Consider the following 144,179-nt stretch of genomic DNA (forward strand, 5'->3'; position numbering starts at 1 on the left):
GATGACACCTAGATCCTTTTCCTGTTCAGTGAGTCCTAATGTGGAACCTTGCATCACGTAGCTATATTTCGGGTTCCTCTTTCCCACATGCATCACTTCGCACTTGCTCACATTAAACGTCATCTGCCATTTGGATGCTCAGTCTCCCAGTCTCATAAGGTCTGCATATAAAGTATGCAAGCTTGTGCATTCTTTGCAACTCTGCTTATACTTTGCCCAGACCACAACACTAGTAATGCCCACAGTAAATGTGTTTATTCCAACACACATACTTTTAAGCCTGCCCTACTTCTATAAAGCACACAAATGTGGACCATCAGAAGGTTATTTCCACTTCAAAAATGTATATCTTTCACACAAAAAGTGTATCTATCACCACACATCTTCATTGGTCCAATTTACTGTCTTCAGATATTTTATTAATCGTTATCTTAAACTTAAATGTCAATATAAAAAAAAATTTAGTAGCACAAAAATGGAAGGCTGTATATTGCAAACATTTTTTAAAATCATAAAGAACTTATCTTAGCATTCAGGGACCAACTATCAACATAAATCATATTTCGATAGTTCTGCTTCAGGGAAGATGGCCACCTTTCAAATAAGTATCACACATTCCACACAATGGCAACCAATAATGCCACTTCATAAAATTGCTTTGTTTACTCTTTCCAAAAATACTAGGACTAGGGGGCACGCAATGAAGCTAACTAAGCAGTAAATTTAAAACAAACTGGAGAAAATATTTCTTCATTCAGTGTGTAATTAAACTCTGGAATTTGTTGCCAGAGAATGTGGTAAAACCAGTCAGTTTAGCAGAGTAAAAAGAAAAGGTTTGGATAATTTCCTAAAAGAAAAGTCCATAAGCCATTATTAAGACGTACATGGGAAAATCCACTGCTTATTTCTAGGATAAGCAGCATAAAATGTATTGTACATTTTTGGGATCTTGTCAGGTACTTGTGAAACAGGGTACTGGGCTTCATGGACCTTCGGTCTCTCCCAGTATGGCAATGATTATGTTCTTATGTACCTGCTTCATCTCCAGGTCCACTTTCTTCTTCCACGATGCTGAAGGTCTTAGACACTTCAAGAAGCATTTCATTTCAGCATGTCATGGATTCTTCTCAGTCCCGCCACCTTCTCTCTCAGTTCTGCCACCTGCAGGCATCTTTCACACTGCAGTGGTTCCTCACCATCAGTGAGGATATCAGTTTGGACAGAGGCAGGAATAGTCAGTGGTAACTGTTGTGCCCCCACATCTGTGTGTGCATGTTTAATTTCAGTTTGTTTTGTATTGACAACCTATAGCTAATGTAAGATACTTCCTGATTGGTCATGTAACCTTTATGCTTATAGGTTTACTGAACTTGGATAGCCAAACAACTAGGAAAAGCTTCATGCAATTATTTTACCACTCGTATATACCAGTACGTAACGTAGTTTAAAGAATAACACAATTCCTTTGGGTTTTCTTCTTCATTCTCTTTTCTGATTTACAGTCCTTTAGGTAAAGCTGGTTCCTCCCAAGGCATGTGGGGTACAAAGAGTCTTTATCTTGATTATCCTTCTGATGCTCCAGCTGGATTTAGTAGTACTTCCAACTCTTACTGCCTTTTGCTTCTCAGCAGAGAGTGGTAGAAGACAGGTTTCCTGTTCCTGTGTTTCTTTGAACAGTCCATCAGTTTTATGGGCTCGAGACTGGTTCCCACTCCTGGCTCCTTAGGGTCAGAGACTGAGCTAGTCAATGTAAAGTAATACCCTTTAGTCCCCTTACATAGGTGGTAGGGGAATGGCCAGGGGCTCTGCCAAACCTGGTCCCCTTGCATTTAGGTGCTCTGGTCAGGGATCAGGAACTAAAGACAATGACTCTCCCTCTGGGCTGGGTATTTATAGACCTGTTTTCCCAATTCCCTCCAAGGGGTGGATCATCCTACCCTGTTAGTCAGGAAGGAAGATACAGTCCCTGTTCCTGAAACTGCTAGGGCGAGAAAAAGATCAGAACTGGTTTATTCAGGTACAGCACTGAAGGTTCTGGTCCCGCTGCATAGGCAGAACATTAGCTGTCTCTCTCTCTCTCTATATATATATATATACAGTGGTGGAAATAAGTATTTGATCCCTTGCTGATTTTGTAAGTTTGCCCACTGACAAAGACATGAGCAGCCCATAATTGAAGGGTAGGTTATTGGTAACAGTGAGAGATAGCACATCACAAATTAAATCCGGAAAATCACATTGTGGAAAGTATATGAATTTATTTGCATTCTGCAGAGGGAAATAAGTATTTAATCCCTCTGGCAAACAAGACCTAATACTTGGTGGCAAAACCCTTGTTGGCAAGCACAGCGGTCAGACGTCTTCTGTAGTTGATGATGAGGTTTGCACACATGTCAGGAGGAATTTTGGTCCACTCCTCTTTGCAGATCATCTCTAAATCATTAAGAGTTCTGGGCTGTCGCTTGGCAACTCGCAGCTTCAGCTCCCTCCATAAGTTTTCAATGGGATTAAGGTCTGGTGACTGGCTAGGCCACTCCATGACCCTAATGTGCTTCTTCCTGAGCCACTCCTTTGTTGCCTTGGCTGTATGTTTTGGGTCATTGTCGTGCTGGAAGACCCAGCCACGACCCATTTTTAAGGCCCTGGCGGAGGGAAAGAGGTTGTCACTCAGAATTGTACGGTACATGGCCCCATCCATTCTCCCATTGATGCGGTGAAGTAGTCCTGTGCCCTTAGCAGAGAAACACCCCCAAAACATAACATTTCCACCTCCATGCTTGACAGTGGGGACGGTGTTCTTTGGGTCATAGGCAGCATTTCTCTTCCTCCAAACACGGCGAGTTGAGTTCATGCCAAAGAGCTCAATTTTTGTCTCATCTGACCACAGCACCTTCTCCCAATCACTCTCGGCATCATCCAGGTGTTCACTGGCAAACTTCAGACGGGCCGTCACATGTGCCTTCCGGAGCAGGGGGACCTTGCGGGCACTGCAGGATTGCAATCCGTTATGTCGTAATGTGTTACCAATGGTTTTCGTGGTGACAGTGGTCCCAGCTGCCTTGAGATCATTGACAAGTTCCCCCCTTGTAGTTGTAGGCTGATTTCTAACCTTCCTCATGATCAAGGATACCCCACGAGGTGAGATTTTGCGTGGAGCCCCAGATCTTTGTCGATTGACAGTCATTTTGTACTTCTTCCATTTTCTTACTATGGCACCAACAGTTGTCTCCTTCTCGCCCAGCGTCTTACTGATGGTTTTGTAGCCCATTCCAGCCTTGTGCAGGTGTATGATCTTGTCCCTGACATCCTTAGACAGCTCCTTGCTCTTGGCCATTTTGTAGAGGTTAGAGTCTGACTGATTCACTGAGTCTGTGGACAGGTGTCTTTCATACAGGTGACCATTGCCGACAGCTGTCTGTCATGCAGGTAACGAGTTGATTTGGAGCATCTACCTGGTCTGTAGGGGCCAGATCTCTTACTGGTTGGTGGGGGATCAAATACTTATTTCCCTCTGCAGAATGCAAATAAATTCATATACTTTCCACAATGTGATTTTCCGGATTTAATTTGTGATGTGCTATCTCTCACTGTTACCAATAACCTACCCTTCAATTATGGGCTGCTCATGTCTCTGTCAGTGGGCAAACTTACAAAATCAGCAAGGGATCAAATACTTATTTCCACCACTGTATATAGCCATATTATTTATCATAACTCACCTGTTACACTTTGTTTTGACTATGTATATGTGCCATCTTCATATGTCGCCTCTGGTTGTTTAATTGATGCCACATTCTCTCTAGCTATTCACGAAGTACTAATGTTGTGGCGTACTGTGATTACATTTTAATGCCTCCCGTGAGTATTACATCACTGTTGTTATTGTTACATTTGCCATTTTAATTTAATTTGATGAATTTCTGACTAGCCTGTCTTGGGGTTACTCTCTTCTAAAAGGTAACTAATAAATGTTATGAAATCTATTACTTGTTATAAAACATGTGACAGGCTGTCAGGTTGCTCTAGGCAGAAAGAACAGCCATCAAGATCTGCCACTAACTGCAGCTAGATTACTCAGAGGACAAAAATTGAAAGGGATAAGATGGATGATAAACATAGATCAGGAAACAAAGTCTGGAAAGAATCTAGGAACAAGTCTTGAAAATATGAGTTGAGTCATAGTACGCGTTTACACGAAATGGGACCTTGCTGGACTATGCAGCATATTTTTTAACTGGATTCTGAACAAAGGGAATCTGTGTAGTCTTTTAAGACAGGAGCGGAATGTTCCTGCCATTGTATATAATAGATGGGAAGGCATAAGAATACTGATGACAGGTGCCTGGGGAGGTCACAGAAAAGCTAGTTTTATTATTGAACTGGTAGCAAAATACATGCATTTTACGAATCATGGCAGCAGCAGCACAGTCAGGACGATGTTGAACACAGGCTAATCATAGATATTAGAGAAGTGACATATACAAGAAATGGATTACGGGTGATACAAAATTCATAAACCAAAAAGTAAGTGTGAAGTCAGAGTCAGAATGAGAGATAGATGTGAAAGTAAACAGCTGTTTTAAGGACTCCCTTTTTCTGTCTTAATGGGTGGGTATTCAGTTGTAAGGTACTTACATAGATGATATAATACAAGACCACTGAGGGGGTCTTTTACTAAAGATTAGCTCGAGTTATCTGCAGCAAGGCCCATAGGAATAAAATGGGCCCTGCTGCAGATAACTCGAGCTAATCCTTGGTAAAAGACTCCCTTAGTGAGTTAGTTGAATATCATGTCTATCAAATATTAGCTGTGACTGATGCCTTTGGAAGGAATTTATATGTGAACTGCTGTAGCCTAGTAGCAGTACAATGCGTCTGCAAAAACCAGCATTAGACTAGAACTTGTAGGAGGTTTGCAATATCGTAAATGTTGTTCTTTGTACACTGTGCAATGTACAGCTATGTGGGAAAAACTGCTGCCATCAGTGCACTGAAAACCTATTTTCTCGTCTACATAAATGTGGACTTTTTTGGAGTACCTCATTGTTTGTCTTTCCTCTCTTGACTCTTTCTCTCTCACTTTCTCCTACTCCTTTGTCTCTTCTCATCTTCTGCTCTACACCTCAAACAACATTGCCTGCTCTAAGAGCATCATTTCCTCCTCTATCAATATCCCACAATGCATCCTGAGCACTGAGCCTTTCACAAGGGCATGTGATTTAAAAAGTTAATACCTCAGTGTGCAGCAGTGGTCAAAAGCAAATGCAATTTGTTATGAATTACCTGGAACGTATTAGAAAGCAAAACTAAAACAATCACGAAGGCTCTGTATGGAGCCATACTGCGACTACACCTTCAGTTTTGAAGGGCCAACCCGTGGGTATCAGACACCCTAAGCAAACCTTTAGCTCTGCCCCCCCCCCCCCACCCCATCATAGTCTAGCATCTCTCTCTCTACCCCCAGGTGGCCAGCATCTCCAGTTTCCATCTCCAACTCTTCTCCCACTCCCCTTCCAGGTAGCCAGTATCTCATCTTTCCCTCTTTACTACTCCCCCCCCCCCCCCCCCCCCCAGGTGGCCACCATGTTCCCTTCCACTCAGATAAGAGGCTATACTTACACATGTAAGTTAGAATCTTTACAACTTACATGTGCAAGTAGCCGTGCTTCCTCCACTGATTTTTTCCCATGTTTACACACACTGACACAATCATGTGCATTCTTGCATATAATTTAGAAAAGGCTCTACATTGGCACATCCTATTATAAAATACTGCTGGAATTACACATTTCCAGACAATGAACATTTCAATTCCGATTTCTGTGTTCTATCCAAAATGGAGCTTTTTATGTTTTTGTACAAATGCACTACTTTAGCTGGTATTTTTATGAAGTGGTGCAACCCCCCGTTCAAATCCTAATCTGCAATTAATTCAGTGGCATTCACTTTGGCTATTTGGAAATATTTTGTTATTTTGTTCTATTCAATGATTAAGTATAACGCTGACGCTTATGGAAGGCATGCCTTTCTTTTTTTTTTTAGTTGATTGATATTCTTGTTTGGCTTGCACACTGTTCTGCTAAGTGATAGAGCAGTATTGTTTTTGAAATGACAGAGAAAAAAATAATAAATTGGAAACATATTATAGCCTTCCAGTCCATGACTATACTCAGTAGATTTGCAAATAAGCAGAAACTTTCAGTTCCCCTTAGGGCTTTGTTTAGCTAGTGCTCCTGAACTTATGACCAAGGTTGCTTGTGGTTCAAAGGAGAGTTTTTACAAAGTAGCATTATATAAAGACCTAGAACCAGTGTTAATTCTGAGATCAGTGCTGGCATTGAAAATAGTGCTGTAATTTTAAATTGAATAATGCTTCTTTGCCACCGAATTCTATGTGTAAAGAGGTGTGATAGCCGTGTTAGCCCACTTTGAAAGGTAATACAAAAAAATAAAACAAAATATAGAAAAGAAAATAAGAATACCTTTTTTTTTATTAGACTAACAATACATTTTTCGATACAAAGGAAATGCCTCTTCTTCAGATCAGAAATGAGCAAATGTTGACAAATATCAGAATACATAAGTGAAACACAAAAGCATTTCAATGACAGTCTCACAGGAAAAAGGTGGGATGGGTTAGGGGAGAAACAGCGAGAGCTGTGGGGGGTGGGGGGGTGAGAGATGGATGGCTGATAAGAGGGTGACAAAGCAGTATAATTTTATAGTTTATAGTGGGACAGAAAGCCCAGATCTTTGTTAAGTCCTGTCTGGTGGGTGTCAAAATATTTCATCATTTTGACATCAAAGGTCTGACATTTCTGGATTGTCTTAAAATTTATTTGTACCCCGTGCTTTCCCACTCATGGCAGGCTCAATGTGGCTTACATGGGGCAATGGACTTGCCCAGAGTCACGAGGAGCTGCCTGTGCCTGAAGTGGGAATTGAACTCAGTTCCTTAGGTCCACCACCCTAACCACTAGCCCACTCCTCCACTATAAAATCATTGATAAAGTGCTCTGGTTTTGTAAAGTGCTGTCCCAGAGAGGTGACATCCTGGTTAGCATAGTGATGTGTAATATTATGTCTGTGTAAATTGATTCTCATCTTTAGTTTCTGGCTTGTTTCTCTAATATAGCACCCTTCTTCACACTTTTTGCATTGAATGGTATATAACACAAGCTTTTGTGTTTCACTTATATATTCTGATACTGGTCAACATTCGCTCATTTCTGATCTGAAGAAGAAGGGTTACCTTCAAAAACTTATCAAAAAATGTATTAGGTTAGTCCAATAAAAAAGGTATCTTATTTTCTTTTCTATGCTTTTGTTTTATTTTGTATTTATTACAAATTTCTATGTGGAAATAGAGGGATCCTTTTACTAAGTCGTGGTAAAAAGTGGCCTGCGGTAGTGTAGGCTCGTGTATTGGGTGCGTGCGGAGCCAGTTTTTACCACATCTACAAAAAATGGCTTTTTTTTAATGGGCTGGGAAAAGGGTCTGCGGTAAAGATGAAACCAGCGTGTGCCCAAAACCGGCCTGAGCCCTTAACACCACCCATCGATCTAGCGGGAAAGGCTCATGCGCTACACGCGTGGTGACCGGTTGGCATGCACCAAGTGCCATTTACCACCGGAACCGTCAGCGTAGGAGGAAATAAATAATTCATCCATGTGTTATGGGTGCACACCCAATCTGAAATTACCGCCAGGAGAGTGCGCTGGCCTGGTGCTAGTCTCATTTTGGCACATGCTGCACATGCATTCAGCCTACCGCGGCTTAGTAAATGGGCCCCAAAGGCACTTAAGATTCAATTGAATTGCACAGGGAGAGCAAATCTACCAACACAGTTTATGCAAAAGAAAGTGCCTGTCTGGACTATTTTGCATTCTATAACAGGGCACCACGTGTGTAAGCGTCCTTATTGAATACTAGTGCAACCCGGCACCAGTAGCCAGACTTTGGCGGGAGGGGGCTCCAGAGCCCGAAGTGAGGGGGCACATTTTAGCCCCCCCCCCCCGGCGCCGCCAACCCTCCCCCCCATTGCCGACCCCCCCCCCCCCCGGCACCGCCGCCACCATCACCACCAACTTTGAGCTCCCCCTGCCGACGACCCCCCTCCCGCGACCAACCCTCCCCCGCCGTCTCCTACTTTTGCTGGTAGAGGATCCCAACCCCCGCCAGCCAAGGTCCTCTTCTTCCTTCGTTCCGTTTCTGTGTCTGACGTCCTGCATGTACAACGTGCAGGACGTCAGACTCAGAAAAGGAACAAAGGAAGAAGAGGACCTCGGCTGGCGGGGGTTGGGGTCCCCCGCCAGGAAAGATAGGCGACGGAGGGTTGGCGACGGGAGGGGGGTCAAGAGGGTCATCAGCAAGGGGGTCCAGGGCCAAATCTACGGGGGCCCAGGCCCCCATGGCCCCACGTAGCTACGCCACTGACCAGTGCACCTCAGTATAGCTGCTAACATTTACAAGAGGTCCATGGCGCATGTAAATGTTTGTGCTCAGATGTGACATTTATGCACACAATTTACAGTATTCTGTAAGTAATTGGCATAAACGCTGGCCGTGCCTATGCCCCTCTAACAATTACATGCTATGCCAATCTAGGGGTCCTTTTACCAAGCTGCGGTAAAAAGGGTCCTGTGCAAGCGGCAGGGGCCATTTTTGACACACACTGAGGCTCTTTTTACCGCAGTGGGTAAAAAGGCTGACAAAAGACATGGTCATGCGGTAAGATTTCACTTCCTGCATGGCCATGCGGGGGAGCACTTAACGCCACCCATCGAGGTGGCGGTAAGGGCTCCCGCACTAACCCAGCAGTAACTGGGTAGCACGCGGTGCTGCCCAATTACTGCTGGGAACTGCCATGCTAAAAAATAAGGCCCTATTTTCCCTAGCATGGAAAATGATGGGCACCGGGGCTGGAACTACTGCTGTTACCCATGTTGGGCCAGTGGTAGCTCCAGATTGGCATGCGGTAAGCCCGCATTGGGCTTACCGCCATTTTCTAAAGGAACTCCTTAGTTCATAAACAGAGAAAAGTGCTTAGGTGTGCTACCGCCATTTATGTGCATAAGTGTACATTCACCTGTATGGATGACAGTATTCTATGGACTTTTGTTACTAAGATGCACTAATGGATTTAGTGCATGCTAAATGCTAGGAAGCCCATTTTATTGCTATTTTTATTTATTTTTTTATGTGTATGTACTGCATTTCTATCCCACATTTTCCAACCAAGTGGTAGGTTCAATGTGGCTTACAGGTTACTTAAGGGAAAACAGGTTGGGTATAGGGCCATGTGGAGCGACGAAGCCAAGTTCCGATCGAACCAAGATCATGATTGTGGAGTGTTGACAGGGTTAGTCAGCTAAGGCCAAGATGCGCTAAAAGGGGGTTTCCCACATCAGATTTCATTTTATAACATTGTGTCTATTTCAGTACAAGACAATTTTCGGGTGGGCCACAACATTTGCTCTTCCCTCCCCGCCCCCTTCAAAGTAAAAAACTGATCTGATGGGGATCTCCAAGCCCTGTCAGCTGAAGATACCTGCAGCCTGCCAATCAGCTTCTTAGCATTTAGCATGCACTAATTGTTAGTGTGTGCTAAATCAATTAGTGTACCTTAGTAAAAGTAGCCCGTAGAATGAAGGGATAAATTTGGACTTGGATTTTAGATTTAATCAGAGTTCAAGGCAAGTTACAAACCCAAATACAGCCGTTAAGTCCCTGCTTTACTGAAAACACAAGTCAAATTTGGTCATCAATATTTTTTCAGCTCTGAAAAGGGGTTGTTGACCCCCCCTCCTCTCCCCACCCCTCTCAAAGTTTAAGGGCTCTCATGATCTTTATTAGGATAATTTCATAAGCTTTGTATCTGGTTAGGGATCATTGAGACAAAGCTCTTTTCCAACCATTCTCTTTCCTGCGTGGCTGAGGCCAGCCCTATTATATTACTACTACTACTACTTATTATTATTTCCATAGTGCTACTAGACGTATGCAGCACTGTCCACTGAACCTGTAAGAGACAGTCCCTGCTCAACAGAGCTTACAATCTAATCAGGACAAACAGGACAAATAAGGGATAAGGGAATTACAGGTGGGAATGTGGGTACTGAACAAGTGAATAGGAGTTAGCAGTTAAAAGAAACCTCAAAAAGGTGGGCTTTTAGCCTAGATTTGAAGACAGCCAGAGACGGAGCCTGACATACTGATAGAGGAAGTCTATTCCAAGCTATGGCGCAGCAAGATAAAAGGAACAGAGTCTGGAGTTGGCAGTGGAGAAGGATGCAGATAAAAGAGATTTACCTGAAGCGATGCCGCCAGTAAATAAGATATATTATATTTCAAGTCCCAAAGGAGAGAATGGGAAAAAAACAAGATGGATTACACGCTAATTTAGATCTTGAGAACATTTCAGCAATATTAGAGCGTTCAGTGGCTGAAAAAGCAGACAGGTCAACTTTGATTGTTTCTTTAATCTTTGAACAGGATTTGAACAATATAATGAGACTTTATTTTAAAAATTTGCAAACCTGTTTTGGTGGGGTGAAAGTACAAATCTTCCCTGATGTTACAAAATCAACCCAACAGAGAAGAAAATCTTTTTTTGCACTGAAAGTAAGAACGTTGGAGATAGGCGGGATGTTTTTCCTTGCCTATCCGTGCAAATGTTTAGTTAGGCTGGGTCAGGTTAAATACACCTTTTATTCACCAGATAGTCTAAAATCATTTCTAGATTCTAAACAACTGTAATAGTTAAAGTAAAAGGGAGTATTTACGCCACCTTGTTTCCTTTTGTTTATGGATATAATAATTCTTCTCTAACTCTGATCGCCCCATGATTTTAAATGGGGTCTAAGGAAGCATAAAGATTGTGTTTGATAGGATTTGAAAAGTATGTCATTACTTTTTCTTGCTCTATTGTTTATATGAAGAGTTATTAATTTCCTGTTAATTTAATTATTGCTGTATTTCAAAACAAGTGCATTCTTGTTAAAAGTGAAAATTAATAAACAAATTGAAACATTAAAAAAAGAGAGATTTACCTGATGAATGGAGTTCCCAGAGGAGTGTAGGGAGAGATAAGAGTGGAGAGGTACTACAGAGTGCAGGGGCCTGGGCCCCTGCAAATTTTGTCCGGGCCCCTGGTTTGGCTGGCGGGGGTCCCTAACCCCTGCCAGTCGAAGCCTTCTTCAGCGCCGGTCTCCGGCACAGTCGCGTTCGCTGCCTGCCCCCGCTCTTCTTTCTTCTTGCTCCTCCTGTGCACGCTCAGCATCAGCATGCACAGGAGGAGGAAGAAGAAAGAAGGGCAGGGGGCAGGCAGCTAACGCGGCTGCGCCGGAGACCAGCACTGAAGAAGGCTTCAGCTGGAGGGGGTTGGGGACCCCCGCCAGCAAAGGTATTTGTTTGTGAGGGGAAGAGGCGAGGCGAGGTGGGGAGGCGAGGCATGGCGGTGGGGGGGGGGCGGCGGGGTGGCACTCAAAATGTGCCCCCAACCTCGGGCTCTGGCCCCCTCCCACCATGAGGTCTGGCTATGCCCCTGACAGAGTGGCAGAGTAAAAGCAGTATTCTGCACTGGCCAGCCAAGTTCAACGTCCAAATCGGACCACCTAAATAGCAGTCCTATCTTTGGCCGCTATAAACTTAACTGGCCAGTGCTGAATATTGAAATAGCTGGTTATGTTCGAGCCAGGCAATAAAAAACTGGATATTCAATGCCCGTCACCAGCTACATCAGACTTTGCTCTTTTTAGATGGCACAGGCATTGTGCTGCCTGTCATTAATTACAACCTTACCTTCCCCCTGATTCCCAAAGGTGATTAACTTAGCACCATGGTGCTATACAGCTCTCTGAGCTCCATTGTTTTTGCCCTTAGGTAACCATAACTATACTATAGAGCTACCAAGGGACTCTAGTTTCTGAACTTAGTTTTTCCTAGCTTTTTGACACCCTGCCCCCAATTGGTAATTGCAATGCTGATTTGCAAGGGAAGAAGCCACTGTTAAATTCCACAATGTGGTGTGATACAAGCTCAAAAGCCAGGAAGGACCAATGATCTTTTTTTATTATGTTCTGTTCCTGTACCCTCTTTTTTATTTATCAACTCTAACTTTGCACAAAATGTGTTATTGTGGTCATGGTACTTTTTATAATGAAACCTCCTGATAAACCACATCTATTACAGGAAGTCCTGACACTATAGAATATGCATGCTGGCCTAGCTCTGGCAGCTTATATTGGTAATGTTAGGTTTTATTTTTATCATGCATAAAGTTACTATTTTGATGATATTCCGTAGTTTTGAAATTGTTTTTTTTTTTCATTTCTTAAGTGTTATGCTTGAATTTTGTAGAAAACTGCATAATATACATTGGATTGCACAGCAAACTGACCTCACTGAGTTTAGAAAATGGATACAGTAACAGATGGTGTACACATTTGGTCCTAGGAATGAGCAGTTGTTAATGCACGTTCGGTTCATTAGTGAGCCTTAAACATTTTAGTGTGCGCTAAGTTGGCTTAACATGCACTAACAAAGAAATTAATGCACACTAAGGGACCCTTTTATGAAGATGCACTAAGAAATGGGCTCTGTGCGTTTTAATGCAGGGCTTTCCCATGCTCTAAGCCCATTTCTAATGTGTCCCTAAAATAGGACTTTCTTCATTTTTCTTTTTGCAGATCCCACACTAATTTTTCCATTAGTGCACAAGATCTGCAAAAATATTAACGCAGGAGTACTTACGGTCTCCTACTTATGAAGCACTAAATGCTCCCGCATTAACCCTGTGTTATCCAGTTAGCATGCACTAATCAATAATGCTTCAATGCGCATTCCTCACCCATGACATGGCCCCTCCCCAAAAAGTACAAAAAGTGCAATTAGCATGCCCTGACAGGCAAATTACTGCAAAATACTTTAACGCATTTTGCATAAGCCTTTTTTCCCCCAAGTTAAACATGCATTAGCACATAACATGGTTTAGTGAAAGGGCCCCTAAGTCAATGAGGGGCCCTTTTACTAAAGGGTTGCTGCGCAGCAACCTGGAACTACCGCTGGCCCAATGTGGCCACCGGCGGTAGTTCTGCCTCCAGCATGCGCCATTTCCGGCGCTGCCAGATTTTTTAAAAACATATACCACAGGGAGTTACCCAGCGGTAATTGGGCAGCGCCGCACACTATCCAGTTACTGCTGGGGTAGTGTAGGAGCCCTTACCGCAACCTCAGTGGGTGATGGTAAGTGCTCCCCCCCCCCCCCCCCCCCCCCCCCCGCCGGCATTGCCATGCTTGTAAGTGCAAGCTTACTGCATTGCTGTGTGTTTTTTCAGGCTTTTAACCCAAAGGGCACTGACATGTGGCAAGAACGGCCATCGCCGCTGCCACAGGGCCCTTTTTACTGCAGCTTGGTAAAAGGACCCCTTAATGTGCATTAAAATTTGCTATTATTAGCCAAATAAAACACTTTAAAATTGGGAACTGTCTATGCACATCCTTATTTGGGAGAATAGTTCAATTCAGTTTAATTCAAATCAATTCTTGTATACCACTAATATCCCCTTTCCAGGGTTCACTGCGGTTTACATTCTGGGTGAGACAAAAGCAAATAGTGTTAGTGTGAAGTTTGAGAAACATTAGACACCACTGGATTAATGCACGAGACTAAAAAACATTAAGGAAAGGATAATGGATGATACTAGGAGGCAGAAGTCATGATGAGTTGTTATGAAGCAGTCTTTGGGACGAGAATGATTTTTAGCCTCTTCCTGAAGTTGAGGTAGCTGTTTTCTGTTCTGATGGTAATAGGTAGAGAGCTCCATATTTTGATTCCAAAAACTGGAAATAGAGAGCTGAAAATCTTCTGATTTCTAATTGTCTTTTGGAATGGTGAAGCTAGCATCAGTTGCTGTTCAGTCTGTTAGACTCACTGGACCAGACATATAGTGAAGTGGTCTTAGTCAACAGTTCAGAGGTAAAGCCCTGTAGGATTTGAAAAACTAAACAAGCAGCTGTGAACCTGAGTCTTTCTGCTATAGGAAGCCAGTGCAGTGCACATTTAGGGGTCCTTTTACTAAGTGATTGTAAGCACTAATACTTGCTTACCGCGCAGGAAAATTCACTACTACAGGGCACACTCAGGCATCCTGCTATAGTTTTAGCATCTCTGCACGCTTCCCATGCATGTCTGGGGGCAGAGAGTAGGCATGCCACGTGCAAATCGGCAGGGCCGCCGAGAGACTAGGCCGGGCCCGGGGCAAGGCCGTCCCCCCTCCGCCACTGCTGCCCCCCCGTCGCTGCAGTCTGCAGTCTCACCTGCCTGCCTCCACGGCTCCGGGCCCCCTTCATTCAAAGCGGCAGTCGCAGATCACGTCTCTTCTGGCCTTCCCTCCCTGTGTCCCACCCTCGTCTGATGTAACTTCCGGTTTCCGCAAATTTTGCCCCCCCCCCCCTCTCGGCAGCCCTGCAAATTGGTTAGTGCAGCTACATTGGCAAGCAACAACCAATTAGTGCATGGTTAGCACCGGAGCCCTTACCGCCTAATAAATAAGAGTCAGTAAGGCCTGCCGTGCTAATGGGCATGCACTAATTGGGAAATTAGTGCATGGCCTTAATTGAAGAAATAAAAAATCAGCCATTTTACAGCTGCGCTAAAAGTGGCCTCAGCTTACGGGAAAATCCACACACTAGTTATAGTGCAAGCCACCTTATAGCGTGGCTTAGTAAAAGGGCCCCTTAAATGCTGACAAGATTGTATTTTTCCACTGTAAAAGTTACTTTTCCTTTTTTCTTTGTTTATTTACTTATTTAAATGTTACAAACAACAAACACAGAAAATTGAAGGAAATATAGAAAACAGAAAACAATTAATCACATTATTCAATGTAGTCCACATAATGGAGAACTCCCTAGAATGAATAAATACGAGAATGAATAAAAATATTCTCTTAAGAAAACAGGTACATCACTGGCAAATAATAAACTCTAAATGTATCAACCTATTGGCACATCAGAAAGGAAAAACTAGTTGGCTGTAGATGAAAGAAAATTCTCTAAATGACAAGGATCTAAGAAAATATAGGAATTATTAAAAGTGACTTTTCAATACAACATTCTTAGACTGCACGTACCAGAGATTTTGTTAATTTTCTACCTGGAGTCAAGCTGTTGCATGCGGAGTAGCTATGAGTTGTTCCATTTACAGCTGCCTGTTGGCTCCAACTCTCTGACCTACAAAGCAGCAAATCTTATTGCCTTATTTAATGTAAAAAGAAACACTTATTATATGAAAAAGAAGTAAGGTAAGAAATTAGGAGCAAAGCAGCTGTCTTTAAAAGGTAAACAGCACAAACTTAGTCTAGAATAACTTGTTTGATGGAAACATTTTATATTTTCCATGATATACAAACGTCTCTCCCCTCTCACCCCACCCACCCACCCACCAGCACTAGCATTGTTTTATATTTTCCATGATATACAAGCATCTCTTCCCTCTCACCCCCCCCCCCCCCCCCCCACACACACCCCACACACCCCACCCCACATACCTACCAGCACTAGCATGGCAAAGAAAATCACTTTCTGGCCAAAAAAGTAGACCTTATGATGGAGTGAGCCAAGGCCTGCCTTGTAGAAGCAATGCAACTTTTACTCCCCATGGTGATTTTTGTGTGTTGTTGTTTGGGAGTGTGTTGTAGTTTTTGAATTTGTTTTTCATTGACTCAGTAAGTTCTGTGTGAAGGGGCACTGCCAAAATAGGTCAAGGGTTGTCTCTTGAGCTCCGTGAACTCTCAGGCACTGCTGGTACGTGATGAGGCTTTAGACAATCATGATACCTTTATGTCCAGGATACACTCTTTGGTCATCCATATGGAAGGCAATTGTATAACAGGCATCTCCATCTGGGCAATTCAAGAGTGCACTACAGGAGCCAATTCTAAAAAAGGAAATTAGGCACCTAGGTTCCATTATAGTACACTAGTATAACCTGGTATAGACATGCTTAACATTAGGGGCTTGCATTAGGGATGCGTGTAATTGACAGTATTCTGTAAGCTATGTGCATAAAGATTCCTGCTTATGCCCTCCCCCCCCCCCCCCCCCCCCCCCCCCACTACCACCACCACGATCCTCTCCTCTGTATGCCCCTCTTGCAAATAAGAGCTATGTAAGTTACGTTGGTATTTATAGAATAGCATTCTTGGTATCTGTAAGGCTGGTATAATGTACTATTTGGAAGAATGTAGATCCTCTATTTTTTACATCAAAGTTCAAAATATTATGGAACGCATTGCCCATTGAACTTCGTTTAATGCAAAAACTTTTATTTTTCAGGCTTTTGGTTCCTGTGATGTATGATATTATTTTGCTGTTCAATAACATTTGAATTTAATTTGCAATATGCTTTAAGAGTAATATAGCAAATTACTGTATAGTCTTGAGGAAAGAAACTATTTTTGGTGCTGTTTATTGTATTTTTTAAGTGGTTTGCTCCCCGCTTAGACTTTTTTAGACTTTAAGCTGAGTGGGAGTCCACTAACGACACTGCTGCCGGTGGAGGATGTTGCTTCAATACAGTGTTTTCTATCACTAGGGACCGGCAGCGGTCCTGGAGTCTAGCAGAACTTGCCTGTCTTTCACTATTGAAAATGTGAAAGTGAAACAGCACCCCCTACTGAGAGGACTGTAAGTGGAGGACTCCTGCTCAGCTTAGAGGGAACAGTGACTCCAGCGTCCCTTGTTAATCTCTTAGGTGGAGATACCTTTAAATATTTACAAATACATGATGGTCCACAATTTAAAAGAGATCTATATACATTTTCTTGTATTGTAAGTGGGATACCGGGGATTGGGGAGCACCCCACTAAGCCTTTTCTAGTAACTTTCTTTCAGTAGAATAGCAAAGCATCTATTGAGGTGACAATCCCACCAGTCAGTATAATAGTATAATTTGTAAATAATACCAGGGTACCTCCAGAGGTGACAATTTATTAGTTTAGCAATATCATCACCCTCCAGAATTTATCTAGAAGGTAAAAGGCATTATTATATATCCAAGACATATTTTTGGACAAATATCCTTAGAATAGAATAATAGATTAATTGGTAATAACTCAAAAGCAAGTAGTAATTTTAGAGAAGTGAAGAAAGAAGAGAAACAAATGCACCTGGATGTCTCATTTCCTAGTTCTACATTCTATGTAAAATGGGTCTTCACATGTCTTTATGAAATAAGCCAAACAGATGCCTACTTACTCTCCAAACCTAGGTAAAGTGTTATAAAATTACCTTTTATGGAATTTATTTTTTAAGTTTTCCCAATTAAAAATGCTATTTTATGCACATAAAAGGACTTTCATATAATTACCTATGTGCCTATTGAGCTTATTTTTGAAGCATATAAACATCTCAAAATGTTCAAATGGATGCCTATGTGCTTGAAACATCCAAATCCCGATTTTGCAAAGACAGGAAAGGGACGTACAGCACTGCAGTACATCCAAATAGTGAGGGGGCATGTTGTAGGCCTGTTTTGAGTGGGACTAAGAAGGGCCGAAAATCAGGATGCCCAACAATGATTACTACTACTACTACTTATTTCTATAGCGCTACTAGACGTACGCAGCGCTGTACACTTGAACATGAAGAGACAGTCCCTGCTCGACAGAGCTTGCAATCTAATTAGGACAGACAAACAGAACAAACAAGAGATAAGGGAATATTAAAGTGAGGATGATGTTACGGGTTCTGAACAAGTGAATAAGGGTTAGGAGTTAAAAGCAGCATCAAAAAAGTGGACTTTTAGCTTAGATTTGAAGACGGCCAGAGATGGAGCTTGACGGACCAGCTCAGCAAGTCTATTCCAGGTATATGGTGCAGCAAGATAAAAAGAACGGAGTCTGGAGTTAGCAATGGAGAGAAGGGTGTAGATAAGAGAGATTTACCCAGTGAACGGAGTTCCCGGGGAGGAATGTAGGGAGAGATGAGAGTGGAGAGGTACTGAGGAGCTGCAGAGTGAATGCACTTATAGGTCAATAAGAGGAACAAACTGTATGCAGAAACGGATAGGAAACCAGTGAAGTGACTTGAGGAGAGGGCTAATATGAGCATAACGACACTGGCGGAATATTAGTCGTGCAGCAGAATTTTGAACAGATTGAAGAGGAGAGAGATGGCTAAGTGGGAGACCTGTGAGAAGCAAGTTGCAATAGTCTAAGCGAGAGGTGATAAGAGTGTGGATGAGGGTTCTGGTAGTGTGCTCAGAAAGGAAAGGGTGAATTTTGGTGATATTATAGAGAAAGAAACGACAGGTTTTAGCAGTCTGCTGAATATGTGCAGAGAAGTGTACTTCCCGGGGCTATGTTCCACGGTGTAACGAAATGGCTGCAGAGCCAGATACCACCTCATCATCCCAGCATTGTTGTTTTTCATCTGGTTGAGCCACTTCAATTCCCACAACAGAACCAGCCTGCCCAGTCACAACTGAATTGCAATGATACTGAAGAGGAAGAAATGTCCAAGTCTAAAAAGAAGGAACTGAAAAATCTTGGTGACCCTGGATGATGTACTGAGCCTAATCAACAAGTTAAAAAGCGATAAATCACCTGGACCAAATAGTATATACCTCAGGGTACTGAAAGAAGTCAAACATGAAATTACTGATCTGCTGTTCGTGATCTGTAACCTGTTGTTAAAATCATCCATAGTACCTGAAGATTGGAGGGTGGCCAGTGTAATGCCAATTTTAAAAAAAGGGTTCCAGGGGTGATCTGGAAAAATACAGACCGGTAAGCCTGACTTCAGTGCTGGGCAAAATAGTGGAAACTATTATAAAGAATAAAATTACAGAACACAAAGACAAACATGGACATTAGACTGTGCTGAGGTGTCTTGGCCCCCAACTCCGTGGATGCCTTCCAGTGGGAGGAGAGCTTGGACCATCCACTTCAGGGGGGTGAGGTTGGCGATGTCATTGCCTAGAGAGCTGGTGCCAGCTTTGTGCCTCAAATCCCACTTCAGCTGGCACCATTTGTACTTACAGTCCTCCACTTCCCTATTGCAATGGTACACTGCATTTATGTGCTTACAAATAGACCCCCCCCCCTCTCCCCTTTGTGCTGGCCAAGAGCCTTTGGCCCTAGGGGCAAACAGGTTGGTATGCCTCCTGTTAATCTCTTCCACTAACAGCTGGATCTCCCCATCTGTAAAGCTCCTTATGTGGCTGGGGGCTTGCTTCTTAGGAGCCATTCTCATAATAGCAGTTGGAGATTTGAAATGAGATGGACGTTTATATATGTTGCCGTAAACATATTGGACTTTTGGGAGATGGATGGGGGTTTTTTCGATATGACCTACACCTGAAAACATCTTAGGGAGATTGTTAGTAGCATGGACATTTGGATTCAATTATGACCAACATGTGTAAACGTTTTGGGAAGATTGATGTTGAACCTCTGTGATGTATACTATTTTTTGCAATCTCCCCCTTAGTATAAAAGTCCCAAGGTGGGAGGTGGTGTTTCATCTCTTTAGAGTTTTCCAAAACTGACTCTTTTGCTCTCCATTCTGTTTCCCCAACATCAGTCAGCTGCACCTAGGAAACCATGAGCCAGATGGACTCCCCTTTTGCCATAGTCTGCAAGTTAACACAGACCTCTCATCTAACCCTTCCCCTTCTGCTAGGAAGCAGACCTGAGAAATTCTCTGCCCTATGTATCTGCTAACCAAGACTCCTTGCTTTTTACAGGACAGGATAGAGCCTAGTCACTGGTCAGAAGAAACACAACGGACAGCAGTGGACTGTGATACAAACTGTTTCCAGCCTTTTTACACCATGTATTGATTCAAAACTGGCATGATGGGACTGTGCCGCTGTGAATGTATTGGAGACACCCAATTGTGGCCACTGTGAGTGTATTGGAGCCACCCAGTTGTGGCTGCCTGCAGAGGGGAGAGGGGAGGAAGAGGCCCTGAAAATGAATCTGTGCATCATGTTCTCCACTGGACGGAAGGTCACGGGGTTCCCATCTGGTGTCTTTTCCCCAGCTTTGCACCTCATGTCTATCTCCAGCTGCTTCACGGGGTACCCATCTGGGGGCTTTTCTCCAGCTTTAAGCCTCGTGTTTCTCTTCAGTTGGCTTCATCTCTATTTGTGTGGTGAACCTCATTCAACTTTCCTCATGTGCCCACCCATTCCCATTGATTACCATTTACAGAACAGTGAACTCATTCCTACAATCCTCGATATTCCTGTTCTCCCACTCCAACACCCCATATTCAGTAGGGCTAGAAGTGGGGTCCCTCACCTTCTACAGGCCCAATAGCATATTACAGGGGAGGGAGGAGCAGGGCTCATCTAATAACTGTTTCTGATCCTCATCCCCTGCAGGTGACTCTGGCCTGGTGCCTAAATATTCCCCTGGCCTGTGGCCTGCTGATCCCAGATCAGTCATAGCAGGCATGGATGTCCTCACAAACATCCACATTTTGGACGTCCTCCTCGCCGTCACAGGGAAGGACGTCCTCCTTAGGAAGGAAATCGTGTGCAAATGAGCTAACAGCGAGCAGCTTATTTACATGCAATTTCCTTCATGCATGCCTGTTCCTTTCCGGATCGGTAAGGGATGGGCTTTTTCCATTCAGTTAGTGGGACCAGTGCACTACAAATGCTGGCGTCCTCGCTTTCCATTATCGCCAAAAACCGGGGACAACCATCTCTAAGGTCGACCCAAATTTCATGATTTGGGCGTCCCCGACTGTATTATCAAAATGAAAGATGGACAACCTTAGAGATGGGCGCCCCCGTTTGATTATCCCCCTCCACGTTACTAAGTTACAGATGGCCTACAGCCATGAACTAGGAGAATGGAGTGGGAAGGGAGACTGCCAGCCTGTAGCTCCTATCCTGCTAAGCATTAGTGCGCGCTAACCATGTAGATGCCCATAATATTTCTATGGGCATCTAGACGGTTAGCACACATTAATTTTTAGCATGCTCAACTCTAGCACACTTTAGTAAACAGGGCCCTAAAATTGTTATCTAATTTTTTTTCATTATTATTTTTCCCTCCTCTCTTCATTTGGAACTTTCATAGCCCAGATATCTTGCTCAAGAGACTATCAATCCATTCTGCAGTGAAGGCTATGGGCACCTCCTGTGAGGTACACCTTGCACTGGCAGCAGTGTTTCTTATATGCATGAGTTATATTTGTATACACTGCCTCCATTGCATGCAACTCTATGTCACCAATATTCACTGTGGATATCCTGAAAACTCCATTGGCTGGAGGCCACCCAGGACAGGTTTGGGAATCTGTGGAATACAGTATCTGAACTTAGTTGCCCTATGCTATGGTCTACAGTGCTGCAACCTAAACCACAAAAGTAGCTTCAGACAAGATTTTTCTAATCTTACCTTTTAGGGATATACAGAGCTTTGCAGTACTGACATACACCAGCCAGGGAATATATCTGCCCAGATAACTTAAACCAGCTATGCCAAAAGTTGCTTTAATTCCCTAACACTTCACTTGACTGTAATGTTACTTCCCACAGATAACAACATACTGTATCTACATGTTCCTTTTTGCTACACTCTAGCCTTCTGCATGAATTTCACTTGGACCTGAATTCATTCGGAGGCACAAAAATGAAAAATTGAATGCTTCCAATATTTAGACTATAAAACATACAATACCCTAAAAGGAATGATTTGCATGAGCTGCGTTTATTGGAGGCTACTTGAAGAGGACCTTGTAGATGCCCAGTGTTGCTGTTTTCTTCATTATGTTAATCTAGTTTCATGGTGAAATATAGCTGCATAGACAGTTGAGTCCCCCTCTGCTATGCCATAAATTTTGTTTTACCCTGAGCCAGAAGCAGGGCTGGAGCATATGAGTTGGAATGATAACTAGGCATGTTTTATTAGTCTCTAGTAAAAAAAAAAAAAAAGCGACAATAACTTTTTCTTGTATTTTTAGAGATGCCAAGTTTCCCACTTCCAGGCTGGAGATTTTGAGACAGTCCTGGTTTTGAACTTGCATTCCAAAGCAGTGTGGGTTTTGTAGTTCCTGATCCTGCCCATTGAAAATAGTGCTGTGAGTCCCATAATGCTCCATGATGAGGTGGTCAGAAATCCAGGACTGTCCCAAAATCTCCAGCCTGGAGCTGGATAATTTGGTATTTCTGTATTTTTCTCTCGCTTTCAGCATCAAGTGGATGCCTTTGGATTACAAATCTTAGCCTTCCTGCAGTGCTCTGTGATAGGCTGTGCCTGAGCACATGTCCCTGTTTCCTATGCCTTATGGGTCTTTTCCTATTGGACGGTCCTTGTCCCTATGTGTACTGGGCTAGGAGCCCACCCCTTCTCTCTCCAGTGGGGTTGAAAGAGGGTCTGCAGCATGCTTTTATAAGTACTGTAAGATGACTTGCTGTACCTTGTTGCATACTCCTCCTTCAAGGTACTATAAAATAATCAAGTTTTTACCAGTTTAAAAGTATTTACAGTATCTACTTTCTGAACTTGGTGCTGAGATCTCCCAGCTCCCCTTGCAGACACTCTTGTCCAGCACATCTAACTGTAAGTCATTTTCTTTGTTTGAATTGTTATTAAAAAAGATTTTGGTTCAAGGGTTCTGAGTCTTGACACACTGTCCTCATTTGGGTTCCAGGGCTCCGTCCTCTCCTGGTTCTCCTCGTATCTTTCCCAACGCACCTTCAGAGTATCTTCTAATGGCTCCTCTTCCACCCCCATCCCGCTCTCTGTTGGGGTTCCCCAAGGATCTGTCCTTGGACCGCTTCTCTTCTCGATATACACCTCTTCCCTTGGCTCGTTGATCTCATGTCATGGTTTCCAGTACCATCTCTATGCCGATGACACCCAGCTTTACCTCTCCACTCCCGACATCACAGTTGAAACCCAGGCCAAAGTTTCAGCCTGCCTTTCCGACATCGCTGCCTGGATGTCCAACCGGCATCTGAAACTGAACATGGCAAAGACTGAGCTCCTTATCTTTCCACCCAAACCCTCTTCTCCTCTTCCCCCACTTTCCGTCTCTGTTGACAACACCCTCATCCTCCCCGTCTCTTCAGCACGCAATCTCGGAGTCATCTTCGATTCCTCCCTCTCCTTCTCTGCCCATATCCAACAGACAGCTAAGACCTGTCGCTTCTTCCTCTATAATATTAGCAAAATTCGCCCCTTCCTCTCTGAACAGACCACCCGCACCCTCGTCCACTCACTCGTTACCTCTCGTCTTGACTATTGCAACCTTCTCCTCGCTGGCCTCCCGCTTAGCCACCTATCCCCCCTTCAATCTGTCCAAAATTCCGCCGCACGTCTTATCTACCGCGTGAACCGATACTCTCATATCACCCCCCTCCTTAAGTCGCTTCACTGGCTCCCAATCCACTACCGTATACAGTTCAAGCTTCTTCTATTGACCTTCAAGTGCACTCAATCTGCTGCCCCCCATTACCTCTCTACCCTCCTCTCCCCGTATGTTCCCACCCGTAACCTCCGCTCTCAGGACAAATCACTCCTATCTGTACCCTTCTCCACCACCGCTAACTCCAGACTCCGCCCCTTCTGCCTCGCAGCACCTTATGCCTGGAACAGACTTCCTGAGCCCATACGCCATGCGCCCTCCCTGCCCATCTTCAAGTCCTTACTCAAGGCCCATCTCTTCTCCCTTGCTTTTGGCGCCTAACCACCTTCCCCATTCCTGTTACCTACACTGACTGCGTAGTCTATTACCGTTAGATTGTAAGCTCTCTTGAGCAGGGACTGTCCCTCCCCGTGTTTAAACTTGTACAGCGCTGCGTAACCCTGGCAGCGCTATAGAAATGCTAAGTAGTAGTAGTAGTAGTAGTCTTTCCAGTGGTGTTCTATACTCTGGTTAACAGCATGCTAATCCCTGAGTAGAGAGAGCAGAACACATTCCACAATTTAATTACACATTGAGTGAAGAAATATTTACTACTTAGTAGCTTCATTGCATGCTCCCTAGGCCTAGTATTTTTGGAAAAATTAAACAAGCGATTCATGTCCAGCTGTTCCACTCCACTCAGTATTTTATAGACCTCTATCACACATCCCCTTAGTCGTCTCTTGTCCAAGCTGAAGAGCCCTAGCTGCTTTATATATATATCTCAATCCATTGAAAAAATAAATAAAATATGAGGCAATTTAATATTGAGACATATAGAGCACATAGATAAAACATCTTATTTACACATATATAATAATATTCGGGTCATTCTGTAATACTCTAACCGTATCCTTTTCTGGAAGAATTTTACACATGGTTGAACACCTTGGATGCTAATCCCAGATTCCAAATGACCATACCTTTCCTAGACATTAACATTAGCATAAAGGGTAGACATTTTGTGACTGATATTTATCGCAAACAAACTGATGTTAATAAATTTTTAAATTACATTAGTTGCCAACGTATATCACTAAAAACATATTTACCTTATAGTCAGTTTTTACGCCTTAGACGTCTCTGTTCTGATTCTCGAACTTATGAAATTAGATCGATGGATATGGCAACACGCTTTTAAGAAAAGGGTTATCCTATGAAATGTATAGAGAAGGGATTTCGGAAAGCATTGAGTTTTACAAGAGAGACATTGCTACAACCAGCTAAGAAAAACAATGTTGATAAGATTGTATGCACTTTACCTTTTACCCATATGTCGAGACCAATTGTGAATGTTCTTAGGAAACATTGACATTTTTTATGAAATTTAGCCCCTTTCAACAAAAAAGAGTTAATTGTTGCATATAAACGGGAAAAGAACCTTAAAGACATGCTTGTTCCATCAGCATTACATAATTATTTTATATATATATATATATATATATATATTATTTTTTTTACATATTTTGTATTTTTAGTTTCATTTTCTCTGAGCTCTGTTTTTTTGCATTTTTGCCTTGATCTTTTTTAATTAGCTTGCTATAACAGATGGCTACATGTCTTTTGAATATTTAATAAACATTTTTTATATTTAATGAGTGCCTTTTCATATTCAATGAGCATCCATCTTCTTATACAATTAGCGTCTATTTTTAAATCACATTAGCTCTGTGACAGTGGTGCTATTTCTATCCTTGACAGGTAGTTTTACATAGCTGTTTTAAACATAGTTCTTTTCATTTGGAGGGCTGCTCACTTTTGGTTCTATTTTCAGTATTCTGGCAGTGTACGTTTTTATTCATTTTTTATTCATTGGTTGCCCCGCTATTGTTATTGTTTTTATTTACTCAAAGCATTATATATCATCGTATATGCTGTTGTTATACTATATGCCATTAAAATGTCATGTGTATGGTGTACGTCCTCCTTTGGATTAACTCAAGTAGGGCACCTGCATTTGGTGACGTCACCCTACATGCATTAATTTTCATTAATGTTCTTTCAAAAGTAAAGGGAAACCACTCATAAGAATACACAAGGCTGGCCATACAACACACAAGGGTAAAGGGAAGCCGCTTATAGGAATACACAAGGCTGTGTCACAGAAACAAATAACAGACACTAGAGACAAAGGAAAAAGTAAGCAAACAGGGGAAAGCTGCCTTTACATACACAGTTCAGATAAGAAGCAATGCTCACAAGAATCAAGAGACAAACACAACAAAGAGTTAAAGCAAGTTAACAAGAAGGGCTGCTTCTAAAACACATCAGAAAGAAGCAGGGCTTACACTGCAGTCAGAGGTTTAAAGCAAGCAAAGGGAAAACAAACAATGTTCTTACCAGTACTCATCCAGGAAGGGAATGGAAAGGCAGGCAGAGACAGAGCACACCCAGCTGCACGGGAGCAAGGTAATCAAGGAAAGCAGCTGGGCTGGCAACAACCGGCTCTCTGCACAGTGAAAGGTAACAAGGGAAACCACATAAGGAAACAGAACAAGCTTAAACTGGAGAGCCTAGATAACAAGGAAGGAATCTATTTAGGTTGAAACCAGAACCACACACAGAAAAAGAACAGGGCTTTGCTTGGAAGCAGAGTTAACAGGCTAGTAGTCCATACAGGTTTAAAGCAGAACAACACACACAGAGAAACAAAAGAGGGCTTTATTTGAGAGGAAACCTAACAGGAAAGTAATCCATACAGATTCAAACCAAAACCACTCACACAGGGCTCAGGGCTGTGCCACAGAGACATAGCATAACAAGAAGACCAGTTTCTTCAGAATCAAACAAGGAAAAGGAAAATAGACCTGTTGCAAAGGCAACGCAGGAAAGCTCCCTGGGTCCTTATAAAGGAGTAGACTGATGATGTCACAAGTAGGAAATGAAGCAGAAGCAGGGAGACCAAAGCGAGGCTTGACTTCAGGGACACCAAAGCGAACAACAACAGGAAAAAAGGCAGACTGGGGAGGTCACAGAGATAGATACAGAGAAACAGTAGGTCTGGACATAAGGGCACGGCCACAACCGTGACAGTCCCAGGTTCAGAAGATTATCTCCTGAAAAAGAAGAAGAAGAAAAATGGCCGTCCCCTGATGTTAAAGAGAAAATAAGAATTTGGAAATCAGATAAGCTTACTTCAGTAGTGCACCTATAAACAGCACATTTCAAGACTGAACAGAGTACACTTTTAAAAAAGATGATTTATTTGAGCAAAAGACACTGAGTTCAAACAAAGTACATACCTACTTGAGAAAATGGTTTATTTTAGGTGCTTACCTGCATTAGTTAATTAATAAAAAATATATTGACCTGAAAAAAAAAGGAAAGAATTGACTCTTTAAGATCTGTACTATCTGCACTGAGAGATAAAGCTCTTAGAGATTAATAAACTGTAATACTTATCTGATTGTTGTATGAAACCCTGTTTGAAGAAATCTCAAACAGAAGATTTAAAGTTGTTTAAAGGAAATTGTTTTGAATGAAAAGTTATATGAAAATTTTTAAAATACAGTTAATGTAAAAATTCAGCTGAATTTTAACCTGTTATAAGGAGAGTTAATTTCCATTCTGCAATCATAAGAATGGTTTATTAAACTGTTTATTCCAAAGTGCATCTTCATATGGAATGCAAATTTAAGCAACATTTAATATATTTACCTAACAACAGATGTTATTTAATAGATAATTCATAATCAAGAAGGCAGATTATAACATCTTTTCTCTGTGAAAGAAGATTTATTTTACTTATTTTTTTCCTCTTAAGTCTTTTTGGGAACTTGAGACGAGGTTAGTGTGTTAATGAAGCTTTTCCCTTGTCTTTAAAGGAACACTCTGTCTGAGGTAACATTAACAGGCCACCGATGATGCATTCAAGTTCTACTCAGGTACATGTAGGACACAGTGAGTTCCTGGGACTGGGGGGGGGGGGGGGGGGGCTTACATTTATTAAACTGAAGCCCATTAAAGAATCCCAAGTTTTTACTGAGACCCACAAGATTTCACTGATCTGCCTTCTCACTGGGTAATTGGCATGCAGTTTATGAGAAATATATTTTATCACCACAAAATGCAAATAAAAGCAGAACAATACAACCTAACTTCACAGGAGGCAGCAGTAAAAGGTAGATAATCAAACTGTGACAATCAGTTTTATACAAAGTGAGGTTCAATGAACACTCCCTCACTAGAACCCAGTCAAATCTCCTATCCCCTCACCCAAGGAAAACTACCCCCACCCCCAAAATGGAAACCACCCCAGGTATCCCTAGCTTGGCATGCAGTTGAAATCAGATTATAGAATATCACTATGAAAAGACTCAGAACTTGTGAACCAAAATCTTCTTCAATGCTGTAATCAAACAAGGAAAAAGAACTTACAGTTCAGATGTGCTGAACAAGAGTTTTTGCCTTGCAAACTGGGAGTATGTTCTCCACCAGCTCTCTCTCTCTCAAGCAGAAGAGGCTGAGAGATTTTCAGTCACACATTGAATAGAGTCACAGCAGCTTGAAGGGGCCATACAGCAAAATATAGCATAGGCTCTTTCAGTTCACAGAGGAGACATGCTGCAAACTAACTCTTACAAACCTGATGGAGAGAGAAAAAGGGGGGCAATTAGCCCATCATTCACAGAGAGGCAAGTCATAGAAAGCGTTTGAAAATCCTTTTAATGGAGAACGTTTCCAACTTAGACAAAAAACATATTGTCGATTTGATTTTGTGGTATATGCTTTACAATGCCCATATAGAAAGTTATATATAGGGAAAACCATTAGAAGTTTGATCACACGGTTAAGTGAACACTGCTCTTGCATCTCGCATCAACATATGACTGCACCTATGGTAGCACATTGTGTGTATTTTAAATATACTTTTTGATGAATCTAAATGTTGGGTGATTGAGCAAACCTTGCCACATAAAAGAGGAGATGACAGAGTGAAAACTCTGTTGCAGAGTGAATAATGCTGGATCCACAGACTTAGCTCTTTAGAGCTGGCAGGTTTAAATTCTATGGTTGAGTGGGACATTTTTCCCTGATTGTTTTTTTTTTCTCTGATTTGCTTCTTCCTAACATGTCTGTGCCGTTCTGTGCATTTAACAAGGATGGTTATTTAATATTTAGTATATGAGTAGGAGATTTTGGACATTACGTCATGTTATTGGTGATTGGTGGGCGGATATATTGAACTGCCAGTGACGTGCTGATATCAGCAGGGAAACAAGATGGCAGAAAGTTAAAGGTTTGTGAGGAGAGTAGCCGAATTTAGATACTGTTTTAATTAAGTCTCTTTTTTTTTTAAATTTTATTTATTGAATTTTTCATTTTAATCACTTGAAATTAGAAAAGATGATTTTAAGTCAAAATATGTACATATAAAATGGTAATTATAGATTTCTTAAACAAAGGAATGATCTATTGCTAATCTTTAGTCCAACAATTGGAGGCATTACACAATACATAAGGAAATCAAAACTTAGGATAGATTAATAACATCTAACACTAAGAAAGAAAAGGACGGCCGAGAAGAGCTACCGGGTTCTTATACTATTACGGAGTTGAAGTTGTTACAATCCTTGGATGTATCATAGGTAGTTCAGCCAGTTTAGCTTCCAAGAAAGAATGTAATTGTTTTGATTCAAAGAAAACATATTTAACAGAGTTGAATTTTAAGACACATTTGCAGGGAAAGTTCAACCAAAATAAAGCCCCCAATTGCATAGCTTTCGGGCGCAGTTTGAGAAACTCTTGTCTTTTCTTCTGTGTTGTTCTCGAGATATCTGGGTAAACTCTTATTTTATAGTCCAAGAAAAGTTGATCTTTGTGAAGAAAATATTGTTTAAGTACCCAGTCTCTATCAGGTTTGATTAAGTCTCTTTTAAAGGTCTTAAAAAACATTATAAGTTGTTTTTTTTGAATTTATAGCACTGTATCCCTGATGAAGCCTAAGGGTGAAATGGGTCCCATCGGGAAAAGATAAGTGCACTGCATGCTACACAGAATTCCATATGCTGTTTTCTATAAATGAGTTTAAATAATCACAGGCAAAGTTGATAGTGTTTATTCAAAGGGTTTTTATGGCCGATGATTGATTGGGGTCTAGTGAGTATAGCTCTAATTGTGCATTCTACAGAATGGTCCATAGATTGCTGTATTACCACAGACTTCTGAGGTCTTTTTCCTTTATTTATTTCTTTATACAATTATCTATGTAAGTGATTTGTTTGTAAGATATACTGTGGAGGAGTGGCCTAGTGGTTAGGGTGGTGGACTTTGGTCCTGAGGAACTGAGTTCAATTCCCAGCACAGGCAGCTCCTTGAGACTCTGGGCAAGTCACGTAACCCTCCATTGCCTGCCGCATAGAGCCTGCCATGAGTGGGAAAGCATGGGGTACAAATGTAACAAAAATAAATTAATATCCACTTTGGTTTGAGGTTTTGTACTTATAAACTTGCAAACCTGGAATTCTGGAACTACAAAATAAATTGAATAACATCCTGTTCTCTCTTCAGGAGCAGAACTGGAACATTGATTCCAACTGAAGTAGCCTAATAAGGTTGTTAGACTGCCGCTACTTTTAGGCAAGAATGACAGGACAATTTCAGAAATGCCTCAGGAAGAAGCTTAGCAAACTTCAGAGCATAACCATCCCAGATAGCTTCCAGTACCCTGTGGTTATCTGTGTCCATATCTGGTAAAATGACATTAGTCAACCTTGTACTAAAGACACCAGAGGGAAGGCCCGCAAACCTTCATTATGAACTCTTGGTAGTACCTGACATTCCTGTGGAGAATCTCAGCCTTCTCTTTGGCTACCTCAGAAGGACTAACCACTGAAAGGAATCTACTGCATTTCTCAGTTTTTGTGCTAAATTTCTGTCCATTTGTTTTTTTCTCCTCCCTCCTGTCTTGTTCCATTCCCTCACTACATCTGTCTGACATGTCAGTCTTTCTCTTTTAGCTCTTTCCTCCCATTTTTTTCTTTTCTGCCTCTCTGTCCACTCAGTTTTCACCCTCTTTGTCTCCCTTTTCCTGCTTTTTACTTTTCACCTACCTATAAACTTTCCATCTCCTTTTCTCATCCTGTAGCTCTCTCATTTCTAATCTCACTCCTTCCTCAGCCCACTATTCCTTTCTATCTTTCATCTACTCCCTATTGTCACATTCCTATCCTCTGCAATCTATCCTCTCACTTATCTCCTTGCCAACACCCCTCCCCCCCCTTAGCCTGTCCCATATGGTTTCTTCATTCCCAGCATCTCCTTCCCTCTCTCTTCACCTTTGTAACCCAGTATCTACACCCTCTCTCCCAACCTCACCCTCATGCCCTGACATTTCCCTGTCCCTTCTATTCTACCCCAGCATCTTCCTGCCACCCTCAATTTTTCTTCCCTTCTGCCCCCCTCATGGTCCAGCATCTCTCCTTGTTTCCTCCTCAACAAACATGCTCCTGCGTGTCTCCCTCTCTCTTTCCTTCTCTCCTTCCATCCTCTCCCCCTCCCCCGGTCCATTGTCTCCCCCTCTCTCTTCCCTCCCTCCCTGCCTCTTTGGTCTAACATCTCTCCCATTATCTTCCTTCCCTCCCTGGGTCCAATATCTCTCCCTCTTTCTTCCCTAGTTGTCTTCTGTTGTCTGGCATATCTCTCTCCCTGCATCCTCCCCCACTTCCAGGTCCAACATCTCTCCCTCTGCCCCATGTCCAGTCTCAGCCCCCTGCATTAATTCTTCCCTCTTATTGTTCATCATCTCTCTCTGTCCCTCCATTTCCCTCCCCCTATGGTCCATCATTCCTTTCTCCCTCCAGTCCCCCCAGCCCCTCAGTCTAGCATCTCTCCCTCTCTTGCAACCCCCCCCCCTCCCCAGTCTACCTTAACACATGTGTTCATTATAAGGCTCACCAGCAGTGGCAGTGATTCATTCACACTACAGCCCAGTGAACCCCAGAGTCTTTCCTCTGACACATTCTGCCCATGCAGAAATAGGGCATTGTGTCAGAGGTGGCTGGGATGCCTCAGAGGGAAGGCTTCAGGGTTTGCTGAGTAGCAGCATGAGTGGATCACTGCCATTGCCAGTGAGCACTATAATAAAAACATGTGTAAGGTAGACCAGAGGGGATGGGGGTTTCAAGAGTGGGGGAGATGCTAGACTGTGGGGGATGAGGGGGAGAGAGGGAGGGAGATGTTGGACTAGGGGGGTTCAGTTTGTCACAACCAGTGCTGGCCATGACAAAGGTGCATCGCTGCTGGGTGGGCCTGAGGCCAAAGCGGGTGAGATCCTGCCCACCCAGGCCCACCCTTGGCTATGCTACTGCTTCTGATTAACAAGGTCTCATTGGAGTATTGTGAAGCCTTCTTAGGAATATAAGAGCAATTCATCCTTATGCATACAGCTGTGACCTGTAACTACATTAACAATTTAAAAAGGCAAAATATGGGGATTTTAGAGAGAATTCATCAAAATCAGGTCAAATGTCAATAACTTACATTCACCTTCCTCTGTTACACCCTTGAACAGGGCCACCTAGAGGGGGCAAGGGGGACAAGATTCCTCGGGTCTGGCCTCCAAAGGGGGCATGGCACCAGGATCTGTCTGTCTTTTGCTCCTGTGTGTTGAGACCTGGGTGATTGTGTTAATGCGATAACCCAGGTCCCAGAACACAGTTGCAGGAGAGCGACAGCCAAGGGAGAAGCAGACGCACGAAGGTAAGGCAGACGGGAGTGGTGGCTGCCTGAGTTGGGGGAAGCAGGGGGCGACAGCCCGAGTGGAGGAGATGTGGCTGCAGCGGTCCTGCCTCAGGCCCTTCTCTGTCTCTTGGCAGCCCTGCCCTTGAAGATTTTGAATCTGACAGAGTTCCAAGAGAGGAAATCCAGTTCACATTTCCTAAGTTGCTCCTGGAAACCACCAAATTTATGGTGCAAGGAAAATAGCTGAGTACATTATTTTACAATCAACTTGTCTTAGGTTCATGTATCATTTTGAGGACACTGCATGCCTCAGAAATCACTTGTGGGAAACCACTGCCTGTCAGGCACAGTACTGAACATATTTTCTTCAAAAAAACTCTGTGCTGCAGTAGGACAGTTCCCTGATGACTACAACCTCTGTGTGTTTAAATCAAGACAGAAGAGTATTCTGGCTCAACCCAGAGAGAGAAAGAATGAAAATAAGTGCTGAGATCTTGCAGGCTTCCTGGCATGAATATCAATGTTTGTCAATGTGAAGTGGAAAAAGGAACCTGGAACCGCACCATTTCTTCATTTTCTCTTGAAGAAACCTTTCCACTCTTTTAAACCACTTAAGATCTGTTTGCCGTACCATGATAGAAAATGTTGACTTTAAAAGCTATCATCATCAGCGTTTGTCTAAAGCATATTAAATTCGTTATTTGTGTATTGCTATGATCCTAAGGAGCCTACCTTCTATTATACTGTAACTTAAATGACAACCCCAAGAGAGATGCAAGAGGCAGGTTCTGGTAATGTTTTTAACTGTCCAAGGTTATTAACAAAGATTTGCTAGCTAAGGAAATCCACACTCCTCCCAATAACAATACAGCAATCTGCTTTATTCCCCACTCCCACCTGCTCCTCATAAAACGAAAGGTGAATGCAATTGAGTCATTTAACAGATTCTGTGCTTGCCGCTGTCAGAATGTCTGCATATTCTAAATCTAGTGCCTTTTACAGGCAAAACTCTCCCTGTCTTCAAAATACATTATAGTGACTTTCCAATTCCTAGGAAGAAATTACTTATCAGATCTGTGCAAGTCCCAGATCATGTGTTGATTTGCTGTACAGCCAATGTGACGGAAACTGGAATCCGAGATTTTCAAGAGGTGCAGCTCCAACACGGGGCCAGCATTGGGGTGTGGGGGAGGGCAAATAGGGCAGCAGAACGGTTGCCTGGGCCCCACAGATCCAGGGGGCACCCGCGGTCTGCTACCTCTTCCCATTCTTTTCACCCCATCCAAGGTCTCCCTCCCTTCCTTGTCTTTCTTATATCACGTTTTTGTTGAAGGGGGGATGGGTAGGCAGTGTGGCAGCAATTCTTATACATTGCCTGTGTCTATTGTGAGGAATATGAGGGTGAGAGGGAGAATGAAGGCACATGGAGGAACGAGGAGGCTCGAGAGGGAGGGAGACTGGGTAGAGAAAGGAAGGAGTCTTTTCCCCTGGGGGATTGAAGAAAAGGAAGAGACTACAACTCCCAGCAGCCCCTGAGTAGGTCCCACGGTAGAAACAGGGACTTCAATCCCCAACAGCCCCCAGAGGAGGTCAAGAGAAGGGAGTTGGAAAAACCCAGAGAGCCAGGATGAGGGAAGGAGTTCTGAACCTGCCCAATCAAGCAAATGGAGAGCAGCTGAGCAGTGGGTGTGGGGAGGAACCTATGGACTGGCAAGGGGAAGAAAAGGGGGGGAACTAGAGCAAGAGGAGCTGATGGAGATTGCTGCTCTGACTAAACTGGAAGGAAAGGAGGTGAAACAGGAGAGGGCTGCTCGGGAGGAGAGCCTGGTAGAAGAAGGGAAAAGGTGGCTATCCCACAGGGGGAGCTGAGAGAACAGGTTTACCACAGAAGGGTCATGCGGGTGGTGGTCATGGTATAATGCTGGCCTGATTGGGGAGGGACCCTTGCCACTCTCCCTAGGTTGATTTCTTTTGAAAGGGAGAGAGGAGGAGTGGTGGTTTTGGGCATAACTGCTATACATGAACTGCTGGGAGTTTGAACCCTTTATGAACTGCTGTGTTTGGGGAATTGTTTTGCATAATTGCTTACATGAACTGCTGGGGAGTTTGAACCCTTTTTGATCTATGTGTTTGGAGAATTACTTTGCATAACTGCTATACACGAACTGCTGGGAGTTTGAACCCTTTCTGAACTGCTGTGTTTGGGGACTTGTTTTGCCTAACTGCTGACATGAACTGCTGGTGAGGGTTTGAACCCTTTCTGAAGCTACCGTGTTTGGAGAATTACTTTGCATACCTGCTATGCATGAACTGCTGGGAGTTTGAACCCTTTTTGAGCTGCTTTGTTTGAAGAATTGCTTTGCATAACTGTTTTATATGCACTGCTGAGATTTTGGAACCTTTTGGGGTTTTTTTTGTTTTATTTTGCATACTGTGCTGTTGAACTGCTATGCTTCTTGAGAAATGCTGTGGTGGGAACTACCTTTGGAGGAGCAGTTGACACAAAGGGATTACAATAAAGTATAATGATCTGACCTTGTGGATTGCCGTGTGCTCTTTAGCAGTGGATTACAGCACACAGCTCAGCTAAAGGGCTGAGGGACTCAAGAGTCTCCCGGTGCAGGAGACTTTTCTAAGAGTCTTCCAGTGGTGGAGACCTTACACTATCCCAGCGCTGTTTCTCTGCTGCATTCCTCCCAGGCTGAAACAGGAAGTTGCAGCAGAACTTCTGAGGCATTGCAACTTCCTGTTTCAGCCTGGGAGGAACGCGACAGAGAAACAGCACCAGGGCAAAGAACTGCTGCCGTGCTACCTCACTGCTGATCCTCCCTCTCCATCAACAAAATGCAATATAAGGAAGACAGGGAAGGGAGGGAGACCTCAAATAGGGGTAGCAAGAACAGGAGGAGGTGGCAGACCATGGGGTCCCCTGGAGTAGTTTTAAAAGAAGACTGGGGAAGGGGTTTTAGAAATAGAGGGACATGCCAAACTGGGAGTGGGGGAAGGATATGGAAGAAGAAATGAAGGGCTCGGGAACAGAGGGGAGGAAAAGAGAGAAACAGCAAACAATGGAGTGGAGGGAAGAAGAGAGAGGGAAAGATGTTGGACCTAGGAGTGGTGGGGAGGGAGGGAAAATGCTAGATGGGAGGGCAGTTCGGAAGAGGGAGAAACGTTGAACACAGATAGCAAGGGAGGGTGAGGCAGGTACTGAACAAGGGGAGAGTGGGAAGGAAATATACTGGCTCATGTGGGGTGGGGTAGGGAACAACAGACAAGAGAGAAAGTGAGGAGGCAACAGACGGGAAGAGAGATGGGACAGAAAGATAATGAGGATGTGGAGAAAAAGGGACAGGGAGAGGAGGAACTAGGCTACAAGAGTGGAGGGAGGAAGAGGAAAGGGAAATGGCAGAGCCATGTGGGAGAGGCCAAGAAGGGGTAGCAAGATAATTCCCTTGCCCGTAATGTATTGTCTGTCTGTTTTATCTAGATTGTAAGCTCTTTGAGCAGGGACTGTCTATGTCAGGTGTTCAGCGCTGGTAGCACTATATAAATGCTATTAGTAGTAGTAGTAGTAGAAATGTAGTAATGGAGGGTAGATGAAAGGGAATAGCAGGTTAGGGAAGGAGTGAGATGGGAAATAGGACAGCTAAGGAATGAGAAATGAATATGGAAAGTTAATAGGTAGCTAAAAAGTCTAAAGAAGGAGAAGGGTGAGAAAGAAGGTGAAATTTGAGTGGATAGAATGGCAGAAAAGAAAAAGACCTAGAAAGGAAGGATCAGTATGTCAGAGACAGGTGTAGTGAAGGAATAGAACAAGACTGGAGAGAAAAGAAAAAACAAATGGACCAAAGCCGCTAGAAAGAGAATTTGCAAAAGACAATCGGAGAAACTGGGACCAACATGGCGGAAAAATAAAATGTCCAGACAACAAAGATAGAAAAAAGTGTTCTATTTTGAATATATTAACTGGAGTAGGTTAACCTTGGGTTAAGATGTCTTCATATTGTGTTCAGTGGCATAGCCAGACAGTTGATGGGAGGGGAGGGGGGCAGCGCTAAACTCAAAAGTGCGTGGGCACCAATTTTCTCCCTGCTCCCGCCCCCCGCCTGAAAGCAAAATATAAATATCTGAGCTGGCAGGGATCACCAGGCCCCTCCATGCGAAGACTTCTTCCTTTGCCACTCCAAACTCTGCAGCCAGCAGCAGTGTCCCCAAGCTGCTGTCGCATGCATTGGGGGGGGGGGGCAGCAGTGGCAGCAGCAGCTCGAGGACACAGCCAACAGCTGCAGAGCTTGGAGAGAGCTCGGGCTGCCAGAACAGAGGAGGTGGCCCTTAGCTGGCACAGCTTGGGGATCTCTGCCAGCTACAGCAAGGGTGATGGTCAGTTTTGGGTTTGGAGGGACCTCCATGGCTATGCCACCTATTATGTTTAATACAAAAAGAAACACATTTCTGATTTTATTTCTTCAGTGTTGCAGTACTTGCCAAGTTTAATTTCTTGGGGTTCCTAGTTCAATTTTGGGGTTCATATTTCTGAGTGGAGTGGAGTAGAGGAGTGGCCTAGTGGTTAGAGCACCAGTTTTGCAATCCAGAGGTGGCCAGTTCAAATCCCACTGCTGCTCCTTGTGATCTTGGGCAAGTCACTTAACTCTCCATTGCCTCAGGTACAAACCTAGATTGTGAGCCCTCCTGGTACAAAGAAATACCCAGTGTACCTGAATGTAACTCACCTTGAGCTACTACTGAAAAAGGTGTGAGCAAAATCTAAATAAATGAATTCTGATCCCTTGTTCTGTAGTTGGTGAAGGCATGTCTGTGTTTTATGTGTGAAGAAATCATGTAAAGTTATTTTATATGTGCAGTAATGGTGGGTGGGGAGATTGGGGGAGGGACCCCTCCTTAATTTCTGCCCTGGTCCCCAGCATGTCTAAAACCGGCCTGGTCCAACCTGAGGAATCAAAAAGAATCTCCCATATCATAGGATTTAATAGTACATGCTTTGGAAAAGGTATTTTAATTCAACTGAACATATATTTAGCTGGTATTAAAATAAATAGGTACAGAGATCCATGGATGTACATATTTACATAATTAATTTTGGAACAAGATTAGCCATCTATAAAATGTAACTTTTTATTATCTAACAGTAATCCAAGGAAACTGACAACCCTCAGGCTTCCTCCATTCCTTTGTACTCGTACTACCCCTCTCCTCAAGTCGCTTCACTGGCTCCCTATCCTTTTTCGCATCCTGTTCAAACTTCTTCTACTAACCTATAAATGTACTCACTGCTGCTCCCCAGTATCTCTCTACACTCGTCCTTCCCTACACCCCTTCCCGTGCATTCCGCTCCATGGATAAATCCTTCTTATCTGTTCCCTTCTCCACTACTGCCAACTCCAGACTTCGCGCCTTCTGTCTCGCTGCACCCTACGCCTGGAATAAACTTCCTGAGCCCCTACGTCTTGCCCCATCCTTGGCCACCTTTAAATCTAGACTGAAAGCCCACCTCTTTAACATTGCTTTTGACTCGTAACCACTTGTAACCATTCGCCTCCACCTACCCTCCTCTCCTCCTTCCTGTACACATTAATTGATTTGATTTGCTTACTTTATTTATTTTTTGTCTATTAGATTGTAAGCTCTTTGAGCAGGGACTGTCTTTCTTCTATGTTTGTGCAGTTCTGCGTATGCCTTGTAGCGCTATAGAAATGCTAAATAGTAGTAGTAGTAGTAGGTCCCCAACCTTCACTCACACACATACATGCACTGAATCTCTAGGAAGTCCTGTGCTGAAAAATATTTCCTATACAATCTAAAATATGACCATTAGACCAAGTCCCAGGACCAACTCGGTGTCCTAAAATCTATAGTTGTACTAATTGGTGTCATTTCCCTCCAATATATTGTCCAATTTTCTGTTGAAATGATTTCCGTTATAGATATGACATGTTGTCATCATTCTTTACATAAAAAAAGATCTTTGTCACAGGATAATAAAATGTATTTCCCTCTTGGTTTTAAAGGATACACGCTTTGTTGCTCTTGGGTTGAAACCATTGCCTGTCAGGGATGTGCTTTTGTTCTGAAACAAAAGGAAACTGCCTTGTTTTCTATTATTTAAAGTAGAAGAAAACAAATCTCAAAGAAGTTTATTTATTTATTTATTTATTTTGTTGCATTTATATCCCACATTTTCCCACCTATTTGCAGGCTCAATGTGGCTTACAATATAATACAACTACAATCACATTGGTGGAATAGAGAATCAGGGTATATATAACAGATAAGGTGCTTAGGAATATTATGGCAATCATATTAACGGAGAAGAATTTCAGAATTATTGCTATTAAGGTTCATATGAAAATTGCGTTGATTAAGAAGTGGGTAAGTGGATAACAACATAATATAATGATATCAGGACAGGGTATGTTTATCAGTAATTAGGGTGTAAATAAAATAGGCAAAATAAAAGAGTTCCAATATAAAATTGTGTCTGGTGTAGTTTAGGAGTCAGATCACTATGAGGGATCTATTTTGTACGCTTTTTTGAACTAGTAAGTCTTCAGTAGTTTCCGGAAGGCCATCAAGTCGCGTGTTTTTCTTATAGTGGTTGGTAATTCATTCCATTGTTGTGTACAGATGTATGAAAAGCTAGATGTATGTATTGATTTGTATTTAAGTCCTCTGCAATTGGGATAATGGAGGTTTAAGAAAGTACGTGATGAACTTTCTCTCTGGTAGATCTACTGTATAAGGTCTGACATGTAAGATGTTTATTTTATTGTGTTTCTTTTTTTTTAGCACACATTGAGGCCCTTTTACGGTAGGTCTTAGTGCACACTAAATGCTAAGGGATCCTTTTACTAAGCTGCATAGGCACCTATGCGTGCCCAACGTGCATTGGAGTTACCACCCGGCTACTGTGTGGCCCATGCAGTAATTTCATTTTTGACATGTATCCGCTACGTGCACCACAAAATATATTTTATTTTCTGGCACGTGGTGAAAATTGGGCGGTAACTCCGACGATGCATGTAGGTGATTACCGCAAGGTTAATGCGAGAGACCTTACTGCTAAGTCAATAGCTGGCGGTGAGGTCTCAGACCCAAAATGGACGTACGCCAATTTTTATTTTGCCGCACATCCATTTTTGGCACAATTTTTTTAAAAAGGTCTTTTTTACAGGTGCGCTGAAAAATGGATATGCGCACGTCCATAGCATGCGTTTACTCTACCGCAGCCCATTTTTCATCGCACCTTACTAAAAGGACCCCTAAGAAACCCATTTTATACCTTTGCTCCCAAATATTCAATATCGTTTAACCAGCCAGGAATGGCACCTGGTCACTTAAATGGTACTTATCCAGCTAAATGCTAATATTCAGCGTGAGATAGCTGGCTATCTTGGCTGAATATTAGTTCTACCCCCAAATTCTATATAGAGCGCCTAGAGATCCGTGCCAAAATCTAGGCATATTCTATAACAACGTGCATAACTTAATTGCCTTAATAAGCTAATCAACATTGAAAACAGCACCCAAAAAGCAATAATGAGCACTAATTGGCAATAATTAGATTTTACGCGCACAACTCGCTAAGCGTATTCTGTCATGAGCTGTACCTAAATTCTAATGCATGCAGTTCAAAAGGGGCGTGGCTATGGGCAAGGAAATGGACTTTTTGTGGGCATTCCAAAATTTACACATACAGTTACAGATTATGGCCCAGTGCGTGTAAATCTATGCTCAGGGATGTAGGCCATGTTTTCATTCTTTTAGGCAGTAGGATTTCTGCCTACGTATATTCTTTATATCGTGCCTAAATATAGGTGGAATATCTTTGGCTGGTTTCAACTTAACTGACCAGCACTGAATATCGGCTTGGCCAATTAAGTTCACACCTGTCAAAAATAAACCGGATATTCAATGCCAGTCACTTTAAATGGCCTGGAATTGAATATCCGGGCTCGGCACTGATCGTGGGAGTTAGCCGGGCTAACTCCTGCAGTCTGAATATCGGGTTTGTGGGCTTCTTAGGTTGTAGCACACTCTAAGCTTTAGTAAAAGGGCCACATTATTTGCAAATGAAACAACACAGAGAATCTACACAAATCAATCTGTGGAACTCAATCCCCAAGTCTACAAAAAGAATCAACAATTATCTCCAATTCAGAAAGGAACTGAAAACATATATTTTCAAGAAAGTTTATGACTAATCTCAAACGCCACTAAGAACTCACCTACGCCTAATGTCCTGACCCACTCTAATCCCTTAGCTAATTTGTAACCCCAATCCCATCAACTGTAAGCCACATTGAACCGAAATTTGTTTTTGGATAACTGTGGGATATAAGATTGTATAAATAAATAAAACCTCAGAAAGCACAATGAAAACAACAAAACTCCTTCTCCGAAATGAAAGGAAACAAATGATATGCATAGATATTGACTATAATAAGTACATAAGTACATAAGTAGTGCCATACTGGGAAAGACCAAAGGTCCATCTAGCCCAGCATCCTGTCACCGACAGTGGCCAATCCAGGTCAAGGGCACCTGGCACGCTCCCCAAACGTAAAAACATTCCAGACAAGTTATACCTAAAAATGCGGAATTTTTCCAAGTCCATTTAATAGCGGTCTATGGACTTGTCCTTTAGGAATCTATCTAACCCCTTTTTAAACTCCGTCAAGCTAACCGCCCGTACCACGTTCTCCGGCAACGAATTCCAGAGTCTAATTACACGTTGGGTGAAGAAAAATTTTCTCCGATTCGTTTTAAATTTACCACACTGTAGCTTCAACTCATGCCCTCTAGTCCTAGTATTTTTGGATAGCGTGAACAGTCGCTTCACATCCACCCGATCCATTCCACTCATTATTTTATACACTTCTATCATATCTCCCCTCAGCCGTCTCTTCTCCAAGCTGAAAAGCCCTAGCCTTCTCAGCCTCTCTTCATATCTCTATAGAATAGAATGAATTGCAAATCTGTACTTTGGCATGGGGGGGTGGTAATTATGAAGGTGAGTTATGGCCATAGCACTCGTTATTTGCATGGTTTTGTGTGTGTGTGTGTGTGAGAGAGAGAGAGAGAGAGAGAATTTTTCAATGTTTAGGATTTTTTTTTCTAGATACTCTGATCAACATCAGTTTTAATAACTGCAATTAGAAGAGAAACTTCACTGCGGCCCAATGGCTAGGTAAAATAAAATTTTTAATTATATACCATCTCACTGGCTCAACCCTTTAATCTATTTCACACGTTTCTTCTTACTGGTGTTTTGACATTTCACGACGACAGCTAGCATTTCTGTTGGAACTTGCAACCTGGGAGTGACTGCAGTAATTTAACATCAAATTTTGTGAGCATGATTGATTGAGAATGAAAAATTAGGATTTCTTGCAAGCCCATTTTAATCATGCAACAAATCAGAAACGTGAAATCTGTTTCAAGGCTTGCCTTGCGCTATATGCTTCAGTGTTTGTGGCACTGAGTTTTAATCTTGCTCGTCTCAGTAAAAACACAATTTCTCATCTATATACCAATTTCAGCAGCATATTGCAAAACCATTGATTACAGCCTGCACTAACGTTGTACTGAATGCACATGTCTGTAAGCTCACTGTAGTGGACAAGGGTTTCCTGTGGCTTCCCTATACTATATTTTAACACATGGTTAATACTTTCTGTCTAGCTGTCATCATTTACTGCTGTTTCCTCCCTAATGACTCAGAACCACTAGACTCCTCTATACATTTCCCCACAGCTTGTGAAGGAAAATGTGGATTATAATTTTCTAGAAAGAGAATTTTCTTCCTTTACTGGTTTGGTTTTTTTTTTTTTAGCTAGTTTGGCAACATATAATAGCAGTGCTATTTAGCAAAAGAACAAAGCAAATTAAGGGGTCCTTTTACTAAGGTGAGCTGAAAAATGGCTTGCGGTCGTGTAGGCGCGGGTTTTGGGTGCACACCAATCCATTTTTCAGTGCGCCTGTGAAAAGGGCCTTTTTTTTTTTTTTTGCTGAAAATGGATGTGTAGCAAAATCAAAATAGCCGCATGTCCATTTTGGGTCTGAGACCTTACCGCCATCCATTGATCTAGCGGTAAAGAATCCGGGCGGTAATGTCCTACGTGCATCAAATGCCATTTGGCGTGCGTCCGTTATGCGCATCCAAAAATAAAAAATGTTTTACAGATGCGCATATCAGACACACGCCAAAAGTGAAATTACCATAAGAGCCACACGGTAGTCAGGCGGTAACTCCATTTTGGCGTGCATAGGGCACGCATAGACGTTTACGCGGCTTAGTAAAAGGGCCCCTCAGTTTTTCTGCATTGATTTCTTTGTCGTGTTTTGCCAGGCAAGTGCATACCAACTTTAAGGGTTCCCTTACCTATTCTGTGTCTTCACTTATTGGAGCTTTTTGTTTTCACTGTGGCTTTTCAGTCATAGAAAGTGTTTCCCATTTTCTTGGCAATCCATGCCAATCTCTTCCTCCGTGAATAATACCATTGGCTGATGAAGATGTTTGTTTACTGATTATTTGTGTAGTCATATACCCCCAGATTCAATATAGTGCAACTTTAGTTGCGCAAGCAAATCCAGTTGTATTCTGCATTTGTGCGTTCAACTTAACAAGCCAATCAGTGCTGATAAATGAACTTAACAAGCAATTATTGACACTAATTGGCATTAAGTAGAATTTACAAGCACAACTGTCTAAGTATATTCTATAAAGAGATGCGTGTAAATTCTAAGACTCAGTCTGAAAAGGGGCATGGGATGGGCATGTTGTGGATGTTCCTAGAATTTATGCTCACTGTTGTAGAATATGCTCATTCTGTGTGTAATTTAGGTGTTGGCATTTACACCAGGTTTTCATTGGCGTAAATGGCTGTGACTAAATATAGTTGCAGAAAATGGGTGTTGGGCGTATTCTATAAATTACGCCTAGATTTAGGTGAATTCAATAAACCATACCTACATTTCGGCATAGTTTATGGAATATACCTAGGTGCATTTTTTTTGTGCTGATTTTTAGGCGTGATATGTGGAGGGGCATTTTCGAAAGGGACATCCACTTTTCGGTTTGGATGTCCTCGCAAAACGTCTCGATCCACGTATTTTCGAAACAAGATGGATGTCAATCTTTCATTTCGATAATAGTCAGGGACGTCCAAATCCTGAAATTTGGTCGTCCTTAGAGATGGTCATCCCTAGGCTTGGTCGTTTCTGATTTTCAGTGATTTTCGAAACCAAGGATGTCCATCTCAGAAATGACCAAATGCAAGCCATTTGGTCATGGGAGGAGCCAGCATTTGTAGTGCAGTGGTCCCCCTGACATGCCAGGACACCAACCAGGCACCCTAGGGGGCACTGCAGTGGACTTCATAAATTGCTCCCAGGTACATAGCTCCCTTACCTTGTGTGCTGAGCCCCCCAACCCCCCAAAACCCACTCCCCACAACTGTACACCACTACCATAGCCCTTATGGGTGAAGGGGGGCACCTAGATGTGGGTGTGGTGGGTTTTGGAGGGCTCGCTGTTTCCTCCACAAGCGTAACAGGTAGAGGGGTATGGGCCTGGGTCCGCCTACCTGAAGTGCACTGCACCCACTGAAACTGCTCCATGGACCTGCATACTGCTATGATGGACCTGGGTATGACATCTGAGGCTGGCAATCAATATTTTGAAACATATTTTTTGAGGGGGGGGGTTAGTGACCACTGGGGGAGTAAGGGGAGGTCACCCCTGATTCTCTCTGGTGGTCATCTGGTCATTTCAGGCACCTTTTTGTGCCTTGGTCAAAACACGACCAGGTAAAGTTGTCCAAGTGCTCATCAGGGATGTCCTTGTTTCTTTTGATTATGGGTCAAGGACGTCCAAGTGTTAGGCATGCCCAAGTCCCGCCTTCGCTACGCCTCCGACATGCCCCTTTGAACTTTGGCCATCCCTGTGATGGAAAGCAGTTGGGGACGTCAAAAATTGGCTGATTATACTGATTTGGATGACCCTGGGAGAAAGACATCCATCTTCCGATTTATGTCGAAAGATGGGCATCCTTCTCTTTCGAAAATGAGCCCTATAGAATCTAGCCTATAATGCCAAAATATTTTTTTCTGTTGTGAAAACAGTTTGTCATATTTTCTAAGGATGGCTTACACAAATAACCATTTTTGTTGAATTATATATAGGGTAGATGCCAAATTTAAGTATAACTAGGGCTTGATTTTAGGATTTAACTGATACTGATAAGACATCCACTCTCTTCTCCCAATGACAAAAAAAGGTGTTTAATGGGTAAACAGAAGCAAAAGGTCACTGGCCTTAGTATTCTCTTATTTGCAGTCTTTATTTGTAAATTCAAAGCTCCTAGGAGTTCAACATTCCTCATGGTAGCTTTGAATTTGCAAATAAAGACTGCTTTTCTTACAAGGTCTGCCTTAGTTAAGCTTTGGCCTTTGCCGGAAGATGTGGTAACAGCAATTAGCGTATCTTGGTTTAAAAAAGGTTTGGACAAATTCCTGGAGGAAAAGTCCACAGTCTGCTATTGAGGCAGACATGGGAAGCAACTGCTTGCCCTGGGATTTATAGTATGGAGTGTTGCCACAATTTTGGTTTCTGCCAGGTACTTGTGACCTGGCTTGGCCACTGTTTGGAAAACAGGATACTGGGTTAGATGGACCATTGATCTGACCCAGAATGGCTACTCTTATGTTCTTATCTTCCTTGATGGATTTGGTGGACCACCTGCCTTGTTGTTTTTTGAAAATAAAATAACCAGACAGCAAAGGTAGAAAAAAAGTGCTTTATTTTGAATTTAAGTGAAATAGAGCAAAACTCTGCTTATATGCGCACCGTTATTGCATGGGTCCGGATTATGCACAACAGCAACATGCCTCCTGATGATGCCAGGTTTGTACTTGGGACTTGTCTGTATATGGTACAATGCAGTACTATAGTCCTTGATGTCTAGTATTTGGTTTTTTTTTAATCAACAGCCTCCTGCCTACCTCCGTATTTGTCTTACAAAAGTCGCCAAAAAAGCATGTAAACAGCGAGGTCTTTTGGTGGCCTCTCGCCTGCCTCTGGAGTTATGTGAGTGCTTCTTTAGTGACTATTGTAAGACAACTGTGGAGACAAATTCACTTATACACACTGATAGTATGCGGTTCCAAGGTCTTTGCCTCACATCTACCGCGTACTATCTGTTCTCCACTATATGTTAGCTTTGGGAAATGTGTATCACAGATACATTTCCTCTGAACAAAATACAAAGACATTTCTATATTTATTGCTCCTCGTTTTAGAATATGCCTAAAAAGAAGCATGCATAAATTCCAATTATTGCTATTTAGTGATAATTGGTTATCAGCCAATTATCATCACTGATTGTCTCGTTACTCAAGTAGCACACATAAATTGGGCACATGCCCAATTTAAAACGCACTATTTGCCGTGCCTTATATTGACTCTAGGGGATAATATGGACAGCGCTGCATAAGTCTAGTAGCGTTATAGAAATGATTAGTAGTAAAAGTATCCATTTAATGTAGGATGAAAAATGCTGTCCGAAATGTACGCAGATTGGCTATCTAGATAGCACAATACTGACTGCAAACTCCGCATCAACCACTATCTGGATACTGTCACTGAATATCCATATATCTTTAACCCATGGTGGCCGGTGTTTAAAAATATGCAGATTTCTGTGAGCATAATATTACCCCTACAGAATGCCTAATTTGTTGGAAACTATAACATTAAATTTACAAAGTTCCTACTGAACCATAGTTGGCTGTGCTATGTACACACCAATGGACACATCTGGAGGCTGATGAGTGTTTCTAGCACTTGCCTGCTCTCCAAAGACTGTGGGTTATAATTAAGGTTTTTGATCCTAGATGTTCATTTACTTCAAATCTCTTTATTGCTTTTCCTTAAGCCATACAGACTTAATCTAAAGACTGTGGGTTATAATTAGGGTTTTTGATCCTAGGTGCTCATTTAGTTCATATCTGTTTATTGCTTTTCCATAAGCCATACAGACTTAACAGCATAAACATCTGTTGGCAGTAGACATATTTTAAGACGGCATTAGCTATTGAGTCACACTCCTGATGGATGTCAAACTTTAGGTATTTATTTTTCAGGCAATTTGGTGCCTTGTGAGAAAAATAGGGGGTTATTAATATTTTTGTATCATGGATTGAAATTCTAGGCATATTTTTTAGTAGGGCTCAGTTTTAAAATGTGCATTTTATTTATTTTTTAAAGTTGGTGTTTGGTCTTATATAAGGGGTCCCAACCATTTTGGGCATGCAAACCCCTTATTAACTTCCAAAGAGGTTGAAAGCCCCTAGTTCATTCCTACCACCCTCTCTCCCCCAAACTTATCTCCTCTAGTCTCTCTCTCCACCCCCCAGCCCTTCTCAGCCAGTCCCAATCTCTCTCCCTCTCCCTCCCTCTCTCCATCTTCCCAGTCCCTTTTCATGTGTTGCTGTCATACAGAGGTCCACAATCCCTATTGTCATGTAGAACATTGGTATCCTTATAGGTCATTATACACATTAGAGAAACAAAATAAAGATCTGCCAAAGATGACGAGACCATGGCTTTTGAGACCATGTACTTGTCTTCTTACGATATGACTCTTTAAGTGTCATTTTGAGATAGTTTGAAATATTACGTTAGGCAGCGGATGTAAAAATCTTGCATAGTCACATCTTAAGTTCAGCAGGCACAAAGATCCAGAAGCCCTACCCATCACTGTTTCTTTTCCCCTCCTCAGCTTGATCACTCTCTCTCCCCATCCTCTCACCACACTCTGTCACCACACTCTATGCTCCTCTCCTCCTAAGTCCCACCATTTGTGCCTTACCTGTTCTGGTTCACTAATTCCACTGCCATCTCCTCCTTCTTCTAGACCACACAACTGATCCAGAAGAAGATAATGCAACTGAAGTCTAGAGTAGGGTTGAATTGCAGTGGTTGGTGCATTTGTTCCTCTCTTATGTGGATATTCTAAACCATAAATAACCCTAAAATAAATTTTTGCACTTCATTGTAACCTGGCATTGGCTTGCCTACATGTAAACAACTGCAGTTACATCAGCCATAGACCCAGTGTTACTGTGATTGCATAAATGCAGCAAGGATGCATGTAACTTACAGAACTGTGTATGCGATGCCCTAATATGATCAACCCAGGTGAATATCCCTCATGTTTATGCACTGTGGGATACTTTTACTAAGTTGTGGTACAAGAGGGCCTGTGCTAGCGTCAGCACATGTTTTTGATGCATGCTGAGGCCTCCTTTTACCGCAGCAGGTAAAAAGGCTGTCTTTTTCTGAGGACAAGAAATGATCGTGCAGTAAGTGAACCACTTGCCATGCAGCCATTTTGGGGGATCACTTACCACCACCCATTGAGGTGGTGGTAATGGCTCCCATGCTAATCTAGTGGTAACCAAGCAGGCTGTGGTGCTGCCCAATTACCGCCAGGTAAGCACCGGAACTACAAAATTGAAAATATTTTGTAGTGCCAGAAATGGCACATGCTGGAGGTGGGAACTACTGCTGGGCTCCTGCGGTAGTTCTGAATTGGCACATGGTAAAAGGGACCCTGAGCTACTTTCATTCATTCTTACAGAATAGCATTTAGTTGCTCTGCTGACACTTACGCATGCACACTTCAGCATGAGAGTACACTCAAATGGCATGTAAATGTAGGCACCCTGTTATAGAATTGCCTTTCACGTGCCAAAATGAACTTGTGGTAACTGTAGAATCCTCCATGTTTAACTGTTGAGAGTATGCCCACCATCTTGCTATACAGTAACAGAGACAATATTCTTCACTGCATAGTAACTGGTCCATATTTTCTCTCATGTTAAAATGCTTATTACTTGTCCCATTTCGATTTGGTGGTTAACATGGGAATTAGTTCATGCTGCCATGATGCTAGCAATCTCTAATTCCTGTATTAACTACCTACTGCACTTCAAAAAATAGGATTCTTGGTGGGTACTTTAAAAGACAATTGATTACATCAGAATTTAAAGTATGTAGGATTATTATAGAAATACAAGCTAATGAACACATTCCAACCAAATTATTCAGTCTGTTTTTTCCTACTTCATTTCTAAGGACTTTTAAATTATATTTTCCACTTGGCTTTTGTGGGTTTAAATGTGTAGATACATGAAATAAATACTATTTTAATGGAGTTACTACAACAAAAACAAAAAAAGAAGAGGAAACTCCTACGAATCAAGGCAGAGAGCAAAAAACAAAGTAGGGGAGGACAAACACCTCCAACTAAAGGGCAAAAAATTACAAAGCAAAATAGATGAGAAGTAAATATACTAAAAATGACAATGGTTGGACAAACTCATAGGACAAAACTATTAAAACATAAATATTAAGGGCCTTATTCTATAAAGTTTATGCTCCTAAATTTAGGAGCATAATTTATGCTCCTAAATTATGAGCATACTCTCAGATACAAAATATATTATGCATGTAATTTAGGAGCATAAATTTTAGGAGTGCAAATTTAGGAGCATAACCTTTATAGAATAAGGCTCTAAATGTAAGTAAGTAATTGAAACAATATCAGAAACATAAAAAAGGATGTATAAAATAATCATGTTAAAAAAAAAAACCAAAACATACCAATCCATATTCAATTTGATAAAGAAAGGCTTATATGATGTAATATACATGCACCAGTAGCAAACGATCCACAATTCTTTCAACTTGTTTTAGAAAATTTGCTACAATATGCGGGTCTACCTTTAATAATCTGTGGAGATATGATGGTTGGACATTTGGGGAACAGTTAAAAAGCTGCTTCCCTCTATTCCTTCCCTCTCCATGTCAATTGTTATCTTTGGATATGGGTTAGTGCAGTTACAATTGCCCTATCCATCTGAAAAACTTTTTTAATATTTTGATATCTGTTGCATTACAGCAAATCCTTTGTAGCTGGAAGGGTTATGGTAATCTTAACACCACCTTTTTGTGGAATGCTGTTTTATTATGTTATAGATATGACAGATTAGCAGCAATTAAGCTACACCGTTTACACTGTAAAAAAAACTTGGCAACCTCTTACTGGCTTTCTTAAGATATCACCTTAGTAATATCTTGACTAACCAACGTTCTACTCTAGGTACACTCTCAATAATTAGTTGTACTATGTAAATATTACAAATTCTATAACAACTGTTATGACATCTATAATCACTTTTTTTTTTATTAAATGCAGTATTGTTAAAATCTGTTCCTCAGAAGGCAAGGGCAAAATTCTTGGAGATTTGGGGTCCTTACATCCAGTCCTTATCTCCACGCGCGTGCAGTTCAGTGTTAAGTGGTTTATAAAATTTTTGTTTGTTTGTTTTGTTTGTCTTGTTTGCACGGGAACGTTCAATTCTGGAGGCAAATGTGCCTTAATGTGGAGACTGTTTAGTTGCAACGTTTAGGTCGGGGGGTAGACAATTTACAGGGGGGGGGAGGAGATTTAGGGGGGGAAGGGGGAATAATTTACAAAAACAAAAACTCATTGAGTTGTTGATTTGTATTGGAGGGTGTGAACTAATTTTTCAGCTCATGTATGTGTTTCTTGCAAATGGTGTAATTGTTTGCACTATGTCAGTTGGATCTTAATAAAAGCGTTGAAATATAAATGCAGTATTATTATCTCACGTTTTGTTCAACACATTGCTTCTCCTATCGTTAAAAACTTTTAACACATACAGTGGTGGAAATAAGTATTTGATCCCTTGCTGATTTTGTAAGTTTGCCCACTGACAAAGACATGAGCAGCCCATAATTGAAGGGTAGGTTATTGGTAACAGTGAGAGATAGCACATCACAAATTAAATCCGGAAAATCACATTGTGGAAAGTATATGAATTTATTTGCATTCTGCAGAGGGAAATAAGTATTTAATCCCTCTGGCAAACAAGACCTAATACTTGGTGGCAAAACCCTTGTTGGCAAGCACAGCGGTCAGACGTCTTCTGTAGTTGATGATGAGGTTTGCACACATGTCAGGAGGAATTTTGGTCCACTCCTCTTTGCAGATCATCTCTAAATCATTAAGAGTTCTGGGCTGTCGCTTGGCAACTCGCAGCTTCAGCTCCCTCCATAAGTTTTCAATGGGATTAAGGTCTGGTGACTGGCTAGGCCACTCCATGACCCTAATGTGCTTCTTCCTGAGCCACTCCTTTGTTGCCTTGGCTGTATGTTTTGGGTCATTGTCGTGCTGGAAGACCCAGCCACGACCCATTTTTAAGGCCCTGGCGGAGGGAAGGAGGTTGTCACTCAGAATTGTACGGTACATGGCCCCATCCATTCTCCCATTGATGCGGTGAAGTAGTCCTGTGCCCTTAGCAGAGAAACACCCCCAAAACATAACATTTCCACCTCCATGCTTGACAGTGGGGACGGTGTTCTTTGGGTCATAGGCAGCATTTCTCTTCCTCCAAACACGGCGAGTTGAGTTCATGCCAAAGAGCTCAATTTTTGTCTCATCTGACCACAGCACCTTCTCCCAATCACTCTCGGCATCATCCAGGTGTTCACTGGCAAACTTCAGACGGGCCGTCACATGTGCCTTCCGGAGCAGGGGGACCTTGCGGGCACTGCAGGATTGCAATCCGTTATGTCGTAATGTGTTACCAATGGTTTTCGTGGTGACAGTGGTCCCAGCTGCCTTGAGATCATTGACAAGTTCCCCCCTTGTAGTTGTAGGCTGATTTCTAACCTTCCTCATGATCAAGGATACCCCACGAGGTGAGATTTTGCGTGGAGCCCCAGATCTTTGTCGATTGACAGTCATTTTGTACTTCTTCCATTTTCTTACTATGGCACCAACAGTTGTCTCCTTCTCGCCCAGCGTCTTACTGATGGTTTTGTAGCCCATTCCAGCCTTGTGCAGGTGTATGATCTTGTCCCTGACATCCTTAGACAGCTCCTTGCTCTTGGCCATTTTGTAGAGATTAGAGTCTGACTGATTCACTGAGTCTGTGGACAGGTGTCTTTCATACAGGTGACCATTGCCGACAGCTGTCTGTCATGCAGGTAACGAGTTGATTTGGAGCATCTACCTGGTCTGTAGGGGCCAGATCTCTTACTGGTTGGTGGGGGATCAAATACTTATTTCCCTCTGCAGAATGCAAATAAATTCATATACTTTCCACAATGTGATTTTCCGGATTTAATTTGTGATGTGCTATCTCTCACTGTTACCAATAACCTACCCTTCAATTATGGGCTGCTCATGTCTTTGTCAGTGGGCAAACTTACAAAATCAGCAAGGGATCAAATACTTATTTCCACCACTGTACCAACATCGCTGCACATTCTTACAATCACTCATTCCTACAAACATGACCAGTACCATTTACTAAGTATTCATACATTACAAGTGCAAATTTCAGTCCATATTCCTCATAGTCACTGCAACATGGTAGAGTCTATAATTACTCTGTTGCAAAGAAATAGTTGTTTATAATAGCTTGAGTTATCTGCAACAGGGTCCATAGGAATAAAATGGGCCCTGCTGCAGTTAACTCGAGCTAAGCTTTAGTAAACAACCCCCCTTACTTTTTGATACACATCCAAGGGAAAAGTTGTGCTCAGTCTAGTAGTGCTATAGAAATGTTTAATAGTAGTAGTTGTCAAATCTGTTTCTAAATAAGTGCAACCTAGCTATTTCTTGTTAACAATAGGCTTAAATTATACAAGCTTGCAACAAGGGAGTGGAAGCGAGGAAATGATTGGGATAAATTTGTAAACTTCTGATTAGTAACTGGAAGCTCTTATTTTTAGAGAGACTTCATTTATTCTATTTATTTAGTTTTCACATTTATATTCCACCTATGCGTAGGCAGATTACAGTAAACCCATTCATAAAAACAATTACATGCCATAAACATATAACAAATACACATCCCTCTACCAATGAAAAAGTATTACATTATTCTCATATTCACTAGCTGCCACAGACAGTAGGAAAGGCAAGAAGAAATAAATACATTTTCAAGCATTTCTTAAACAGTGATAAATTTGCACATAAATGCAGGTACTCAGGCAACTGATTCTATATCAATGGACCAGCCTCTGAAAAAGCAGCTGCCTTTATAGCTGCATAATGCATGTTATTCAACATCGGAACTATCAGATGTTTCACCCTTTTTGATCTGAAAGAGCATGCTGGCTGACATATCTGTAATATCTGCAATAAATACCAAGGAGCAGTCGCATATATTGTCTGCTATATAAGTGTCAAAACTTTAAACTCTGGTTTCCACTGGCAACTAGTGCAGCTGTTTCAAGATCGGTGTAGCATGTACAAACTTAGATGCACCTGTAATCATCCTAGCCACTGAATTTTGAATAATCTGCAAAGCCTGGCATGTGACATTGAAATTCCCAAATACAACACATTACAGTAATCTACCTTTGTCAATACTAAACTCTGGTGATATCATATGAAGGGATTATGTGTATATATAATCATAAAATAAAACAAAACCTAATTAACATGTAAACCTCTGAATACATAAAAGTGATATTAAATATGGTGCTCAGTTTCCAATAGTCGTCTCAGCTGGAATAGCTCAAAGAGCTTAAATAGATGATAACACTTCACTCAATCATTGCACCATCTATTAATCATATCTATCGTATATATGCAACAATTTTATATATAAATGACACTTATCTGATTGAGGAGCTCCTAGGTACTTCAGCTGCTTTGTAGATATCACTGACGAGACCATCAAAAACCAATTGTGTGCTTAAACATTAAGGGGTCCTTTTAGTAAGCTACGTTAGGGGCTACGCATGCCCAATGCTTGCCAGTTCCGAGTTACTGCCCAGCTACTGCATGTGCCGGGTGTTAATTTCATTTTTGGCGTGCGTCCACTACACACACCAAAAAATAATTTTTATTTTCTGACACGTGGCACTACCGGGCAGTAAAAGGCATTTGACACGCGTTGACCCTTATCGCCCAGTTAATTCATGAGACCTTACCGCTAAGTCAATGGCTGGTGGTAAGGACTCAGACCCAAAATGGACGCACATCAATTTTCATTTTGCCACACGTCCATTTTCGGTCAAAATAAAAAAAAGGCATTTTTACAGGTGCACTAAAAATGGATTTGGGCGTGTTTTTCAGCGCACCTTAGTAAAAGGACCCTTAAATGAATCCTCAGTGGAGTGACAGAAAAAAGTGTTCAAAATCATAATGTTAAAAACCAAGAGGTTGCAGCCAAAAAAGTTTTTTCAAAGTGATCCGTTGCTTGAAGAATCCTCTACATAGAACAGTTCCTAGTCATGCTGAATTCAAATGTCATCTATCACTTATACTACTCAAATATTCCAAACTTTATTGCTTGAAGAGTCTTCAAGATCCAACTTTATTCAAATGGCACTCCAATATGCTATATCCAGTGTCACTTGCTGCAGACTCTTGCTATCCCAATTCTTACATCAAGTGATAACTAGAAATAAATCCCAATATTGTAACCGAAAATACAAATTCTCCAAAGATTTCTGGCCAGTGCTGAATATTGCTTTCACTCTGCAGCTCCTCAGTACCTCTCCACCCTTATCTCTCTCTTCCTGGGACCTCCATTCATTGAGTAAATCTCTTTTATCTGTACCCTTCTTCTCCACTGCCAACTCCAGAGATTGTTCTTTTTATCTTGCTGCACCATAGCCTGGAATAGACTTCCTGAGCCAGTACATCAAGCTCCATCTCTGGCCGTCTTCAAATATAGGCTAAAAGCCCACATTTTTGAGGCTGCATTTAACTCCTAACCCCTATTCACCTGTTCAGTACCCATGTTCCTTTTACCATTCCCACCTGTAATTCCCTTAACCTGTATTTGTCCTGTTTGTCCTGATTTGATTGTAAACTCTGTCAAGCATGGACTGCCTCTTACACGTTTAGTGTAAAGAGCTGTGTACATCTAGTAGCACTATAGAAATGATGTGGTAGTAGCATTAGTAGTAGATATAACCATGTATCTTTTTGGTGCTAATCGGCAATATTCAGCTGAGATAAGTCAGTTATCTCGCGCTAAATATTAGCAGTTAGGCCCCAAAATGCTACTTAACTAGTTGGCGGCCATTTATGTCCAGTTCATAGCGCTGAATATCAGCCAGACAATCTTTAAGGGTACTTAGGATAAGTTCTTTGATGTGTCTTGTACTTTGGATCGTTTCTCAAAAATTAGCCCTTACATTATACCTTGATAAGGCACAGAAAAATATATATATATATCTCCAAAGTAAAAAATATCATAATTTTCAAACCCTTCTTTGCTGCTTGCTCAGAATGCACCGAGGCTTGGTTCCTCAGTGATTGGCATGGACTTCCAAGGGTGTTTGCTGGGATGCACTTTCTTGATCCCGCAAACTTACTCAGGTATACCAGACTATTACTTCAGTTCTATGGCTTCAGGCAGAAGGTTCCTCTAGACCTCCTGCTTGCTGTGCATCCAAAAAAAATCTGTCCAGACCTGGGACTATCTCTCCTTGTTGCTGCATCTTGAACCTTAAACCCCTTGGGTTCCAGATGGCAGATCCCAAAGAAAGTCTCCTCTTAGCCTGATTTTGCAGGGCTTTTCAAAATTCCTTCCAAACCACAAACAGGGAACTTCCATTATCATTGATGGACAGCTTAGCCTATCCTCCATTATGCTACCTTATTACACTCACAAGTTAGGATTAATTCTGCCAGAAATGTCCTCATATTAAAGACAGAGGAACACTTTAGGACCCTGTTATGTATGTCTCCACAATCAGCTGCTGCTTCTTGTGAAACTGAGGTCTCCAAAGGGAAGAGGGACTGACAGTCAATCCAGTGGCTTCATTTTCCCCCAAGTCCAGGAATAAAAACAGCTTTTTACAATTAATTGAATTAAAATAACTCTTTTTCCAGAGTTTCTCAGGATCATCTTAGTCTTGAAAGCAAGCCCCCACCCCCTCTTCCACTCAGATGTTAAAACTGAACTGACCGAGAACACAAGGGAACCTCACCTATTATAAGTACATCAGTGCAGGGAGTTATAGTAAGGTTTCGCCTTCAATTCCTAAGGAACTGTAAGAATCAAACTGTGGCTGAAAATGTGTCTGCTTCCAAAAATCAAGAGAAATATATTTGTTGCTGTTATGAAGGATAGCAGCATGGCTGACCCCTTCACCATACCGGAAGCTTCAAAAGATTCCTTATATTTCAGTTTGTTTATGTTTTCTGAACTTGGAAAAGTGACAAAGCTGTTGGGGAGAAGTTTATTTCATTTCAAGTTTTCTGATATGAAGGAATACAGCAGGTCAGAAAAACCACAGCCCTTTTTAATGTGGTGAAGAACTTTGTTCTTGTTTAGATTTTGACTCCCTGAGCTTAAGGGATAAATTACTTCTTATTTTATTTTGTTTAAAGAAGTCAGAGACTTACTTAAGAAGCCAAATACTGAAATTACTTTTCTGATTTTAACATAGCACAGGGATGGGCAAATAATTTTTCCTAGGTCACATTAATTGTCCTTCCTACCAAGAGGTAAGGAGGGGGTCCCCAGGCTTCTATCCACCCCATGACAGCAATCACTTTCAGCCTGAAGTGACATGCTATCATTACAAAGGTTGTGAACCATTTTGCAGCTATGGGCTGGATGGAAACCTCCTATGAGCCAGATGTTTTTCTACAGGCCATAGTTTGCCCAACTCTAATATAGAAAAAGTGTGTCATGCTAAATGGCAACTGTTGTGGGCTGCTTTAACTTCAGTCACAGTGCTGTAAAGGACAAGGTGCAAAGCCTTGGGTTTGTCCCTGATGGCAGGTTGTTTTTAGATGGACACATTTCTTTCGTAGAACATATCTTTTTATTGCTTATACCAGTGGTATAAAATTTGCCCCTTTTTACACAGCCAAAGTTTGCACGTGATTAAAGTTATAACCAGTTAGATTATTGCAAAATGGACTATTTAGTCTGTTAGTAGGGAATGGTTTTCATGAACATATATCCTCAGTCTTGGCTAGTCTTCACTGGTTACCAGAGAAGACCAGCATCAAGTTTATTATCCTGATTATTATATTCAGTGTTGAGCAAGTTACTTCATAAAAACAATATATTGAAGGTCCTGCAAGGAAAAGGTAATATACTACTGTTACAAGTTACTTGTTTGATAAAAGTATTAAGTTAAGTTACTGTGAAAAATAATATTTTATTTTTAGGTCCTTTATAATTGTTGGATATAAACAGTTGTCTTCAAATATACAATTAGAGAGATATTTAAATCAAATAAGGAAATAAAACCCAGGAAAATAGCTAGCATATGAGCAGTGCAGAAATCAAATATTATCTATATTTCTGTTTAGGTTCATTTCAAAATTTCATACACCACCAAGTTTATACAGATCATGGCCTTCTTCTGGTGTCTCTGCCATCAAAGAAAGAAAAACTTGTTCACTTAGAATAGTCAATCATAGGGTTCCAGTTTTTGAAGTTATAGGTTCCTATTACAACAAATGAGCAATTGCAATTCAAAATGTTCATCTGTCATTGTGCATCTTCTTGGAGTCATAATTTGTCTACCCATGCTGAAAAGCCTTTCAAGAGGAGCACTTGAAGGCAAACCCATGTTATACTTCAAAAACAGTGCCTTTCGAGGAAACTGTGATACACTGATTACTTCACAAGAATTGTCATTTAGAAATAGCTCCAGTCCAGCAGCAACATCACTTCTGTCGCTGCCATCAACAGTCTGAAAACAGAAGAGGTCATCTTCATCACTGCAATCACTGTTCGACGAAGCTAGTGAAATTTGCTCTAATAATAGCTTCACTGTTTTCATTGCTTTGAAAATAAGTTCTTTGTATTTCATTCTACAACAGGCAGGGGCAGCCCGACCATTAGGCCACCTGAGGCGGGGGCCTCAGGCAGCACTCTACAGGAACACCATCTCGGGGAGCAGCTTCACGGCGTTTTACCTTGTCACGGTGATGTTCCAAACCTGGCAGTGGCAGCCATTCCCATACGGTGCCCTGCTGCTGCCCGCACCCGCCTCTGTTTCATCACTCTACAGGAACACCATCTCGGGGAGCAGCTTCACGGCGTTTTACCTTGTCACGGTGATGTTCCAAACCTGGCAGTGGCAGCCATTCCCATACGGTGCCCTGCTGCTGCCCGCACCCGCCTCTGTTTCATCAGAGGCTCAGGCGGTGGCAGGGCAGCATATGGGAATCGTTGCCGCTGCTGAGTTTGGAATGTCACCATGATGAGGTAAAATGCTGGGGGTGGGGGGGGGGGCAGCATCTCGGCCAGGGGGTTGGTATCTTGGCTTGGGGTGGGCGACATGTTAGCTCCACCGAAGGAGTCATCTTGCCTTGGGCTGGCCCTGACAACAGAGGTGCAAAGCAGAAAAATGCTCCCTTCCAAGTCACTTCCAAATGAGAGCACCTCACTGCAGGAGTTTTCAACAAAAGACTAGTTCCTGAGTGCAAATCCCTACCAGGCACATACGGCACCAACAAATTTCTCAACATTTGAGGGGTCCCTGTATAAAACACTTATGGATTATAGCTAAAACCTTAAACTGCACACTATAATATATCAGTAACCACTAGGGTAACAGATACTGTTCATATTTACTCACCCCCCTCCCCCCAAAAGGTGAATTGCTGTATTTTGAAGTGTCTGCAATCTACACAAGTCCACCTGAGTCAAATCCGCTAATACTATGTTGGCATAATCCAATTGAGTCATGAACAAAGCATGCAAAAAATCAAGACTGACTTGCTGTCCACCAGACCTCTAACCGCCCTTAATTTGTGTCATGTAACCACAATGAACCATTGCATCAACCTGATCAGTGAAAGAAAGCTTTTCTTCAATCATGATCCCTAAATACTTACAATTTTTCCTGTTTCTACGTTGCAGGACATGGCAGAAAGAAGGACCTGTGGCTCATCCAGAAAAATGATTCTATGCTGTCTGAATCCAGTCACTCCCAAAGCTATGCACAATTCATTCAGCAGTGTATCCGAGTTCAAGTTTTTTGTCAACAATAGAAAAACTTTTCTCAACAGCATAGAAAAAAGAATTTCACCACATTGCATTAAGAATGATCAGCTGCATATTACATTTTTCTTGCACAATATCAGTTGCCTAAGAACTTCAACTTGTTTTGTTCCATAATGCTGCACTCTTTGCCATTGCACTTCAAAAATTCTTCTTGTAGATTGTATCATTATATGCAATGTCCAAGACATTAACAACCACCAAGTGTAGAGTGTGGGAGAGGCGCTTGATGTTGTATACTTGGATTTCAGCAACGCCTTTGACACGGTTCCACACAGGCGACTGATAAATAAATTGAGTGCCCTCGGTGTGGGACCTAGCGTAACTGATTGGGTTAAAAATTGGTTGAATGGTAGGAGACAGAGGGTGCTGGTAAATGGAGCTTGCTCTGAAGAAAAGGATGTCGTCAGTGGAGTACTGCAGGGATCGGTCCTGGGGCTGGCTCTTTTTAACATCTTTGTGAGCGATATTGTGGAAGGGCTGTCTGGTAAGGTTTGTCTATTTGCGGATGATACTAAATTCTGCAACAGGGTGGACACCCTGGAGGGTGTGAATGACATGAGGAAGGACCTAGCAAAGCTAGAGGAATGGACCGATATTTGGCAACTAAGGTTTAATCCCAAAAAATGCAGGGTCATTCACTTGGGTCGCAAAAATCCGAGGGAACGGTACAGTATAGGGGGTGAAGTGCTTCAGTGTGCAAAGGAAGAGCGGAACTTGGGGTGATTGTGTCTGATGACCTTAAAGTTTTCAAACAGGTAGAAAAAGTGACGGCCAAAGCCAGAAGGATGCTTGGGCGCATAAAGAGAGGCATGACCAGCAGGAAAAAGGAGGTGATAGTGCTGTTGTATAAGTCTCTGGTGAGGCCTCATTTGGAGTACTACGTGCAGTTCTGGAGACCGCACCTACGGAAAGATATAAACAGGATGGAGTCGATTCAGGGGGCGGGTACGAAATTAGTAAGCGGTCTTGAATGCAAAAATTATAGGGACAGGCTTATGAACCTCAACATGTATACGCTGGAAGACAGGAGAGAGAGAGCAGATATGAAAGAAACATTTAAATATCCAAGGGCATTTATGTACAGGAAGAGAACCTTTTTCAAATGAAGGAGAGCTCTGGAATGAGGGGTCATATGACAAATTTAAGAGGGAATAGGCTTAGGAGTAACCTAAGGAAGTATTATTTCACAGAAAGGGTGGTGGAGGTGTGGAATGGCCTCCCGGTGGACGTGGTGGAGTCTAGGACTGTTCCAGAATTTAAAAAGGCATGGGATAAGCATGTGGGATTGTTTAGGAACAGGAAGTATTAGGGGTTACAGAGGATGGACAAACTGGATGGGTCATGTTGCCTTTATCTGCCGTCATGTTTCTATGTTTCTAGAAGAAGGATTATACCTTCTACTTTCACTCTTACAAGGTATACGCCAGACTTGATTATTTTCTGGTGTCTAGATCCCTGTTTTCCAGGGTAGCAGATGTAAAAATTATGGTCCCACTGCTGTGTAATCAATCTCCGGTAATGTCACTTTTATCTATAGTGTCTGATTCCAAAGATAGGTTGTGGAAATTTCCTATATCAGTCTACAAAGACTTAGGGTTTCATACCTACCTGAAAGAGCATTGATCAACTTACCACCAAACTAACGCAACATCTAATGTTGACTCTGCCACATATTGGGAGGTCCCCAAGGCGGTGATGAGGGGGCACATTATTGCTTTTTACAAAGAGAATTCAAAGGGCCCAGGAGGCTGAGTTGCTTCGCCTCTCTGGTAAGTTTCGTTCTTTGCACCATGCTCATCTGTCCCGCCTGGATGATGCAACCAAACAGCAGCTCACTGAAGTCAGGAAACAAATTGATGTTTTAGTAAATGAGAGGGCATCCAATGACATGTATTACCATCATTATAAGTTATACTGATGGGGAGGGGGGGAAGGCTGGCAAACTGCTTGCCAATCTGGTGCAACCCACTGCAAAGCAACAGGTGATTACAGCTATTAAGGATAGTCAGGAGCAATGTTACAGCTCTGAGGATAAGATTAAAGAACAGTTTGTTCAGTTCTATAGGACCCTCTATGAACATAGATTCCTGGATGAGGAGACCAGGGGCTTAAGATTCCGTGGCTCTCACTGGATCAGCTGCAGACTTATTGAAGAGGAAATTAGAATGGGTATAAAATAGATGAAACTGGCTAAAGCTCCAGGACCCAACGGGTTTGGCCCGGAATATTATAAATTAATGGAGAATCTGGTGGCTAAACCCTTATGCGCATTGAACAATGATGTGGAGGAGTTGAGGAGTGAGATCAGGTCAAATGTGGCTCATGTAGTGTTGTTACCTAAGCCAGGGAAGGATCCTATGCAGGTGGGCTTGTATAGACCGATATCCCTTTTGAACCAGGGCCTCTCTCGTAGTGTGACGCTTGAATAGTCACCTGTCCACCATTAGCCATGCAGACCAAGTGGGATTTGTTCCCAGACATTACGCCTTCATGAACTTAACAAAGGTTCTGGTGGCTATCCATGAGCATAAGGAGTGCGGAGGTACCTCTGCTATAGTTGGCCTTGACATGGAAAAAGGTTTTGATAGTATCTCCTGAGAGAACCTGTCCTGGGTGCTTGGCAGGTATGGATTTGAGAGTCATTTTTCAGCTTGGGTGAGGACCTTGTATTTGAACCCTAGGGCCCAGCTGTTGCTTAATGGAGCACTTACAGAGGGCTTTGATCTATAGTGTGGAACCCGCCAGGGGTGCCCGTTGTCTTCCTTACTATTTTTGACATGTTATTCAACCTTTGGCAATTAAGATCCGGCAGTGCGAAGCACTCCGGGGCATGATGGTTGGTGGTGTTGAATGTAAACATAGCATGTTTGTGGATTTATTGATTACATTTATATCCCGCCTTTGTCCAAGGCAGGTAACAATAGTCATGTACATAGTCTTAGCCAGTAATCACATACATAGTCTTAAACCCCCGCCAGCAAAGGTACCTGGTGGCAGCGGCGACGGGAGAGGGTCGGCGGCGGGAGGGCGGGTCAAAAGTGGTGGGGGTTGGTGGCTGGGGGAGGCGGGCAAAACTGTGCCCCCCCCCACCTCGGGCTCTGGACCCCACTCCCACTGAGGTCTGGCTACACCTCTGGTGTGAATGGTGATATTATTACTCATGTATGTGCATAAGTGGCCACTTAAACATGTATATGTGACCCTTATAGAATACTGACTTGCAGAAAAGTACACTCCATGATTAATGGCATGTACTTTGCCTGTGGGCATGCATACGAGTAGAGTTTGGGTAGAGTACACATATAGATTATTGAATTCACTTACATACATTTATGCAAACATCTAGGTACTGGCATCCATACCAGCTATACGGCTGCTGTAAGGGGTCCTTTTACTAAGCTGCGGTAAAAGGGGGCCTGTGTTAGCGTCAACGTATGTTTTTGATGCACGCTGAGGCCCCCTTTTACCACAGCAGGTAAAAGGCTGTCTTTTTTCCTGAAATGAAATGGCCGTGCATTAAATGAACCACTTACTGTGCGGCCATTTCAGGGGGAGCACTTACCGCCACCCATTGAGGTGGTGCTAAGGGCTCCCACGGTAATCCAATGGTAATCGGGCAGCGCATGCTTTTCTAACAAGTAGGTTGGATTATTGCAATTCACTTTTTCAAGGTTTATCTTTGAATAGTTTAAGGCAATTACAATTGGCTCAGAACACCGCAGCATGATTAATTTCTGGTAAGAAAAAGACTGATCACACCAATTCTGGCTGTCTTACATTGGTTGCCAGTGACTGCGAGAATCACTTTTAAGATACTAGGCTTGGTATTTAAAGCCTTTAAGATGGGAGTTCCAAAGTATTTATCAGATGTCATCAACAGTTACACACCTGCAAGACAGCTGCAGTCATCTCAGCAAACATTGTTGGTGCCCCTCCATTATCCTTGGTCAGACTGTCTTTGACAAGGAACCGTACTTTCTGTTGCTCTGGTCCATATTTGTGGAATTGCTTTCCAGAAGAAAGCAGAAGCTTTAATGGTTATTTAATGTTTCGTAAAGCTTTGAAGAGTAGGGGGCCCTTTTACCAAATGGCAGTAAAAGGTGGCCTGCAGTGGTGTCAGTCCATGGGATTGCCTTGCGCTGAGGCCACATTTTACCGCCACCAGTAAAAAGGCCTTTTCTTTAAAGGGCCAGTAAATGGCCATGCAGTAATTAAAAAATTGCCATGCAGCCATTTACTGCTGGAGACCTTACTGACTCTTATTTAGGTAACCCAGGGGTCCTTTTACTAAGCCACAGCAAAAAATGGCCTACAGTAGTGTGGGGGCTTGTTTTTGGTGCACGCCGGGCCAGTTTTTACTGCGTCTGGGGAAAAAGATTTTTTTCAATGAGCCAGGAAAAAGGCATTCGGTAAAATTGAAACCAGCGCGTGCCTATTTACAGCCTGAGCCCTTAATGCCACCTATTGAGCTAGTGGTAAGGGATCCCATGCTACATGCGCACTCACCAGTCAGCATGTGCCAACTGCCAATTAATGCGCAGTACGAAATAAAAAAATAATTTGTCCTGGTGGTATGGGCACGTGTAAAAAATCTGAAATTGCCACCAGGGGGCATGCTAGCCTGGCAGTAGTCCCATGTTGGCACACGCTGCATGCATGTAGAGCCTACCACATCTTTGTAAAAGGGTCCCCCAGTGTATTTTCTAGCACCAGAAATGGCACAAGAGAGTCCCAGAACTACCACCAGGCTCCTGAGTAAGCCTGGCAGTAGGGCCGAATCACCACGCGCCAGCTGGCGCAACCTCTACCGCCCTTTCCTGAAAGGGCCCCTTGGCTTTTTGAGAATTCTTATGGACATTTGTAAATATGCTGCTTCTTTACAATGTTAGAATATTTTTTGTAATCTGAATGTATGTTTCTTGTTTTATGTATTTATTTTGTTTGATATTTTATTGCTTGATATTTATTAATTTTGATTTTTTATGTATTTTGTCTATTGTTTGTGTATTTTTTATTAATTCTGTAAACCGCTTTGATGCATTTTTGTGTAATGTGGTTTATCAAGTCAATAAATCAAATCTATAACATGATATGCAGACAGCACATGAGTTAGCATATGCTATCATGCCAACACTGTAACAGTTACCATGTTTATTTGTTAAAAGCATGAGCTAATTCATGCGCTAATTGCTTAGCACACTTTAGAAAACCTACTCCTAAATTTTTCTGTTCTCAGTAGTTATCAAAATGTCTGAATTTGATTCATGATTTTAATGCAGTTGTGCATCATTCCCACGACTTTGGTTTTTTTTTTTGGGGGGGGGGGCATAAATATTTAATAAAAAGTGGTTGCCTTTAATGTGTCTCTGTCCCTGCTTGCTTGTTTTTATCTGCCATCAGTACACTTGTAAATCAGGCTGAAAGTTCAGCTGTTATATTTCTAGTTACTCTTATGGCAAGGCATTGTTTTTTATTGGAAATCATACAAGCTTGTGACACGTATCCACGGATAGAGAGATGTAATGAGAAATCCAGCAGCACTGGGGTTTTCTTGCTTTTCTGTACTTGCATATCAAAAACTGACCTTAGCCCTCATTCGTAGAGCAAATGAGCTCATTAGCAATACATGCTGACAGATGGGATCTAATCTACTGTCTGTCAAGTGAGTCTTTTCTTTTCATTCATCCAGCACTGAGAAATAAGTAAAGCGAACACACCAGGTGCTTCATTCAGTAAATTTAGAAAAAAAAAGAAAAAAAGATCAATTTGGAAATTGACTAGCACATTTGCATTACTATATCACTTTTACATTTTTGTTCTTCATGAATGGTGTATAAGACATGTGTGCCTGTTACAAGCTCTGTTCTTTGAAAGAAGTCTTTTTAACTGAGAATTTTAGGAAATTCTAAAAATAACAGCTCACACATAAAATTGTAGAGATTTATTTATATTATTAGGCGTTCAGAACATTTCAAACAAGCATAAACTTGACAAAAGTGCATAAGAAAAAAAAAAGAAATAATAAATTAACAACAAAAACTATTATAATCACACAATAAAGGGGATCATAGTAAAATAAATAATGAAAGAAACCTCTTAGGGAGATCATAACCTGAACTTCCATATATAACTACTACTACTAACCATTTCTATAGCGCTACTAGACATACACAGTGCTGTACACATTATAAGCAGGTACTTTCTTTGACCCTAGAGGGCTCACAATCTAAGGGGCCCTTTTACTAAGGCACATAGGCACCTACGTGCGCCCAAAGCGTGTCAATTTTGGGTTACCACCCGGCTACTGCATGGCTTTTATAGTAATTTCATTTTTGGCGCATCTCCGCTACGCACGTTCCAAAAATATTTTTTATTTTCTGGCATGCATTAGCTACGCGCGTCATGTCATTTGCCACGCGTAGGTCATTACCGCCTGGTTACCACATGAGATTTTACCACTAGGTCAATGGCTGGCAGTAAGGTCTCAGACCCAAAATGGACACACAGCAATTTTCATTTTGCCACATGTCCATTTTCAGCAAACCTTTTTAAAAAAAGGCATTTTTTGCAGGTGCATTGAAAATGGTTCTGTGCACGCCCAAAACACACATCTACACTACTGCAGGCCATTTTGCAGTGCACCTTAGTAAAAGGACTCCTAAGTTTTGGTATCTGGGGCAATGGAAGGTTAAGTGACTTGCCCAAGGTCACAAGGAGCTGCAGTGGGAATCAAACCCAGGTTACCAGGATCGAGGCCTGCTGCACTAACCATTAGGCTACTCCTACTCCTCTATGTCATAACCCCTATGACCAGAGGTAGTCCTAGGAAGTTACAGAATGCTCTAGAAATTGCAAGGGTTCAATTAACACACATTTGGCAGAATAACAATTCCAAACAGTAGTCCAGGCTATTGCTTTGTCACACCTGGATTACTGTAGGATAGCAACTGTGCAGATTGCAGGTAATGCAGAACATGGCAGCTAAATTAATCTTGGGAGGCACAGCCCCAGAGCACCATACCCCTCTGTTACTCAAGCTTCACTGGGTCGAGATTATGACTAGAACTGAATTTAAACTGATCACATTTGTTTTCAAAGTAATATATGGATTGGGTCCTGATTACCTTAACAATATGCCGCAATGATCTCCCTCTACACACCTTCAAGGTCACTAAGGTCCTCCCATGGAGTTTCCCTAGCACACCCTCTCCAAAGGACATCACACGACGTGATACCTGCAAACAAGCCTTCTCCAGAGTAGCCTCCACGCTCTGAAATGTACTCCCTGAAAGGCTTTGCTTAACACAAGACTATCTCTACTTCAGGAAACAGGTGAAAGCTGGCCTTTAACGGAAGAAGTAAATGACACCGGCTGCACATACTATAGCAGGACATGTTTATTCACTCCTACCCTAGCCAAAATAATGTTCACGCATCTTTCTGACCTCATTTGCAACTCTCTTTAAATAGTCCCTTATTTTCTTAACCCGTTACTCTACCTTATCTATATATATGTTCCATCTTTGCTTACACCCTATGTTATCTATTAAAAATGTTTTATTGTGTATTGTGTTGGCATTGTAATGTAGCATACTGTGCCATACTTTGTATTGTTGTTTGAATATTTTTACTGCTATGATTGTCTATTGCTTATGTTTGACTTATTCTTGCTGTATACCGCCTTGAGTGAATTCCTTCAAAAAGGCGGTAAATAAATCCAAATAAATAAACTTGATCTCTATATACATTCCTTCTAAACCCTTACATTCAGATCAGGAGATTTGTTTGACAATCCCTTCCAATCACGTCTGCAGAAAATCAACCACTAGACAGAGATCCATTTCGGGCATCTTTTTGTGCCTTAGTCGTAAGAAAAACAGGTCCAGGTGAAAATGTCCAAGTGCTAGTCAGGGATGTCCTTCTTTTTTTTGATTATGGGTCAAGGACGTCCAAGTGTTAGGCACGCCCAAGCCCCGCCTTCGCTACGCCTCCGACGAGCCCCCTTGAACTTTGGCCGTCCCTGCGATGGAGTGCAGTTGGGGACGTCCAAAATCGGCTTTCGATTATACCGATTTGGACGCTTCTGTGAGAAAGACGTCCATCTTCCTATTTGAGTCGAAAGATGGACGTCCTTCTCTTTCGAAAATGAGCCCATTAGTGTCAAATGCAGCTGAGATATCTAAAGTGTAGAGTTCTGAATGGGAGTGAGAGTGAACTAAGGACAGATATAAGCGGAGGGACTAAACAGGGTATCTCAGTTATATGGATCCTGGGTATGCCTATTTTTTTTTCTTTTGCTAACTGCACTGAACTTTGCAAGGTATGTGCAGGATAGAAGTGCCCAATGTACTGTAATTATCTTTTTGTTTGTTGGATAGCATAGCAACACAAAGTCTAGGGTCCAGAAGTATGCAGGAACACTAGAATAGGTACATTCATATATAAGATAGAGAGGTATGGTTTTGCCTTTTTGATTTGACAACAGAATAATAGGAAGAAAAAAGAAAAGGAGGCCATACCCGCCAGAGTTCAGGATCCAGAATCCAATTCTTCAAGCTGGCCAACTTAAGAAAATGCTGGGGAGATAAAGAGAAAGATAAGTTACTGCCTTGCACTTAAGCATAAACTCAGTGTTCACTCTGTTCAGGTCCAGGCAGAAGACAGGGCAGGCGGCGTTCCAGCAGTGGTCAGGTCCAAGCAGAAATCTAGGCAGGCAGTAAGCAATAGGAGAGAATGCTAGGGCTCTTCAGCTTGGAGAAAAGGCAGCTGAGAGGAGATATGATAGAGGTCTATAAAATAATGAATGAACGGGTAGATGTGAAATGTCTGTTTACGCTTTCCAAAAATGTTAGGACTAGGGGGCATGCAATGAAGGTACAATGTAGTAAATTTAAAAGGAATCGGAGAAAAATATTTCTTCACTCAATGTGTAATTAAACTCTGGAATTCGTTGCCAGAGAATGTGGTAGAGGCGGTTAGCTTAGCAGAGTTTAAAAAAGGGTTTGGACGGCTTCCTAAAGGAAAAGTCCATAGACCATTATTAAATGGACTTGGGGAAAATCCACTATTTCTGGGATAAGCAGTATAAAATGTTTTGTACTTTTTTGGGATCTTGCCGGGTATTTGTGACCTGGATTGGCCACTGTTGGAGAGAGGATGCTGGGCTTGATGGACCTTTGGTCTTTCCCAGTATGGCAATACTTATATACTTATGTACTAGTACAACCAGCAAGGTAGTAGCTGAGGTAAAGAAGTAGTGCAACATTCCTGGTTTCAAGCTGAAGGCATCTGACATCACTGTAGTCGCGCCAGACTTTAGGCACGCAGACTGTAGACATGCCCAGATGTAGATGCGCTCGGAGTGTAGACACACCCAGAATGTAAGCGCTCTGGAGGAAAGGGATCAACAGCGTCATGGGTGCATGCGTCTGGCTCCACACTTGACACTCCAGGTTTGTGACATTATCCACAGATTTAAATTGAACACTGAAAAGACTAAACTTCTCTGGTTGGATAGAAGTATTGATTCTGTACCTGACTTCCTAACTATTTCTATAATCTTTCATAAAAGGCTGACAGAACTTCAAACGTTCTTGGCATTATCTTGGATACCACTCTTTCTTTTAAACCTCAAGTAAATCATATTTCTCAAGTTGTATTTGTAAGCTTCATCAGCTACATTGAAGTCATCATTTTTTTCATACTTAACATTTTGCTACTTTGGTGCAGGCTACTGTATTCTCTCATTTTGACTACTGTAATATTTTATTATCTATCCATTACTGCTAAATTTCGCTTAAAACTACAGATCTTGCAAAACACTGCAACCAAATTGATACTGGGACTTAAAAGATCGGATAGTTCTTCTTCAGCTCTTGTTTTTCTTCATTGGCTCTCATTTCAAGCTTGTGTTCTGTTTAAACTGTCCTTTATAATATTTAAAGTGTTTGATGGTTTTGTTCCTGCTTATATTCTTGATTTTATCTCATTTCCTTCTGTTAATAGAACGAGGAGCCCATTTCGCTTGTTTCTGCCTTATTTTTTAGGAGTTAGATACAAGCGTTATCTTGAGGTTTTTTTTTTATTTATCAAGCTCCTCATTTTTGGTCATCTCTTCCACTAGAATTACGTTCTTTTGGTTCTTACTATTCTTTTTGTAAAAATGTAAACACTTTTCTATGTAAGAAATTTATGGGTTAATCTTTTATTTTTTATTTTTTGTTACCCGCTTTGAACCACTTTTGTGCGATTTAGCGGGATACAAAAGCCATATTACATAGAAACATGACAGCAGATAAAGGCCAAATGACCCATCCAGTCTGCCCATCCACTGTAACCTCTAATTCTTCCTGTTTCTAAGTGATCCCACATGATTATCCCATGTCTTTTTAAATTCTGGAACAGTCCTCCACTCCACCACCTCCACTGGGAGGCCATTCCACGCCTCCATCACCCTTTCTGTGAAATAATACATCCTTAGGTTACTACTAAACCTATTCCCTCTTAACTTTGTCATATGCCCCCTCATTCAAGAGCTCTCCATTTGGAAAAGGCTCTCTTCCTGTATATAAATGCCCTTGAGATATTTAAATGTTTCTATCATGTCTCCTCTCTCCCTCCTCTCTTCCATCGTATGCATGTTGAGGTTCATAAGCCTGTCCCTATAATTTTTGCATTCAAGACTGTTTTCTAATTTCGTACCCGCCCTCTGGACCGACTCCATCCTGTTTATATGTTTCCGTAGGTGCGGTCTCCAGAACTGCACGCAGTACTCCAAATGAGGCCTCACCAGAAACTTATACAACGGCACTATCACCTCCTTTTTCCTGCTGGTCATGCCTTACATTACATTACATTGAATAGATTGTAAACTCTGTCAAGCAGGGACTCTGTCTTATGTGTTTTGTGAACAGAAGAAATGATAAGTAGTATATTGTACTGCATATGATAAATGAGATCCATTTTTGTTGTACCACAGAAAGGCAGTATATCAAATCTGTGACCTTTTAACTTCTAAGTATTTGTCCAATTTTCTAAATTGTGTAACTCTGTTGTCTCTTACAGCTTCTACCAGAAAATCTGTTCACTGGTTGAAGCTCCATGTTGGATATGGAGCTTCTTCCAAGACCAATAAATAAAAATAAATCAAAACATAGAAAAGAAAATAAGATGATATCTGTTTTTATTGGACTAACTTAATACAGTTTTTGGTTAGCTTTCGAAGGTAACCCTTCTTCTTCAGATTGTAAAATGTTGGAAGTGTGTATGGGCAAGCGGCCTGAGATTGAGTTGATGCTGTGAAGTTCAATCAATGAGAGAGAAATAACTTCCCCGCTGGCCCTGGTCTGGAGCTAACCCAGGAGAGTCCCAGGTTACACAAATTTTGGCATCTAACGTGGGGCGTTTGGGAGACTGACAGAGGAAAGAACTGTTCGGCTAAAGAATTACAAGAGTGACTTTTTGCTTGTGGATTACAAATACCAGATGGCCTGTCATGTAGAACTTGGATTTACAAATTTGATACCAGAGAGATGGTTAAAATCTGACTGGTGAAAGATCAAATTTCTTGCCTACAAAAAAAAACCTCTGCAAACAGACAGAAAGAAGCATGCCAATTGTGGGTACCTTGGTGAAGGGTGGAAGGATTTTGCTGAGTAATTGTGGAGGCGGTTCCCATGCTGACCAGGGAGAAGGAGGATAGCAAGCTCCGTAAATAGCATGCTGCAGAGATCCTGGGAGGCAGCTGCCAATGGATGGTGAAGCAGGTGACATTATTAACACATCCTGGAAAAGGATGGAGAACAGGTGCGTGCAGTGAACATGTCCACTTGCTCCATAAAAGAAGAGCAGAAGTAGCCTGGCAGGGTGTGAGATTGGTGAGTGTGGTGAACTGAGAGCAAATCGGGAAGATGGCACACCGGCTACAGGCCTTTGTGGAGCTAGGTGTGGAGGAGACTGCATTGGTGGGGTGACTTGTTTGTCCTGATTGCCCATATAGGGGGGAACCTGGGCCAGTTAAGTTACGCTGCCTGGAGTGCGGATCTGGATTTTACAAATGGAAGGGAGGCTGTCCAGCGTCCGATAACACTAACCTGGGCCCTGTTAGAACAGAAAACAAAGTCCTCTCAGCCTGTGAGAGCTCTGTTCCAGGATCAGCGGAACAGGGAAGGCCTCCTACTAGAGACCGGAGTGACACGTGGGAGCAGACCCGACAGTGTTGGTGAGTCGTTCCAACTTGGAGACTTCCTCAGGAAGGGACCCCAAAAAGAAGGAAATGAGGACAGAGCCACAGGCAGAAGAGAACTCTCCCATGAGGTCCAGGCCTTTAGCATTTCTAGTTTGCTACATGGGGGTCTGATTGTGCAGAAGCTGGACCCTAAATGGTACTAACCATAAACTGTGGAGTAGGATTCCAGTTCCATCCAAAAAATATATATATATATATTTATGTGTGTTTTCTACTGAAAGGTTATCAAGAAAAACAAGAGAAGAGATTGTATAAATATGTTTGAATGGCTACGAAATGAGGCAGTTAATGGTTGGACAATATGCCTATAATATTATAGGTTATGTTGGGAATAATTAAAGATAAGGAATATTATTAGGTTGGACTCATGTTCAAATTTTGAATGAATCAAGTGTTGAAATGTTGGGACAGGAGTTGAATAAAAGAAAATTATGGGAACTAATATATTATAATAGATGTAAGTGTTGCTGTTGAATAAAATGACTACTATTGTTGCAGTAAAGTATTTCTCACTGGTTGTGAAAATTGTTGGAGGATTAAAAGAAATGGAAAAATGATGTGCTCAATAGAGGTTTACGTTAATGTTAAATAGCATTTTTAATTACAGGGATTCTGATGAGTGAATGATAGCTGAGCAGGTTGCCACTCTTGACAGATCCAGAGTGTCCTGACTCATGCTGGTTGAAACAGAGAGGTAAACAGAATCTAGTTTAAACAGGTTGCCATCTCTGGAGTTGCTGGCGGAGCTCTGTTTAAAATTCATAATGTGGAATAACTGAATACAGTTAATGTAATAATGTGTTTGCATCATAGGAGTTAAGAAAGGTTGAGAATTATTAGAAAAGATGATGAAACATTAAATAATATTATATGTTGAAAAAATGTGAATAATGTTGTGTGGAGATGCTGTTAGTCCAAGGGAAGGGAGAACAGAGTTCAAAGAATCCCTTGAGGGCAAGGGATTTACAACTGGGTGGAGAATGCACCCCTGGTTAGATTGGGATTTGCTGATAGAGTGAGCCTAGGTAGAAAGTCCCTGGGGGGAGTGACTGGGAGGTCCATGGGAAGAGTTTAGGGGGAAATATAAAAGGGAAACCTAGAGCAGGAAAGTGTCCTTGGTGTCTTAAGGTTTCAAGATACCTACGAACCCCCTGCTGAGTGACCGTAAGAAAAGAAGGGGGATCATGTGGTGCCACCCTTGTAGACTAGAATTAAGAAACAGTTGTTGTTGTCGACTTGCAGCAACTGGCAAAGGGAGCCAAAGCTTTGGGCAGAACTGGGGAGCCTGGCCCATAAGCGGGGCTTTGGGGTAGTGATAAGCCTGCCTAGACCCGGGTGTTGCCCTCAGGGGTACACCGTGAAGGTGGCAATCCTTCATGGATTCCTGCCTGATGGCAATGGAGTGCACCAGGAGGAGTTACAGCTAGTCTGGGATTACAACTGGCTGCAGGACAGGCATAAATGGATTATGAGAAGAAACAACTACTTATGATTACCCTTGAGGAACATAATTGGAGTTACATCATTGCAGTAAGACTTACTAGTTGCAAAGTTACAATAAAAGCGTAAGCTTGTTTTTAATCCACCTGGAATGTCGCGTGGTTCATGGACTGGAGAGCTGAAGGGAGCCCCGAATTGGATGATTGTCTCTTAAACCCCAAACTAATATTCCGTACCAATTCCATCCCCAGCTCAACTGGGAGGATGTTGGAAGTGTGTGTGGGCAAGCAGCCTGAGAGTGAGTTGATGCTGTGAAGTTCAAGCACTGAGAGATGACATCCCCCACTTGTCCTGGTCCAGAGCTAACCCGGGAGAGTCCCGGGTTACATTGGTATGCTATAGTGAGGAGGTGTGGGGAACCTTCTCATTTTGTATAGTCTCTTTAGAAAGGAGTAAGGTGATTCTCTAGACACTTAGCCTTATCACCCAGGCAGCCCATACACCACTTCTAAGGGACACTACATCTGTGGCAATGTAGAGGAAAATTAAGAAAGAAAAAACATCTTTAATTGTAACAGGCTACAGTAGCAAAGATATTTATTTAAATTGTGTGACGATCAACTTGCCTAAGTGTAACATCTTACTGAACTGTAATTAACCACTAACTGAACACCATCAGCCTATCCTGAGTAGCTTTGACTTTTTAAGAAGTGTGACCAAGAGGAATGGACAGGGCTGAGAGGGGGAGGGGGAACGGGGAGGGGAAATTCCCCAGGGCTGGCATCCAAGGAGGTCCTGCCTCGGCGCTAGCATTGCTCTCCTGTTCCTGTGAGTGGCAGCGCCGCAGAGCAGAGTCCTTCCTTCCTGCCTTGTCCAAACAGCCTCTTTGGACGCAGCAGGAAGGAAGGAAGGAAGGAAGGAAGGACTCTGCTCTGTGACGCTGCCGCACACAGGAACAGGAAAGCAATGCTAGCACCGGGCCCTGGTGAATTTTGCCGCTCACAGTGACAGGAGCAGGACAAGTAAGCGGGATGGGCCTGGGGGGGGGGGGGGCAGGCCTAGGGGATGTTTGCCCTGGGCTCTGCTTTGTCTCTTGGCGGCCCTGGGAATGGATATCCAAGTGTAAATAAGTTGGTGTTTGATATTACTTTTCACTGTTTCTGTGCTTCATCAACTGATTGTACAGTAAAGTTTCAGTTTTAAATTATCTCATGGTGTGGTCTGGATTTTTGTGTGGATGGATAGTCTGATGCTTAGTTTGCCCAGCCCCAGTGGTCACTAACCCCATCCCACCAAAAAAAAGAACTTCAAAAACTTTTTTTGCCAGCCTGTATGCCAGCCTCAAATGTCATACCCAGCTCCATCACAGCAGTATGCAGGTCCCTGGAGCAGTTGTTAGTTGGTGCAGTGGACTTCAGGCAGGTGGGCCCAGGCCCATACCCCCTACCTGTTATACTTGTGCTGGTAAATGGGCGCCCTCCAAACCGCCCCCAAAACCCACTGTACCCACATCTAGGGGCCTCCCTTCAGCCATAAGTGCTATGGTAATGGTGTAGGGTTGTGGGCAGTGGGTTTTGGGGGGGATTTGGGGAGCTTAGCACCCAAGGTAAGGGAGCTATGGACTTGGGAGGTATTTTATTATTTTTTTTAATTGTTACAAGTGCCCCCTAGGGTGCCCGGTTCGTGTCCTGGCATGTGAGGGGGACCAGTGCACTACGAATCCTGGCCCCTCCCATGACCAAATGCCTTGGATTTGTTTGTTTTTTAGCTGGGTGCCTTCGGTTTCCATTATCGCTGAAAACCGATACCGCCCAGCTCAAATCCGCTCAAATGCGATGCATTTGCCCGGCACAAACCGTATTATCGAAACAAAAGATGGACGCCCATCTTTTTCGAAAATACGGTCTGTCCCGCCCCTTCGCATATCCGTCCTCAGAGATGGGCGTTCATGTTCGATTATGGCCCTCTAGGTGTGTCCCGAGGACTGGGTTGAGAACCCCTGCACTAAATAAATTGTTTGTGTGCCCTTCTTCCCAACATCCCAGGCAGTGACTAGGCAGCCAACTAGTTCACCTATATAACCAGGGTTTACATTTGTGTTTAAAATCTCCATGTTTTTTGGTTCATGCCACATACAATTCCCTAAAATGACTTAATCCAGTGATTTTCAACCCAGTCCATAGTGCTGGGCAGACTTATACAGTCTGTGCTCTGAAGAGCACAGGTACAAATCAAAGTAGGGTATACACAAAAAGTAGCACATATGAGTTGTCTTGTTGGACAGACTGGATGGACCGTGCAGGTCTTTTTCTGCCGTCATCTACTATGTTATTATGTTACTATGTCCTCAGTACACATCCAGCCAGTCAGGTTTTCAGGATAGCCACCATGAATATGAAGATAGTGCATGCATATTCATGGTGAATATCGTGAAAACCTGACTGGCTGGACGTGTCCCAAGGACTGGGTTGAGAAGCCCTGACCTAGACTGTGGTTCCTACAGCTCACAGTGACATTGGCCCCCTCTAAGGTCTCCCTCAGTCAAGGTGAATCGCAAGGCTGCAACATGAAATTCAGTCTATACATTCACAACCCATTACTTCTGGAAACAACTTCTGTTAGGATACTGGATTTGGACTTTCTGTTTCCCACATTTCCTTTGAGGGGTAGAGTCCAGTCCCATTCTGTCCATCCTAAACCTATTTTACTATTTCAGGTTGTCATTCCAGTTGTTTCTCTTTTGAAATATTTCCACTTGTTTGTAGTTCTTGCTGTTCCCTTTTTTTGTTGTTGAGTATACCCCTTAGGGACCCCCCCCCCCCCCCCCTCCATGTGTGAAATTTGTGAACTACTTGTCATCACAGAAATCAAAATTGCTTACTTGTAAAGAGTATCTTTGCTTCAGTTCACCAGTCACACAACCTCTTCCTCTTCATTTTGGTGATTATTTTCCCTCCAGTCAAAGGATTTATATAGAACTGAAAAGAGATGCAGAGCCACAGCACTGCATGAGCTATCACATGTGGGCAGGGAAAGGTTTTTTTTATTTCCCATTCCTTTTCACTTATATATTCTGTTATTTGTCATCATTTGCTCATTTCTGACTTGAAGAATGTATTGCATGTGAAAGTTAATTGAGGTATTAAGGGGTCATTTTACTAAGGTGCACTGAAAAATGGCCTGCGCTGTTGTGGGCGCGTGTATTGGACGCGAGCAGGTCCATTTTTCAACATGCCTGCAAAAGCCTTTTTTTGGCCAAAAATGGACGTGGGGCAAAATAAAAATTGGCGCACATCATAAGTACATAAGTATTGCCATACTGGGAAAGACCAAAGGTCCATCGAGCCCAGCATCCTGTTTCCAACAGTGGCCAATCCAGGTCACAAATACCTGGCAAGATCCCAAAAATGTACAAAACATTTTATACTGCTTATCCCATCCATTTTGAGCCTGAGACCTTACTGCCACCCATTGACTTAGCGGGAAGGTCTCACGTGTTAACTGGGTGGTAATCATCAGCACGCATACACTGCCGATTACCACCCGGTTAGCACCACGTGGTAGAAAATATAAAAATATTTTCAGATACGCATATCAGACGTGTGAAAAAATGGAATTACCGCCGGAGGAATCATGGTAGCTGGGCGGTAGTTCCAAATTGACGCGCATTAGATGCGCATAGGCACCTATGCACCTTAGTAAAATGGCCCCTAAGTTAGTCCATTAAAAAATATATCATCTTATTTTTTTGTTCTGTTTTATTTATATTTATTCCATTTCCATTTAACTCTGGAAAATTCCATCCTTTAAGCACTGAGCACAGCCAAATGACCTATGTATTTGACTAGTGAACTATCATCCTCAGAGAACAAGCTTTACAGGTATGCAAGTACACTTTATGCTGCTTTTACAGCAACATTTCCTGTAGCTCTTTTTGATGTCCGCTTACCAAATCAATTATAGTCTACAATGATTAAAAAAAGAAATAACACTGAAATTTATTTATTACGATTTATTTACCGTGTTTTTGAAGAAATTCACCCAAGATGGTGTACAGCACATTATGGTATGGTATTCCACTTTTAAATTACCAAATACTCTGAATATAGATTGCTATTTTGGCACTTACATCCACTGTCACTTTATTTTTTCTTAAATTAATGTAGGCTACATTAATTTAAGAAAAAATGAAGTGACAGTGGATATAAGTGCCAAAATAGCAATCTATACTCAGAGTATTTGGTAATTTAATAGTTTCTAATTTAATTACTCTGTGCAGTATTTTCTGAATTTATGGTATTCTACTTGCAATGTTAGCACAATACACATTAAAACAGCTTAATAGACAGCAGAGGGTGTAAACAGAGATAGAACATATATAGAGAAAAGATAAAATAAAAGGAGTTAAATAGAAAATAAGAGGGAATAAGTTAAGGAAAAGTTGCACTTGGAATCAGAAAAGGTGTATGCAAATGATCTCAGCTAGATTAGGAATCAGGGCCACTGAGAGACATAGCCCGGCCTGGGTTAGAACTGGACCGCCGCAAGCCACTTGCCCCCACTCGCACAGCCGCTCCCGCCTGCCCCCTTACCCTTCTGTCTTTGCCTCCAAGGGAGGGCCTGGGCCCAGTGCCAGCAAGCTACTTCCTGCAGGTCTTTGCCACGGTCTGTTCTCTCCTGCTCCTGCGCTAATGAAATCATCCTGGTACTAGGTGGCACGCAGGAGCAAGGGAGGACAGACCCGGATGCAGGCAGCAAGAAGAAGATTGCTGGCACCGGGCCTGGGGAATTCCCCCCCCCCACCCTCAGCGGCCTTAGTAAGAATGAAAAAGCAAATCCTGCTACAGTATGTATAGCTGGTGTTAGTCCTTGTGTGTATGTAACTGACCAGTTACCTGCTTCATCCATTAAAAAAGCTTGGGAGAAGAGTCACTTTCAACTGCTTCTTGAAGTAGAGATAGTCATGCAGTAAGCAAAGCCTTTCTGGGTGAGCGTGGGGGCTGCTCTGAAGAAGGTTCAGAAGATAAAATGAAAAAGAATGTAAGATCGTATCAAACTCATCCAGAACAGTAAAATAAACTTTCCTGTCATGGGCTAAGAAGTAACTTATAAAATCCCTCAGTGGTATGAAACTAGAAAAGTTTGCAAGTATTTGAAAGACCTAAAAATAGCAAGGTGAATGTAGTGAATGTGGGTGTACTGTGAAGTTTTGTGGATTGCTCACTCAGCCACCTGACAACCTCTGTTTCATTTCCTCATTCAAACCTAAACTCAGGGATCAATAAGTCAAAGTTATGTATGTTGATAAACTAATGTTTATATATGTAAAATCATGGGCTGATCAGTGCATATATGTATCTGTAGTTCTGATGTTCCATATGACTAGAACCCAGGGGTTTGAAATGTAGGCAAGGACATGCACTTTACTCCACTTCTGTGGTTGGAGGGAAAGATAACTTGAAGATGAAATAATTAGATCTTACTGTTTTGGGAACTATCATCCAATTTCCTTGCTTTATATTTTGACAAAGACTACAGAGACATACAAGATTATGTATGCCCAGCTACAAGATTATGGTAGGATCATCTGTTGAACTCATACTAATTTGGTTTTCTTCAGGCATGTAGTATTGAAATGATATTGCTTTCTAGCCTGGATGATTTCCAGCAAGGGTTTGGCCAAGGGATCCTTTATGTCTTGGTTTGCTTAGACATCTCCACTGCATTTGACACCATAAAGCATGGTGTGCATTTAGGGACACTAGAAAGAATGGGTATTTTACGGTTTAATTTTTATCTTTCTGATCGAAAGTCAGGTGCTGCAGGGTACCCAGTTTTCATCTAGGCAATCTTCATCTGCAGATATAACACAATGTTTGGCTCTGTCTGCTTTGTTGTTTCATTTTATCCCTATCGCCCTTGTGTGGAATTTTGGCTAGTCATAATGTATAGTATGCTGATGACATACAGTTTTTTTTCCCAGTGGTTTCTTCTATGGATGCAATTTATTTATTTGTTACATTTGTATCCCACATTTTCCCACCTATTTGCAGGCTCAATGTGGCTTACATAGTACTGGAGAGGCCTTTACAGGCTCTGGTGTAAACAAATACAGGGTGATGTTGTGGTAAGATCAAGTTCATGTGGCACAGCCACATTAGGGAATCGGAGACCGAAAGAGTTGTGTTATGTCCATTACGTGCTTTAGTTTGGTTGTGTTGCAGAGATTAGGCATTTAAGTTGGATCGGTAGGGTATGCCTTTTTAAACAGGTTGGTTTTTAGTGATTTCCAGAAGTTTAGCTGGTCTTATGTAATTTTCAAGGCTTTTGGTAATGCGTTCCACAGTTGTGTGCTTATGTAGGAAAAACTAGATACATAAGTTGTTTTGTATTTAAGTCCTTTGCAGCTTGAGTAGTGCAGATTTAGATAAGATCATGTTGCCAGGGTTACGCACTATCCCCGCCTCCCAACCACCAGCCCCGCCTCCCACCACCGGTTCTGGCACAGACCGTATTATTTGGACACTGTAGTACCTGTAGTTGATACTTGTAAATTTTATAAGTTTTAAACTGTGTTGGTCAGTATATAAGAAATGTATTGATATTGATAAGTATTTTGGAGTTTTAATTGATGCACATTTGACTTTTTCTTCTCAAATGTTCTCTCTGGTGCAGAGGGGCTTTGCTGTTTTATGTAAGTTGCAGAATTTAAGGGTGTTTTTGATAGACTTCAGAGTTTGGTGCATGCCTTATTTATGTCTTTGTTGGATTACAGGAATGTTGGATTAGTTGGAATAACTTGAATGTAATATGAAAAAATTGCAGACTTTTCAAAATGTGGCTATCTGGCTCCTGGGGCAGGGAGGGGTTGGGTAGGTTTGATCATGTGACTGCTGTATCTGCAATTTCATTGGTTATCTGTGAGGTTTCAATGTAAATTTAAAATAATGGTGTTGACACATCAGACATATTATGAAAAGTTGCCGTCCACTTTGGCTGATTTGATGAAACCTTATGTTCCAGGGAGAACATTGCATTCTGAAAAGCTGTGCAGTTGCAAGTTCCTTCATTATCTAGAGCACACTGAGCAGTCACAAGGGTAGGACCCTTTTTTATTTGGCCCCAAGTATGTGGATTGTTTTGCCCTTAGTGGTGAGAGCTAAGGGGTCTCTGAAGCATTTTAAGCGATTGTTAAAGGCTTATTATTTTTCTGTTGCATTTGGTGAGACCTCTTTGGGGATTCAGCAGTGACTGAATTTGCATCTTAAAAAAATGTTTAATATTTTAATTTGGTTGTTTTTTTGGGATGTTTGATATTGAGAGTGTGCTTTTCTATTTAATTTGTGGAGTTATTTTCTTTTTCTGCTTATATTTTACTATCGTACACTGCTGTGTACTTATTGTTTTAAGCCAAGTGGAATATCAAACAAAATGAATTGTATCTGTAACTCTGTGTCCCAGAAATGGCAAAGAAAGACCAGGATCAAATATTTCATACCACATTCATTGTTGGTTTAACCATGAAATTGATAATGAGTGTGAATGTTGGGTAGACTGGATGGACCATTCAGGTTTTTATTTGTCCTGGCATTAGTGTACAGGAGGTAAGCCCTTTTCAAATGAAGAAAAATACTTTTTTATAGAAAGGGTGGTGGATGCATGGAATAGCAACCCAGTGGAGGTGGTGGAGGCAAGGACTGTAACGGATTTCAAGAAAGCATGAGACAGGCACGTGGGATCGCATAAGGCAACGTTTTTCAACCAGTGTGCCACAGTGCTGTCCCCAGCCAGCAACCTGGAAGATTTTTTCTGTAGCAGTCAGTGGCAGCAAGCAGCGATTCAGGCAGCCTGCTAGCATCAAACCCTGAGTCTTCTCTCTGATGTAACTTCCCGCTTCCGCATAGGCAGGAAGCATCAAAGAGAGGGCTCAGGTTGGCGCGAGCAGGCTGTCTGAATCACTGCCCACTGCCACTGATCGCTGCCACCAACCTACAGAAAAAAAGGTGAGGTATATGCCAGCACTACAGTGTGTACACATTCTGTTTTATGGCAATATTATGCAGCAGTGGTGTTCCTAGGTCAGCTGCCACCCGGGGCGGATCGCCGCTGCGCACCCCCCCCCCCCCCGGGTGCAGCACACACATACCCCGGTGCATCAACACCCCCCCTCCCCATCAACACACACCCCTCCCCCGATGCATCAGCATACCCTGCATCAACACACATTGCTGGAGGGGTGTTGGGAGCAGCCGCGCAGCTGTCGGCTGTGCTGGCTCCCTCTGCCCCGGAACAGGAAGTAACCTGTTCCGGGGCAGAGGGAGCAGGGAATCAGTGGAGCCGACAGGCGCGCGGCTGCTCTCTGCACCCCTCCAGCAGCGTGAACCCGGGGCGGACCACCCCCACCGCCCCACCCTTGGTACGCCACTGTTAGGCAGACTTACTGTATAGTGACATACAGCACTCATGTATAACAAAAGAACAGTGAAGAAAACTCTGAGCAATTTCTACTTCATTAAAGCTACGCTTTAGTGCTGAAAATTAATTTTTCCTACTCAAAAATAATTATGAAGGTAGAATAGCTCTTTGTTCAATGTTGATTTAAAGATCATTACAAGATATTTACAATGAATTTGGTGTGGAGTGGCCTAATGGTTAGTGCAGTAGGCTTTGATCCTGGCAACCTGGGTTTGATTCCCACTGCAGCTCCTTGTGATCTTGGGCAAGTCACTTAACCCTCCATTGCTTCAGGTACAAAAACTTAGACTGTGAGCCCTCTAGGGACAAAGGTGTACAGCACTGTGTACGTCTAGTAGATATAGAAATGATTAGCAGTAGTAGTAAAATTTGCATGGATTATCTTCATTGTATGTGAATCTTTATCTATCTGATGCAGTCATTGTTGGCATCCTGAAAATCTGATTGGCTGACTGTGTTGAGAACCCCTGTGCTATTCTGAAATAATAGTATTATTGACCATCCTAGAGCACTGCATGCCTATTCACCATTATGCAAAATGCTATCTGAGAGCTGGAGTATTTCAGTAAATTCTGTTTTGGTGCTGACATTATTATATTCAAGAGCTTGAAATGTTCTTGGTGCTCTAGCTTCTGTTCCTCATGGCAGAATGGGTATTTCTGTGTTGCCTGGATGTTGAATGGATTTCCCACAATTTAATTTTTTAATGATAAGAGGGTGGGAAGGGGGTGTATTTGTTTTAAAAATTGTTTTGAATGCATGCTGTTTGTGGCTATAAAGCTAACACAATGATTAAAATGTCAGTTGTTGAACTTTAAACAGAATCTTAATACTCACTTGTTAAATGATAAAATATATCCTTAAAAAACTGATGGTATGCTTTTACAATTTTTGCACCTTGTCAATGTGCTGTGAGATGCAAAAGGTTGAAAATCACTGTCTTAGAGAGAGGAGCAGATAGTGTATGCTGTGGATGGGCAGACTAGATGGGCCATTTAGCCTTTATCTGCTGTCATGTTTGTATGTTTTTATGTCATCTACTATGTTACACTGGCACTCATTTTTTGGAAGCATATGGACATCTCAAAAGGCCAAAATGGACATTCATGTACTTGAAACATCCAAATCCCAATTTTGCAAAGGCAGAATAGGAATATCCAACACTGCAGTACATCCAAATAGCAAAGGAGCATGTTCTGGGAGTATTTTGGGCAGGACTAGGGAGGTGCTGAAATCTGGACTTCCAACAGTGATTACCGTGTCTAAAAAGAAGGACATCCTTATTTAGACCTGTTTCAGAAACGTTCAGGTTACAGAGAGATGCTCTGATTGAGCAGCTGTCCACTGGAGGGATTAAAGCATGACACCTCCTTAATGTCCCAGTGGTTGCTATTCCCCTTCCTCTCCTCTGGAAGTAAAACCAGAAAGGGATACCAGGCTCTATGACAGCTTCAGGTATTATGGGTTTTCTTAACAAAACAAGAAACAGGTCTAAGGAGTATCCTAGTGGTTAGTGCAGTGGACTGTAAACCAAGGGACCCAGGTTCAAATTCCACTTCAACTCTTTTTTTTTTTTTTGTTAATTGTGAGCCCTCCAGAAACAGAAAAATATCTACTGTACCTAATTGAGAATACCATCAGTATGATTTAAGTGGTGATAGGTATTATGTTTCAATGAAGCCTAGTTATGAATGTTTCATCACAGTAGTGATGTAAATGTACAAGGCTGTAGTAGAAACAATATGGCACTTTTCTAGGTATTTAGGGAAATGATAAAAAAATAAGATATATTTAGTAGTGTGTATTTGAAATGTGGATGGGGGAGTTTTTTAGGACCCATGATTTTAAAAGGGCCTTTAAGCTGACTCATTTAAGCTGAATGGCGAGTGAAATCATTGCTGGTGGCCATATGAGATCATTTTCTCCCTATAATGAAAGACGTCTAAGGTTTTGATTCCATGCATGGTTTGTAGTGGTTCTATTGATAAACATCCGGTGACAATGGAGGTGGGTTCTTCGATAATATCTTTTCCTAGCCCTGTTTCTGGAGCCTTGTTTAGTTTGAGGGATAGGCCTACCCTGCCCCTATCTCCATCTTTCCCGGGTCTATTGGGATCTGAGGTTTTCCATGCTGTTTCCCCTGCTCCACTACTGTATGATCAGTTTCCCTTTTAAATTTAGTTGATAAGATGCCTGTGATGCTGTGAGCGAGTGTTGAGGGTGGGCCTTCACAATAACATAGCCAGACAAGGTTGAAAACTTGAAATAAGTGCTTTATTAAATTAAATCTGAAGCCTGTTACTTCACAGGCCCAGGAACAAAAGTAAAGTCTCATTACTTGGAAGGGGAAAATTCCTGGCATGGGCCTGTGGCTAACAGGGCCCAAAACACAGTCTATGGCCTGAGACTGCCATACCACAAACACAGTTTGTAAGCTTCTCGCTTTCTTTTTCTCTGGATTTCCAGTTCTGGCTCCAGCCAGATCTCAAAAGATTGGCTTACCTCAGCCAGGTCACAGTAGCTAGCGCTGAGGCTTCACGTCTTCCTTTCCTAGGCCTCCTTATCTCCACTCTGGCCCTGCCTTTTATAGTTCCTGGTTTCTGTCCCTTCAGCTCCACCCTTCCCGTCTCATTTCCTTTCTGGGCAGGACAAGGTTTTTAAGGTGGTTTAGACTACTTGAGGGACTTTTCTTAAGGGTGAGGGGCAGTGTTCTATAAACCCCCTTTCTATGCCTAAGTCTGTGGTCTTGAATTTTGGGGATTACTATGAAGATATTGTGCCCCCTAAAGAGGTGACTTTGTTGGACATGTGGAAGATAGTACAGGGGATTGAAGATCTTCTGAACAGTCCAGTGTCTCAGCTATGCAATTTTTTTCATATTGTTTTTAAACTTGAGTACACAGACTCCTGAGAACCCCCACTGGCTGAGTGTACTCCAAGAACTGAGTTTAAAATCTCTGCCGTGGTTTGGAAACACATATGTTATCCGTGGATTCCCAACTTGGATGCTTTGTGCTGCTGGGTCCTCAGGAATAAAGGATAGTCTGGTTCTCCACAGACAATTATAGCCTATGGAGAACCAGATAAGGAGTAAAAACTTGAGTTCTTGGATGTTAACAAGAATAATATTTCTTCTTATTATTATTTGTATAGAAATTTTATTCAGGTGAATAAGAAGGTGGATGAGCCTAATTTATTAACCTCATTTGAATCTTTTAATTTAACTAATTTTCTTCAGACATGTCAGGATAGCATATAAGAGTGAGTCACCCCTTTGGTGTGATTCACCTTTGAAAATCACAAACTTGCAGTGCTGAAAACTTATTTTAAAAAGAGAAATTTCTTCAGCCCTGCCCATGGCAGTGTCCATGGGCAGCAGTGCAGATAGAGTCTCTCTGAGCCTTGTTGAATGGGAGCAGTTTAGCTGCAGGATGGCAGCAATTTGTTGGTCTCAGCGGTTGGTAAGTTTGACTCGCATCTGCCAGAAGAGTCTTCTGTGGCAGTTTCTTTGCCCCTTGAAGGTTTATCTCAGTAGAATGAAGATCTTCTGTGACCACATATTTTTCAAACTGTGAGTGAATTATACCAAAATGAGAGCAAAGTGCTTCCATTATGGAATTGCAGGAGATAGAAAAAACAGCTGTTGTAACATTAGAATCCCTATGGGATGCTATCCAGGGCTTCAGTTCTTCTCTTTTGAACTTATCTGGGAACTTTGTGGTTGATTTGGCAGTTCTTTCTGAAGCAGCGGTTTCTTAAGCCCAAGTGCTAGATCCATAAGTTGCTAAGTCTGAATCTCTGGGAGTTAAAGTTTTACTAAGCTGAGTAAGCGCCCGACTACCGCGTGGCTCTTGCGGTAATTTCATTTTTGGCACGCTTCTGATACGTGCGTCTGAAAAATATTTTTTTCTTTTTGGACACGCTTAACAGATGCGTGCCAAGTGGCATTTTATGCACATAGGTCATTACCGCACAGATTTATTACCGCTAGGTCAATGGCTGGTGGTAAGGTCTCAGACCCAAAATGGACACGCAGCAATTTTGATTTTGCCGCATGTCCATTTTCAGCAAAATAAAAAAAGAAAAGGCCTTTTTCACAGGCGCGCTGAACAATGGATTGGTGTGCGCCCAAAACCCGTGCCTACACTACCACAAGCCATTTTTCAGCGCGCCTTTGTAAAAAGGACCCCTTAATTAATTATATTTATTTCAACATACTTGATATATTTCTAGGGGCCTACATATAGGCACTAAAGCAGTTTACAACACATAAAACTACTCGGGGGGGGGGGGGGGAGAGGAACAAAGAGAGAAATTATGACAAGGTAAGGAGCACAAAAACCATATAAGGGGGATAAAGACAGACTGAAACTATTTACACCAGAGATTAGAATGCAGTATCTTGAAAATCAGTCAAGGAGGAATAACCTAAGGTTTCTGAAATTGCACAGGGTTCCATAGTCCAGTGGATGTGGTACAAAAATTACCTTCTGAAAGATGTAAGGATACCAGCAGAGGCTGCTACTAATTATTATCTACAATGCAAGGCTCTGGTGGCACGGTGTCAGTAAGAGGGAGATGTGACTGAGATGAATGTCACTAATTTTTTGGAGTCCTCCTTAGAAGTGATTACCAGAGAGTGACTTTGGTTCTGATCTTTTCCTTGGAACCTTATTGCAATGCTGTTTTTTTGTCTTTATTTCTGCTATACGAAGGAACTGTTAATGATCAAAAATATGCATTTTTCCTGATTTAGTTAAGGCTTCACAGAAGTGAGACCATACTGTTATTTACTTCTTCCTGCTAAGAATGAGCGACCATCCATTGAGATAGGATTGCTACAAAGATAAGTTGCCGTTTTTCAGTGACGAAGTTTGTATGACACAAGTGTGATGAAGATTTTTTTGGTAATATTGGACACGTTTCATTTTTGCACTTGAAGGAAAAGTGGAGGGTTTTTTTTGGACCTATGATTACTGTTTTCTGTGTGCATGTGGATTCACTGATTCAGTGATCCCTCCTTTTAAGACATTTGCTGCAGTCATATGAGGTCTTTTTCCTCCCTTAATCTAAAACACTAACAAAAATAAGGAGAGAATGTTTGTATTTCAATTCACTGTCATATTGAGGTTATTCACAGAAGTGGCGCCAGGAACTTCTGGATTTAAAACATAAGAGTTGTGGCCCTAGGTGCCAATTTATGTTTTCCTTGCAATTGTATGATTGTTTCTGAGGGTAATACTTATAGACTTTTTGATTCCAAGCAGTTAGTGGAACTTATACAATATTAAAGCAAAGAGGAATTGAAGGTTATGGTTTTTAGTACTATAGGAGTGATTTCACACTGTGGGCTGGTTAGCTGAGATGACCATTTCTTTTTTTTTTCCTTCTAAACATTAAGAGCCCTGTTTACAAAGGCGCTAGTGTAATTAGCCTGCGCTAAACATATAGATGCCCATAATATTCCTATGGATAACAACATGGTTAGCACGCATTGATTTATAGTGCATGCTCAAAATGCTAGCGCGCCTTTGTAAACAGGGTCCTTTTTCTTTTATTGTTAGTTCAGATTTTTCCTTTTTGTGGAAAATGATATAATTGGCATTTCCTTATTTTCTTCTTTCTTTTTTTATGACTCTTTTTGCTGATATCACTAAGGAGCCCTTTAGCTAAGCTGCATTAGACATTAATGCTCACCTAATGCAGCAAAATTGGCCAAATGCGCAGCACTCTAAAGCATTCCACATTAGTTTTGTCATCTGCGTGTGCTAACCACTCAGTAATTTTTTTTACTGAGGGGCCTGTCAGGGTAGAGAATGGATGTGGGTGCGCTAATCAGTGGGTGTGTACACCAGGGGCATAGACAGACTTCGGCGGGAGGGGGGACATTTTAGCCCCCCCAGCGCCGCCGACCCCCCCCCCCCCCCCCGCCGCCGCCACCACCAACTTTAACCCCCCCCCCCGGCACCAACCCTTTCAACTCCCCCTTCCCACTGCCACCAACCCTCCGCCCTCACTGTGGGGTACCTTTGCTGGCGGGGAACCCCAATCCCCGCCAGCCAAAGTCCTCTTCTCCACTGCGGCCGCGTTGCTGGCTGATCTGCAAGGCTTCATTCTGTTTCTGTGAGTCTGACGTCCTGCACATTGTACGTACAGGACGTCAGACTCACAGAAACAGAACGAAGCCTTGCAGATCAGCAACTCAGCTGCGCCAGAGAAGAGGACCTCGGCTGGCAGGGGTTGGGGTCCCCCGCCAGCAAAGGTACCCGACGGCGACAGCGGCGGCAGGTTGGCAGTGGGAGGGGGGGTCGAGAGGGTCGTCGGCAGGGGGGCCAGGGCCAAATCTATGGGGGCCCATGCCCCCATGTAGCTACACCCCTGGTGTGCACATTACCACCATGCTAACTAGTTAACATGTTCAAAATACAGAAGCCCTTAACTCCACCTAAATAGGAGGCAGTAAGAGCTCCTGTGGTGATTTTTTTCTTTGAATGGTCACACACTAACTCCCGGATTCTAGATGTGATGCTGTGAGCTGTGCATGCAAATTTGGACGTGTGTCCAATTTGCACATGCAACTTAATTAACATGCCAATCAGCACTGATAATTGGGCGATAACAAGCAACTATCAGCACTAATTGGCAAATGGCGGCGTATTCTGTAAAGAGGTGCGCGTAAATTCTAGTGTGTGGATCTAAAAAGAGGCGTGGCCATGGGAGGGACATGGGCGGGTCAAGGGCATTCCTAAAATTTATGCATGTTGTTATAGAGGGATCCACACCTAGTTTACACGTGTGGATTTATACCAGGTTTTCATTGGTGTAAATGATCGTACCTAAATGTAGTCATGGTTTATGGTGCTAAGCGCTATTCTATAAACTATGCCTAACTGGAAACATAGTTATTTTGGCACCGATTTTTTAGGTGCCATTTATAGAATCTTGTCCTAAATGCTAACATTGGCACATGATAGATAACTATAATGATGATCTTTCATCAGACTCGACACATGCCATGTTTCGGCAGAAAGGCCTGCATCAGGAGTCTAGAGCATTACAGAGCAACAAAAGTCTTAATACTCTAAATTCTTGAAGAAGCAAAACAAGCTTCAGAATCACCAGTAAAAACAGGTCTGCAAACAATCTGCAAAACCCGTTCACTCTCCTATATAGATTCTGATGCAGACAACGTTTTTACTGGTGATTCTGAAGCTTGTTTTGCTTCTTCAAGAATTTAGAGTATCAAGACTTTCATTGCTCTGTAATGCTCTAGACTCCAGATGCAGACCTTTCTGCCAAAACGTGGCCCGTCTCAAGTCTGATGAAAGATCATCAGTATAGTTATCATTGCACCTTTGATATATTTCTTGCACTGGGCCATCTCCACTGTTTCCTGTGCTGCATTGTGGTGTGTGGAATTTTGTTCTTCTGTTTTCCTCAACACTGGAACATGGCCATTAATGAAACAAACTGGAAAAATCTCTCTCTGATGGCCGCACTAGAAATGAGCTTAGCACGTGGGAAAAGCCCATAAGGACATGCTAAACCTATTTCTTTTTCAGCTTAGTAAAAAGACCCCTAAGTTTGTATGATATATATAATACATAGAAAGCTTTAAAAATAAAATTTTTAAAAATATTTTTGTTTCCTAGTGGTAAAGTACAAACTTTTTCTTGTGTGGTCCATGGCACATAATTACATAGGAAGGCTTTTCTTCACTTAAAACCACAGGTGCTTGATTTGGTGTAGCTTCTTTTGAAGTTTCCCTGTAAGTATTTAATTACATTTTCAGATTCTAATTATGTTTTCTACAATCTGCGCCCAATGTTGGCATGGAAGTTGGGTGCAGATCCCCTGAATTCTATAACACTGTATGCATTTTAAGGAAACGCCCTTGACCCGTCCATGTCCCTCCCATCATTACACCCCCTTTTCAGATCTACGCGTAAACACTTAGGTGCTATTCTATAACTTGGTGTAAGTGTAGTTCTGTGCAGATCTGTTGTTTTTGGGTCATATAGAGGGGCATAATCAAAGGGGACACCCAAGTTTTGCTGAGGACGTCTTCGCAAAATGTCCCAGTGGAGGGGGTGGGGAAACCCGTATTATCGAAACAAGATGGACATCCATCTTTCGTTTCGATAATACGGTCGGGGACGGCCAAATCTTGACATTTAGGTCATCCTTAGAGATGGTCGTCCCTAGACTTGGTCGTTTCTGATTTTGGGAGATAATGGAAACTAAGGACGCCCATCTCAGAAACGACCAAATGCAAGCCCTTTGGTCATGGGAGGAGCCAGCATTCGTAGTGCACTGGTCCCCCTGACATGTCAGGACACCAACTGGGCTCCCTAGGGAGCACTGCAGTGGACTTCAGAAATTGCTCCCAGGAGCATAGCTCCCTTACCTTGTGTGCTGAGCCCCCCAACCCCCACTACCCACAACTGTACACCACTACCATAGCCCTTACGGGTGAAGGGGGCACCTAGGGTTTTGGAGGGCTCACATTTACCACCACAAGTGTAACAGGTGATGTATTTCCTGTTTCCTTGAGGGTGGGACACTGTGTGAGGGAAGGGAGAAGCTGGAGGCGAGCCCGCAGTGCTTTCTTCTTCACTGCCATCGCTGCCACTGAAAATAAAAGGGTTAAACGTGTGCGGGGAGGGTAGGTACGGAGAGGAGGGCTGTCAGTTGGGGAGCTGAGAGCTGAGGGCGTGACGGAGGGAGGGCTGCCTGCAGCGTTGTGCCAGCCCTGCGTTTGGCACTGGCAATGCCCCCTCGCCCCCCCCAAACTACGCCCATGGTGTTGACTCCCTTTTACTGCAGCGGGTAAAAGGATTTTTTTAAAAAACAAAAATGGCTTTGTAGTAAGTTAAGCCCTTGCTGTGAGGCCCATTTCATGGGAGAGCCATTACCGCCTCCTATGTAGGCACTACAGCAGGCTTCTCTGGTAGCCCAGTAGTAGGGCTGATTTGCTACGTGCCATTGCCATAGTAGCCCTACTGTGGCTTAGTAAAAGGACCCCTAAGTGTTCATCACTTCAAGAAATTCAAACTGTACTTTAAGGGTTAAGGGTTTAGTTATTTGATTACCCACCTAGGGCAATGCCATCAAGGCGGTTTACAGTACAATAATATCACAAAAAGTGCAAACATTCAATTGAAAAGCGCCGAATATACAGGAAGCAACACTTAGCTTATGTCCGATGGGGCCACCATTTCACCCGTATGTGGCTTCTTCAGGAACATGTGTTGCTAATTTGACTGGCAGCATCTAAAGAAACAAGATTCAGTCAATTCCTTAGATATGCAGTTCAAAAGCTGTAAAGCTCTATCTCCGGTTAACGTACTTTCAGTTGTGTGTGCTGCAGACAAAGTGGCGCTCATACATCACACACCGTCTGAGCCTTTTCAATAGAACACTGAGAACAGCTGATTTTAAAGTGACCGTTACATTGAAAATTCTATGTAGTTTAACATTTAGTTGGATTGAATTAGTAAAACACACGCCAGTCAATTTTGTTATTTAATCTCATGGGTTCTAATGTGTTCAATTTAAATGTCCATTTAGCCTCTCTCCATTGCAGCATTAGTTTTCTGTTACCTTCCCTCTGAGTAATTTCCACTCGGTCAAGGACACAACACTTAAGGTCTTCAAATTTGTGTTTCAACGCGGTGCAATGTTCAACCATTGGTTCTTCCATGTTTTGCCTGACAATATTTGATCTGTGTTCTAACACTCTAATTTTTAGTGCCCTTGTTGTCATTCCTACGTATAATTTATAACAGGGGTATTGGATGACAAACTACAAAATCCGTTCTGCATTTAGTAAAATGGACTAAAGGATATTCTCGTCCATTTAAGACATCTTTAAAACTTTTTGTTTGTAACGTGATCTTGCAGATTTGGCACGTGCCACATTTATAGTGTCCCTGAATCTTTCTGTTCACATTTATTTGCGATGTAAATGCTGCAGGACTCAGTTCTTTTTTTAAATTTCTGCCTCTTGCAAAGGCTATTCTTAAACTCATATCCTGGAACGCAGGATTGGTTTGCATGATTTCCCAGCGTCTTCTCACCATTTTTGAGATTTCAGAGCCCAACACTGTATATTTCATTACCATGGTACATGTATTGTGTTGTGCTTCCTTCTGACATGCACCTGATAGTAAAAGTTCTCTGTTGTTAAACTTGGCTCTCTTATAAGCCTTTTTCAAGATGTGTTTTGAATAGCCATGGTCTAACAATTTAGTTGTTAAATTTTTTACTTGTTGTTTATATGTACCGTCCTCAGAGCAAATTCACCGTATTCTGAGCATTTGCAACAATGGTAGACTATTCTGTAATTGGGTTGGATGACAACTGGCATTGTGAAGAAATGTATTTCTATCTGTGGTTTTTCATGCACTTTTGTTGAAAGTTGTTTATTTTGTACATTGATTTCTACATCAAGGAAATGAATGTGTGTAAGAATATTGATATATGAATTGGATGTTGTCATCACAGCTGTTGATCCATTTAGTAAACTGTGCTAATTCACTGACTGTACCCTTCCATAGCATGAACACATCATCTATGAACCTCCACCATTTGTGAATTTTATGATTAAAGGGGGAATTTTCTATCCAATCTTTTTCAAAGGATGCCATGTATAAATTCGTGATGGAGGGTGTGAATGTTGCTCCCATTGCGACACCACTGATTTGTAAATAGAACACCCCTTTGAAAAGGAAAGTGTTCTGTTTGATGGCTAATCTCGTCAATTCCATAAGAAAATCCATTGGTATCAATTGAGGTCTTTCCCTAGCTTCTAAAACATCTTTAACCACTCTTAGGGCTTCATCCTGGGGGGTAGATGAATACAGCGAGATAACATCTAATGTGACCATAATACATTCGTCACACTCCCAATCTACATTTGCCAATTTTCGCAAAAAGTGGGTGGTATCCTTAATGTATGAGGAACTTTTGTGTACTTCTGGTTTAAGAAAAGCATCTACAAACATAGACAATGGTTCCAACCCTGATTGCCTAAATCACAGGATCGGTCTGCTGGGGTGTATCTCTGCATTCTTATGTATTTTAGGAAGAAAAATACATCACTGGAGTGACTGGATCATAATGATCTAGAAATCTTTTATCTCTCAAAGTGATGAAACCTTCTTGTAATCCTTTCGTGATCTTCTGGATCTGTGATTGCAGGCGTTTGGTGGGATTGAGAAGCAGTCTCTTGTATGAATCTTTATCTTCAAGTTGTCGTAGACTCTCTTTGATGTAGCTTTCTCTGTTCTGTATGACGACAGCTCCAACCTTGTCCGCCTTCTTGATAATGATACTTGAATCTTTTTTCAATTTTTGTAATGAGCTATATTCTATTTTAGTTAAATTGTTTGTATGTTTTTTTATAGGTCTTTTTTTTTCATTTGTTCCATGTCTTTAATTAAAATGTCCTTGAACGTGCTGAGTGTGGGATCTAATTGACCAGCCAGTTTCGATGTGGATTTGGGTTTGATGATTGTTCTATCTTGATATGAAGAATCAGCCCCAAAGAACATCCATAGTTGTAATTTTCTTATGAATTTCTCTAAATCGATATGGAATTGAAAATCATCAAATGCTACTGTGGGGATGAAGGTCAATCCTTTCGATAATACCCTTTCCTCCTCTATTGATAAAGTTTTACTAGATAAGTTGATTACCACTGATGGTCCGTTCTTTGAGATTTCATCCACGGTCTGTTCCTCTGAGTACTTCTTCCTCGTCTGTTCCCTCTTCCCCTTGTCGTTCCTCTTGCTCCTAAAAAACCTCTCATATTGGCATTGCCTGAGGAATCATCACTGCTGTTTGAAGACGATGAGTCGACTACACATACTGCTTGTTTCTGACTGGATTTTTCCAGAGCTCTGGGGGATGGAGTGATGGGATGTCCCTGGGTGGGAGGAGGCCTAGCACATCGTTAGTGGTTTTGAAACAGAATACAGGAGAAAAGAAAAGGCCTTGTAGAGAAAGACAAGGCGGGAGGAGTGACAAAGGGGATAAAGGTTGGAATTATACCCATAGAAAGGTCATCTTTGGTTGCCTGATGGTCCCTTCTCAAGAGACCAGGAGGAGAAAGGGGGAATCCTAAGTGAAGGGTGTGATCACTGGCTGTAAAGGAGGGTTGTGGCTCCTGAAAGTGGCAACTGGGAAATTGTGTGTGCTACGGGTGGGCAGAGGAGAGACCCAGCCCAGGAGCAAGGGATTGGAACCAGGGAGAACTTGGTCCTGAGACCAGGATGGATCCAGAGAGGGGTCACCGCTGGCAGAGGGTCAGACTAGAGGAGGGTCTGAACCCACAGAGTTTTGAGTCTGTACAGAAAAGAAGGAGAAGCAGCCAGAGGGGAAGAACACTGCCCAAGGGATAGGCATGAATAGGAGAACTGTATATACGTACATATTCCATATTGGGAACTTGCCCTTGTAAATAAACCTGAGGAACAACAGAAGAATTAGAACAGAGTTTGTGTGAACCTAGAGTTGGATCACAAAAGACTGTTTGATGATGCTGCCGTTGCAAAGTTGGAAAATAAAAGTTTGAGTTCTTGCATAGACTGCGGATTGCAGTATGTCTTTGGGGACCGAGAGGGAGTTGATCCCCGAGAATGTGAGTATCTCCCAAACCTCCTGATCTCTATTCTGGACCATTGACCCACTCCCATTCTCAACTGCATATGTGCTGGAACTGATGAGTGAGGGGAGTGGCCCTGAATATGACTAATCTGTTATGTGGCCCATGGCTGTAGCTAGCGCAGGGGTGAGACTTGGGTTAAAGATTGAACCAGGACTGTGGGGGATACTAGTGCTTTAGTGTTGACTCTTTCCAAGGCACCCCAATCCAGACTGCAAACGATCTTACAAATGTTCCAGATGGGAATTTACCATATCTGAGTTGGTACTTGATTCTGGCAAGCCATTCTTTCAGTAAACATCTACTTCAGCAGCAGGCCAAATGCGAAGGTTGGCATTTGAGCCCAATGAAGAATTGATACCAGCACAGAGGAGCCAACTTCAAAATTATTGGGGGTGCTAAGCCCAATGGAAATAACCCCTTCCTGGACACATACAAGGAATTTTCTCAATATTGGGGGTGCTCAAGCACCCACAGCACCCACAGAGTCGGCTCCAATGTACCAGCAGTACAGGAAACTGCATCTGAGGAGTCCAAGTTCTAATCACATGTTTCTTAGCTTTTGAGTTCTCTGTCCTGTGAAACAAGCAGGCCTATGATTTCAGTCTCTAGCTGATGCAACACACAGGAAGATTTCCTAGCCGTTCACTATATATACCAGTGTTCAAAGATTGAGGCATTTCACAATTTTAGATTCACTTCTTAGCCCATATACTCCAGAGTAATTCTGCAGTCAGTACAGAGAAAACATTTACTTCTCTGGAGCTCTCTTACTAGGGTTACCATATTTGTTTCCCCCCCCCCCCCCCAAAAGAGGACACATGCCCCGCCCCCTGCCATGCCCCTGCTACACCCCATCCTACTTTCTGTCACATGCCATCCCACCCCTTTCACACCCCAACCCCACCCATCACATCCCCTAAGGGTGTCCTATCCTCCCCTTACCTTACTGTAATGCCCTGGTGGTCTAGTGACCTTTTCGGGGCAGGAAAGAGCCCCCTCTTTCCTGCCCAGAATGGCTGCAGACCATCTTGCTCCCTCCAGTATCAATGCCGATTCAAAATGGCCGCCGAGCGTGACCTTGCAAGACTTATGCAGAAGTCTTGCGAGGCCGTCATTTCAACTCTTGGCAGTCATTTTGAATCAGCGCCGGGACCGAAGGCAGCAAGAGACAGTCTGCAGTCACTCCGGGCAGGAAAGAGGGGGCTCTTTCCTGCCCTGAAGAGGTCACTAGACCACCAGGGCAGTACAGTAAGGTAAGGGGAGGATAGGACACCACTAGGCCCGCCCGTTTGTCCGCAAATCCGGACAAATGGGCAGGGTGGCAAAACCTACCCGGTTGCCCGGCCATGTCCACAAAAAGAGGACATGTCCGGGTAAAACCGGACGTATGGTAACCCTACATAAGTACATAAGCACTGCCATGCTGGGAAAAGACCAAAGGTCCATCAAGCCCAGCACTCTGTCTCCGACAGCGGCCAATCCAGGCCCCAAGAACCTGGCAAAAACTCAGAATTTAATAACGATCAATGGACTTTTCCTTCAGGAATCTGTCCAGACTCCCTTTAAACTCAGCAAGGCCAGCTGCCGTCACTACCTTCTCCGGCAATGAGTTCCAGAGTCTAACCACATGCTGAGTAAAGAAAAACTTTCTCCAATTTGTTTTAAACCTACCACATTCTAATTTCATCTTATGTCCCCTAGTTCTGTTATTGTTAGAAAGCGTAAACAAACGCTTCACATATGTCCGCTCTACCCCACTCATTATTTTGTAGACCTCTATCATATCACCCCTCAGCCGCCTTTTCTCCAGGCTAAAGAGTCCTAGCTGTCTTAACCTCTCCTCATAAGGTAGTCGTCCCATTCCTTTTATCATTTTCGTCGCCCTTCTCTGCACCTTCTCCAATTGCTTTATATCTTTTTTGAGATGAGGCGACCAGAACTGAACACAATATTCCAGGTGCGGTTGCACCATGGAGCGATATAACGGCATTATAACATCCTCATGCTTGTTTTCCATCCCTTTTCTAATAATACTCAACATTCTGTTCGCCTTCTTAGCCGCTGCAGCACATTGAGCGGAAGATTTCAACATTCTATCCACGATGACTCCCAGATCCCTTTCTCGGTCCGTAACTCCTAAAGTGGAACCTTGCATGACATAGCCGTAATTTGGGTTCCTCCTTCCCACATGCATCACTTTGCACTTGTCAACGTTGAACTTCATCTGCCATTTGGACGCCCAATCCCCCAGTCTCACGAGGTCCTCTTGTAATCTTTCACACTCCTCCCGCGACGAGACAACCCTGGATAACTTTGAGTCATCTGCGAATTTAATTACCTCACTAGTTACTCCCATCTCAAGGTCATTTATAAATATGTTAAAAAGCAGCGGTCCCAGCACAGACCTCTGAGGGACCCCACTAACTACCCTTCTCTATCGAGAATACTGACCATTCAACCCTACTCTCTGCTTCCTGTCTCTTAACCAGCTCTTAATCCATAACAATACACTGCCTCCGATCCCATGACTCTCCAGTTTCCTTTGGAGTCTTTCATCAGGCACTTTGTCAAACACCTTCTGAAAATCTAGATATACAAAATCCACCGGCTCCCCTTTGTCCACATGCTTGTTCACCCCTCGAAAAAATGCAGTAGATTTGTGAGGCAAGACTTCCCTTCACTAAATCCGTGCTGACTTTGTCTCAGCAGCCCATGCTTTTGTACGTGCTCCGTAATTTTATTCTTGATAATAGCCTCCACCATTTTTCCCGGCACCGACGTCAGACTCACCGGTCTATAATTTCCCGGATCTCCCTATCTCTGACTGACAAGCTCCACTCTCTGTCCATTGCTGTCAGCAAACATGGAACATCCAAACTGTCTTCTCTTTCCCTTACTTACTCAGTCTTAGTCTTTCCAGGAACAAAGAGATTTTTAATATATGCAAAAGCACAAGATGGTAGGTGGAAGGATATTAGGCACCACAGGTGTACCTTCCACTTTCTGCTCCTGCCCTCACCCCAGGCCACTTGACTTCCACTTGACATTTTGATAATTGAACTCATTCATAATCACTCAAACACCACTCTTTCTGGAACTTTATTTATTTATTTATTTGTAGCATTTGTATCCCACATTTTCCCACCAATTTGCAGGCTCAATGTGGCTTACATTTGCCGTAATGGCGGTTGCCATTTCCGGGTAGCAGGATTACAAATAGTATTGCGTTAAGGTGTATACATACATGGTAACAAGCATGTAACATAACATACATGGAATAGATCATGGTGTATATATACATCATGTGCATACATACATGGTAAGGAAGAATAAATTATGGTATTGTGTGAAGGTTCCTAAGTAATAAATTGGATTGTACCATACATTAGGTCATCGGCTTCAAAGGGTCCCTGTTCAGTGTAAGGTTTGAAGTGGAGTTGTTTGATCATAGTTTCAAGGAGTTTAAGACACAAAATTGGACACCATACCTTTAAATAATGAGAGCAATTTCCAAAAGCCATTTACCTGGGTAAATGGGTGATTTAAAAATGTACTGCTCACCTTCCCTTTGTGTGACTATCAGTACTTATTGTATTGCTTTGAGTGCAGCAGCTCTTTGCAATTACTCAGAAGCTGCTGCTGCCCTAGACAACCACCTAGCTTACCCAGTGGTTAAGCTGGCCAGCCCTGACACTAGACAGGAAAAGGTTGCCTCTGAGGTAAATGTAATTTATAGATTATATTATTTATTTATTTATTACATTTGTACCCCGCACTTTCCCACACAATGCAGGCTATCTGTCTTTTCTTTCCACTGCTGTAGGTAAATTTTTCTGTTCAGTTCTTATCATTTAATCAGGCCAAGGAGATTAATAGGGATGTGAATTGAGCATTTGGTTCATTGGCATACCTTAAATTTAGTATACATAAAAATGATTTAATGTGCATTAACCTCTTAATTAATGCATGTACAATTGATTTGTGTTACATGTGAAGCAGCATTTTAGAAAGGATAGCCCATTCAGAATATGGATGTCCAAGCTATGCTATGCTATATGATTCTTATATTCCGCTAAGTTCAAAAGTGATTCTAAGTGGATTACAAACAATAAGTCCTTCTTAAGGAGAATTTAAAATTGCATATCTAATATATTGAAACAAAAAAGCATCTCTCTCATCAATTGCACATTTAAAACATTAATTACAGTTGCATCTAATATATTGAAACGAAAAAGCATCTTTCTCATAAGTACATAAGTATTGCCATACTGGGACAGACCAAAGGTCAATCAAGCCCAGCATCCTGTTTCAACAGTGGCCAATCCAGGTCACAAATACCTGGCAAGATCTCAGAAAAGCTCAATAATTTTATGATGCTTATCTCAGAAATAAGCAGTGGATTTTTCCCAAGTCAATTTAATAATGGTCTATTTACTTTTCCTTTAGGAAGCCATCCAGACCCTTTTTAAACCCCGCTAAGCTAACCACCGTTAGCACATTTTCTGGCAATGAATTCCAGAGTTTAATTACACGTCGAATGAAGAAACTTTTCTCAGATTCGTATTAAATTTACTACTTTGTAGCTTCATTGCATGCCCCCTAGTCCTAGTATTTTTGGAAAGAATAAACAAATGATTCACGTCTACCCATTCCACTCCACTCATTATTTTATAGATCTCTATCGTATCTACCCTCAGCCATCTCTTCTCCAAGCTGAAGAACCCTAGATGATTCAGCCTTTCCTCATAGGGAGGTCGTCCCATCCCCTTTATCATTTCCGTTGCCCTTCACTGCAGTGGCGTAGCCAGACTGCCAATTTTGGGTGGGCCTGAACCCAAAGTGGGTGGGCACAAAATTTTCTCTCTACCCCCCCCCCCCCCCCCCCCCAGCAAAATGTAGTCACACTCAGATGCATTTGTCACACAGGGTAAAGTGCTGCTTTTCAGTGCATCAGATTTCAGACAATTTATTTAATAGCCTTAACACCCTTTTCAGTGAGCTTTCAGAGGCCAAAACCTCCTGCCTCAGGTCAGTATAATGCTGTTACGGTATCCTCTCCTGACCTAAGGAAGGAAGTATTGGTCTCTGAAACTTTATTAACACCATATTACTTTATCCTAAATTAAAAATAAAATTATTTTCTTTACCTTTGTTGTATGGCCATTTACTTTTTCTCATTGTGTTGCTCCCAGTCTCTAGATTCTGCTTTCCTTCGTTTTCGCTTGACTCTTCTGCCAGGGTTTCCTGGCCATTTGTCATTTTTCTCTCCTTTTTCTTTGCTTTCTTCAATATTTTTCTGCCTCTCTCTGTGTCCAGATTTAATTCATTCTTACTATCCATTCTTTAATTTCCTTCATCTACTTATGGCTTTTCATCTTTTTCTCACCCTTGTTCTCCCCATGCCCCTTCCTCTTATTCTCCAATCTTTCACTACTCCCCCTTTCCATGCAGCAGCTCTCCTCTTTCTCTCCCCATCCTTCCAGTGTCTCACCTCTCTCTCCCCATCCTTCCAATAGTCTCCCCTCTTTCTTTCTGCATCCTTCCATCCAGTGTCACCTTTCTCCCTACCCTTCCATCCAGCGTCTTCCCTCTTTCTCTCCCCATCCTTCCACCCATCTACCCTCTCTCCTGATCCTTCCATCTAATGTCTCTCTCCCTCCTTCTAACCAGTGTCTATCTCTCTACCCTTTTCTGTTCAGTGTCCCTTCTCTCTCCACATCCTTCCACTCTCCCCTTTTTCTCTGCATCCTTTCATCCATCTCCCCTCTTTCTCTGCCATCCTCCCATCTGTTTTCCCTCTTTCTCTCCCCATCCTTCCATTTTCCCTCTTTCTCTGCCATCCTCCCATCTGTTTTCCCTCTTTCTCGCCCCATCCTTCCATTTTCCCTCTTTCTCTGCCATCCTCCCATCTGTTTTCCCTCTTTCTCTCCACATCCTTCCATTTTCCCTCTTTCTCTCCCCATCCTTCCATTTTCCCTCTTTCTCCCCATCCTGCCATCTGTTTTCCCTCTTTCTCTCCCCATCCTTCCATTTTCCCTCTTTCTCTGCCATCCTCCCATCTGTTTTCCCTCTTTCTCTCCCCATCCTTCCATTTTCTCTCTTTCTCCCCATCCTGCCATCTGTTTTCCCTCTTTCTCTCCCCATCCTTCCATTTTCCCTCTTTCTCCCCATCCTGCCATCTGTTTTCCCTCTTTCTCTCCCCATCCTTCCATTTTCCCTCTTTCTCTGCCATCCTCCCAACTGTTTTCTCTCTTTCTCTCCACATCCTTCCATTTTCCCTCTTTCTCTCCCCATCCTTCCATTTTCCCTCTTTCTCCCCATCCTGCCATCTGTTTTCCCTCTTTCTCTCCCCATCCTTCCATTTTCCCTCTTTCTCCCCATCCTGCCATCTGTTTTCCCTCTTTCTCTCCCCATCCTTCCATTTTCCCTCTTTCTCTACCATCCTCCCATCTGTTTTCCCTCTTTCTCTCCCCATCCTTCCATTTTCCCTCTTTCTCCCCATCCTGCCATCTGTTTTCCCTCTTTCTCTCCCCATCCTTCCATTTTTCCTCTTTCTCCCCATCCTGCCATCCATTTTCCCTCTCCCATTCAGGCCCACCAGCCCCAGCTCCCATTGCCGGCCACTGCTGCTTTTCCTGATGAGCAGCAGGGCCGGCGCGCGGTGCTACAAAAAGAAGAAGCGCTCAGCTGACTAAGCTGAGCGCCAACGCGTCGCTAACCCGACGAGAAAAAATGTTTTTAAAAAAACGCGGCACTGCAGGCAGCCTCGAAGCATTGGCTGCTGCCTCTGCAGGCTCCTTCCGTCTCTTACGTCACTGCCCCTGCTTCGCTACAGGGCAGTGATGTAAGAGATGGGAGGAGCCTGCACAGAGCCAGCAGCCAATGCCTCGAGGCTGCCTGCGGTGCCGCATTTTTTTAAAAACATTTTTTTCTTGTCCTTAGCGACGCGTTGGCGCTCAGCTCAGTCAGCTGAGCGCTTCTTCTTTTTGTAGCGCCGCGCGCCGGCCCTGCTGCTCATCAGGAAAAGCAGCAGTGGCCGGCAATGGGAGCTGGCGCTGGTGGGCCTGAATGGGAGAGGGAAAATGGATGGCAGGATGGGGAGAAAGAGGAAAAATGGAAGGATGGGGAGAGAAAGAGGGAAAACAGATGGCAGGATGGGTAGAAAGAGGGAAAATGGAAGGATGGGGAGAGAAAGAGGGAAAACAGATGGGAGGATGGCAGAGAAAGAGGGAAAATGGAAGGATGGGGAGAGAAAGAGGGAAAACAGATGGCAGGATGGGGAGAAAGAGTAGCTACGCCCCTTCTTCACTGTACCTTTTCTAATTCCACTATATCTTTTTTGAGATTCGGCGACCAAAATTCAACACAATATTTGAGGTGCGGTCGCACCATGGACCAATACAAAGGCATTATAACATCCTCACTTTTGTTTTCCATTCCTTTCCTAATAATACCTAACGTTCTATTTGCTTTCCTAGCCACCGCAGCACACTGAGCAGAGCATTTCAACGTATCAACAATGACATTGAGATCCCTTTCCTCGTCGGTGACTCCTAACGTGGAACCTTGCATTACATAGCTATAGTTCGGGTTCCTCTTTCCCACATGCATCACTTTGCACTTGCTCACATTAAACATCATCTGTTATTTAGACGCCCACTCTCCCAGTCTTGTAAGGTCCTCTTGTAATTTTTCACAATCCTCTCGCGATTTAACAACTTCGAATAACTTTGTGTCATCAGCAAATTTAATTACCTCACTAATTACTCCCATCTCTAAATCATTTATAAATATGTTAAAAAGCAGTGGTTCCAGCACAGACCCCTGAGGAACCCCACTATCTACCCTTCTCCATTGAGAATACTGACCATTTAACCCTACTCTGTTTTCTATCCTTTAACCAGTTTTTAATCCACAATAGGACACTACCTCCTATCCCATGACTTTCCAATTTCCTCTGGAATCTTTCATGAGGTACTTTGTTAAACGCCTTTTGAAAATCTCATCAACTACAGTCTGAGGAAGTTCCTCAGAAACTAAAAAACATCTTTCTCATCAAACAAAAAAGACTTTAACGCTTTCCTGAAGGAATAGTATTGTGTTATTGTCCGAATTTCTAAAGGCAGTCCGTTCCAAAGCTTAACTCCCTGATGTAAAAAGGAATGCTCTAGCATGAATTTCTTCCGAATACCCTTAAAAGATGAATAATTTATTTTCAATCAGCGTTCCAACCTACCTGATGAAAAAGATGATGGGAAATCCAAATAATTAATCAGTCTACCAGATCCACCTCCGTACGGCATTTTGTACATTATACATGCTTGCTTAAACTTCAGTCATGAAGGCACAGGAAGCCAGTGCAGCTCCTTCAACAGTGGGGATGCTCTGTCATACTTTCCCAGGCTGTAAATCAATCTTGCTGCTGTATTCTGCAGAAATTGAATTTTTTTGTAATTTTTTAGTAAGACCCCCAAATAGCGAGTTACAATAATCTAAATATGGAATCAGGGTTGCCTGTCCCACTGTTCTAAATTTATCTGGATGCAATTTAGATCGAATTTCTTTCATCTGCTGTAATGGGAAAAATGTTTTTGATAAAGCCTTCACATGTGATTTAAAAGTTAAGCCTGAATCAACGACTCCCAACATTTTTGCGTAGTCCTCAATCATTAGTTTTTCACCTGTATCCAATTCCTAACACTTAACTGTCAGCTTCTCACCATCTCCAAACCAAACAACCTTAGTCTTTAGTCTATTCAATTTTTAAAAAAATTAGCTTTAGCCCAATTATCAGTTTTGATGACAATCTCCTTTATGAAAGTCATGGAGGGGCATTTTCGATATGACGTCTAAGTTCGACTTTGGACGTTTTACAAAAAAGTCCTAAATCCAAATAGGAAAGAAGGTCATTTTCAAAAAAGAAAAATGTCTCTCTTTTGTTTTCGAAAATACTGTTGCAAACAAGGTTTTGTGATTTGGACATTTTGTTTTTTGGTCCATTTTTGAAAAAAAAAAAAAACATACAAATGCAAAACATACAAAATCAAGCCATTGGTATGTAGGAGGAGCCAGAATTTTCAGTAGACTGGTCCCCCTGACATCCCAGGACAGCAATAGGACACCCTAGGGGGCACTGCAGTGGACTTCATAAAATGCTTCAAAATCTACACTTTCCTTGCATTAGAATGATACAAAAAATCAGTGTATTGTACTGGATTTCTAATAAGGAGGAAAAAGAGCCTCACAGAGCTCCTAGACAATATGTCTGTCTACTGGAGCTAAAACGGATCTTAAATTGATCCTCTGTTCATCATTGGCTCTGAAAAAACCCCCAAAAATAGTTTTCTAATGTTTCAATCAACAGTGACAAAGATAATAGTTCCTTTCTATTGTTGCTTCACAAAATATTAGGACTAATTGTTGCTTCACAGAATATTAGAACAAAGTGTAAAATAAACACTTATCTATAGCGTGAGAAGACTTCAATCTTTCTTCCTATGGCGCTCCAAGCTTGGAGCGCCATAGGAAGAAAGATTGAAGTCTTCTCATGCTATAGATAAGTGTTTATTTTACACTTTGTTCTAATATTCTGTGAAGCAACAATTAGTCCTAATATTTTGTGAAGCAACAATAGAAAGGAACTATTATCTTTGTCACTGTTGATTGAAACATTAGAAAACTATTTTTGGGGGTTTTTTCAGAGCCAATGATGAACAGAGGATCAATTTAAGATCCGTTTTAGCTCCAGTAGACAGACATATTGTCTAGGAGCTCTGTGAGGCTCTTTTTCCTCCTTATTAGAAATCCAGTACAATACACTGATTTTTTGTATCATTCTAATGCAAGGAAAGTGTAGATTTTGATATATTTTTTGTGATAAACTTTCCCTACCTTGTATACGTTGTTAGTGACTTCATAAAATGCTCCCAGGTATAAATCTCACCATTGCTCCCTTACCTTGTCTGCTGAGCCCCCCCCCCAAAACCCACTACCCCCAACTGTACACCACTACCATAGCCCTTACAGGTGAAGGGGGCACCTATATGTGGGTACAGTGGGTTTCTGGTGAGTTTAGGAGGGCTCACAGTTTCCTCCACAAGTGTAACAGGTAGGGGGACGTAGGAGCCTGGGTCCACCTGTCTGCAGTGCACTGCACCCAACACTAGACTACTCCAGGGACCTGCAGGCTATTCTAATGGACCTGAGTATAACATCAGAGGCTGGCAAGTAATGTTTTTCATCACATTTATTTTGGGGGGGTGGGAGGGTTTAATGACCACTGGAGGAATAAGGGGAGGTCTTCCTTGAATCCCTCCAGTGGTCATCTGATTATTTAGGGCATCTTTTGTGCCTTATTCATTATAAAAACAGGTCTAGCTCAAAACGTATTAGTTTTAGTCCTGGACGGTTTTGTTTTGTTCCATTATGGCTGAAAAACGTCTGAGTCTTAGGAACACCCAAGTCCTGGGCTGAACACGTCCCCTTGAGATTTGGATGCACTTCTGATGGACTTCATAGAAAAACATCTAGAAATAGGTTTTGAAAATACTGATTTGGGTGTGTTTGTGAGGAAAACGTCCAAATGCTGCTTTATGCCACTTTTTAGACATTTTTCTGTTTTGAAAATGAGCCCAGTAGTATCTTCACACTTTTCTTGAGCTTCACACAGAAAAAAAAATATCATCAGCATATGATTAGACCAATACTCCCAAGGTAGACAGCATTGTTTCCATTGTTAAATAGATGTTAAATAAAAAAGTTGACAGCGGTGACCCTTGAGGAACTCCACAATCTGCATTCCACTGCAAGGACACCTTAGAATCCTTCCTTACACTGTATATTCTCCTCTGTAAATACTCACTAAACCATTTCAAAACAGTACCACTCACTCCAATCTGGCTAAGTCTATTCGAAAGCTGATCATGGTTCACCGCATCAAAGGCGACTGATATTTCAAATTGTAGCAAAATCATTTGCTTTCCCTTACTAAGAGCCAGTCTGATTTCAGTTACCATTTCCAGCAACAAAGTTTCAGTACTATATAGTGGTCTGAAATCGTGCTGTGAAATATGAAGAATGTCAAATTTGCTCAAGTAGTCACATAATCAAGTATTCACAACAGATTCAATAAGTTTAGCAAGCCATGGCATGCTTGCCACTGGTCTATAATTTTCAGGCTTAGACAAATCAGCTCCCACTGATTTGGGAATAGGAGTCAGCATAATATATGCCAAATCAAGGGGGTAACTCCCAGTATTCAGAATAGTATTAACAAACATTGTCAACCAGACCACTATGTCAGAGGGTACTGTCTTAAGTAGATAGGAAGGACAAACATCTAATTAACTAGCTTTCTTAGACAACCTTTTGAAGTAGATATTAATAGTATTTGTATCAACTTCCAGAAATTCATTCCATAGCATGTCTCCTTTTAGAGTTATTTCCTCTCTCCTCCTGTTGGTCCCACCATTGGCAATCATGTCTGGTTTCAACAAGACTTTGCCTAATAATATCTATTTTAGTATGAAAATAATTTGCCAACTCATCCGCCGTAGGTTGTATTTCATGTGAAATCATCTGCACCTTAACAGTTGTTATCAATGAGTTGAAAATTTGGAAAAGCTGTTTTGATGAATTTTCTGAATCACCTATCATTTTTCCATAATATTCCCTTTTTGACACAACTACAGAATTTTTATATATTTTAATTTCTTCTTTCCACTGTCTATAAATACCAGGATCTTTAGTTTTACTCCAGGATCTCTCTAGCCTCCTATAGCCCCTCTTAAGATTTGCCAACTCGTATACCAGTGATTCCATTTTAAACAGCCATTTCTTTCTTTTAGAGGTGCTAGTTTGTCGAAATATAAAAAACGATGCATTATTCCAAACCCGTAGCTGTTGTTCTGAATGTTGTATCTCTGACTTTAGTTCTCCCCCCACTTTCTGCCAAAAAAGTTCTGCATCATTTTTTCCCTAGCCAAGACATGTATTAATCTTCGACTTAGATTGAAAGCTCTTAAATGGTCTTAGAAAAAGTTTCAAAACAAAATGGTCCATCCAAGGAACCGCATCCCACCTCTGATGTCCTATTAGTGTTTCTGGATCATTCCTTTTGGTGAAAGCAAGAAAATCAAGTGTATGACCTTCTTTATATGTTGCTTGATCAGTATCGATCCTAAGATCCAATTGCAGCAGAAAATCTAAAAACTACTGTACTGAAACATCACTATAATTTTCCAAAATAATTAATTCCTTGAAAACAAGCATATATCGAGCTATGATTTAAAGTATCTGCTCACTAATGCCATTCCAAGATCCGGGTGGCCTATAGATTAAAATTATCCCCAGTTTCTCCTTAATAAAATCAGTAAGTTGGCAAACCACCACTTCTAAACCCATCTCCATAATGTTTTCTACCTTTGTGATGGTAAAAGCATCTTTATAAATAATAGCTAGCCACCTCCCTTCCTGACTTGTCTGGAATTATGTGATATCCAATAACCTATAGGACAAAGTTCTAATGCATGGGGAGAATTAGGATCTGACAACCAAGTTTCTGTTATAAAAGTCAAACCCGCTTGTGTATCATTAATCAGGTCATGAATTAATATTGTCTTATTACAGATTGAGTGTGCATCTCAGCCAAGCATTCAATTGACCCATAATCCTCTTCAGTAGGAACCCTGGAAATAATGGGAGGGTATATTATACACCTACCGTTGTCTCTCAACCTTTTCTTCCGACTTCCAAACATTATCATAAATAGGTCTAACACCCCATACCACTTCTGGGATTTGTATACATGATGTCATACGATCTACCAAATTACCCAAATCTCTACTTACTCTACTCCTGTGGCATACTCATTTGTAATCTGATTGTATTACTGGTATTGATAAACTTACTAACTCCCTCACATTTTCCAACTTCCAATTTTCCACCCATCCTAACCCTAGATACCACAGCTGTGATAGCAACAACCACAACATTATGCTTTTACAAAAGGGTCTTTTGAACATTCTCTTCACCTCCAATAGCCTTTAAGTTGCCCACTAAGATGCGTGACATGCCCCTTAAGCGTGCCCCTTCAGCATTTCAGACTCGACAGACTGATAAGGATCCTCTGTGAGAGTGTGCTGAAGCTGATGCTGATGTCACGGGGTGGGGCTTCACCACTCTGGTGGAAAACAAGCAATCAGTATGTAATGTCATTGCAAAGTATTCCTAACACTATGCTTGACAGTGTGTGGGGGGGAGGGCCCAGGCTCAGTGTGCTGATGGTATGTATAAGGTAAAAGGTTGTGTCTACAGGCATTGAGGTGCATTATTTATCTCTCTTACTATATGATTTAACAAACAAAAGGAAATTGTACAGCACAGGCACTGCCCCCCCCCCCCTTCACCCCTCCCTCTTCTTGAAGCTAATTGGCACTACTGACTATGCTGTTGTGTGATTAAGGGAGGTCCGATGCAGGTGAAGGTGCAACTGTTTCCATAATTGCTAATTGGGAGAGATGCAGGGAATGAGGTGATGGGAGAGGACAAAGAAGGGGGAGGGGCATGAGGCAATGGAGAAAAGAAACATTTTTGAGAGTTTGACGGATCCATTAACTTTTTCTTTAAAGTTAGTGAGATAGGAAGTTTACCAAAAATGTGTTTAGTTAAGAAAGCAGAACGTATATCTTTTTATGCTCCCTTTTTGTGATTATGCCAAAGAATGATACTGGTATCATTGTACTGAGAACTGAGAAAACTGTATATTTAAGAGCTCCGTGAGAAAAGGATGGGGAGGTCACTGAAACCCTCGCACAGTTAGTCTCTCCTAATTGTGAGAAGGTGCCTCCTCAGCTGGCTTTTTCCTATTTCTTATGTATCCAACTTTCCGTTACTTATTTTGCAACAAATAGTTTTTGTTTGGTTGCTAATCTTGGTAAGAATAAACGTTTGCTAATGTGATAAGATTTTTTGTTTATAGTTTTCTTCTTTTTTTTTTTTGTGGTTTGCCAGGCTGGTGTCCCAAGAAAGTGCAGCTGAGGTAATGTATGAGGAGAATTAGAGACTGGTATCAGTGAAGAAATGCTGGTTCTGGTTCTAATCTGACTCATACAGTCAGTTTAAAGCAGAGTATAGAACATCACTATGAGAAGACTCGGAACCCTTGAACCAAAACCTTCTTTAGTGAAGTAATTAAACAAGGAAAAATAACATACAGTTCAGATGTGCTGGACAAGAGTTTTTGCCTTGCAAACTGGGGCCCCGATGCTCAAAACTCCGGTGCTGTTCCGAATAGCACCATAAAAATACCGCCAGAACAGTGCAGAAGAATGCCTTAATGCTCAAAGCTAATGAGATGCAAATATAGGCATGCTCATAGCATTGAGCATTAGGAAGTGTCAGGTCTTATATTGAAGATTGTTGTTCAAGCTGTGTGATTAAAGGAACTTATGTCCCGGATTTGAAGGCTCTTGGTGCTTTCTTTTGATACCTAGACTTTATTCTGTACTTTGAACCCTCTCTGTGTTGTGCTATGCCTAAAAGTAGTCACAGTTCCCGTGCATAAGTGCTATTCTGTAAACCACGCCTAACTTTAAGCGCAGTTTATAGAATAGCACTGAGCAGGGTTTTTATATAGAATTTAGTCTTTAACACCTGTTGTAGAGCAAGTGTAAATATACATAGGGGCATTTCACCCTCACGTTTGGCATGATATATGCTACCGTTTTATAAAGATGTGTAAAATATAGGTTCAATTAGGCACATTTTTACCCTCTCTGTGTAAGCAAGTTTTAATAAAAATTACCCTTATTATCACACTTTGCATTACCTCCCATGAGACAGTCCTTTAAATAAAACCTGTAGGAATTTTAGGAATATTTTCAAAAGGATATGTTTATAGTGTATGCTCCAAGGTATTAATGCATCTACACTATATTAAGTCTCTTTCTATATTTGATTACTTTGACACATTCATTCACCCTAAGACTATGCCTTATGGTTAAGGTCTGTTCATGTGTTTCATTATAAGGTATTTGAATGATAAGATTTTTTTTAATCACAGTCCATATGTTTTTAATAAACTTTCTCAAGTGTTACTTTATGTACATATATAGGTTATTCATTTTCTGTTTTAAGAGCATCTGCATCTCATTTTTTGGGCATTACATAATAACAGTTGATGTGACTTTTTTGATTCCCCCTTTTTTGGATTTTCTATATCACAACATATTGGGGATGGGGTGGTAAACCCTCATACAAAATAATGCCCTGTGGACAGACTTCCAAATATTGAAGACATAATTGGCTATAATAACATTGCCTGTGGGATGTGCAGAGGTAACACAGGGACTGCTAGCTCACAACAGCAGCAGCATTTCAAAAGTATATGAGGAACTTCCTTTCTTCAGGAGGCCAGACTTGAGGTTAACTTCTGGAAATATTTTTGGAAACTCATTTTTAGGCATGACTCCAAGAAAAAGAAATTCATATTAAGGAACTGACATAATTTTTAGCACCACAACCAGCATATTTCTGCAGACAAATGCTGCCAGACCCCCATGCCAAAACCAATATTGATCTAAAGCTTCATCCAATCAACAAAAGCCTTTGTTTATAAGACCGATTTTTTATTTGCTTAAAGTTCAAAGCTTAACTCCACTGATTGTTTCAAGCCTAGAAAAACAAGAGACATGAGGCTTCTTAAGAACCTGGCTTCTTGTCAACCAGTGGATATTCACCAGCCTGCATAAAATTGATCTGTTAAGAGTTTGGTCCCCTATTTAAAATAATGGAAAAAACAAACTCTCAAACCCCCTTTCACCTCCAAAAAGAAACAGTCAAATATCTGCTCAATAAACGGAGTATATAGATACCTTAGAGTGTGCATTGCAACTTAGGACATATTTTTCCAAAAGAACCAATAACAGATGACAGCAGCTGAAGGTCAAATGGCCCACCTGGTCTGCCCAGTTATTCTGGTCTACAGTGATATACAAATATATATGTTTAAGTTTACTAACAGTTTCTTAATCGCTTTTTTTAACAAGTAAATCAAAGCGATGTACATAAATCATTAAAATCCATAAAATAAAGAAAGGAAAGAATGCCATCAAATGATAGGAAAGAACACAAGCATATCAAGATCAATCAAATCGCTATGTCCCTCACTGCAAGGGGCACCTGTCACTATGGGTAAAATCCCTATACTATGCTCCAGAATAAGTCTTATTACAAAGAAAGGTTTTTAGCCTAAGCTTAAAAATCTTAAATGAATGTTCAGTCCTAAATTCTAGGGGTAAGTTATTCCACAAAAATGGGACCATAAAATAAAAATATACCTTATTTATGTATTAATTACACACAATATATCCCAGCAGCCAGCTGTAGAAGCTTGACTACTTGTTGAATATTGCAGGTTAATATTTAAAATGATTGAACTAGGCAGAAGAGGCTCCTGTCTGCTTAAATCATGCTGGCTGAACAATCCCAAAACTTTCAGCGGCACAGTGCCACCGAAAATGTGGGTAGACCACTGCAGCACTATTTGGTTAGGGCTGGGGTCCAAGAGTGGAGTATGAGCAGAGCTGATTTACCTAGTAAGTAGCAATTTTCAGACCACTAAGCAGGTAAATGCCTGCATAAAGATAGGACAGCAACTTTATCAAGCCAGTTATCCGGGCACTGATCTGAATATCGGCTGGCAGCAGGATAATTCCTGGCGGCCTGTCAAGACCCAGGTATTCAATGCTGGTGTTCAGATTAGGCCTGGGATGGAATATCTAGGTCGTGTTCTGTCCATGACGGTCAGCACCTTTAAGATCACTGACCACCGCTGGCTGAATATTGGCCTGTTAGTGTTTATCCAAGTCTATTTTTATTGCCTTTGTAGCTGGTTTTCTACCATCTCGAGCATCCTAAATTGAATCCAACACCCAGCAGCCCCTCCCCTTTTCTATGTCATCACCAGTCTTTGTACCAATCTAAACCACTACCAGAACAAGTGAGGCTGCTAATCCCAGTTAAAGAAAAGACTATAGGAAGGCTGAGGTATAGCTGGTAATGTACATTGAAATCTCTGCTACAGCCCAACAGTAGCATACCCAGACCTCAAATTTTGTCTGGGCCTAGGGGCAGAATATATAAGCATAAAATATCCTCTCCGCCCTCTCCTCCCTGCAAGCTCCTTATTTCACAATATAAATACCTGAGCTGGCAGATATCTCCAAGCCTAGTCAGCTGAAGACCTCCTCCATTCCTCCAAAGATACCCAGATTGCCATACTGCCAATCTCAATAGTCAGTGGCAGCATTCCTGAGTCTGAGCCAGTACCTAGCACATTCTCACTTCTCATGCATGCATAAGAAGTGAGCACACGCTAACTGCAGGCTCGAGCTCAGGAACACTGCTGAGCATGGTAGCATTGCATTCTGAGCAACTTTGAAGGACTGTAGAAGGTCTTCAGCTGGCGGGGCTTACAAGGGTGTGCCACTGCTGGGTGGAGCCACTGAACCTACCACTTGAGCAGAGACAGCCTGTGTTAGAGTGGGAGGCTGGCAGAACAAGCTACTGTGAACTGGGCTAATGTAAGAATTAGTGTACAGGGGGAGAAGGTTCAAAGGACTAGGGGGCTGAGTAGTATAAAGCCTTATTAATAGATTCCTTACCTCTGAGGGTTGACAGTTTAGTGTTTTAGAGGGTTCCCCTTCCTCTCAAGTACCCAGATAGGTTATTGCAAATAAGTTGGTTTAAGGCTTGATTTAGTTTTCTCTTCCTCCTCCTCCCCCTCCTCTTTCTCCTTATAGAACTGGTACAATGGCCAGGGACTATAGGCTAGAGGCAAAGATTCTTCCCTGGGGTGGGTCCAGTCAATATTCAGCCTCTGGTGGTCAGTGCACCCCTTTACTGCTTGGAAGGAGTGAGGTGGCGGGAAGAGTGCGAGGGGGTGACACACCTGGAGGAGGGGATGGTCTGCAACAGGTAGCAATAATTTATGTACACCACTGTTAGTGTGTGTTCAGCAGTTAGCATGTGATAATTCTGTTAGCGCACGCTGCTGTAGTAAAAGGGCCCTTAATTTTGCACAGATACACCCATACTATTACAACTTCATCTAAGCTCCACCCAACCTCCACCCCAAGAAATCCTTACTTTCATTGTTGTATGCCCTTGGACAATTTTATAAGTATCTATTTCTGCATGTCAAATACTGTTTTAAATATATATTTAAAAAATCTAAAATACCTATGATATGTCAAATGCACTAGAAACTCTGAGTACCCTCAGGGCCTATTACAATCAGGAGCTCAGATAATGCCCCAATATTTGAGCTGGGTGCAAGTTATGAACTATGTTTGTTGCCTGCAAAGCAACTTGGAGTGTGTAAGCTCTGGCCCTGAAATAAGCTTAGCATATTACTATGAGGTCAGTTTTCAAACCGTGTGGGAAACTTGTGGCATTTCTCATTGAAACTCCTGTGGTAGACCAGTGCTGAAGGGATCCTTACTCTGCAGTTTATGCAGATACAGAGTATAGAGGGTAAAGAATGTGCCAAGATTTCAAAACTGAAATTCCTTTACATACAATATTTCCATGGACCCACATTAACCTTACCACCGGCACCACCTCTTTTCCCTATATGAAGAGGAGGGGTAATTTATTAAGGACTAGTAAAAAAGGCCCGTTTCAGTATGAAATGAAACGGGCGCTAGCAAGGTTATCCCTCTCTCCCTCCCTCGCGCGCGCTCTCTCCCTCTGTCCCCTCCAAGTCCCATGGCCCCCTTTCTTCCCTTCCGATTTCCAGGCCCTCCCTCCCGCTCTCTCTCTCTCCCTCCCTCTCTCTCCTTCCCTCTGTCCCTCCCCCGAGTTCCAGTCCCTCCTCCTCTCTGTCTCACAGACACGTCCTTGCGATGCCTCCACTCGCGGCCCTCCCCTCCCTGACACTGGCCCCAACCCGACACTGGCCCCGCCCATCCCCCTACGTGCACTTCGCCCCCCCTCCAAAATCGCCAACCCCCTCTGCTACCCTCCTCTCCCCTCCCCCCCTTACCGGGGTCCCGGTGGCAGCAGTGAAGAGCCTCGCGAGTCTGCTGCCTTCCCTTCTCTTTGCTCTCAGCTCTGACTCTGGTCCCGCCCTCATTTCCTGTTTCCACAAGGGCGAGAAAAGAGTCAGAGCTGAGAGCGAAGAGAAGGGAAGGCAGCAGACTCGCGAGGCTCTTCACTGCTGCCAGGGGGAGGGGAGGTTAGCAGAGGGGGGTTGGCGATTTTGGAGGGGGCCGACGTGCACGTAGGGACGTCTCTGCCCGCTCCCGCTGTTGTTCAACGCGCGTCTCTCACTGGAATTGTAACCCCCTGCTGACGTCAGGCAAGCAGGGTTCTACTGCTGGCCAGTGTTGTCAGCAGGTGGTTACGATCCCAGTGAGACACTTTAGAACGTTCACATAGCAAATTATTATATTAGATTCCCTCCCATGGATAAACAAACACCCATTCACCCACACAAACTCTTTTGAAAATGGCCTCTTTTGTTTATACTGAAATTGATGTACTATGAATGGATCTAATAAAGGTGTTAAGTGGCACATTCAGCCCAACACCTAGGAAGACTAGGTCTCTGCCTATGATGCCATAATTTGGGGGACAATACTCAGCAAGTATACAAAAGACTCATCACTTCCAGTTTCAGGGGGGATGGGACCCAGCAGGCCTTCAGCAAGCACAGATGCTCAAGGCCTCATGCTGGCAGCTATGAGTCTTTTTTTTTTTTTTTACAAAGGCTGATTGACTCACCAATATCATGCCAAAGGGTATAGGAAAGGTAAGTTGCTAAACACTTTGGGGGTGAGGGAAGGGGGGAATAGGAGATGCTGAATACCTTATGTGGGAAGGGGAGAGAAGCACTGGGTCCAGCAGGGAGGGGGGAAGGAAGGAGAGAAATGCTGGACACCTTGCAGAGGAGAGGTAGGGAAGGACACCTTGGGGAGGAAGAAGAGAGGAGATACTGGACATGGTGAAGGAGGACCTTGTTGTTTTTAGCAACATATAAGCAATTGTTTTTCAGATTAAATGATCAAATCCAGATATGCTTTATTCAAATTGATTGTGTTTTGATAACTCTATTGTATTTTTTAATTATTATTTTAATTTCTTTACAATTAGATCTCCTGCTAATTCATTTTTTGCTTGGCATGGAGAAATAGCCTAGTGGTTAGAGTACTGGCCCTGACAATCAGGGGAGTCGAGTTCAAATTCCAGTGCAGCTTTTTGTAATCTTAGCAAGTAATTACAAATTTAGACTGCAAGCTCACTGGAGACAGGAAAATACCTAGTGTACCTGAATGTAATATACCTTGTCCCTGATGCTCAGAAGCAAATGCGAGAGCTAGAGGCCACTAGTGCCTTGAGCAACTACTGAAAAAGATGTGAGCTAAATCCAGTTAAATACTTTCTTTTTATCATGAAGCCATGAAAATGTTTCTAAGGTTCTGCTCCTTGAAGTTCTCAGAAACTAAGGGGGGAATTCATCAAGCAGCGTTATGGCCTTAACATACCTTAACACACATGTTAAAGGAATTAGTGCATGCTAAAAGCCCATAGGTATAGAATGGGCTTTTAGTATTCAGTGTGCGCTAATTCCTTTAATGTGTGTTAAGGCCATAACTCTGATGAATTCCCCCCTAAGTGTGTTTGAGCCCTAGGATGGGATCATCAGTATACTGCTACATTATACAAATCATAGAGTTCTAGGCATAGTGAATTAAGGATCCCTGATGCAGGCACATGCCAAAACACGGTTGTGTTGGGTCATATCAATAAACAGGTTCCAATAGTGTGGCTCCTATGACATCCTTGTCTCCTTTTTGCTGCCTTTTCTAAATTTCAGCTTAAACCATCAGGCTTGCCAAAATTTGTTCTATAAAAAGAACCCAGAAATGTCTCTGCCCTTTCATTTTGTACCTATATCCGTCACTAAACATAGCACAATGCTTTGGGAGAAAAAAGTGGTATATAGTACATATTGCTAAGAATTTGATTACCATTTAATGTGCTACCTAGAAATGTCATGCCATCATATTTGAAAAATTCACAATTACGTAGTTGCTACTTTTACATCCTTTGGTTTATTAATATGGAACCCAGTGATGAGTAATGATGCAAACCACTTCTGAAGGGAAATAACACAGCAAATCATCCTGGAACTGTGTTACATGTATAATGAAACTGTGTCTTAATCGCATTCTAGAGGTAATGTTTTGTATCACTAAAGTGAATTAACTGCTCATTATAGGCTAGGCCGATGGTCACTTTTCAGAACTGGCCTTAACCAATATGTGGACTAGGCATCTACCTAGGGTGGCACCAATGCCTTTGCTCTCCATTAGGCCAACCATGCCCTGCTGTCATGTCCCCTACCTCAACACAAGCGGCGTCCTCTGGCTGCGCAGGGTCCCGTCGACACGCACACTTGACTGGCACAGCCCTGAGCCATGTGTGATTGCTTTGCTTTCATGCACCTGGCTCTGCTCTCTCTGCCTGGCTTCCAGGTTCCTTGATTGCTTTGCTTCCACCCACCTGGGTCTGCTCTTCCTCTGCCTGGCTTCCCTTGCTTCTTTCCTATTGGTCTTCCGGTTCCTCCTTCCCCTGCTCTTGTCCTATGGCTGTGCCCCTTTTCCCTGCTAATGTCAGACGCCAGCACTTTATTAGCTGAGCTCTCCCTAGACTCCTTGCTTCGGCTTCTACTTTGGTAGGTGTTACTTGCTCAGTAGTGTGCTTCTCCTCTACTTTGTTCTTCGTTACTGACTCTGCCTGTACCTAGATTATTCTTGTGTCTGCTGCCTGCCTACTGACTCTGCCTGTACCTAGATTACTCTTGTGTCTGCTGCCTGCCTACTGACCTTGCCTGTACCTGGATTACTCTTGTGTCTGCTGCTTGCCTACTGACTCTGCCTGTACCTGGATTACTCTCGTGTCTGCTGCCTGCCTACTGACCTTGCCTGTACCTGGATTACTCTCGTGTCTGCTGCCTACCTACTGACTCTGCCTGTACCTGGATCACTCTCTTCCCTGCTGCCTGTCTGGCCGTCACATTCATCACCCCGCTTCCTGCTCCATCTCATAAGCCCTGCAGGCTGCCTGCACCTAGGGGCTCAACCTCTGGGGAACGGCGGTCAGCGCAGGTGAAACCCGGGGTTGTCCGGCCACCAAGCAGAACCTGGTCCGAGTACCGGGCTTGGCAGTGCTCTACTTGGTACAAGAACTCACAGGTCTGACACCTGCCCCCAAAACAAAGCAAGAGCAGCTGGCAAAGGGACTTGGGTAGATGCACATGTTCAAGACCTGCTGCTTCCTGCCCTCTCCTGACTATTTTTACCTAGTCTTTTATAGGGTTATGAGTGTAGCCCTCTGCTGAGGGGTGGCACTCAGTTCCTCCATCTTCCTGAGTGTTCCCAGGGACTCTTTTTTCTTTCTCTTAACCTTTTTTTATTCCAGCTAACTTTGTTAGTCCACTTTCTTCTGTGTCCCTGAAAATGTAATACTAGACTTTATTCACCAGTGTCTCCTATCCATTCTATCACCAGAGCAGGAAGCATAGGCAAACTAAAGTTTAGAGGAACTGGTCAGATATGTTTAGGACTCAGAAGGCTAGGATTGCCAACTGTCTGGATTTTTTCAGGACTCTACAGATTTATAAATTAACTGATAGCTAAAATGTCTACATATTTTTCAGAGTTTAGCTCTCTATAACCAAGTATATGGTGGTGACACCACTCATTCCCTAACCCGTCGCTGCAGGCATCCCTGGATCGGGGCACCAGTGTGCAGGTATGTGTGTGGCCCCTCCATGTGTGCTGCCGCTGACTATGACAATCTCTCATTTATTTAAACATAACTAAATGGGCTATAAGCCCCTAATGCAGTCCATTGGTTTTCTTATATTTTGTTCTTGTGATGACTTATACTGTTCCAAAACTGAAAACTCTTATCTCTTCTATCTGGTCGATAATAAATAGAGCTTATTGTGAAAACTAGCCACCCTAAAAAGTTGTTTTGTGGTTGTACATGAGAAATTGTGATATTGCATAAATAGGTGGGTGTTTTTGTTCCTAGTCATTCATTCAAAGGTTATATAATCCATTCAAGAAAGCCAGTTAATCATTTAACTTATTAGTGGACCATAACCACAAAGGCATGGTATGGTTGCATTTTCAATATGGTAATACTAGAGCCCAGCTAAGAAACAGGTTATTTTGAGTTAGTCCTTACTGGACCGAATTTGCTTTCCTTGTGCCATCACCATCCAATTGGATAGGCAGTGTCTTAAAAGGTAGAGGATTTTTTTTTACATTTATATCACATATTATCCCAAGCAAACTCAGGTTCAATGCGACTTACATTTGAAAATACAGCGAGACAGAATAATAGAATTCAGTTATATCATGAAAGCAAACAGATGGATATGTCTGAAACATTTAGCAAAGTTGAGATTAGTATATATACTCAACTGGGTTTTTAAAAGTCTGCCCTTTAATGATGCCATAAGTATAGATAGTTATTCAAACATTTTCACATGTACTCACCAGAACAGGCATCCATATACATATTATAAAAGTAAACTACAACTTCTACTGAGTACATCCAAATCTTTTCTATTTAAATCATCTTTATTCAAAGCACAACATGTTGGTAGATAAGCTACATACAGAACAAGAAAAACCAGTGAACCATCCAACATGAAACAATATAAATTTTTACAGAGAAACATACCCCAAGAACCATTCCCCTTCCATTTCCCCCTCCCTCCCTATAAGCCCACCCAACTGATCCCATCTGCCAAAATAGCTAAGAAATGATTTACTCTAACAACAAAGACATCCCATCAAGCTATGTATCATCATTTGCAAACTATAAATGTCATTCAGCTCCAACTCTTTCTACTGCTGCTTTCCCTAACACACAGCAGGGAGACAAAGATTTAAAAACAAACAAACAAACATGCCATTTACATCCAAACAGAACTTTTGTATGAAGGTAGCTCTTCCCTCATTATTCAATACTTCTCTTTTAAATAGTAGTAATAACAAAAATAAAGTGCCCTTTTATAATATACCACTGCTGATAGCGGGGATGGGATGACTTACCTATGAAGAAAGACTAAGGAGGCTAGGACTTTTCAGCTTGGAGAAGAGACGGCTGAGGGGAGACATGATAGAGGTATATAAAATAATGAGTGGAGTGGAACAGGTGGATGTGAAGTGTCTGTTCACGCTTTCCAAAAATACTAGGACTAGGGGGCATGCGATGAAACTACAATGTAGTAAACTTAAAACAAATCGGAGAAAATGTTTCTTCACCCAACGCATAATTAAACTCTGGAATTCGTTGCCGGAGAACGTGCTGAAGGCGGTTAGCTTGACAGAGTTTAAAAAGGGGTTAGACGGTTTCCTAAAGGACAAGTCCATAAACCACTACTAAATGGACTTGGGAAAAATCCACAATTCCAGGAATAACATGTATAGAATGTTTGTATGTTTTGGAAGCTTGCCAGGTGCCCTTGGTCTGGATTGGCCGCTGTCATGGACAGGATGCTGGGCTCGATGGACCCTTGGTCTTTTCCCAGTGTGGCATTACTTATGTACTTATGTAAAAGAAGCAAGTTCCCACGTACCATCTTTCTCTTTTGATCTACAAACAGAAAAAAAAGATTTTAAATGCTCCCAGGTTTCAACCTAACTAAAGTTTAAAAGAAACCTTTGTACTTAAAAATACAAACTCTGAATGTTGAGAGCCTGATTCTCATAACATGATGTCTGTTTTGGTGTTTTGGCTGCTGTAGGCTGAGAAAAAGAAGTGGCTACAAATGCAAGAACTTTACATGATGGTGGGCAGAGCTGGTTGGGGAGTGGGGCACTGACTGAATGAGCAGATGATCTGCACAAGCAGCACAGCGCCACAAGAGAGAGTGTATGTCTGAAAAGTGACAGACTGTTTCCATATGCATGCATGTATGTCTGAAGAGTAAGAGTGTGTGTGTGTCTAAAAATTTGGGGTAGACTGGAGAACTTCAGAGCCTGCCCAGGGGTATCTGATCCCCTAGGTGAACCTTCGGCCATATGAACACCCCCCCCCCCTCCCAAGAGGTGGTTCAAAGCCCTACCACCATGTAGCATGGCAACTTCAATCTCCCCCCTTTTGATCTTCGCTCTTTGCTCCTGTCTCTTGCATCTAGCCTTGAACTCATTCAACATGTCTCTATCCCCACCCATAAAGCCGGCAACAACCTTGATTTTATCTTCACTTCTGCCCCATCTCTATCCCCCTGACTCCTTATCCTCCTTGCCCGTTCCTGGTTTGATCGTCTCCTTCTCACCTTCTCTGTCCCCTGCTCCTCCTACCCCCTCCTTCAGTGCCCCTTCCTCCACCCTCTCGGAGCCTCAATGAAGCCACAGTCCTGGATCTCAGACTCTCTCACAGTTAGTCCCACCGCCTTCTCCACTGCCTCTTGACCAACGTGTTCTTTCTTTTGACCAATAATTTGCCTCTACTCATGATTAGCATGCCCCCATCTCCTCTAAACCTCTTTTCTGTTCCCATGCAGCTCTCTGGTTTTCCCCTGCTCGTCACCTCCTGCTCTCCCATCTGTAGAGCGCAGGTGGATCAAATCATTGTCCTCTAGATACCACACCCTCTACTGCATCCACATCCGTTATAAATAATATCAGGGAGCATACCACCTTGCCAAAAGCAACTACTACAGTAAACAGAACTTCTTGTCTTTTAATTAGCCTTACTCCCTCTTTCACAACCTCAATTCTGTTTCTCTCCCAACTATGATCCCATGATCCTCCCCCTTGAATCCCTAGTGGCCACCTGGCAATCCAAAACAGCCTCCCTTCATTTAGCACTTCAACTAGTATATGTTTCCCTCCCATCTCCCTCCCTCCTCACCACATCTCCTCCCACCCCCTTCTGTCCTCTCAGTCCTCCCCTCTCCCCCTCCTGCTCCTCCTGTTCTCTGCCCACTGCTTTCCCCTGTCCCTCCTTCTGATGGTCTTCTTTTAACCTCCTCACGGCCCTATCTCTAGGCAAAACCCTGTCGTCCCTCAAATCCTCATCCTCTGTGCAGTGCCATAGTGTAAGATAATACAAGCCTTATATCTCGGTTATTCTCCTGCAGTTTTAAGGATTTGCCCTATCAGAAATAGAACTCTAGAGAGCAGCTAAATGTGTATGATGATCCACTGGGAGCTGGCTACTGTGCATGGCTGCCTGATTTAACAGACTCATTCTGAGGAAGAAACCTCATGCCAAAATGAAAAGCAGCCAGCACAAGAGTTTCAGAAACACATTCTGCAAAGCTAACATTCTAATAAGCTAGTATCCTCCACTCTCTTTCCCATTCTCCTGACAATGTAAGACCTTCTCCCCCCCCCCCCTAACAAGGTTCAGACCCCCTCCCACTCAGGTAGGGTTACCATATGGCTCCAGAAAAAGGAGGATGGATTGAGCCAGCCGGGTTTTACTTCCATTGCTTGAAAGCAATGGAAGTAAAACCCGGCTGGCTCAATTACTTCCATTGAAAGCAATGGAAGTAAAACCCGGCTGGCTCAATCCGTCCTCCTTTTTCTGGAACCATATGGTAACCCTACACTCAGGGGCAGACTGACCATTTGGCAACCGGGCTGTTCCCGAGGGCCCAGAGGCAGTAGGGGGCACAGAGGCTCTGCCCAGATGCCCACTGCATACTGCAGCCCTCCCCGGTCCTACCTTTAAAGGCGCGCCACTGGTGATCCAGTGGCCTCTGCAGGGGGAGGGGGAACATGTCCTTTCCTGCTCATTGTGCTGCCACTATTCCCCCTGCCTGGCACTGCCATACTTTAAAAACTGTCGAGACCTGCAAGACTACCATGGGAAGTCTCAGCTGTCATTTTGAAAACACGGTGGCGTTGGCAGGCAGGGAAATAGCAGCAGCGCAGCAGGCAGGAAAGAACATGCTCCCCCCCCCCCCCCCCACACACACACAGACAACTAGACCACCAGACCACCAGGGCCCTTCAGGTAGGACCAGGGCAGTGGGGGCGTCGACAGTGGCAGTAGGGGGCAGCAGCACAGCGGTAGGGGGGTGTCACGCAGCGGCTGGGTGGGGGGCCCAGACCACCCTCAGTGTCTGGGGGCCCAGACCACTCTCAGTCCACCCCTGCTCCCATCCCTTAACAAGGCAAGACTTCCCTCCTACCCTCCAACAAGGTGACCCCCCCCCCCTCCAGCCCCCTCTCTGAAAAGGTTCAGACCCTCCTCTCACCATCCCCCTGACAAGGCAAGACACCCCTCCTCCCCACTCCCCAACAAGTTTGAGACCTCCTCACACCCATCCCTAGTCAGGCCCAATGGGAGCAAGAACAAAGCTCACTTGCTCCTGCTCTTAGTGGCTATATTTTGAAAATAGCCACTGTTACTTCTAGCAGTAGTATCACAATATTAGTGGTAGACTTCTACGGATACAGAAATAGCTGAATGTAACTTAGCTACAACTAAAAAAGGCATGAGCTAAATCCAAAATCTAGTACTAAGCATATTATGAAGTAATATAAAACCCTACAAAAGTCACTCAGGACCTATGTTTTATTACCTATTGTGTTGACATTGTAAATAGAACACTAAGAGGTGTATTTTCAAAGCACTCTGTCAATCTACTGTCTAAGTGCTTTGAAAATGAGCCCCTATGCCATACTTTGTATTATTATTTGAATATTTTACTGTTGTAATTGTCTATTGCTTATGCTTGATTTATTATTACTGTACACCACCTTGAGTGAATTCCTTCAAAAAGGCGGTAAATAAAACCTAATAAATAAATAAATAAATAAAATTCAACTGTATTTTCTGTCACTGTAGTTCTTTATAGTACATTGGTCTTCACTGGAATTTAAATTTTTAGAATATTTCTTCTTGTGAAGTTGGAAAACAGGAAACTTCTGAAGTCAGAAGGTTGTGTCAGACTACCAAAATAAGCAAAAATGGTAGCAAGCAATCAATATCTTGTAATTATGACCCTTGTTTTGTGCTATGGACTTTGAGAGCCCTATAAGCTGTTTCCTGTCTTTTCAAGACACATCCTGTTATTCTTTAAAACATACGATACTGTCTATGAAGGTGTCTCTCATTATTTAGAGGTGTAGAAATATACTAATACTCTGTTTTTGAACTGAATATGTCTCTTGATTCATGCCTATATGCAAGTACCCACACACTACTAATATTTCATCACACTAGAGAAGAATATGTTTATTGGTACTTGATATATACTGTCTTTCAAAGCGTGAATCAAAACGGTTTACAAGAATATTTAAAAATCATGAAAAAGGAAAAGAACTACAACTTACAGACAGGATAGTGAAAAAAGAAATAAAACAAAAATGGGAAAGAGAGGGAAAGAAAGAGGAAGAGGGGGAAAAAGAAGAGAGGAGGAGTGGCCTAATGGTTAATACAGCGGGCTCTGATCCTGGCTACCTGGGTCAAGTCACTTAACCCTCCATTGTCCCAGGTACAAAAACTTAGATTGTGAGCCCTCTAGGGACAGAGAAATGATTAGCACTAGTAGTAGTAGGAAAGATCGCTGAGTGCCACTCATGCTGCTCACAAGACACTGCCAAATGCCAGAGGAAAAAAAGATGAATCTGGGGTATGAAGTTTCAGTCCTAAGTTCAGCAAGAAGAGAATTCCAAAGGGAAGGAGCTACAAAGAAAAAGCAGAGTGCCATGTGGACTCGAGTCTGGAACATTTAACCAAAGCAGCAGATAGATGAAGGCCTGTATGGAACAATTAGCAAGGAGAGATAAGGAAGGATCCCTGAGTGAAGGACTTTCCCCCAGGTTCTATAAAGTATGCCTAGTGATCTGCGCCAAAATCCAGGCATACGCTATAACAATGCGTGTAACTTATTTAGCTTAATGAACTAATTAGCACTGATAACAGCACTTAAGCAGTAATGAGCACTAATTAACAACAATTAAAATTTACATACACAACTCACTAAAGGCATATTTTCAAAGCACTTAGCCTTCCAAAGTTCCATAGAAACCTATGCAACTTTGGAAGGCTAAGTGCTTTGAAAATATGCCTCTTAAAGCGTATTCTGTAACGCAGTGCGCTTAACTTCTAATGCATGCAGGCAAAAAGGGGTGTGGTTGTGGGCGGGGAAATAGGCATGTCATAAGCGTTCTGAAATGTATGTGCATTATTATAGAATATGGCCCTCTGCGCCTAAATCTACACACCAGGATTTACGCCAAATTGTCATTGGTGTAAATGGAGATGTGTAGTTTTAAGCACTGGGCTATCGACTAAGTGTATATACCATGCCTAAATCTAGGCACCACTTATAGAATATGCTTAGTCAGAAATATTTTTCGTGTGAATTTTTTAGGTGCCATATATAGAATCTGGCCCTTTATGGATTATTATCAAAAACTTATTCTGGATCCTTTATTAAATCGGGAGACAGTGATGGTGTTTCTGCAGAGGAGAAACTTGGAAATGCAAATGGCTTTAGGAAACTTTGGTTTTCGGAAAAGTTCCGAATTATCATGAGAATTTACTGTATTGTATTTGTACATCATTTCATTCGCTTCATCCAACAATGTCGACATCATTCGAATAATACCAATAAGCAATAGCACATCACCAAGAAGTGAATCCAGTAATCTGAACAGAGATACCCAACAAAGGATATGCAAAGGTTAATGTGTCAATACACTTTAGAAGCAAAAACAGCACACACTTCACTGCACGAACAGTCAGGGAAAAAAACAAAACAGAGTGTTAAACTGAACTGTTAGATTCACTTCCAGGCTCAGTGCTTCAACATTTCCCCTTAAGTGAATTGTATTTTAGAGCAAGGAAAGGAAAAGGGAAATGGGACTTGACATACTGCCTTTCTAAGGTTTTTGCAACTACATTCAAAGCAGTTTACATATATTCAGGTACTTATTTTGTACCAGGGGCAATGGAGGGTTAAGTGACTTGCCCAGAGTCACAAGGAGCTGCAGTGGGAATTGAACTCAGTCCTCCAGGATCAAAGTCCACTGCACTAACCACTAGGCTACTCCTCCACTCTGCTGGGATTGGGTCTTACAGTTAATGCAGGAGTAGGTATCATGTGTTACCTGTTCCCAGTAGGTAAGGTGGGACAATTAATGCTACCTCAATACCAACTGCACTGCCTTATCTGCAGTGCAGTTAACATATGGTAATGGCATTTCCTATGTGTTAATTGACTGCCAAAATTGCTGGAAACACCTTCATCAGTCAATGCAGAAATTTTCTAGTTCCAGCACAATTATTTTGGCAATTAGCAAGCAGTCACTGTAAAATCTTATCACACTTTAATAAACTGGGCCCTTAGAAGGGTATGTACAGATAAATTGGGGCCCTTTTACTAAGCTGTGATAAAAGGGGCCTTGCGCTAGCAGTGGCAGCCATTTTTGCTGTGTGATAGGGCCCCTTTTTACCACAGTGGGCAAAAAGGCCACAAAAAGAAATGGCCTTGTGGTAAGTTCGTACTTGCTGCATGGCCATTTCTGGGGGAGCACTTACCTCCAGGGCCGTGCCTAGGGTCTCTGGCGCCCCCCTGCAGACTATCAGTTGGCGGCGCCCCCCCCCCCCCCCGTGAAAATGATCACCCCCCCCCCCCCCCCCGGTGAAAATGATCGCTCACCACTTGCCACACTGACAGGAACTGTCAGCAATATTCTTAGAAACAAATTGCTATACATTGCAAAATAAGATAGCAGATGTAAATTCTCAAAGTGGACATATTCCAAACGCTAAAATGAAAATAAAATGATTTTTTTTTACCTTTGTTGTCTGGTGACTTTCTTTTTCCGATCATGCTGGCCCAGTATCTGAGTCTGCTGCTATCTGTCCTCTTAACTCCATTTCCAGGGCTTCCTTTCCATTTATTTCTTTACTTTCCTCCTTTCTTCTTCATTTCTTGCTCTATATCCATTTCCAGCAATTTCTTCTCTCTCCCTGGGTCCTGCCCTCCCATCCATGTCCATTCTTGTCCCTCTCTGCCCTTCCCTCCTCCATCCATAGCCAGCAATCCTCCTCTCTCCCCTCCCCTCCATTTCCAGCAATTTGTCCTCTCCCTGGGCCCCCATGTCCATCCTTGTCCCTCTCTGCCCTTCCCTCCTCCATCCATAGCCAGCAATCCTCCTCTCTCCCCTCCCCTCCCCTCCATTTCCAGCAATTTGTCCTCTCCCTGGGCCCCCATGTCCATCCTTGTCCCTCTCTGCGCTTCCCTCCTCCTCCATCCATAGCCAGCAATCCGTCCTCTCCCTGGGCCCCCATGTCCATCCTTGTCCCTCTCTGCCCTTCCCTCCTCCATCCATAGCCAGCAATCCTCCTCTCTCCCCTCCCCTCCATTTCCAGCAATTTGTCCTCTCCCTGGGCCCCCATGTCCATCCTTGTCCCTCTCTGCCCTTCCCTCCTCCATCCATAGCCAGCAATCCTCCTCTCTCCCCTCCCCTCCATTTCCAGCAATTTGTCCTCTCCCTGGGCCCCCATGTCCATCCTTGTCCCTCTCTGCGCTTCCCTCCTCCTCCATCCATAGCCAGCAATCCGTCCTCTCCCTGGGCCCCCATGTCCATCCTTGTCCCTCTCTGCCCTTCCCTCCTCCATCCATAGCCAGCAATCCTCCTCTCTCCCCTCCCCTCCATTTCCAGCAAATTGTCCTCTCCCTGGGCCCCCATGTCCATCCTTGTCCCTCTCTGCGCTTCCCTCCTCCTCCATCCATAGGCAGCAATCCTCCTCCCCTCCATTTCCAGCAATTTGTCCTCTCCCTGGGCCCCCATGTCCATCCTTGTCCCTCTCTGCCCTTCCCTCCTCCATCCATAGCCAGCAATCCTCCTCTCTCCCCTCCCCTCCATTTCCAGCAATTTGTCCTCTCCCTGGGCCCCCATGTCCATCCTTGTCCCTCTCTGCCCTTCCCTGCTGCATCCATAGCTAGCAATCCTCCTCTCTCCCCTCCCCTTCCAGCAATTTGTCCTCTCCCTGGGCCCTGCTGCTGCCCTCCCATCCATGCCTCTCTGCCCTCCCATCCATGCCTCTCTGCCCTCCCATCCATGCCCTCCCATCCATGCCTGTCAGCAATTCTCTCCCCTGCTCTGCCCTCTCCCCTTCTGTCCAGTGATTTCTTCTCTCTCCCTGCCCTGCATCCATACATGGCCAACAATTCTCCTCTCCCCTGCCCTCCCCCCTACATGTGGCAGGCTGCAGCGTTGTTGCGAGGCAGCTCTGGCTCTCCCTCCTTCCTTCCTTAGTTCCCGCTCTGGCTCCCCGATCAGCAGCCCCCCCCCCCCCGCGTGTTTTAACCTTTACGCGATGTCAATCAATGAAGAACGCACACCAGACTCGTTTCCAGCTTCTCTCTTCACACAGTGTCCCGCCCTCGCGGGAACAGGAAATGCATCATCGCTGACGCTGAAGGCGGGACACTGTGTGAAGAGAGAAGCTGGAAACGAATCTGGTGTGCGTTCTTCATTGATTGACATCGCGTAAAGGTTAAAACACGCGGGGGGGGCTGCTGATCGGGGAGCCAGAGCGGGAACTAAGGAAGGAAGGAGGGAGAGCCCGAGCTGCCTCGCAAAAGCGCTACGCTTGTGAGGGCAGCAGGGACATCCGAAGTCGACGATTGGGCTGGGGCGCCGGGGTGAGGGTAAGCACCGCGGCGGCGCCCTCCAGAGGTGGGCGCCCCCCTGCGGCGCTTACCTCGCTTACCGCATCGGCACGGCCCTGCTTACCTCCACCCATTGTGGTGGCGGTAAGGGCTACTGTGTTAACTGGGCAGTACCAATTACCACTGGGTAACCCCCCGTGGTATTTTTTAAATTTATTTATTTATATTTTGCAATACATTCACAAGAATTATCTTGCAATAGAAACATGAGAGTAACACCTAAATAATACAAAGGAAATACATTTACTAGAAATTAATCCTCTCTTCTTAGACCACTAAAAGAAGAAGGGGAATTCTTAAAGTTGAGAAGAACACTAACATATTATTTTAAATAAGCAAACAGGCCTGAACGCTTATCCACGGTTAAACTATATTACTCAAAACTTTCCCTAGGAGTCACTTGACAATTTTCTTTAATTCAACAAAACTTTTCAGCTGGTCCGGATCATAAAATATATATTTGTTACCCTTATATTTTACCAAACATTTACACGGATACGATAATAGGAAACTAGCTCCCCCCATGGTATTAATTTTATAAAAATTCCAGCAGCACTGGAAATGAAGCACAAATGGGGCAGAATTACCACCGGCAGCCACGTTTGGACAGTGGTAGTTCCAGGTTGCCGCACAGCAAGCTCGCGGTGGGCTTGCCACACTTTAGGAAAAGGTCCCCATTGTGCCCCCAGTCTTAATACAGCCTCTCTCAAATTTTTAAAAATTCTTACCAATGCATTTGAGCAATTTAGCTTCCGTCCGTACAGTATTTTAAACTCTCAAATCAACCTCTCTCTTTTCTGCATAAAAGGTTTAGCAGCCCTTTTACTAAGCGGAGCTAAGCACTAATGTGTTTACCACTTGTGCTTACCATATGCTAAAAAGGCACTACTGTGGGATGCGCTGAGGCATCCCATGGTAGTTCTTGGATCAGTGCACACCAATCCCACGCTAAAAATTTTTAAAATATTTTTTAGCGTGGGGAGCATGTTTGGAGGCAGAGAGTGCTAATTGGGTAGCATGGGTAAATTGCCGCATGCTGCCCGATTAGCGCTGGATTAGCATGGGAGCCCCTGCTGCCTACAAAATAGGTGGTAAGGGCTCCTGCGCTAATGGCCATGCACTAATTAGGAAATTAACGTGTGGCCATTAATGGAAAAGAAAGAAATTGGGCCATTTTACATCCTTTTGTGGCTTATTTTTTATGCCACTGCATTGGGGTTCAGCTTTTAATGTTTCAGTTATCTATTCATATTATGTAAACTGCTTTGATTTTTATTTTTGAAGAGTGGTTATAAATGGTCTGAAATAAAAACAAAAAAAATTGTCTGAACTAGATTACCTCAGATTAAAAATAAATAAATGTATGAGGCCATTTGCAAATTCAAGAAGACAGAAATTAACAAAGTCCCTGGGGGGAAAAGCATACAGTTGTTTGTTTAATGTTATTGCATTTCAGGGTTTTTTTTTTTTAACTCCTTCTTCTTCCTGGTGCAACAGGAAAACTTTGCCTTTGGTTTACTAATCACATATATCCATGTGCCAAGGGGCATGCATGCTCTGCTTGATAATTACATTTAGAACAAAGAGCTTTATTGGAAAATATTCTGACAATTATATTACTAATTAGAAAATGATACAAGTACATTATTCAAAAAGGAAAAAAAACAAACAAACTGCTGAACAAATATATAGGATATTCTACCTGAATTACAGTGTAAGGTAAACAGCAAAGCTATAAAAGAGCTCTCTGTAACCTTGATCCTAAAGCTAAGCGCTTAGAAGTGTCTGGACTACGGTACAGTCACACAGCAACAAGTTTTAATAGAATTTGCTTAGAATTTTATGATCAGAGGGATATACATTTAAATAAATAAAGTCTGCAAAGAAAATATACTTCAGTAGGGTAAGGAGGTGTCTTTTAGGGGTGGGGGGAAGCAAAGATTCAACGTTTATTTCCTGAATCTCATAGATCCAATATTCAAAGCCATTTTTCTGGAACAAAAAAGCATCTGTTGTCTGGATAAATGACGCGAGTCACAGCTATCCTTTGGATATTCAGTGGTACTGTCCAAATAAAGCCACTAAATATTTTCACCGACCATCAGTCTATATCCAGATAAATGGCTTAGCCACAGCTATCCCTGGATATTTTGCAGCACTATCCAGAGTCACTGAATATCCTTACGGACCACCTCAGCACTATCCATATAGGAGAAAAAACGATAAAGATCACCCAAACATCGGTGCAAAATCACTAGGTGCATAATTGCCATTATAAAATACTACGTCATGTCTAAGGCTGATGTAAATGCTAGCACCTTAGCACTGGCAGTTAGGCACATAACTGTCAGTATTCTATAACATAGCACCTAATTGCTTGGCACACCCCTGACCTGTCCATGCCCCTACCAGGTCCTCGCCATGCCATAGAAATTAGGCACTCGGGCCCAATATTCAGCCAGCGGTGGGCAGCGCATATGCGGTCTGCTGCCGGCATTAAACCCAGATATTCAATGCCGGGCCATATCTGGCGACTGGCATTGAATATCTGGGTGTATTTTGGCTGCTAAAAAGTTAACCGGCTAGGCTGATATTCAGGGCTATCTGGTTAACTTTTTAGCGGTCAAAAATAGGCCTGCTATTTAGGTAGCCTATTTTGACCTCTCAGCATAGCAACTGGCTATGTCATGCAATATAGCCGTTTAAGGGGAGATTCTATATATGGCGCCTAAAAAATCTGTAAAGAAAATAATTTCAATAAGCATATTCTATAAGCAGCACCTAGCTTTAGGCACAGTATATAGAATATGCTTAGTCAATATCCCAGCACCTAAAACTGTGTGCTTCCATTTACACCAATGAAAACTTGATGTAAATCCCAGCACGTAGGTTTAGGTGCACAGGGCCATATTCTATAACTTCGAGTGTAAATTTCAGAACATCTACAAAATGCCCATTTCCCTGCCTACAACCATGCCCCTTTTTGTCTGTTTGCAAGATGCACTAAACTAAACGAGCCTTTAACAAACCCTTTAAGGAACAAGTTTTTAACCCTGGCATGTACTAAAGCCGAATTTCCGATGACGGTAGCAGCAAACGAAAACGGAATGCAGATGAGCAAATTGTGTAGAAACCCTATTGAAATTAGATGCACTACTACTACTACTACTATTTAGCATTTCTATAGCGCTACAAGGCATACGCAGCGCTGCACAAACATAGAAGAAAGACAGTCTCTGCTCAAAGAGCTTACAATCTAAGGTTTTCTGCTTGCCCTAACGCTGGAAAACTCTGGGAAAGCTAACGAGAGGTCTGTACCTCTCGTTGGGGCTGCCCGGCTTCCAAAACAATGTGAAGAAAAAAAAATCGTGAGGGGGCAAAAATGCTCATCAGGAGCATCCTTTATGGACAGCCTTGCCCCCAACCCGCCCCGCCCAAGGTCGCCGCTGCTCCCCGCTCCCCCCTGCATTAAAATCGTGACTATTTTAGGCAGCCCTGGCCCCTCCCTTCCTTTCTCCTTTTTTAGAAAAAACAGCTCCCGCCATCCTCTGCCCCCGTGCCCCGCCCCCGCCGCCCCCCCTGAGGTCATTGCCGCCACTTCCCCCCTCCACCGGGCCCCCCTCCGTCTGAAACCAGACCCGTGCAGCGCCTCTCACCTCTGTGTGAAGGCACTGCATGGGCAAGAACAGCTGATCGCCTCCTCCGACATCCCTCCGTTCCTCCTGGGTCCACCCTCGTCTGACTTTTCCTCCAGGAACTTGTCCAAACCTTTTTTAAACTCAGATATGCAAACTACTATTATCACATCCTCCAGCAATGAGTTCCAGAGCTTAACTATTCTTTGAGTGCAAAAATATCTCCTTCTATTTGTTTTAAAACTATTCCATGTGTCCCCTGGTCTTTGTACTTTTTGAAAGAATGAAAAATCAATTCACTTTTACCCATTTTCTACACCACTCAGGATTTTGTAGAACTCAATCATATCCCCCCTCAGCCATATCTTTTCCAAGCTGAACAACCCTGACCTCCTTAGATTTTGCTCATATGAGAGGAGTCCCATCCCCTTTATCACTTTGGTCGCTCTTCTTTGAACCCTTTTTAATTCTGCTATATCCTTTTTTGAGATACTGCAACCAGAATTGAACGCAATACTCAAGGTGAGGTCACACCATTAGTGATGCAGAAGCATTATAATATTCTTGGTCTTATTCTTATTTGCCATCCTTTTCCTAATAATTCCTAGCATCCTGTTTACTTTTTTGGCCGCTGCCACACAATAGGCAGAAGATTTCACACCTGCATGTGAGCTGCATTATTATTATTATTATTCAAAACTTGTAAACCACCTAATACCACATATAGTTCAATGCGGGTAACAATAAATAAAAAAAGAACATGACCAATTGTTCAGATGATGCATATACATACTAATAAAAAGTACAAGGAAATACCTAATTACAATAATCACTCAAATCACTTAGAATTAGGCATCAGATATTTCCTAAATAAGAAGGTCTTAAGCAACTTTGTAAAGATTAGATAATCTCCCATTAATCTTATATCAACTGGCAAAGAGTTCCACAGCACTGGAATTTGATAAGAAAGAGAAGCGGTTAAAAATTTGGTAGATTTAATATCCTGTACTAAGGGATAACTTAAAAGAGATTTTTCATGCAGCCGATCCGATTTCTGATAGTTTCAGGTTAACTGCACCCTCCAAATATGATGGAGCAGTTCCATGTAACATTTGAAAAGCCATGGTGCCCAATTTGAAAAGAACTCGGGCTTCAACAGGAAGCCAGTGTAAATTTACCACATAGGGAGATAAAGAATCATATCTATCTAAACAGAATATCAATCGAATTGCCATATTCTGTACTAAGTCTTGGTACAACCTGAAAAACTATATTGCAATAATCGAGTCGGGATAAAATCAAATCCTGAACAACAAGGCTCAAAATGCTTTTTTATAAAATTAAGTTTTTTTCAATAGAAAAAAAGATTTCTTTACCACCTGGATTATCTGTGATGACATGCTGAGCCTACCATCAACCATGACTCCTAAAATCTGTATATATATGGCCGCCCCTTGCTCTCAGTAAAATACAGGTCAATGGCTCAGGCTAAAGAGCTAGGCCTCTACAAGCAAATGGCTCATAATAAGAGCTGGGCTTCTCTTAAAAATCCAAAGTCATCTCTGATACAAAATACATTTTTCTGCAGCACAAGCTGAACTGAGTTCTCAGGGAGCTGGCACGGGAGGGGGTCCTTTGCTCTTATAAACATGCCTGGGACTGGCATCGGTGAAGAGTCATGAAAGATGTTTTGGGTTAATGAAAGTAGATAAGGGGGTAGATGTACGTAGTTAGAGAGTACTCAGAGGGAGGGGGGAGCTGATAATAGCTGAGAAGAGCAGAGTGACCGATGAAGTCATCTCGTCAGCTGTGCTTTGCACCCCTTTTGTGTATAGTTAGAACCTGGAACCCAATGAAGTCACCCTTATCGGTTCCTTATCAACTGATAAGGGATAGCAAGTTCTGCTGACAAAGCTGGATCCCATTGGAATCCATTGGGTTGAGACAGTATAAAGGAAGCACCCCGAGAGGTGTAAGGGGCAGATACAGAGGGAGATGCAGACGCAGATGCAGACACAGATGCAGAGGCAGATGCAGATGCTGATGGAGGAGAGAGACAGAGCACCACCGAGAGCTGATGTGTCGTGTGATTCTGTTCCACTGTATGATTGACTGAATTGCTGGTATCCTCATTATTGGGTAATGTATCAATGCTAATTAATACTAATAAACTATATCTCTTTAACTAATTAAAACTGGGTTCCTCTTTAATTACAGACTTAGCTACGGCTGAGTCTGTACCGAACTGCCATGAGCAGATTCAAGGTAGGGAAAGCTAGATATTTGGAGGGCATATGTAACTTTGCCCAGAGAGATGAGACGGGCCACTGCTTCCGCTGCCTGATTAGCAAAGGCAGATTCTGAGAAAATAAACAAATCCTAGCAGAATCTTTTCCCACATCTTAACCTTTTCCCACACTTCATCTCCTCTCTCTTTGCCTCCATTTCATTCTCCCAGCCCATCAGCATCCACATGCTTATACCTATCAATTGCAAAGTACTCACTATCTCCTCAGAATTCTCACTCCACCGTTCAAAATTCCCTGCTTGACTCCCTAACACTCTTCCACTCCCCCCCTCCCTCAATACCATCCGTCCTGGGGTGGAGGAGTAGCCTAGTGGTTAATGCAGTAGACCTTGATCCTGGGGAATCTGTATTCAATTCCCACTGCAGCTCCTTGTGACTGGGCAAATCACTTAACTCTTCATTGCCCCAGGTACAAATAAGTACCTGTATACGTTACGTAAACTGTTTCAAATGTAGTTGCAAAAAATACAGAAAGGCAGTATATCATCCCTCTGCTCTTTGTTGGATCTGCTGTCTGTTTTGTTATTTCTTCTCTGTCCATATCCCTCTATGTCCCTGTCCCTCTACTCCTCCCCCCCCCCCCATGTTCTGTGCTTCCCTGTGTTCAGCTTCTCCTCTTCTCTATCTTCTGCATCTCCTACTCCAAGGCCTGCAGCTTACCCCTGCCCTCTCCCTCTCTCTCTCTCTCACTCTGTGGGTTCAACATGTTTTGCCTTTCTTCTCAATGTCCTCATTCCAGCTCTCCCTCTACTTCCACTCCCCATGATCTGGCACTTCTTTTTTTCTCCCCCCCCCCCCCCCCCCGGGGGCATTATCCATCTCCCTCACCCCTCTTAGACATAAGTACATAAGTACATAAGTAGTGCCATACTGGGAAAGACCAAAGGTCCATCTAGCCCAGCATCCTGTCACCGACAGTGGCCAATCCAGGTCAAGGGCACCTGGCACGCTCCCCAAACGTAAAAACATTCCAGACAAGTTATACCTAAAAATGCGGAATTTTTCCAAGTCCATTTAATAGCGGTCTATGGACTTGTCCTTTAGGAATCTATCTAACCCCTTTTTAAACTCCGTCAAGCTAACCGCCCGTACCACGTTCTCCGGCAACGAATTCCAGAGTCTAATTACACGTTGGGTGAAGAAATATTTTCTCCGATTCGTTTTAAATTTACCACACTGTAGCTTCAACTCATGCCCTCTAGTCCTAGTATTTTTGGATAGCGTGAACAGTCGCTTCACATCCACCCGATCCATTCCACTCATTATTTTATACACTTCTATCATATCTCCCCTCAGCCGTCTCTTCTCCAAGCTGAAAAGCCCTAGCCTTCTCAGCCTCTCTTCATAGGAAAGTCGTCCCATCCCCACTATCATTTTCGTCGCCCTTCACTGTACCTTTTCCAATTCTACTATATCTTTTTTGAGATACGGAGACCAGTACTGAACACAATACTCCAGGTGCGGTCGCACCATGGAGCGATACAACGGCATTATAACATCCGCACACCTGGACTCCATACCCTTCCTAATAACACCCAACATTCTATTTGCTTTCCTAGCCGCAGCAGCACACTGAGCAGAAGGTTTCAGCGTATCATCGACGACGACACCCAGATCCCTTTCTTGATCCGTAACTCCTAACGCGGAACCTTGCAAGACGTAGCTATAATTCGGGTTCCTCTTACCCACATGCATCACTTTGCACTTGTCAACATTGAACTTCATCTGTCACTTGCATGCCCATTCTCCCAGTCTCGCAAGGTCCTCCTGTAATCGTTCACATTCCTCCTGCGACTTGACGACCCTGAATAATTTTGTGTCATCGGCGAATTTAATTACCTCACTAGTTATTCCCATCTCTAGGTCATTTATAAATACATTAAAAAGCAACGGACCCAGCACAGACCCCTGCGGGACCCCACTAACTACCCTCCTCCACTGAGAATACTGGCCATGCAATCCTACTCTCTGCTTCCTATCTTTCAACCAGTTCTTAATCCATAATAATACCCTACCTCCGATTCCATGACTCTGCAATTTCTTCAGGAGTCTTTCGTGCGGCACTTTGTCAAACGCCTTCTGAAAATCCAGATATACAATATCAACCGGCTCCCCATTGTCCACATGTTTGCTTACCCCCTCAAAAAAATGCATTAGATTGGTGAGGCAAGACTTCCCTTCACTAAATCCGTGCTGACTTTGTCTCATCAGTCCATGTTTTTGTATATGCTCTGCAATTTTATTCTTAATAATAGCCTCCACCATCTTGCCCGGCACCGACGTCAGACTCACCGGTCTATAATTTCCCGGATCTCCTCTGGAACCCTTCTTAAAAATCGGAGTAACATTGGCTACCCTCCAGTCTTCCGGTACTACACTCGATTTTAGGGACAGATTGCATATTTCTAACAGTAGCTCCGCAAGTTCATTTTTTAGTTCTATTAATACTCTGGGATGAATACCATCAGGTCCCGGTGATTTACTACTCTTCAGCTTGCTGAACTGACCCATTACATCCTCCAAGGTTACAGAGAATTTGTTTAGTTTCTCCGACTCCCCCGCTTCAAATATTCTTTCCGGCACCGGTGTCCCCCCCAAATCCTCCTCGGTGAAGACCTCTCCCTCCCTCACTGCATGATCCTTTCTCTCTCTCCCACTCTCTCCCCCCAACCTCCCCTCTCACCATAGGTGCATTCTCTTCCCACCCCACACACACAGCCAAGCATCTGTCTCCCTTCCCTCCACCCGCCCGTGGTCCGATGTCTTCCCCTTTTCTCCCTGCCTCCGGCAGCGCTGCAGACAAGATAGCCTCGTTGTCTGCTGGCCTGGAATTCTTCCCTCTGCATAATTCCGCCTATGCGGGAACAGGAAGTTGTGCAGAGAAAAGACTTCCGGACCAGCAGACAACAAGACTGTCTTGAATCTGTGGTACTGTTGGAATGGTCAGAAGAATGCAGCACCAGGGGACAGAGAGAAAAGGGGAAGATGTCAAACTGCTGGTGGGTGGAGGGAAGGGAGAGAGATGCTGAGATCCGAGGGGGGAGGGAGAGAGATGCTGAGATGCGAGGGGGAGGGAGAGAGATGCCGGGATGTATGGGGGGGAAGGGAGAGACATACCGGGCCATGTGGGGAGAGAGAGAGAGGAGAGAGATACTGGGCCATATGCCTGTGCACCCAACTGGGAGGGAGCCTGAGCCCCTGAGGCCCCTGTTGCTACACCCCTCATTCAGCATTACATAATCAGGTGGTGCTGCTGAATATCTCCACTAACCAGTCATTCCCTAACTGGTTATGTTATGAGCAATCCAGGGGCAGAGCTTGGGTGGAGACAGAACTTAGACAGCAGATACATTAAACACTGTCTCTGCTCCTTTGAGTTTACCATCTAGATGAGACACTGATGAAATAAATAATTTCTAGTAATCACTTAACTGTGATAGTAAAATGGGTCAAGAACAGGAAGACGCAGGGCTTTTGGATTTAAGAAAAATAACAATGTGCGTGGTCTTCAAGAAGGGGCAGTTTGGAGTAAGCATGTCATCCATAAAAGGCAGGCATGGTGGTGATGACTGTTTTTTCCTGCTGACTGACAACAGCTTTTCTCCATTCAGGTTACCAGCCTGACATTAAAATGCTTAGATCTGGAGTACACCTCTTGTGATGCATATGAGCTTTTTTTGTGCTCTTTTGTCTCAAGCATGAGGGAGTGTTATTCTGCCTCTGTCCAGAGAGCAGGTTTCCTTTATTGTTTGTGTAAATACGGACTGCTGGGCTCACCCCTGCAGAAGGCATTGATTTTCTGCAAGACAGACGCCGACCCCAACAAGTGTCCTGACCCTCAGCAGATGGTGATGCAGGGACTGCACTGATCTGGAACTAATAGCATGTGCCAGGTCTTTGTTTTGCCAGCAGACAGGGAGGCCCGGGCAAGTCCTAACCCAACACTACAGCAGCTGTATGCACAGCACAGATCAGCAAGACCCAAACTGTCATTTGAAGGCTCCCTCTCTGCCACAAACCATAGAATAGAAAGCTAAGGTGTGCTTGATATATGACAAGCATGTCATCCAAACCATTCCCCCACTACCTTCATCACCAGAAGTAAACACCAGAAGCCAAATTGCAGGGCTTACTTTTTTTTCAATTCCCACTGCAGCTCCTTGTGACTCTGGGCAAGTCACTTAACCCTCCATTGCCCCTGGTACAAAATAAGTACCTGAATATATGTAAACCACTTTGAATGTAGTTGCAAAAACCTCAGAAAGGTGGTATATCAAGTCCCATTTCCCTTTATTATTATTATTGTATTGTATAAGGCATTTTTTTAATTTTATTTTTGGGGGGATTTAGTTCACACCTTTTTTAGTAGTAGCTCAAGGTGAGTTATATTTAGGTACAAGAAGTATTTCCCTGTCAGGTTTACAATCCAAACGTGTACCTCAGGCAATGGAGGTTTAGGAGGTCTTTTACTAAGCCACAGTAGCATTTTTAGCTCGCAGTAGAAATCAGCTGGTGATAAATGCCGAGACGCTCATAGGACTAGAATGGACGTCTCAACAGTTACTGCCAGATGATTTCTACTGCAAGCTAAAAATGCTACCATGGCTTAGTAAAAGTCCTCTTTAGTGATTTGCCCAAGATCAGAAGTTGCAGAAGTGGGATATGAACTGTGCTTCCCTGACTGTCAGCTTAGTGTTCTAACCATTAGGCTTCTATGGGACTGTGGGGATATGTGCAGTGTGAATGTCTTAGACACCCATTTGTGGCTGCTCGACTGAGCAGTGGGGGGGGGGGGGGGGCGGGAGGATGCCCTGGGAATGGGACTTGATATACCGCCTTTCTGAGATTTTTGCATTCAAAAGCAGTTTACATATATATTCAGGTACTTATTTTGTACCAGGAGCAATGGAGGGTTAAGTGACTTGCCCAGAGTCACAAGGAGCTGCAGTGGGAATCAAACTCAGTTCCCCAGGATCAAAGTCCACTGCACTAACCACTAGACCACTCCTCCACTCCTAGGGTTACCATATGTCCGGATTTACCTAGACATGTCCTCTTTTTGAGGACATGTCTGAGCAACCGGGCGGGTTTTGCCAATCTGTCCATTTGTCCGGATTTCTAGTGACCTCTTCCGCCTTCAGGGCAGGAAAGAGCCCCCTCTTTCCTGCCCAGAGCGCTGCCCTGCATGCATCCTTCCTGTTCGTGATCTCGGCGCCGATTCAAAATGGCCACTGAGAGTTGAAGCGACCTCGTGAGACTTCAACTCTCAACGACAATTTTGAATCAGCGCCAAGATCACGAACAGGAAGGATGCATGCAGGGCAGCACTCCGGGCAGGAAAGAGGGGGCTTTTTCCTGCCCCGAAGAGGTCACTAGACCACCAGAGCAGTAAAAAGGTAAGGGGAGGGGGGTGACGGGGAGGGGGAGTGACGAGGTGTGTGACGGGGGGAGTTGAAATATGACAGGGGCAGAGCGAGGGCATCAAAGGGGGCGGGTGGGTTTGAAAGGGGCGGGGTGGGGCCATTATGTAGCATTGACAATAATCCTTCAGCCTTAAGATGTTCCTGAAGCACAGGGATTGTGGCCAGGGCACCTTGCTGGAAATGCTAGCTCAGCTTTAACCTTTTCTTCACTAGCGATTAAAAAGGATACAGAGGGGCCTCCAACCTCAGGCATCCAGCACAGATAAACAATTTTCTAGATTCTGGTTCCTGCAGCTTCAGCCTCATTCCTTATGCCTAGTAACGCACTGGTCTGGCTTATTACTTCTGGGACCTATACTGATAAGGTTTGGTTTGAAGCCTTATCAGTATAGGTCAGAGAGAGGCTGTGAAGGCTCTAGAACCCAAGACATGGTTTCAAGGTGGAGTCTCTGTTTTATAGTCAAGATGAGGATTCTGCTACCACCAGAACCTCCCACTGATTATACTGGATGCTATTTTTGTTCTACCAGTTTCCTGTAACTTCTAGCCCTCTCTGAAAAAAGTCAGAAAGTTCACCTGTCAGGCATCAGTCTACTTGCCTACAAATGAGGTCAACTTCAAAGGACACTCTTAAAGTTTTATCTCATCAAGTAGCTTTTGCTGCTTCAGGGTCCGGAGGCAGATGAGAAGGTGCATCGGGACACAGCCAGTCAGGTTCTTGAGGTCCATGAAAACAGCCATGGGGAAGACATGAAAACCTCCTAACTAGTGGACCGGACCCTAACGCAGCAAAAGTGAAACATGCTGCATTTTGACCAGCAGTCCCGTTGTTTATGACTGCAAACAAAGCTAAGTCATTTTCGAAAAAAGTCTTTTTGATATATGAGATAAGTATTTAAGATATTTTAAAGTTCCTAAAAAGTTTATAAAAATATTCAAAAAAAATGAAAATAATGAATTTGATTTAAAAGTCATTTTGGACTGGTGAAGAGGCAAGGTGAGCTAAGAGATGTTGTGGCTCTTATGAAACGAGTCGCTACTGAGGTCCATGACTGTTTACGTCAAGAATTCATCTCTATATAAAAATTTTGGAATTAAAGTTTTACAAATGAGGTCAACCACAGAGTTTCATTCTCTTGGTGGATTAAAGGAGGGACACTGATCAAATATTTCAAATGCCAGATTCTCAGGGGGTCCTACATATGGATTTTATTTATAAAATTATAATTATAATATGGCAACTTTGACCCTGTGGGAACATATACTACCAGGTACAGCCAAAATTACTGGCTATATTTAACGCTCAGACACTCACTCACTGAAAGATATCATGTATTTAAGTATGTAAATCTGCTGAAAACAAAGCTGTCTACTACATAAATAGAAGGCATTAGCAGTGGGAGTAAAGGGGGTTAAGTTTAATAAAATTTGATCCCCAGTGGATGGGTTCTGTTTGCAGCAAACTTAGTACTGTGAATCCAAAGAACATTAAGTATACCTCATTAGAATTATGACTATATTGACCTGACAGTTTGTTTCCTTGTTACACATTGTTCTTTTTCTTTTGTTCCATTGTACCTTTATAAAGTCAACACATATATTGTAGCTTTAAAAATATATAATTCTCTCAGACATTTACTTGGGCAAGTCACTTAACCCTCCATTTACTGAGGTACAAACTTAGACTGTAAGCTCTCTGAGAACAGAGAAATGCCTACTGTACCAAAAGGCTTGAGCTAAATCCAAATTCTCCTACTAGGACTGGGTCATGCTTAGGACCATATACTGAAGAAGTAAATAAGAAAGAAGAAGAAAATTTGCTTTTCATCTGCATCTTAATGTTTATATTTTCCAACAAAATTCAGGAGCTGACAATTTCTAGCTTTTAGTCAGTTAAGCCACAGCTGTAGAAGGAATCCTATATAATCACAGCTGTATCTGTCAGGAAGGGGATATTTTACCAAGCTGCGTCAAGCAGCTAGTGTGAGCTTTACCATGCAGTAGACATTAATGAGGACACACGCTAATGTATTTCACACATTAAAACCAACAGCAGGGTACAAAAACCCGTGGAAACTGCTTAACTTGGGTAGGGGCAGGACCTGGGCATGATTTTGGGCAGACTGAAGGTGCAGCCAGTAGTGACTTCTAGTGCTCAGGTTGGTACTGTGCACTAGACATCATGACATGCTGCCACTTCAAGATGTCCAATTTCTCTCCCAACCCCCTCCCCCACATGTCCAATTTCCCCAGCTTAGTGGCATGAACTTTCAATAGGGAGTGCATCTCTAGCTGGGTCGGGGTTATTGCAGTTTCTAATCATTAGGCTCTCACACTCACACACAACACTATTATCAAAATGTTAGATACAGTACTAATGCCATTTCATAGGTATAATGATAAAAATGTTTCAAATTAAGATTCACGTTGAAATACACCTGTCCAATAAAGTGAAAAATATGTGCAACATAAATCATTTAAGTATTGCGGACCAATCAAGAAATATAAATTGATAAAAATAATATAAACATATAAAGGATATGCACCCATAAAAGTAAACTGACTAAATCAAAAGTGTTACTTAATAGTGAAGTGATTTAAAATAATTCATATAAACTGACTCAACAAAGTTGGCACTCTGGAGGGAGTAGACAATATGAGAAGTGATCTAATTAATTTAGAAGAAAGGTCTAATGTTTAGCAGTTAAAATCGAATGCAAAGGGGGGTGAGAGGCTGATGAGCATAGACCAACAAAAGCTAGTTGGATTTGATTATTTGCCCTCTCCAAATCTGAGTTTAAGGCGAGATACAAATTCAGGTACAGTTGGTAGGTCCCTGCCTGGCCCAGAAAGCATATTATCTAAGTTTTTGATAGGTAGACAAATGGCCACGAGGCTTCAGCTCTGCTAGCAGTTAGTTTGCTGTTGAATTACCAAACATTAGGAACAGCTAATATAGATAATATGTATTATCTGTATTAACTGTACCTAATGGTTAGAGCAGCAAGCTGAAAACCAGGGAAGCCAGGTTCAAATCCCACTGCTGCTCCTTGAGATCCTGGACAAGTCATTTAACCCTCCATGGCTCCAGGTACAAAACTTAGATTGTAAGCTCTACAGAGACAGGAAAATTCTTACTGTACCTGAACATAACTTGCCTTGAGCTAGAGGTAGGATTTAAATCCAAAATCCAGTACCAGACATACTGTAAAGTAATAGAAACCACTACAAATGCAACTCAGGACCTGCATAGCAATTCCACCATACCATAATAACAGTAACTTCCATGAGTCACACAAGAGCCTACCTAGGAAAAGGTAGCACAATAAACACTGTGGTGTGCACTAAAACATCAATACACCTAAGAGAAAACTAAACAAGTCAAATTTTTATAGATCCTCGCCCAGTATAGGTTAAGGAACCACAAACTAAAAATAGAAATATGCAGGAGGATTCCCCCTTTGCTCTTGGCCAGGTCTCAATCAGGATCCAAAATGGCCATCATGACCCCTAGCAGTAGTCTTGCACTACTACCATTAGGGGGCATCCTTCCATATAATCTATTCTGCTAAGGGAATAAGCTACTAGAAGAGACTGAGAAGGGATGGATGGACAAAATGCAGACTGACAGAGGCATTACTGAGGTTTACCGGGTGCACACTGAGGGAAAAGTTAATTAAATAGGAAAGGAGAGACAAAAACTGAGAAGTCAATGGAGAAAGAAAGTACCAGAAATTGATAAGGAAATTTTCATCTTATATGGAAAGATGTGCTCTAGTGGTAGTATCATGAGACTACCACTAGGGATTGTGGCAGCCATTTTGGATCCCAGTTGAGGCCCTGGCAGGAGCAGAGGGGACTGCTCCCTACTGGGAGGAAGAGAAATAAAGGAAGGGGGCAGATCTCTGAAAGAGGTGAGAGAGGGTGGAAACAGGGGAGGTAAAAAGGAGAATGGGAGCCTGAATAGGGTACAAGGCATAAGAAAAGGACTAGAAGTAGAGAGGGAATGAGTGACAGGCAAGAAGTTCAGTCTGGTGAGGGATGACAGACAAAAAATAGATGAGGTTAGGGAGGGGATGTGTTCAGAGGGTGGAACTAAAAAGTAGATGAAGGATATGGGTGAACAGGAGACTGGGAAGGAATGAGATAGATGGGGAATGGAAGAACTAGGGACATAAGAGTAAAAAAGCTGGTAAAGTGTAAAGAGAGAGAGTGAAGACTGGAGGAGGGAGAAGGGGTAATAAGATTTAGTTATAAATAGATAAAAAGACTTGAGAGAAATAGAGAAATAGGTGAAACAGAAGGATCAGTGTCAAAGACATATGTAAGAAAGGAATGGAAGATGACAGGAAAAGCGAAGGAACAGAAAATAGAAATAAGATCCTGGAAAATGACTGAAGCGACAAGCAAGAAGAGGATGTGGTAAAGACAGACCAGGACCAACTCAACCGGAAAAAAGTAAATGATCAGACAACAATGGTACCAAAAAAATTATTTTCAGATTTCAGAGGATGAATATATTAGCTTTGAAAATGTAGAGTAGGCCATACATTTCTATTTCTTTCTTCAGAATTCTAGGGTTCTTGGATATTCCATTTTATTTTTTGTCTGGATATTTGTTTCTAATTTGTAGTCTGTTATTCTGTACTAGGTGATCTATGTTTTGTATGTGTAACCACAGTGAGAGATTCTGTTAACATGTAGGCCCTGTGTATGAACCTAGAGCAGTCCAGCTGGTTCTCTTTCTGCAATACTGAATTTTCCTAGGTGTGATTGCTGTAGTTTGAATTCTTGAACTTGATGCTAATATAGTTTTATAAGATCCTAAGTGTCTGCTTGCAGAGTCAGTGATCAGGAGAGTAGAGGGTTTGTGTTGCTGTCATTGATGTCACAAGAATACATCCAATGGTACTGAAAGAACTTTGAAGTCCTGGTGGCTATGCTCTCTGACCTTTTCAATGCTTCTCTAGAGTAAGGAATGGTCCTGGAGGACTGGAGAAGGCCAAATGTGGTCCCTCTCCACAAAAGCTGAAATAAAGAGGAGGTTAGTCTGACTTCTGTGTGAAATAAATTAATGGAAATGCTTCTAAAACAGAGTAGTAAGGTTTTTGGAATCCAATGGATTGCAGGACCTGAGGCACCATGATTTTACTAGAGGCAGGACTTGTCAGACAAATCTGATTAATTTTTTTGACTGGGTAACCAGAGAGTTGGATCAAGGGAGAATGCTAGATGTAGTGTACTTAGATTTTAGCCGTCTTTGACACAGTTCTGCATAGACAACTTATAATTAAGATAAGTATCCTTGGTATTGACCCTAAAATAACTGACTGAGTTAGGAACTGATTCAGTGGAATATGACAAAGGGACAAAAGTAGTAGTAAAAGTAACGTCCCTTTCCTCAGAAAGAGCTCCAAGAGGTGTGCCTCAAGGATCGGTTCTTGGTGTGGTTCTTTTTAACATTTTTGTAAACGATGTTGTAGAAGGGCTGTCTGGTAAGGTTTGCTTCTTTGCGAACTATACCAAAATCTTCAGTAGTGTACACTTCCCTGCTGGTGTAGATAACATAAGGAGGAACCTAGCAAATTTTCGGCTGCCCATCCCTAGTGTGTAGGGAGAGGATGTTAAGGGTAAGAGAATGGTCTGGGGAGAGCTTGGAAAGGAGGGGATGCTGAACAGAGATTTCTTTGGGTAGCAGGGGAAAGAGAAATTGGTTTGTGAAGGAGGCTGATGCAGATGTGGTACAGCAGAGGTTTTCAACCCAGTCCTCGGGGCACACCCAGCCAGTCATTTGGCTGATGAAAGAGAAAGAGACTAGTAGGGATGGGAATGGGAGTGGGGTAATTGAGAAAAAGAGACAGGGTTCTAAGAGACTGATAAGGATGGGAGGTAGGGGCTTTAGTTGGAGTAGGGGATTTTGAGAGAGGAAAACAATGAGAGGATTGAGAGAGAGAGGAAGACTGTTGAAAACAGGTAAAGCAAAAATCTAGTCACCTCAGTTGATGTTATTGAGTTGCAGTGTCCCCCCACCCAACCTCAGTAACGCTTCTGCCAGTCTTCATTTTGTCCATCCACCCCTTCTCAATCCTTTCTATTAGCCTATTCTTTTAGCAGCTGACCCTTCAGCTTCAGTGGGATAAAGCTGAGAAGGATTGGATTCTCTGCTGCTGGATCCTAAGATTAGTTGTTCTTTTTTTTTTAGCTGGTTCCTTGATCCAAAGAAAATGTATTAATTCATTCCTTAGAGCATTTTTCAGTGGTTTTGATATGATTTGTAAGTTTAAGTGGGTACACTGTAATTGAGCACATGACGTAGTGTACACGACAATGTGAATATAAGGAAAATAAGAAATAGATTGGGATAAAAGTGATGGTGTGCATGCTATAGAATGTAAGTGATATATTAGTCATTGCATGAGGTTAAAATGTTTTTCAAAAGGTGAGCACTGAGCTTTCCAGTGAGAAATAAACTGTACTTGAATTTTAAAAACAGCTTTTGCATGAAAATGCTTAGCTAATGTTTAAAATAAGACTGATAAGCAAGCACTCAGGTCCTATGGGACAGAGTAAAAGAATGGTTTCTTGCAGCTAGTCTTTATTTCTTTCTTTCTTTTTCCCCCCCTGCAACAGGAACAACTTTTTAAGCTGTCATAATTGTTTACATTGGAAATAATGTGAGCTGCATGGCTACAGCAGTGCTTTGGCGTGGCCTCATGCAAGACTCAGGCAAAAGTAAATGTGTTCATTTCTGAAAGCTATTCCACAATATCAGTGTCTCTGGTAACATTCAATAGTATATACACAAACCAGGACTATTAGCCACCAACTTATATAAACTGCTTTTAACAGATCACACCAGTATAATATAAATTTTTTATACATAAATAGAGTACCCTCAGATATTTCCCACTACTTCTGCAGGCAATAATGCTGCTGTAAAGTGGTATAGCACTTCTTTCAACGGGTTACTCTAAAAGATTTTTGGGGGGAGCAACACTTGCTCATTTTAATTTGCTTCCCAACAC

The sequence above is a fragment of the Microcaecilia unicolor genome, chromosome 2 (genome assembly GCF_901765095.1).
Source record: "Microcaecilia unicolor chromosome 2, aMicUni1.1, whole genome shotgun sequence".
NCBI lineage: Eukaryota > Metazoa > Chordata > Amphibia > Gymnophiona > Siphonopidae > Microcaecilia > Microcaecilia unicolor.